Source organism: Doryrhamphus excisus, linkage group LG5, assembly GCF_037039965.1.
Source record: "Doryrhamphus excisus strain RoL-2023G ecotype Guam linkage group LG5, RoL_Dexc_Guam_v1.1, whole genome shotgun sequence".
Classification (NCBI taxonomy): Eukaryota; Metazoa; Chordata; class Actinopteri; order Syngnathiformes; family Syngnathidae; genus Doryrhamphus; species Doryrhamphus excisus.
In genome coordinates, this window is record NC_136361.1 from 1627624 (window position 1) to 1733998 (window position 106375).

Here is a 106375-nt window from a genome sequence, read left to right on the forward strand (position 1 = left end):
CCCCATCAGAAACCTCTGGGATGAACTAAAACAGAGGTAGTGATCCAGCAGGCCCACGGTGACCTTTGAACTCAGACATGTTCCTCTCCCACAGACACACCCAGAAGAGTTTGGACAGACTCTACATTGTAGAGTTCCATTGTTACCAAATATGGTTCCTTCCATGATGACATTAGCCCTTTATGGGGCAGGGAAGAACTAGAAGTCAGTCTGTGATTTCCAACCAACCAAAAACGCAGAAAGGTCATACGTTAAGTGCCCTGTCTTTTGTATGATTCAGTTTGGATATTGGTCCTTTTATAGTCGGGACACCATAGGCAGATTCCAGGCAGGGAATCATCTTTATTGTGTGTGTAAAATGCACACAAATAGTTCCTCTGTTAGGAAGACTGATGAGGCGTTCAAGAGCACTGCTCATTGTTCCAAAGGTTTGTCATTCATATGCATTTTGCTTTGCTTTCTGCGTGTAAAACTGTATTTTCAATAAACGAGGATTCATGAGGAAAAGCGAAGTACCAGTGTGTCGTTGACTTTCAGCAATGTCCAAAAGGTTTTTGCTCCCGAGGTTGTCAGTATGAAAGGAGTTGAAGTTAAGTGCAGGGCAGATGCCTGGCATGATCTGTTTTGCTCTGCTGTGTGATCCCCAGCCAGCAAGCAACCAAGCGACCAAGCAAGGAGCCAACCGCCTCCCTTTTTTCCTCTGTAAACACGAGTAATCTGCAGTCCAGCTGCAGCCGAGGGACAGCGATGGACAGCGATGGGCGTCCAGGGCACGATACGACCAAGTTAAAGCCGACGGCATCGCAAGCACGCGCCATAAGTGGCTAATATCCCCCGCTTGAAATGATTAGTTTTATTTTTCTCATAGCAGTTGCCCTACTTTTCTAAACTTTTTTTTTTATGTTGCCACAAAGCAAATCATCCCACGGCTCCCGTCGCTATCCATCAACCGTGGGAGGTAATTCCTTCACTGCAGGTTCTTCCGCTACCGTCATTAGTAGCGGGTACTTCCTCAAATGAAAGGCATTATAACGCGATGCATTTGCTTGTCTTGGGAAGAAAGCACAAGTCATAAAATCTGGGGGGGGGCAGGACCACCAACATAGTAAGGCCGGTTACATGGCTTGTTTGTTGCTGGCTGTTTGTTCCCGCCCTTTCGCTTAATGGAACGTCACTTTCCATCCGCATCAACATCACTGATATCTGCAAAGACAAGACTAAGACAATATTGATCCAAGTGTGCTCCAAAGTGAGGTGGATTTCTTCTTGCTCGCTGTATTTATTAGCTCTCGGCAATGTGGTGCACTCGTGACGGCTTGGGGACAAAAAAATAAAAAATAGCCCCACATCCTAATATGTTACATTTGGGCCATGGGTATACAAATAGGACCGATAGAGAGCCCTATATATTGTTATATATATACGCATATCAAAACATTCTGAATAGGATTAACAGCTAACTGAAGTTTTAATGACATACAAATTATTATTATTATTATTATTATTAATTATTGTTATTATTATTATTATGAATTTATTTATTTAATTTATTGACATACAAATTAAATAAAATTAAATATTATTATTATTATTATTATTATTATTATTTATTGACATACAAATTAAATACAATTAAATAATAATAATATATAATTTTTCTTAGATTATGTAATAGGTTTAATGTACCAAATAAAATTATGTTATTAATTTAGTATTAATTTAGCTGTTTTAAAAAAATATATGAAATATACAGTACTTTTATGTTTTACGTCACACAATTGGATGACATTTGAATTAAAACTGAAGTCAAACTTAAATTTAGTTTCAAACATCAGAAAGCAATAATGCAACGCAGGAAGTTGATGAGCTCAAAGGGAAGAAATTCACCAAACAAGTCAAGAAAATGACAAGACAAAGAAAAACCAGTAGCAGCGTGAAACACGGACATGCTAAATAAAGGCTTTAAGATGGTTGTCTGTTTGTGATGTTTTCAACATGTACTCTACCTATTAAGGCCGGGTTGGGGGGGGTAATCGGCCCCTCTTTGCCTCGCACATTCATTGCACGCAGTCCTGACATGCGGTCGTCAAGCGTCACCTCGTAATTTAGCATGCTAGCTGTGATTCCTGAGCCGATCTGGACAGCGTTCCTGGTGGGAGACACACCCAAGTGTGGAAGTGGAAAGCAGGCCGGTGTTGAATGAGCACATTCCAGGAGATAGCAGCGTGGGGAAACAGATAGCACGGTCTTGTGATTGCATTCCAATAAAGACTTCAAAACGACTCGCTTTTCTCACTCAGGAGCTGGACGCCGTTTTGGACGGGAAGCGATCTATCGCCGCCATGCTGGTTAAAACGCTGGACGACACGGATGCGCTTCTTCAGCATAGACTTGCCAGCAGCAGACCACTGGGCTTTTGGAGCTTTATTTATTTAGTTAATTCCCAAACGCTGAAAATAAAATAAACACGGGTTTTAACATTATTAGAGCCCTCTGGACATGAATTAACACCCCTACAATATAATAGTATAATAGTAGCCTTTCAGATTAAATGAGGGTGTCTTTCATTATGTTTCTCAAGCTGCTGCACATTCCCTGATGGCTTCTGACACTTCCCAAGGGACACTTTGACAACCCATTCATGCTGTGATAAGAACTTTTTCACAGATGAGAATTAGGATTTCCTTATAAATGCAATATTTTTATAGTTACAGCATAGAAAAACCTTTCCGACTTTCTAAATATGGGTTATTAACTATTAGAGCCCCTCTAGACATAAACTAACCCCCCTATAGTCACCTTTACACTCCTATTACTCAATATAGTAAACATCATAAGAGAAAATATGCTCTTCCAAGTCTGGTGCTTGTGTGTCTCACAGACATTACACACCTAGTGACCAATGAAGAATGCTACATATCACCGCAACATCGTCTGAATGCCTTTTTTTGGGCTGTAGGGGGTGCCCTGGAGCGCAAATAAACATAAACACGATCGCTACTTTGACAAGGCAAGCTAGCCCAAGAGCATTTTTTTTAAATATTATTCATGCGCAGATGATGAATCATTTCTGTAAACATGCGAAACAGCCTGTTCTTATTTTGGCGGGGATATCAATCATGGACGGGATTCGACAGCTGCTACGCTTGGTTAGCAGGATTGTTGTCACAAACGAGGAAAAGGAAATCTGCCCGAGTGCGAGGATGCAAAGGAAGCTTTCGTGCGCCCAGTGAGAGCCTGCCGGTCTCCCCGGGAGTCGTTGGACTGAATGAGGCTCAGTTGTGTAACAGTGGGGTCAGCCTCGGAGGTCAAATAGGAAAGGTATGGGGTCGGGGGTTAATCTAAGAGCGCTCGGGCGGACGCTTTCACGGGTCGGCACTCGAGACGATCCGCAGGCCTCGGGGTTGAAAGCATCCGGGCGGACTTGAGGGAATGAGGGTCACTGGCTTATGTGATTACCAGCCGTGTCCTTTGGTAAAACAAACAAACGGGTCGTCTGGAGATAATTCCAACATTTATGGTTAATCGTGGAAGTCAACTATTACACAAGACGCTTGTGTCTCGTGTCTGTAAGTAATGTGCAATTGGTTTGACCAATCAGTGTTTAGTTAGCTTGGAGGTGGTGGCTGCTGTGGCCGCCATTGACTAAATACACTCGCATGATTTCCTGTCTATTTATTAATAAGTGAACCCGAGTTTTTCTTCCGGGCACTCACAAACAGAAGTAACCTAGTGAGATGCTGCCATGACATTAATTTGAGAAACGTGTTACACGAAAGAATAACTGGTAGTTTGTTGGCTTCCTGCGTTGAAGTAGTATTTCCTCAGAGCGAGGATGTGTGACGACAGACGGATGATTTGCATCAGCGAATGATAAAACGCGCGTCCAGCCGCTGCGAGACTGAGTCAGCACAGTCGACTAAGCTCGACTTTGCCGGAGCAGAGGTGACAACAAGACAAAATACTTCACATTCATGTTCTTTTCAGACGTGCCAAAAAATGATGCACACAGACAGCCTCGCCCCCTCCTGGCCCCCCCCAGCTCCAGCCAAGCGTCACAAAATCCTCAAAAGTGTCTGGGAATGGAGTGCTGTCGCAGAGGCGCACTAAAGCCTCTGACCCCGGAACCGGCAACCTTTACTGAGTTGACCTTGTACCACTGTATACTGCATGAATATTACAATGCAGTAATTCCTCCTTCATCGGGGTTAATTAGTTCCAGACCCACCCTGACAAGTATGATTCCTTATTTAGAAATGGAATCCTATGGAATATTTTTGTAGTTAGAGCATAGAAAACCTGTTCACGACCTTGTAAATAATGACCGCTAGACAGGAAATAACACCCCTACAGACACCATTACACTCCTTTTACTCAATATTGTAGACAGAAGAGATAATATGACATTTAAGATACAGAAAACCTCTTTACAATCTTCTAAATACAGATATTAACATTATTAGAGCCCTCCGAACATTAAATAACAACCCTATATCCACATTTACAGTCATTTTACCCAATATCGTAGACACAATAAGAGATAATAAGACATTTAAATACAGAAAACCTCTATACAATCTTCTAAATACAGATTTTAACATTATTAGAGCCCTCTAGACATGAAATAACAACCCTATATCCATATTTACAGTCATTTTACCCAATATAGTATACATAATAAGAGATAATAAGACATTAAGGATACAGAAAACCTCTTTACGATCTTCTAAATACAGATCTTAACATTATTAGAGCCCTCTAGACATGAAATAACAACCCTATATCCATATTTACAGTCATTTTACCCAATATAGTATACATAATAAGAGATAATAAGACATTAAGGATACAGAAAACCTCTTTACGATCTTCTAAATACAGATCTTAACATTATTAGAGCCCTCTAGACATGAAATAACAACCCTATAGCCACATTTACAGTCATTTTACCCAATATGGTAGACATAATAAGAAATAATAAGACATTTAGGATACAGAAAACCTCTTTACAATCTTCTAAATACAGATTTTAACATTATTAGAGCCCTCTAGACATGAAATAACAACCCTATATCCACATTTACAGTCATTCTACGCAATATAGTAGACATAATAAGAGGTAATAAGACATTTAGGATACAGAAAACCTCTTTACAATCTTCTAAATACAGATTTTAACATTATTAGAGCCCTCCAGATATGAAATAATAACCCTATATCCACATTTACAGTCATTCTACACAATATAGTCGACATAAGAAAAGATAAGACATTTAGGATACAGAAAACCTCTTTACAATCTTCTAAATACAGATCTTAACATTATTAGAGCCCTCTAGATATGAAATAACAACCCTATATCCACATTTACAGTCATTTTACCCAATATAGTCGACATAATAAGAGATAATAAGACATTTAGGATACAGAAAACTTCTTTCCAATCTTCGAAATACAGATTTTAACATTATTAGAGCCTTCTAGACATGAAACGACATTTAATAATTGATAATTGATATATTTATGAAAATGTATGCTCCTAGCCTCATAATTAGCAATCATAATAAATAGGATAATAAAGAGATTGAAGATAAATGAATGAAGACCATCAATACTTTTGTACTTTGTGTATGAACGATAGCCGACCCCTTTTTAACTCGACATGTGAACAGAAAAAGTGTCATCCATCCAACAGAAAAAGCCTTCCTTCAGTGACCTCCAGTGTGGTTATTGATATTGACTGCTAAGAGGCAGATGGCGGTGTCACCTCCTTGAGTCCACCGAGTTCAGGGAGAGGACACACACACACACACACACACACACACACACACACACCGAGCCGCCTGGTGGCTCACAACCCCAATGCTTCCCCTCCAAAAATACTCCCTTTAGTCTTGGCTCAATTATTAGACTGTGTCTGCCTTTCCTTCTAATCCTGCTGGCTTTTCTTCCCGTCGCTTCCTTTGTCACCGTTATCTCTCCGTGCATCTCACACTCGCTCACTTTACCATGCACTGAATGTTTTTTTTGGCGGAGGGGGGGTATATTTTCCTCTTGACACACCCATGTTTTGGTTTGCAACACAGGGCGGAGAACACGATCGGGCCAGACGGAAAGGAGACGGCTTCATGTAACTGGAACTGGTGCAGAGGGGGGGGGGCTCGAAGTGGCGCTCCTTGAGCGAGTCGACTGCAGCAAAGTCATACGCTGCACAAACCATAAAAAAGAACAGACTGCCAAGCGGTTATTGAACCCAGAGGAAAGCCTTCCTAGAAGTATTAGGAGAAGCACGTCTCCAGATGCTGTGGATTGCCGGTACTGGACTTGGCCTTGGATTGGGGCACAGGCGGGGAACCAGGGATTCAACCCTCGGAGTCATTTCTTACATTTTTCCCATCGGAAATAATGTAAACGTTCGAGTCTCAAATCAACAACACTCACGCAGGGGTGACGTTTTAAGTGAAGAAGGTGTTGTCAAATAAAACTAAAATAAAGCAAAATTACTTCCCCTATGTATAGATCGGAAGAACAGAGAGCGATACTGCCAGCCAGCTGAACATAAGACGTTACACATCTTTCATTTTGACTTGAAAAATATTTGTTTAGATTTTTTCGAAAAGTTGATTGACTTTGGAGGCTGTTTGACTTTGGAGGCTGCACCGTGTGCTTAATTGCAAAAGCGGATGCTGGGTTTGGCCGTGCAGACGTCTCTGTGTCATTAGCCGAGAAAGGAGAAGGCTTTCATTAGATCCGATATTAATTAGCGCTGGAAAAGGAAGTTTGAGCTCTGATTTTAAGAGCGAGAACGGGAGGGAAATGCTGAATTTGCTTTGTAATGAAGATCCTTTGCGAACGTGACTGCGGTTATTATTCAAGGGAGAATAGGAAGCCTCATCACATGATCCCGGTATCCAACATATCAAAGCGGCGGCATAATTACTATTTCAAGTTGAAGGGACCCCACTGTTTCTCCACTCCTCTCCGCCATTTCTTGCAGAAACTTCAAAGGATTACTACATCAGTTCTTTTTATAACCCAGATCTTTCTTCAGCACTTTGACAAAAGCAGCAGACGCCAAACCAAGGACATGAGAACAAGAAAAAAAAAAAAAAAAAAACACAGGCCGTGGCGGTTTAAACACAAAGCCGCCGATTTGACATCATCTGTCAGAAGATCTGTGCTCTCTCCGAGGGAGTGTGATTGGGATGAACGAGAAGTTCTTGTACAAAAATGAAGCCCATTACAGCAGAAGGTCCAAATTTGGAACCCTAAAAATATGCCTCAAAAGTTAAAAGAAGTCACAGAACCGCCATCATCATGAAACATCAACAAACATCAAGAAGCTTCAGCTCATTCAGTATGGAAGGACATACAAGTGCGGTTGGCTTTTTATTTGGCTTTTTCTGTTTTGTTGTGATGCCACTACAGAAGGCGACCAATGATGGCTAAGAAAAACTCATTCATACATCCAGAAATGACAGATGCTCGATATTACCCATAAGGATATTGGGAGCAGCTCTTCCTTCAAACTACATCAAACTACATCAAACTACATCAAACTACATCAAACTACATCGTCCCTCCCCAGTTTGTCCTTTGAATGTTGCAGAAAACATAAATGTTGAAGCAAGACTTACATATTTATTAAGCATAGAAATAAAAATATAAGGCATTCAGAAGACATGGCGATGACATGTAGTATTCTACCCTGGCCACTAGGTGCCAGTAATGTGACATTGATGAGACACCGCAGTCAGTACTGTAAAGAAAAAGGAACTCTCCCAATGCTAACATCTTACCGATTTTCTCTTATTATGTCAACCCTATTGGCTACACTTTTATGACATTGCTTGTCAAGTTAATAAATATTTTATGATGGCAACAATTCATACAAAAGTACAATTATCGTCATCTCTTCACTCTTATTATTCTTTGTTTTTTCTTTGTTTACGCCACGCTGCGCAGACGGTGAGCTAACCACAAATTTATTTCTTCTGAACTTCAGCCAAAAATGTACCACTTCCACATGGAATGGGAGTACAACTTACCGTGTCAAGGTAATGTCATGTAAGCTAGTGTCTCAATGTTTTGTCCTTACTGCCACCTAGTGGCCAGAATGCTACATAAAGTACATCTTGTATTTCAGTCTCAACTGTGACTGTGATGTTTAGTGAAACAGCCGCCATATTGCAAAGGGGGGGGGGTACAGTAGTGCACATGATATTATTTCCTATATATTTCCACAACTTGGTCGCCCGGCCTCGGCGTTAAATCAATTAGGTCGGCGCCTCCACTCTCTTTGGAAAAGCGTGACAGTGCTTATGGACGTCTACCTCCATCACATTTAGCAAGGCTGAAAGAACAGAGGTTGCTTCCATGAAGGCAGCAACAGCATGTTTTTTCAATCCCATAACACCCCGAGCTTCTCTTTGCCCTCCGGGGATCCCACCAGCGGAAAATTCCAGGGAGGTAAGATACATTTACTTCTTCTTCAAATTGAAGGCATGTGTGGAATTTCATGCAGAGGAGACGATGGAAGCGGAATAAAGGAGAAGAAGGCTGCTTCCTGGGCTCCCGTCTCGCCGCCTCCTCCTCCTCCTCCTCCGCTTCCTCTCACACCTCGTCTTCCTCCACCTTCTGTGGTCCTCTGGAGGACGAGGTAAATAAAGGCATTGTGGGGGCTCAAATGCCCCGAATGCCGACTTAATCAAAAGAAAACAAACGCGGCCGTGTTGGCGCACGGGCGTCTGCTGAAGTTGCCTCGCCGGTGGAGAATTGAAACCTGCTGTTGGAGGGTGCAGGCGCATTCTCTTACCCCCGCTGCAGAGGAAGCCACGCCCGACCACGCAGTCCAACAGTGTGGGTGAAAACAAGAACGCAGACTTTAAGTTTGGATTTGCCGCTACTGAATGCACGTATGATTGGCACTGCAGAAGGACGAGTTAAATGAGGTCATTACGGTAATCGTAGCGACATGTCATGTTTGGTTTCACGTTCCAACCGTGTTGTGTCGTAAGCATAAAAAAGGCGAGATGAAATCAGATACATTCCCAAGGCGTGTATAAACCTGGCATGTAGTACTCTACACCGGTCACTAGATGTCAGTAATGTTGACTTCAAAAATCCCAACACCGCCTCCTGTTGTGGCCTAAAACATGCAGCCAGCAGCCTGTGTGCCCCCAGGGGGGTCGAATGCTGCGGAACTAGAATGTTTCAGGTGCTTTTTGTGGCTCGATGAGAGTTTTTCCACTCATGACGGAGCATTTGGTTGAAATAGCAAAGGGAATGTTTGTTTACAAGTGAGCTCAGGGGGAGTCATGACAGGAGTGCTTGATTTGCTCACCTGCACTTTTTTTTTAACGTATCGGTATGAGATCATATGAACTCCTAATTCCATTTCTACGTTAGCTACTCCACTTCAAGGAAGTTCACGTCCTGGACCAACGTACATACAGTACATACATTTGACTGAACCGAGGCCGCCTATCTGCCTCCCCATCAGCTGAATCCATAAAACGTCGGGAGTATTTAGGTCTGGATATTTTGCGGACAATGGCTTCTGTCCAGGAAGGAGGCAGCAACATCACGCTGCTTTCATCCTCTTCCTCTCCTTCTCCGCTCCATCATCCCAGACAGAACTATCGTGTTACCATAATGAATCCCTTTAGAGTAAAGACCCGTCTCATTCAGCCCCCCCCCAATCCCCTTAGCACTTCAGTCTCATCTCTCTACTTCCTCTCGCTGCTTTATCCATCTTCTCTTTCCATCCATTGATGCTTGCAAAATAACTAAACACTGGCATCAGAAAATAGGCCGCATTTCCAAATGAGAGCCATCAGTTTTGTTTCGGCTGCAAGAAGAAAGCCTGCAGACGCCAAACGGCATGAAAGTAGCCAAATGAGCAATAATACGCCGGTTAATAGGCGCTTGGGACATGGAAGCCCCCGGGGCAGCTTGACCGTCATAACCTTTCTTGGTGTGACCTATTGGCTTTGCTTCAGGGGCGTATATGTGAGGGGGGGGGGCTAAAAAAAAAGGACGGCTACTATCAGGGAGCGGCAGCGGTGAAACCAGTTCTCCCAATTTATGTCCGTTTAAAAGGCTTTCATGTACGTCAAGCATCCATTGAGGGCTCATCATGAAGACATTTTATGGGCTTGAGATACATAAGTCATATGTCACTTTTCCAGCTATGAATTTATATTTTAAAGCTTTTCCTTGTCATAGTATGACTTTATTTTCATAGTATTTTTTTTCATGAACTGCCAGTGTTTTTATCATAACATTACAGATTTCGCAACAGTTTTCAGTTGAAACATCCACATTTGTTTCTGTGTTTTCACCCCCCCTCCCTCTTTTTATCAGTGCCCGTTTGCCGCTGCAGGGGCGGAGCCAGCTCAGCTCACCTGTTGGCAATCCGGCCTTGATAAGCCAGGCAGCTGCGACTGATTTCCTGTCATTTTTTTTCCCCAGTTATTTTGATTTTTATTGCATTGATATAATTATGGCGGCACGGCGGTGGAGTGGTGAGCGCGCAGACCTCACAGCTAGGACACCAGGGTTCGATTCCACCCTAGGTCATCTCTGTGTGGAGTTTGCATGTTCAGGCGTGGGTTTTTTCCGGGTACTCCGGTTTCCTCCCACATTCCAAAAAACATGCTAGGTTAATTGGCGACTCCAAATTGTCCATAGGTATGAATGTGAGTGTGAATGGTTGTTTGTCTATATGTGCCCTGTGATTGGTTGGCCACCTGTCCAGGGTGTACCCCGCCTCTCGCCAGCTGGAATAGACTCCAGTACCCCCGCGACCCTCGTGAGGAAAAAGCAGTAGAAAATGAATGAATGATATAATTATAAATATAAATGGAATAATATCATATAGAATGGAAATAATATGAACAAAGAATAAATGTAAATACATCTATGAACATATGCAGCATATATTGATTATTCTCTTTTAGCAATTAAAACCAGCATAAAGCTGAAGACGTCATCAAACAGCCGGAGACACGCTACAATAGAAGCCAAGCGACGCTAGCGCCGCTGCCATCGTTGTCGCGCCGCTTTGTCAGGCAAAGGAAGCAATTTGTGTATCCTCGACGGTCCGATATTTCCCCCCAGGGCTGACGCAGCAGTGATGTCATCTGATGGCGAAATGATGGACTACAGGCCGTTAGACTTTGCACTTTTACTTTCCGACTCCCGACTGCAGCCAAGGAACGCTCTTCCACTCCAAAGCCGACCGCTCTAATGCGTTTTCCACCGACAAGAGCTGAATGTAAATGCAGTTGAGTATTTAGGTGACTCATGTTTATTCCAGCTAGAGGATAGTGGAATGCCGAATAGGGAAGTGTGCTATTTGGGCCATTTGCGCCCACCAGACAGAAACACGACTAACGTTGTGGTGGCTTATTGAGAAGCTAATAACGCAGACAATGACTTCTGTTGCTACTTATTCATTTACATCCGCTTATTAAAACGACCTTTTCCATCAGCCATCAAGCAGCAATGGGCCTCGGCACATCTGATACCGAAGCGCAAAGCGCCGTGCAGTTAGACGTAATGGGCCGTGGAACAATGTGATAATAGACACACACGACTGCTTGCTCGTTTTTTTCTCATCATCAAACACGGTTACCGTCTGACAAGGCCGTGCACGATTGACCTTTTGAGGAATTTGAGCTTAACACATTCCCGGCGTGCGATACCTAAGAGAAATATCTTGTTTTTAGCCGACGAGCATGGAAGCTGAGGGTGAGAGATATTGTTTTGATTGCAGTTCCCGGGATTACACAGAAACTACGTGGCTGACTTCCATGGAGCTTTGTGGCGTGGTGGCACAGTTTCCCAGTGAAGTTTGGGCCAAATCCGGATCAAAACACAGAAAGGGGGACTTATCTTCTCTTTTTGCCGTTTGAGTCGAGATAGACGCTTTCCACTTTGCTGCAGAATACATCAGCTTCCGTCTCGTTGGGATGTTTTATGGCAGAAAGTACGGCGTGAATACAAGAGGAAAATGCCATTTGTAGCACGTTGCGTACCGTCCATAAAACCGTCAAGGGTCCAACTCCAGAAAAAGGAAACTAACCGAGGCGGGATCAACAGTTTTTAAGTCAAACATAAACTGAAACCTTCCCCTGGGTTGAGTTCCAAAGGGTGGATCCGAGGTGCGTTCCATTTTTGTTGCCAATACCCAAAATGCATGGATGAAAAATGCATAGGTAAGACGTAAAAGGCCGGGATCAAACATATTTCCTCCTCCGCTGAAGATGAGCTAACACCAAACCACCGCTAATGCTCTGTGGGATTTCTAAAAAATGAAAAGCATATGCCATTAGACCGATTTAAAAATGCACCGGAGACCCATAAAAACGCCGCATGAAAGCGCCTTAATAATAGAAATAATCCTGGCTGTCTTCGCAGGCTTTGGACTGTCAGTCCAAGTCCATTATTATCCGCGGCCGGTCCTCACTAGCGATCCCCGGGAGGAAGCAAACTCCACAAAAAGAACAGCAAAAGAAAAGAAGTCTGGTCTGGATGCAGTACATGTGTCGCCAAATCTGCCGCGGTCGTGGGCGGCAACAGATGCTCGCTAACGAGCTGGAAGTCTCTGATCCATCGGGTCTCGCCACATTCCAGCGCCTCTAATAAGGCCGAGTCCCGCTCTGCCGGCTGATAGCGGCTTCATTAACCACACTATGAACCGACTGGGGTGTTTTTACTACTGGGGCTTGATTACGCAAGAACAACCGGGGCCGTTTTAATTGGAAGTCGGTGCTCGCGTTAAATACGTTAAATAATAACCGATCAATCTGTTTTGGATGGAATTTTCCATTTCAAGGCTTACGAAGGTTAAACTTTGCGACAGTTTTTCAAGCGGGTCTCTCCGGTCCACTGGTGTGTGAGTGACGGGAAGAAAAGCTCTCCTAGCGTAGTCCTAGAACCCTGAACTTTATTCAGTCAGAAAAGTTCCAGGCTGCATTTTGGGATGTTGGTTCTTGCCACAAGGCCCGATGATGGAAACTCGAAGTCGGAGAAGAGGAGGCAGGCAGACTTGGGCATCTGGTCAGGATGCCTCTTGGACGCCTCCCTGAGGAGATGTTCAGGGCACCACCGACCGGTAGGAGGCCTCAGGGAAAATGTTCCTCAACTGGCATGGGAGAAGATGGATGGGAACCTTAGCTTTTGTACACCCCGGTTTTCTTATGATTTGGTTTTGGTAAAAAGGTTGGCATCGGTTTTGGTAAATAACCCGCCATGACGCCCAAGGAAGTGTCGTCCATTTGATGAAGAAGGTGAAAAACACGACTGAATTCCATCCCACCAGGATATGCGGAAGTCTGCATCAACAGTGAGATCCGTCCATTCCTTATTTATCATTTTCAGAATGTGAAATCGTTATTCTCCATTAAATGTATTTTGGTTCATATTATGGGATGTCTGATTTACATCATTTCCTATGGGGGAACATTGCTTCGGGTTTAGTAGGCTTCAGTTTTCGGGACAAAAACCGAGGTCTTTTGTGACTCCCATCCTGGAACTTGGCTAGCACACCTCATAGAACCGGACGGTCGCGGTACGGTTGAGCCTTTACCCGTGCGGGCGTCTGGATTTCAGCTCTCCGGGGTCGGCCTCCATCGCTGCCTTTTCTGCTCGTCTGCATGAACTCCAGGATATCAGAGGTGGAGGCGAAGGAGGAGTTGAATAGAAATGTGCCACAAAAATAGGACAACACTCCGGAGGATGAGCTTAGGTTGCTTCCTTTTCTCCGCTTCTCACACGGCTAACCTCAATCTTCCGGTGCGGATGTGGCCGGCATTGGGCGGCTCGGAGGTTAGAAGTTGAACCAAGTCAGGCTACCAAGAAATTGGGTTGATTCTAAATATGGCACCTCCATTCTTAGACGGGCGTCTATATTTATATATCCCGCATCTTGGTATAGACTTTCTGCGTCAGAGAGCGAGAGGTGCGATGAGATCGGCGCTCCCAATTTGAGCTGCGGAGATAAACGGGAGTAGTAGGCCCGTTTCCCGCTGATGCTGTAATGCCAGTCAAACAGTACAGTGCTGTTGGCCTATTTTTCCCTTTTCTTTGAACAAAAGTCTGACTCCCCTCTGGCGATGCTCCCGCATTTGGGCGAATCCACGTGACACTGTGGGGGTGCGAGCGAACATCCCCGTCATCAAATTGACGGCATTTGCCAGCGGTCGCTCCGAGCTGCATGCTTCCTCGACACAGAGCTGCCTTTGTGGATCCCACCCTCGCATCCAAATTGTCCTCCAGCCAGCCCACCAACGTCTGTACTTTTTGTCGAAACGTCCACATTTTCTGGAAACTCGTGTAAGGGTGCGGGGGGGGGGAGTGTTTGATACGACCACATCAATCCCAATCTTAGGAATTCCGTTTCTGCTCCACAAAAACAAACACGCCTGAAGACAGCATCCCGGTCAAAAGGGGAGAACGTTCAGTTGGAGCTTTTCCTGGGTGCGGAGAGGGGGTCTCGTTCCATTTTGGCTGAGCCCGCCCATGCACGCATTTCCCTTTTCTTCCGCATGGAAAAAGGAAAGGATGCAATGGCCGCTGTGAGATTTGCCTCTCAGCTTTGTGACGTCGGTGGAAAAGCCTGTTATCACTTTCAGTATGAACTTTACTCTTTTTTCCCCCCATTTTGCTGTTAAATATTCTAAATATTTCAGAATTTTTTAATTGTTTTCTTACATTTTCATCTCAAAAGTTTGTATATGATGGCGTTATTCCCATTTTTACATTTTCCAACTATTTACTTTTTTCTTTTATTTACATTTTTTTTCTGATGTTATGACTTTTTCTGTAACTTAATTTTCCAAACATTATATCTTAATTTGATTTAGTTTGTTTCTCATAAAATCAATTATTTTATTAGTTATCTTTCCTCATAATATTACAATATAATTCTCCTAAAACTGCAACTTTTTCTTTTAATATTTTGACTAAATGACTTTTCCATTTTTCTTTTAGTTTCCTTGTTAAATGATATTTTTAGAATGTGACGAGGGGCCAAAAACCAAAACAAAAACCTTGGACACCCTGACTGAGCATAAACGTACGGAGAACAAAAAACAAGCGGCAGTATTTTTGGAATTCACTGGCCTCCTCCGAGGGACATCTGAAATGAATTGTGTGCGGAGGAGTGGAAGGGTGGGGCGTTTTCCAGAAATGGGACGGGTGCGGAGGTTGCCGTGTATATTGCGTGAGCAATCTCTCTGAAGAAAAACAATCTTTTCGAAGACTGAGAGGAGAATGAATGACTTTGGGCTTTGATTGGAAAAATAATGGGAAAAAGGAGGAGCCCCTTGGTCGTGATTATGAAAACAGAAGCGTCTGAATGGTATCGCAATGACTTCCAGGAATGAATATCGTTATGCGGGAATGGATGGGGGCCAATGGAAGAGCTGGAAAGTTGAAAAATATATTATCTTAATATTAGAGATGCACGATATCGGATATTGATAACCTTTTTAATATCGACCTTTTGTATTTCGTTGTAAGGGGAGTTGGTGCGCACCTGGAGGTAAGACGGGCCGGAAGAAATTAGGATGTGATCAAGTGTAGCTGTCATGACATGAGTACTACCACATCATATACTACTACCACATCATATACTACTACCACATCACCATGACCAAGCGAAGCAGAGAACAGAGAGCAGGATGAGCCACCTGCTGTGGCCCAACAAGGTGCACTGTATTCGGGCACACGCCCCGAGTAGCCAATGTGCTGCCACAGGGGCCTCTGGCAAACCTTGAGATAAACCAGATTTATGGATATAATGTCATAATTCCCTCACATCAGCCCCGAGCCCCCCTAATTAATATTATACAGAGGAACCTCAGTTAGCGTCATTAAGGTCCAGAAGGTCCGACCCAAGCAGAAACATACCAACCCAATCCATTTTTCCCATAAGAAATGATGCAAATCCAATGAATCCGATCCTGATATCAAGTTCTCATGATGAAGTTCTCCAACAAACAGAAACCAAAGCTCCTTTCTCAACCGGCGCCCTTTTTTTATTGAAGGACCTTAAAAGCCTGACTCTCCTTCCACAGAAAGGCGCGTGAACACCGAGGAGCTGAGCGTACGTATGCACGCCGACGTGACGCGGTGCGCATCCCATCAGCTGAGGTCTGCCCGCTGAAGCGAGCCAACGCTGGAGATGACACGCGGGCTCTCGCACACGGCTGATAACCAACAGTCCCGGCTGGCGACCGGAGATTAGGCTCTTATAGCGAAGGGACGGGAAATCTGCCTCACATGGATGAGGGAGGAAGGGGGTGGGGTGGGGGGGATGTATAGTGATCCCCCCCCCCCAGCATCTCCTCTTCCTAAGCATTATTTACCTCCTCCACCCGTACTTTATGCACGAACAATGTCTTTGAAAGCTTTGCTTCTCTACTGTATTGGGCTACCGTTTTATGGGCCTGCAAGCATCCTATTAATCCTCATATTCCTCATATCATATGATATATGATCATATTATGCTGAAAATTAGTCGGCTTCAAATTTGTGGTTTCACTCCATCATAATTTTTCTAAAATTAAAACTTCCCATTTCAGGTTGCATGTTAAAGCAAATTGTATGATTTTTTTTACCTAAATTATGAATTTTCAAGCAAACAAATGGCGACATGAACCAAAATAAAATACAAGTTGGGTGTTTTTTTTACATTTTCCATGTATTATCATTTTTTGTTTTGTGAATTTTGTCTTATTTTTGTTTTTGTCTACTATATTGGGTAATACGAGTGTCAAGGTGACTATGGGGCTGCTATTTAACGCCTAGAGGCTCTAATTGTGTAAAAAAAAACATATTTAGGAGATGCTAAAGAGGTTTTCCATGTTCAAACTACAAAATGATCCATTTACAAATAAGGAATTCAACTTGGTGGAAAATGGCTGAGCATGGTCAGGTCTGGGACCACTTCCTGGGTCCTAGATGTCTGGGACCACTTCCTGGGTCTTACATGTCTGGGACCACTTCCTGGGTCTTACATGTCTGGGACCATTTCCTGGGTCCTAAATGTCTGGGGCCACTTCCTGGGTCCTAGATGTCTGGGACCACTTCCTGGGTCCTAGATGTCTGGGACCACTTCCTGGGGCCTAGATGTCTGGGACCACTTCCTGAGTCCTAGATGTCTGGGACCACTTCCTGGGTCCTAGATGTCTGGGACCACTTCCTGGGTCTTACATGTCTGGGACCACTTCCTGGGTCTTACATGTCCGGGACCATTTCCTGGGTCCTAGATGTGTGGGACCATTTCCTGGGTCCTAAATATCTGGGGCCACTTCCTGGGTCCTAGATGTGTGGGACCATTTCCTGGGTCCTAAATGTCTGGGGCCACTTCCTGGGTCCTAGATGTCTGGGACCACTTCCTGGGGCCTAGATGTCTGGGACTACTTCCTGGGTCCTAGATGTCTGGGACCACTTCCTGGGTCCTAAATGTCTGGGACTACTTCCTGAGTCCTAGATGTCTGGGACCACTTCCTGGGTCCTAAATGTCTGGGACCACTTCCTGTGTCCTTGATGTCTGGGACCACTTCCTGTGTCCTTGATGTCCGGGACCACTTCCTGTGTCCTTGATGTCCGGGACCACTTCCTGGGTCCTAGATGTCCGGGACCACTTCCTGGGGCCTAGATGTCCGGGACCACTTCCTGGGTCCTAGATGTCTGGGACCACTTCCTGGGTCCTAGATGTCTGGGACCACTTCCTGGGTCCTAGATATCTGGGACCACTTCCTGGGGCCTAGATGTCTGGGACCACTTCCTGAGTCCTAGATGTCTGGGACTACTTCCTGGGTCCTAGATGTCTGGGACCACTTCCTGGGTCCTAGATGTCTGGGACCACTTCCTGGGTCCTAAATGTCTGGGACTACTTCCTGAGTCCTAGATGTCTGGGACCACTTCCTGGGTCCTAGATGTCTGGGACCACTTCCTGGGTCCTAGATGTCTGGGACCATTTCCTGGGTCCTAGATGTCTGGGACCACTTCCTGGGTCCTAGATGTCTGGGACCACTTCCTGGGTCCTAAATGTCTGGGACTACTTCCTGAGTCCTAGATGTCTGGGATCACTTCCTGGGTCCTAGATGTCTGGGACTACTTCCTGGGTCCTAAATATCTGGGACCATTTCCTGGGTCCTCAATGTCTGGGACCCAGCCAGGCTCACATTGCTGCTGGGACAATTAGTGGAACTGCAAGAGGAAATTCCTTCTCTGCAGGCTTTGTGGAGGTAAAGGGAGGTGTGGCAGGGTGTTGATCCAACGTCCTGATAAAACAAGTTGTAGAAGTGCCGCCGCATCAAACAAACCGACATCAATCATCTTCTCTCTCTGCCTGAGAAACAAGACTCTGACGCTGGTCAGCATTTCAAGGTTTTGTTTTTGCAGCCCCCTTTCCCCTTATAGGCATGTTGCTCCCAAATCCCGCTTGCAAGCCGCAAAGCACCTTCTTACATTCTTGCTGAGTATTTGGAGCGCATTGGGAGCCAAGGAAAAGCCAAGGAAAAGCCAAGGAAAAGCCAAGGAAAAGCCAAGGACGTTAACTCCGGCCAAAGATTAGCAGGAACCTCTGAACTTCCTGAGAGATCCAATCTCGTTTGGACTTTTCGCAAGTTGACATAATAAATTAGCGTGTTAAAGTGTGCCTTGTGGAAGAAAACTAAATATGGAAGGTCACGACCTCACAGACGCAGGCTGAGCCCAAAGCAGGGCTTACTTCTGTACTTCCCAAATGCAGGGATCATTCTACTGCAAACCAAATACATACGCATAATATCATAGTGTAGTGTAGCATCAATAACATTTCATCATTTTCCAAAAACTTAAACTTTGTTTTTATGATTTTAAAATTTATTCTCGTATAATGATAACTTTTTTCCTGTAAGATGTAATTTTTTAAAACATTTTCTCCAATTTCAACTTTATTATTTTAAAATTACTTCTGTTTTTTTCTATTTTTTAGTGTTCTTGTTGAATTGTACAGTAAAAATTGTATGAAACTGGCAATATTTGCGAAACATATATTTAGCAAATCTATATAAATATGTTGATATTTGGCAAACATTTAGCAAATATTGCCAGTTTTATAGAATTTTTACTGTGAACTTTACTATGAATTTTTACACGTGAACTTTCGATGGCCCCCAAACGATCCAAGCGAATGTCGGAGTCAACCACACATTTCTTTTTCCCATTTTGAAAGCAGCAAATATCAATCATAAGATTCCCGGTGTTGACACGGCGCCCCCTTGGAAGGAACCGTCACCACCCAGCAGTACAATTTCATCAAATTCCCCCGAGGTGTTGATTTTCCACATGTGATGCTTGGCTAACCGCAGTATTTCATAATTGCTCGCCTGCTCCGCTTCAGCCGGGCCCATCAGTCAGAAAGTCACTCATGGAAATAAACAAACTCTGCAAACATCAAAGAATATTCAGAGAGGAAGAGCGATGGCGGAGACAGATAGCGAGGCGGCCCGTCTCCAATTGAAAAAAAAAATCCAGGGACAGTGAGTCAAGTTCAAAGCTGGGGGTAGGGGGTTGGGGGGGTACTGATGGGCTCTTCCTACCACCCGAGGGTCCCTTTGTGCCATCTGTGGGGCGGCCTTGTTGTGCTGTCTGGCAAAAGGGTGCACGGGTGGTAAAGGAGGTTGTTAAAAGTCGATCCCTTCACCCCTTGACCTTGCCGAGCAATGAGTGGAAAAACAGCTGTTGGCTGCAGGCACGCTCCCCGCCTCGACAACGCCGCGCCACGGGCCTCAAACGCTCACAGGATGCACACTTTTACTACATCCAGGCGCCCTCGGGTCTTTGCTTTTTCCACTGTGTCACATTATTACACGTTACGTAACAAAAATGTACAGCGATACTCTTCGCATTGTTCATGTTTCACCAAGTATTTTTCATTGTATTTGTAGTAGTGGTATTTACCGGTATGCATGCCGTGTACACACGTCACCACCGCACTGGCAACACATATGCCGGCATCGTTATGTCACTGCATTAGGTCATTTGCTGTTACATAATTCAAATCAAAAACATCATCAGTGCAAACGCTGTCATGTGATTTGCTACTTTTAGAAGCGCAGTCGTGTCGGAGAGGTCGGCGATTCATAGGCTAACATCGTCCAAACTAAAGGCGGCCCATCATGTCTTCATGCCACGCATGGCTGTGTGTGTCCTTCATGGTGAACGGCGGAGCATCTCAATTATTTTCTCTCATGACCCCCTTAGGGGGCACAAAAGATTTCCCACCCCGCCCCGTAGTATCTATTTATTTACGTATCTGTACTGTACAGACACAACTCTAAAGGAAACCAGGAAAATGCAGCAAAATGGAAGCAGGAAGTCAAATTGCATGTAGACTATCATACACGTGTACGTCATCCATTTGGGAAATGTTCTAAATGAAATATGTCATTTCTAAATTAGTTTTATGCATTTATTTTTGAAAAAATGTCTGTGTGTGTGTATATGTATTTTATGTACCCATTAAACCAATATGTCTATATATGATATGATTTTCAAAATAAAAAAAAATACATAAAGTAAATTATTATTTTACTATTTTAATATTTCAGTTAATTGATACTCGTTTTTTTTCCTACAATGTTCTTCCGCTGCCCCCCCCCCACACACACACAGACTGATAGGATAATCAAAAGTATTCCCCTATTACCACGGACGGATGAATTACTGCGTTTTGCTACTTTACTTACTACAAAACGCTAGCAACAGCAGCGCATAAAATGCAACATTTCTACTTTCGAATGGGAAAAAGTACACTGCGATGGCCGGGAATCGAACCCGGGTCAACTGCTTGGAAGGCAGCTATGCTCACCACTATACCACCATCGCGGTGGTGGTACAAGGTTTTCCAGGATCCTTGAAGCAAAGCTTCCGGGTCTTCGTGAGTGCATAACTTGAAAATATTGAACATTTATGTCCTATTTGCCATTGTTGATTGATGTTTTGCTAGCAGCGGAGTTCCGCCTTTTAGGTCACGTTCGCAGTCAACAACTAATTCTCACTAATCACTAATTATACATTTATTACCTTGGTGATATTGGGGAGTCCGTGAACATTGATTTAGAAATGCATATGAAGTTCTTCGAGTCGGAGGTGCATACTTCCAGTAGTGTACACTTTATAGTAGTAGTATACACTTCACATTGCCTGACGACAGATTCATACAAGCCTCTGTATCACCCTCTAGTGGTCATATAAAGAAATACATGGGGAAGATGGAGCTGTGCAAAAATGGAAGATGTTCTTTTCCAAGGAGGTCTTAGGTCTTTAGCTGGTTTTTAGCCTTTAGGGATTCTAGCAAACTCTTGATCCTCTCACTAGCAGGCTCCCTTTTCCTCTTTTTCCGGCTTTTGACCCCTGCGACCTGCGAGGGCAAGAGGAGGGTTGCCAGTCCCCAAGGTGTGGGGGTGCCGCCCCCTTTGGGCGTGTGGGTGTCCCTCTGCTGGAGCAGCCAGGAGCTCTCCTGACACAGAGCCACGAAGCGTTCCAGTTGTGTGCCGTTGACGTTCTTGCTGATGTTCAGTGCGGTTTCAAACGGGTTCTGGATGTGCAGCGGGGCCGCCTCTGGCTTGTTCTGCTCTTTGCCCTGAAAACAGGGGGGGGGTCCTGGCAGGTTAAAATATGTTGCTACAGTCTGTTATGGTCCATTGCTGGTCATGCTTTTTGGCTCTTTAGGCTCGTCCACAGGCTGGAAGAGATGAAGGGGTGCAAATGTGGGCACGGCCCCGGGGGGGCAATTTGACTTCCACTATTAGCGATTCCACTCTGCGCTATTACAAATCCAGGAAGGGACCCCCATTGCAGAAACGGACACAAACGCGGCTCGAGGCTGTGGCGTGAAAGTCCCACCCACTGAATGAATCATCAATATGCGGGTTGGGGGCCAAGTCAGACATAGCGAGCCATTTGTCAAAGGAGTGGAGCCGAGCAGAAAATGGCGGCACGCTAAAGCTGATTTACGGCTGTTTCTCCAGTGGTGAAAGCCCACAGGCTCAGGTCACGGCCACCTTCCACCTGCAGGGCCTCTTCAGCCGTGTCAAACTCCATATTAGTCTCGTATATCGGACTGGGGGGGGGGGGGGGGTCAACCTTTACGCAAGTCATCAATTCATTGAAGTGTAAAATCCCAGCATACGGCGTTACGTGACATTAACGTGATGGAGGGGACGTAATGGGCGACCAGGATGGGTATTCAGTGAAAAATAATGATCATTTGTCATACTCGGAAGAGACGGCTTTACGGCTTTATGGAGTTCCACAGGGAGCAGTGCTCAGTGCTACTCTGAAATGGGCATTTTCCTACTGGCAAAAGCTTGCTTGCATTATTTGAGTGGGTACGAGTAGTAAAGTGCAGAAAAAATCAGCAGTAATTTTATTAAAATAAAGTAAAAATATTAAGAAAAAAATTAATATTTGGAAAATAATTTAATAAAATATTTCAGAATTAATTTAATAAAAAAATATTTTTTTAAACAGCAAAAATAGGGAAAAAAGGAGCAAGACCAAAGCCGATATTAATATTAATTTTTCCACCTGTATACAAAGATGAGATGTATTTTGTCTAACTTCTTTCCGTGGTACCATTTCTACATCATATTTCCATTGTTTTTGTTCTGGATGAGAATTAGCATTGGTGGCGACTCCGGCTTGTTTACCATTTGCATTTGAAGACGCTCCAAAAGACACCGCACGGTGGTCTCGGCGTCACCCCGCCTGACAAGACGGGGGCAATACATCATTGCCAGTGCAAACACAAGCTCCTCGGTGGAGGTAAATAATGCTTTGTAGCTTGATGGAGTTCCTAAATTTGATCTCAGCTCAAGGGCGTCGGACCTCACAGGGCCGGCATCCATCACGCCAGACAAGGGCAGCTGTCATCTGCGTCGGCTGCCTTTACTATCGGCAGATAAAGCCTTGATGGAGCCCAGACACGGGGGCGAGGACGGAAAGATGGCGAGCACAGATTTCTGGGCTGAGACGAGACGGTAATCCCTCGCCTCTTCGCGCTTTGAATTTCACCGCTTCACTCTCACCGTTTTTCCAAACATTGTAATATTAAAATTAATAAAAGTGACTATAGGGGTGTTATTTTAGAGGTTAAAAGAGGTTTTCTATGTCTTGTTGTCTCTTATGGTGGCTACTATATTGGGAAGTAGGAGTGTAAAGGTGACTTATAGGGGTGTTATTTCAAGTCTAGAGGGCTCTAATAATGTTCAAAACTGTACTAAGAAGGCTATAACTCCAATCATATAGAATATTTAAATAAGAAATCCTATTTTACGGAATTCCACTGATCACGGTCGGGTCTGGAACCAATTATTGGCGATGAACGAGGGATTAGAGTATAATTCATGTAAAATAATATCCATCTTGACGATAAGGGGGAGGTAAACCCTGGCCTGGTTCACCGATATAACACAACACTTTCTCTTTACTCCACTGTAAACCCCAGCTTGACAGATGCCGTGCATTCAATTCCAGGAAACACATTGTGAAGATTTAGGCTGCCATTGGACACGTTTGACAAAGTGTATCTATATGTTTTTTGTCCGTGTTGTGTGAAGTACAGCGTAGTGTGAGCACTCTTACATACCTTTCTGATATTTATGGACTTCTTACTGAATGCAAAGGTGGCGTAGAAGTCAAAGAATTCACAAAGCAGTCGCTCTGGGACAAAGACAAGACGCGTGACGTTAGCATGGGGGACGTTAGCATCGTTCCTGTCTGTGCTCATCCTCTCACCGAGAGTCTCCGTGTTGCTCTGGAGTCGGATCTTGTCGAAGTCGCTGACAAATGTGCAGTCGTTCCCCTCGATCACGCTCCTGTCCGCGGCACCTTGCGGGACAGAAAGTGGGGACACGGGGTAAACGGCGTGGTCTTTAGACGTCTGATGTGAAAGAGGAAAAAATGACAAGAGGGCATGGATCATGTCTTTTCTGGACTGCCGGGCAGTGCCCTTGTTAGCGGTCACCTTCGCCATGATGAGGCGGATGCTGTGTGTGCGTTCATGCACGTGTGTCCTAAAGAGGCTGTGGGTCGTCGACCTTCCAGGAGTGATGGCTCTTTTATTGTCCTGTAAGCACTCTGTGTGATAGAGACTGTGCTAAACGCAGAAGAAGCATGGAAGGAGGTGGTGGTGGTGGTGGTGACAGGGTGGGGGGTGGCGGTGGGGGCGGTTCTGGTATGATTGCTTTTGGAGGGCAATTATCAAGCAACCAAGGTGACGGGGAGGGAGGGGAGCGAGAAAGATGGTCCAGACCGCTCCGCTGCAGTGGTACACTAGCAAAATAGATTCCAGAAATAACAATACTACAATTGTTGCTGTGCGTACCTGCCAGGTCCCGTAGGTGGTCCAAGGTGGGGATGATGGGCGGGCTTCTCCCCTGCAGGAAGAAGAGCACCATGACGGTGACGGAGAAGTTGGTGATCCAGGCCCCGGGGATGTTGCTGGTGACGCCGTGAGCTCGGGCCCAGCAGCGTATGGTGAACACCAGTTGGCGCACCCGAGGGTCCAGTTGGCCGTAAAGGTACAGCAGCTCTGAGCTCTTCATCGCCACCCTGTGGAGGACAGGTCGGAATTACAGCCGGTACCACAAGGAGGTGATTGGGCATGAACATTGATCACAAACAACAACAATCCACTGTGTGTGGGAGGGGTGGGGTCAGTCAATCACATGTTTGATTTGCCTTTGGTTTTTTTTTCTTTATATACTATATATGCAACATTAAATGTGAAATTAAGTTATTATCCATCATTATTATATCATAATCATTATTATGCATTACATTATATTTCACGTTTGTTCCCTAAATTATATATTTCAAATAAAATAAAAAAAATCTGATATATAAAATATTAAATGTATGTGTCATTATGATGTAATGTATTACATTGTACACAGGTCAGGTCATGTGACATCCTAACTCGGCAGTAGAGGGCAGCGTTGACTCCGGGTAGCTTTTTTCTTCCTGTTGTGACACCTGCACAAGCACACACGCCACAGGCAGGAAACGGCGATGGCCAACAGATCTCGGGCCACGGTTGGAGAAAAGTCCCGCCTCGCACCCCCCCACCAAGACTCCACCCACAGGCAGTGTGCATCCATTTCCTTTTCTGTGTGTGTGTTTGCCGTTTGCGTGGGCATCACACGTGTGTCACCATCAGAGTGAGAGTTCGAGTCAACAATCTTAAATCTACTTTCAGTTACGCAAGTCGAAGTTACGCTGCCCCCGCCTTGGTTTCGCTTAGGGGTTTTTGCGACGCCAGTGCGGTCAAAACAACTCAAGCAGGGTTTTTTTGTGTCAAAGTGGAGGCGCCCTCTTGGAACAAGTACCTGTTGTTGGCGGTCAGGTCACACTGGAAGCCGGACGGCTGATGTGCAAAACGGACCAGGGGGCATCGGGCGTTCAGGATTTTCTGCACGCCAACGCAGCCGGGTCCAAACTGGTCCACACATTCACCGATGACGGATAGGATGCTCTGAGTGGCGGCCCGCTCTGAGTTGGCACGCTTCATCTGGTACTCCAAGGCCAAGGCGGATTTTGCCTGCACAATCAAAACCATGTTTACTATAACTAAAGAAACAGACACAAGCAGGAGTCTTATCTTATTTCCTCTCATCATGTCAACTATATATGAGTGTAGAGGTGACTATAGGGGTGTTATTTGTGTCGAGAAGGCACTAATAATGTTAAAAATGTATATTTAGAAGGTGGCAAACAGGCGCTCCAACTATGAAAATATTCCATACATAAATAAAGAATCTTTCTTATCATGGTCAGGTCGGGAACCAATTAACTGCAATAAACGAGGGATTGGTGTACTACAAGTCTTTATCTTTGGGAAAATTCCCCATTTGAGTCAATGGGATGTAGATCCAGGTTGTGCAAACAACACAATCAATGTAAAGACATTAAGTGTGATTTAACATGCTCAGTTATCTTTTAAAAGGATTAATTTAAATCCATATTGTTACGCAGCATGCTAATCGGCAAACAGATTGAAGCCATAAAATTAATGGGGAGCGCTGCAGTTGTTTGCCGAGTATGCAAACAAACAAGTTAGCGTCACGGGAGAGTTGATATTGTCTTTCTCTTGGTGGGAATGTGTGTCAGAGTGCGATTAACGGCCAACCTGCCCAAAGTCAGCTGATCTGCATCGGTTTCAGGTTAAAGCCCCCCATCCGTCATGCTAATCAAGCCCTTAGCAGCTAGCATTGTGTGCCATCATTACCGTCTTTAAATTCCTTCCACTGATGCCGTCTAGGTCCAGGAACATATCCAGGTCGCATCCCAGCTTCCCAAAGCCATTCACCGATGAGCCAAACGGTTTAATGGAGCATTCTGGGAAATAAGCGGCGGCAATGTCCTTGAGCAGAGAGCACACCAGGAACCGCAGCCGGCTGTTCTCCTCGGTCAGCTGGTAGGCGTCCGTCAAGCAGGTGATCTGCCGGTCTATCTGAGGGGACATGGAAGATGGGCCGTGAGGTTTTGGGATCATTCTGAAACGTACGGCAAGGACAACAACTTACACTCTCCTCTTGGGAAAGTCTGTGGATAAGCTCGTTAATAGGAATGGTGGTTTGCGGGTGATTCTGTTGACTCGACTGCTGGCCGCTCCCTTCTGCCGGACCAAGACTTCTTAGTGTCAATAGTCTCGATTTATACGGCACCATGCATTCGTGGCCGTTATTGGGGATGCTGGCGGCTTCGAGTAACGAGGCAACACTTTCTCGTGTAGCAAACTCCACCACTGCGTACACGCCCTGGAAAAATATGACACTGAATTTAATCTCGGAAATGAACAATTTCCATTTGCGTTCAGGATTTTACTTACGTAGCTTTCATATGAAAAGTACTTTTTAATATCGCCATGTCTCGATAAAACCTTGATGATCTTTTTCTCACTGGTTTTGGGAGGGCAGTTGATGAGAACAGATCTTTCCGCCTGCTCTTGTCCTTGCGCTTGGACAGCATAAAAAGACAGACGTCCATCCTTTTCCCCTGTCAAGGTAAAGAAAGAATGTTTGGTGTTAAAATGCGAAACAGGCTGAAAGCTGAAAGCAACTGATGCTGATGACAACCTTGTTATTTTAGTTGCATGCAGTCACATGTTCACACATATTTCTGACTATTACATTGAGGAATTAACATTGTATGCTAATTCATGTATCACACAGCTAACCACATATGTTTCAGTGTCAAATTCTGACCACGTCAATGGACGGACACGCTGTAAAGTACTATCATATTATCGCGGTTAGCATAATGCTAACTTGTTTTCAACTCCAATCTAACTGACCAGCTTCATCTTTCCTTGGTGCTTCTTCCCGAACTGGAACAGCACTTGTTCCGACTCTTCTGCGAAGAAAGGCATCTACATTTTTCAGACGCTTCAATAGGTTGCCCCTTCCACTCATATGTAACCTGTGCGCAGCAAAGGAGGACGCCATTGTTGCTGTCCGTTCTAAAGAAGAGCGCATGCGCATTGCCCTTACTACGGCAAAGGAGAGGCACCAAAAGTTTTTACTTTTGCGATGTCATTTCTGTGACAGTTACAGTAGCAACTCAAACTGCAGCTATTGCGCTTTAGAGTTTATAAATTGTTATATTTCTACTTTAGGTGAAGTGTCGATATTCTTTCTTTGTTTTTTAAGTGCACAAACAGCAATACAAATACTGCATCAGGTAAGTTTTTGCTACTTTTGTTTACACAAAGCGGAAGTACGCTGTAAAGTTTTTAAAATGTGATATATTTTCAACCTTAGGTGAAGTGTCGATATGTTTTCGTTTGTTACTTAAGTGCACAAACAGCAATACAGCTACTGTGTCAAGTAAGTTTTGTTACTTTTGTTTACACAAAGCGGAAGTAGTGTTTCCTGTCAGAAACCAAAGAGGGGGAAAACGAAACCAAACAAGTCCACCCAGATGACCGTAAAGCATGAACCACATGCGCAATGACACATTTCCTTTGCTTGGTTCCTCCTAGAAAGCAGCTTTGCTTTGCCTGGCCGACAACCGACGCGCTAATTTGCACTCATGGGAAGACGACGTTTCTAAAAACAAAGGTAGAAGTCACACTGTCTTTTATTATTTAAAGTTAAAATTAGTTGAAAATGTTAGGCTTAGTGATTGCGAAGTTCTGTTGTATTTTTGTGGAATCTATGCATGCTTTTTATAACCATGGTGACAATGTGAGAGTTCATTAAATGTGCAGTGATATAGTTTTCCGAGCACAAATGTATATATAATCGACATAAAACGAAAAAAAAACAGCGTTCCCGCCCAGATCTAAACACTTATGGCGTCAAAACATTTCCCCCAAGATGTTAAGAAAGTGAGATCATGTACGGAAACTGAAAGTGATTACTGAGGTCGTGGAATACCTTAGTACTTATCATCCAATCAGATCGCTCTAATGGGAGGTCCCGTTTGTCAGCATGATTAGATTCGCTTCTAAGCTGACAGTTTTCTGTTTCAGAGTGGGGGACACGTCCAGGGACACACAATGGAGTACGACAACCACATCCAACTGTTGTTGGCTCAAATGAACATCGAGGACATCATCAACGCTGCAGAGAGCCTCTATCAGCTGGAGCAAGAAGAGGAAGGGGGCTTGTCATCGGAAGAGGACGCTCTGTCCCCTGTTGAAATGGACGGGAGCGAAGAGGTCGGAGAATTTGGGTGCCTGGAGGAAGACCACGCTCACGGGGACGGAGGTGTTCGGTACGGGACCGTGACGGACCTCCTGTCTTTTGTCAACCTGCTCTCCAACATGCAAGCCACAGCCCTGCCGCACCCTCACGAGGAGTTGGGGGTCCTGCTAAATAAAGTGAGTGTAATTTATGGCTCGATATCTCAGACAAGGTATCGCATAACTTGTCATTCATCGGAACGGACTTTGTTTGCAGAAGGACATGGCTGTGAAAAACGGGCGCTACAAGATCAACAAGGATGTGCTCCTGTTTCCCTGGAAGTTGACCTACAAGAACCGCGGCTCCGACCTGGTCCCGAAGGGCTCCTTTGGCAAGGTGCACCTCGCCCAGGATGTCACCACCCGGAAGAGAATGGCTTGCAAACTGGTGAGTCCTCCCAGAAAGTCACCGGAGTCCAAAATAACCACATAACTATTAGCTGCAACAATTAATCATTGATTAATCAATTATCCAATTAATTGATATTAACTATTTTGGTCTTGGGTTATATTTTTCATTGAAAAATGTAAATAAACTTTTGATTTCAGCCTCTCAAATGTTATTTTTAAAATTCCCTTTAAAGCTGCAACAATTAATCTGTGACTAATTGATTGTGAAATTAACTGACAATGTTTTTTTTTAATTTAAAAATGTAAATATCGTCTGGTTTCAGCCTCTCTGCCTTTATTCTCACAATATTTTGACTATATCATTTTAAGTCATTTTTTTTAGATATAATTTTCCAGAAGTTGCAACTTTTGTTTTGTTTGTTTTTCATATTGCAACTTTTTTTCTTTGTTTTTATGTATATATTTTTTCATTTTTATTTACATTTTTAAAATATGTTCTTGTTGAGTAATATCTTTAGAATGTAATAAGGGACAATAAAAAAACGAGCTCAATTAATTAATTAATGGAAACAAGCTTCAGATTAATCGGCTCAGAAAATAATAGTTGCAGCCCTAATAAGAGTGAACTTTATGTCTAAAATATACCAATAAAGAAACAGGAACATGGCCCCCAGTCCGTGTTAGTTGAAGTTTTCTAGTTTTCTTTAAAGCAGAAGAGGAACTGGGCTCTTATAAAAATATGGACATTATTACAACACAAGCCACACAAAATGCAAGAATGGAAATTTGCAGTCACTGATGAGTGCTGTGCACGTTGGGGGTCAAACTTTTTCCATTGACGGCTGCATACTGAAAAATCTGGACTGGACAGGGCTGCTTTGGTATCAATTATTTTTCTAACTATGCAGTTTCATAGTACATGGCACATTTTTATAATGTGCCATGGGCCGCAAATGGCCCCCGGGCTGCAATGTGGACACCCCCAGTGTAGCAGTACACACACGGTCGCAGATAACACAAGTGGTAATTATCACAGGTATATTTTTGTGTGCTAAAGTTGTGGTCCAGTACGTCACGTGTGTAATCTTTACACCAGGGAAATATTGACAGTGAAGGATGAAGGGGTTTCCTGGTGAGATATCATCATTAAAAGCTGTTGACTCACTGGTCCGCACACACACACACACACACGTGCACACACACGGAGGAAGCTTACTGGCAGCAGGTTATGTATACTTCGTGTTTGCATTGATTTCAGCCATGACCAAACAATAACAGCCCATGTGATTGCATTGTGATTTATCTTGGCCTCTATGAACCATAATTCTGCTAAAAGTCCCTTTTTCAATGTGTCACAGATCCCCATGGAGAATTTCAGAGCAGCCGACGTGGAGTTCCAGGCTCGCTTCCGCCACGAGAACATCGCCGAGCTCTACGGGGCGTTGCTCTGGGAGCGCGACGTGCATCTGTTCATGGAGGCCGGCGAGGGCGGCTCGGCCCTGGAGAAGATCGACAGCTGCGGGCCGATGAGGGAATTTGAAGTGATCTGGGTGACCAAGCATGTCCTTCGGGGCCTGGAGTACCTCCATTCACACAACGTCATCCATCATGACATCAAACGTAAGACGCCATGAGCGGGTCACGTCATCACAGGGGCGTCTGTTAGCGTAGCGTTCTTTTAGGGCCGACGGGACTGCTTGATTCTTTCCATAATCCATAATCTTCATGTCATACATGTAGTGGCCCATAGTTCATCACACATGTGTTTTTTTCCTCTTCAGCCAGCAACATTGTCCTGATGTCCGACAAGGCCGTCCTGGTGGACTTCGGCCTCGCTGTACGGATGACGGAAGAAGTCTACATTCCCAGAGACTTGAGAGGAACCGAGGTAAAAGTCCTTGTCCCGGGTATTGACCCCGGTGTAATAACACACACAAGACACCTGTGCAGCTCGCATGGCGGAAAACCCCAAGAGAGGCGCCGCTCTTACGCTAACACTGTTAGCTAGCCAACATTACACATCAGGCTGGAATTTCCAACACGCTGGTGGTGTGTTTACTTTCCACACGCAGGCAGTTCAGTCAAAACACTCGCACTGCACGCTGGACCCGCCTTAACCCCAAAGTAGGACCCTCTCTGGGTCCGGTGCCACTGATTGAGAATCAGCGTTGTAAAAGATTCTTCTGTGGTTTAGATGTACATGAGTCCAGAGCTGGTGTTATGTCGGGGGCACGACACCAAAACCGACATCTACAGCCTCGGCACCACCATCATTCACATGCAGACCGGCAGCCCCCCCTGGGTGAGGAGGTATCCACGCACCGCCTACCCGTCCTATCTCTACATTGTAAGTACTTTCCAGCACAACGTTGAAGCTCTTCCACGTTATCAGCTCCTTGCAATGTGACTCACTTCCTGTTTGACACTGCTGACTGAATGACAAGTCATGTGACTCAGGCCAGTGACTTTATGATCTCGCCGTTCCTCCCAGATCCACAAGCAGGCGCCCCCCCTGGAGGACATAGCGGACAACTGCAGCTTGGCCATGCGGTCCTTTCTGGAGCGAGCTCTGGAGAAGAACCCGGCGCTGAGAAGCTCGGCGTCGGAGCTCCTCAAGGACGACGCCATCAACCCGCCCAAAGAGGACCAGCCCAGGTGCTGGAGTCTGGACTCGGCTCTGGAGGAGGCCAACCAGGCCCTGCTATACCAATGTAGCAAGCACGACGACGCCACAGAAGGTACTATGCTGTACTTAGTATTTCTTTATGCATGCTTTCAACTTTCAACAAAGGAGCCAGAGCTTTTCTTCCTGTCACTCACACAAACACCAGTGACTTAGAGAAGCAGCCTAGAAAACCGTGTCTTATATTTGGGGTCGAGAGATTTTCACATGCAAACCTGCAACTTTCACCAAAGGAGCCAGAGCTTTTCTCCCTGTCACTCACACACACTAGCGCCTCGGCACAAAGCAGATACGGAAGTTGGTTAAGAAAAGTCTCAAAGGTTGCTCACTGAAAAAGGCGTGTCGTCTTATTTTCAGGGTCTTCCACTAAGGAGTCAGTCAGAGCTTTTCTTCTTGCCACTCACACACACACACACACACACACACACACCATTGACAAGTAGAGCTAAATACAGACAAAAAATGGTCACTGAAAAAGTTGTCTTATATTCAGGGTCCAGAGATGCAGCTTTTCTTCCTGTCATTCACACACACCATATTGAGTCTTGAAATCCAGCTGGTCTTATATTCGGGTCAAGATGGTCCCTATGAAACGATGTCCCGTCCTAATACTCTGTTTTTCTGCAGAATCATCACTGTACGCTGAAGTCTCAGGCCCCATGAAGAGGAACGGATCCTTGTACCTGGACCTGGGGGCTTTGTCCGGGTACTGCCCGCTGGTGACGGGCCCCCCTACTTCACCATACGTCTAGCATCTACGCGGGCGACCTTTGATGGAGGCCAGATATGACGCACAAGAAATCTTCTTGAATTGTCGGGCTTCACTGTTGCGGACCAGCGCGGATTGCAGAGGACTGGATGGAGTGCTGCAGGGGACCAGCGATGACCCGTTTCCAAGACCACAATGACCAATTAGCTAATCCATCACGCGGGAATCGGCTGATGTGACTCAACAGCACTGCAGGACAGTCGTTGGATGAGGCATTTTGTTTTAACTCGACTTTTCTAATGAAACTATGCATGTTCCTCTCCTGTTTTCTTCAAATATGCGTGCACACTGCAATTCTGGTTTGGTCCTTCGTGGACTTCCTTATTTTAATTCCTGTGGAATATGAATAGCATCATGTGGTACCTGATCAGTGTGTTGTACATCCTGTGAGATGAGGCATTTGTGCCATTTTTAATGATTAAATTTCACTGTTCAAACAAATATTCATCTTGCATTTTACCACTTGAATGTGAAAAATATGACGTCAGTTTCACTTTAAAAACAAACAGTCAGTTCTCACATATTGCAATTACACTGCAAAAAAACAGGACTGACGAATGTAAAAATGGCAGAAATATTCCGTATATATAATATAACATGACTCATTCATTTCCAACTGCAAATGAGCGGGAGGTGCACCGCAATGGGTGCTTTATTTACCTCTGAGTCAGTCAGATTGGAAGTGACGTTCAACGAGTCCCGTAAACTAGCAAGGACAAACACCGCCATCTGCTGGTAAATCAGGTGTATTTCAAAATACCTGCATTGCATCACATTCACCAGCAGGTGTCAGTCAAGTCAAAGGTATGACTTACTAATCAGTGCACGCACTATGTTTTTAAAAAATCGTTGTAGATCATTTATGACGGTAAAACTACACCAATAGAAATTCAATAAAGATACAATGACGATTTTCCTTCTTTTTCAAACGCATAACACGACTTTTCTCTTTGAAACATACATGAAACAAAAGAAAAACGTCTAAAAATACCCAAGTGTTGGTAAATTCGATACTATATTGATACCATGGCTAGTGTCGGTATTGGATTGATACAGGCGTGAAAAACTTCCCTTCCAAACACTGTGTGGCGTTTCGTCGTTGTTGTTTTTGTTTTTTTTTTAATCCTTTGCTCTGTATTTTATTGTGACAAGCAACATTATGATCAAATTAGTTAAAATCAAACTCATTTAATGATCTTGACATTTTTCCAGTAAAACTTAAAAGCTATTAGTGGCCCCTTATGCTTGGTATCAGATTGATACCACAATGTGCAGTATCGGCTCTCCTGGCAAATACAGTCAAGTCCACAGAATACAAAAGCGGAAGTATACGACGTGATTGCTAAAAATTAACCTACACAATGATATGCAGTCGTTTAAACACATGTTACTGGTGGCATGTCATGGTGAGAATTCCTCGCCATAAAAATGCAGATTCATTTGTGTCGTAATAACAATGAATGTTTGATGGTTACAATATCGTCAACACAAAGTTTTACTTTGAAAAGGATAACCGGACGTTAGTGTTCTACCACCAAAGCACTTGACAATTAAAAAGCTAGCACCTGTTGTTAAAGGAGAAGCTCACATAAAAGCGAATGTCACAAAGCAAAGGGAGTGCACACGATCAGACAGTGACGGAGTTTGGAGTTTGGATACAACAAACGAATCTTTATGCGGACTATTTTGGCTTTTTTGTCAACTCACCCGGCTGGTCTTTTCACGCTTCCCTCGCAGGCTGCAATGTTTCCGGATACTGCACCGGGTTCGTATGTTTATGTGCTCACAAGTTTTTCCAACTTTGTCGAACTTAGTCTCCTGAACGCAACATTGTTTGACCTTTTTGGATCAGCTTGATATTTAGTTCTTGTGCATTTAGGTGTGGCTGAGTTGAAATAATGACACTTTTCTGAGGTCATTGCTTGTGACAACAATACCGTTTTATCCAGAAATGTGGCATTTTAACCTTTTCCCAGTATAACTTAGAATATTAAATTTACTGCGGTAGGTTGTTGTGGTTTCTGTTTTATAGAGAGGAGGTACTTAATATTATACGCACTAGCTGTTGGATTGTAACAATGCATTAATAGCCGCTCGCACCGCATTTACTTCAGTGTTATTACATCAGCATTAAAACAGCATCATTGCTTTTATGTCTCAAAGCGGTGTTGTTGACACTTGAACGGCTGAGAAGTTGCAGGAGGACATGGAGACAAAAATGATGGCCAAAAAAAGCCTAACATAATTTGCTAGAGTTCGCAAAACTTTTGCGAGGCGAGATCTCGAAATGCTTTGGCGAGATCTCGCAGATCTCTGACATGAAGAGCATCGTACTTCCGTGTTCAGAGCGGTTCTTTGCGTTGAAACTTCAAATTAAGAGCATCATTGGTTACGTTTCTGATATTGGGGTTTTACTAATCCAACAAGCGTCTGTTTTGGCAGCACCCCTCATCCTTGCTGCGTTGCCGGGTTGGGTTTGAGCCCCAAGTTGAACCTCTGGACCAAGAAAGCATGCTGGCTGCCATGCTGCGCCACAGCACCGGTGGAGGTTCCAGTACTGGTAGCGGTGGTGGTGCTGGTGCGGCAGGTGGAGGCGGCGGAGGAACCAAACCCCCTCTCGGGATGACTCGATTGTCCGGCTCCAGTTCCAGCTTGAGCTCAGCCAACACTGCCACCGTGGGCTCGTCCCTGCTAGGCAGGGTGTCCAAGGGCCCCCCCATGCACTCAACCAGCCTGGAGAGCCTGGCCTCGGACCCCAACTACATCATGCAGACCGTCGGCGACATACGCAAGTTTGCTGAAGTGCTGCTCCGCTTCAAGGAAGTCTTCACCCTCACAGGTATGAGTTCGACTTCCGTTTTCTGCCAAATCATTTCCATCTGAAGGTTTTGTACTGCAATAAAAATGTCGGTCAAGTGTCCACAATCCACAATCCTCTTTGCTTATTTTGTCCCAATGTGGCCTTGACTGCACGGCCACACAAACAGTCTTATCTGGCCCTTTTGGAGGTTATTGCACTGTAACTGGTCGAGAATGCAATGAAACAAGGTGCTGACAAGTCTGACTGACGGACAGACAGAAGGGCGTCATGTTTATCGCATTTCATGCAGAAAAACTGCAGCACATTTTGGTAGACTTCCTCCTTCCAAAACAGCACCTTCGAGACAGCAGCGATTGGCAGAGAACGTGAAGGGTCCGGGATGGCGCCTTGGTAGGTTTTGTGCATTGAAGGTGCTAAGTGGAGGTCACAGATCAGCAGGCTCCTGTACTTTCTGGTTCCTTGAGGCATTTGACACGAGGGACGACGCCGTTTCGTCAAAGGTTGCTTCAAATCGTGTGATATTCCGTTGCCCCTACACTGAAGTTGTTATATTGATAGTAGTAGTTGGCGTTTCCTGTGTTGACACAGTTGTAGTTGTTCTGTGTCGTCACCTTCCAGTTTGATTGTGAGACCGAGGCCTCCCGATTATTCATTTAAACGATTGAAATGCCGAACTGCAAGGGACCGACTGTACTAGCACTCCCAGCATGCTTTGCAGTACTGGTGTTGTAAAAAGTTAGGTCCATCTATCCCTTTTTGATGCTGCTTATCCTCCTAGGGTCGCAGGGGTATGCTGGAGCCTATCACAGGCTAAAGTTGCATGTTTCGGGTTAAGGTATTTGATTATACTCTTAGTAGTAGTAGTAGTAGTAGTAGTAGTATTTACTGTGTTAACACTGAATATGTGGCCTACTGTACTAGAACCTGGTCGTAAAAAGTTCTTTACTGTGTTAACATTCATTGGAAGTTTTGTCACATGACCCTGCTGTTTGAGTGTGAAACCCCCCCCCCCCCCCCCCCGCTCTAAACCTGATAACAGGCCTCCCACAGTCCTTCATGTAAACGGTTCATCAATTGTTGTATCGGGAATCAAAGCGGAGAAAAGAAATCATGGAATCTGTGCGGACCGACTGTACTTGAAACACGTGCGAAGCTTTTCCAGCTTGAGACACGTTCGCCGTAATCTCGCCACCGTGTGACAATGTCAACATGAGCTGTCAAACACGTCAAAGAAACCGGTTCATAATCGGTCCTCGCTGTAAAATGTAATTACTTTGAAGCGGATTCAAACTTCAAACCAAAAAAAAAAAAGCCCTGGTTCAATAAACACAGATCAGTTATGCGGATGCGGTGGCTCACAATAGATGCTAACATGTGAGCGAGTATTCCCATTAGAGCTTGTTTTGGCTAAATACAGGAAAAGGCAGATTTGGGGGGCTGAGCCTGATTAGGATGTTGGAAACAAACCATCTACTATTGAGGAAAGTAGTCAAGAGTCCATTGTGCTTTTGAAAACCCTGGAAAGAGAATGTTTGAGGATGCAGAAATAACATACAAGGGGGGGGTGTAGTGGAAGAACTTGTTGTCATGTGTGGAAGTGGTATTGTTGAGGCCGAGACAGCTAACAGATTGTTTCGAGTCAATGAGTGGCACTGAGATTGGACGTGATTTAAACCCCCCCCACTTGAATTTATGACCGTATTGTCCTCGTGCTGCATCACTAAAGTTCAAACCTTTCATTGCTCGGGTCAGCCACTGAAAGTGACCAAAAGGACGCCCCCCCCCCTTTCCTCCTCTCCTCTTTATCACACAGTGCAGAGCAATATTCAGCTACTTGCCCCAAGTCCCTTCACAGCTGCATTCACGGTCAATGATGTGAGCGTGACTCCCATTGTGCCCCCCCCACCACCACCCGGAGACGTCTCCTCCACACTCGCATGCTGTAATCAACGGGCGGCTTTGGCAGAAGTGGACACTGTTCCCAAGTCCAGAATAGCTTTGGCCTGTGAGAATGCCCCCCCGTGGGGTCTCCTCAGCCAGCTCCTCCAAATAAGACATTTGATGTTTGTTTTGACTGGCGGTGCGTCCTTACATGGTTATTATCGCATGGCTGGCCACAGCCCATGACGCGCGCATGGCTGACTTCTGCCGTGAGAAGTTGTTGACGCGCTTCCACGGGTGTCATCCTCTGCTGTATGGCGCTGTTCGGTTATGGCCCAGTCCACTGCACGCTTGTGAGGGACATGTGGGTAAATGGGGGGGATTATTATTTGGAGTTCGGTCCTCACTGGGGTCACAGAGGCCATCATGAGACCATATGAGACGCGGGGGTGGTCTCTCTGGTCCTCCAAGGCGCTCCATCATATTACATAGCAAAGGTTTTCTATCAACAGCCTCGACAATTAACCATTTTGTACATTTGGACATTAAGTACAAATAATAATTGACATAAAGGCCGCATGCGAAAAAAAAAAATTGGTAATGGTTTTATTTCATTTGAACATGCATCAGATTCCAATTGAGTGCATCCCATAATCAGTTCCCAGTTCCACATGTCCAAAAGGAGTAGAAAGAAGTAAATCTTATTAAATCCTACTTCTCCATCTGGTACTTTTACAATCAGTAACTGTTACATTTGTTCACTTCCTGCTTTCCATAATACAGTTTAAGGTGTTTTTTTTAAATAATGCACCTCGTACCGAATTTAACAAGAAAACAAAAGATTTGCCGTTTTTTTTACAAGAATAAAGTAAAAATATTGATGGAAAAAGTTGAATGTTCCAAGAATATGTGGGTAATTTCATTTTAGTAGCATAAAGGTAAAATATTAAACAAGATGTAAACAGGAAAAGTTGTATTTTTTTTGAAAAGTAGGTTGCAGAAGAAGTGCAAATATTAACACAAGAAAGTTGCGAAATTAAAACCTGACAGAAGCATGGCTTTTGGGGAGACAAAGCGCTAAAGTGCTACAGCAGCAGAACCTGCTGATGATGTTCTTCCACGTTTTCCACAAGTGTAAATTGAGCATGTAGAAGATGTATTTTGGGCAGTGAAGGTGTGTCGTCTGTGTGTGCACCTTGGGGCTCTGCCAAGCAGAATGATTTTGTGTGTCAACCACAGAAGCATGAAAACTGCACCGACAACAAGTCAAGCCGGAGCGGGGCAGGGTGTTGCCAGGCATTGTTTCTTAAATTGGTCTTCAGAACAACAACTAAATCTTAAGGTTGTCTGGAATAGATTATTTCATTCATTTTCTACCGCTTATTCTCACGAGGGTCACAGGGGTGCTGGAGCCTATCCCAGCTGTCTTTAAGTGAAAGGCGGGTTACACCCTGAACTGGTTGCCAGCCAATCACAGGGCACCATTCACACCCACATTCATACCTATGGAGTCACCAATTAAGGTATCATGTTTTTGGATTGGAGGAGGAAACTGGAGTCTCTGGAGAAAACCCACACATGCACAAGAACATCCACGAGGAGTGGGATTGAACTTGGGTCTCGTAGCTGTGAGGTCTGCGCGCTAACCACTTGACCGCCGTGCAGCCCTAGATTATTTCACTTCAGATTCAAAAATATCCACATGCTTTTGGTTCTTTGGCAACCCCTGTTTCATTAGATATCTATTTCTCCAGCGGATATCTGCAGCTGTGTGTTGTCCACAGGGCACCTAAAGTCATCTGGTGGCATAGTAAGCGAATGGCACAACCAAGCGCCCAGCTGGAAACGCCTCTCTTGTCGCACGGCAGCAGTCGAGAAGAACAGCCTGGTTGCGTTAGGTTTCACTTTCATAACTCCAGATTAGAATGCAGTGCATTCATTAATCATCAATCTCAGACCGAGTGAGGTGACACAAGGCCCACTGAGGAATCCTGTCAATGCCAACCGTGGCAGCTGCGGCCTGATATTCCATCTAAGCCGGAATAAAATGAATATTTCATCATTTACCGGCGCCTATATGCCTCTGTCAGCTGAATCACTTGCTGTTGAGTCAGAGGAGTCTTTGGGTTAATCAGTCTTTGCTAAGCGAATAGCACACGAGGTGTTGCGTAACGAACATACAGAGAGAATGACACACAGCGGTACACGTAACCACCATCAGCATTTAGTGGACTTGGATTATTATTCTATACACGAAAAGAAAATTTTGGTTAAAATTTTTGGAAAAGGAAAAAGAGCAAAAAGGAAATGAAATATCATCATCACTACGTTTGGACACCGCAGGACAAGGTTGAGACCGATCATCGTCAAAGACAGTTCAGCTTTCTGGGAAACTAATTCCGGCGCAGGTCCTCGGAGAAAGCCCAAAGTCTATTTCAGTGATTTGCATGTGAGATACTGGCCTGAAATTAGCCCTACTTGGACTTCTCACCGAGCCATTCCAGACTTTCTGTGGAGGCTTTAACTCTGCCGTGTTTAGACAGCGGATCCCACTGGGTCCGGGATTGGCTGTAAAGCATCGCAAGCCTCCCAAAAAGTTCCTTTTATGGTTCTTTCACTCAGCCTGCATTTAAAGCCAGCGTAAATCATCCCAAATGTTTTTTTCTAACTCGGGGAGGAAAATGGTGAAGATCAAGATACTCCACTTTTGTGAGGCACTCGAGGAATATCTTCTCGATTTAATCGTAGCGGGTGCTTATCTTGCTAATTAAGCTGCCTAAAAGGATTTATGACATTAGCGTAATTGAGTCGCACGGCGATTGCTATGCTAGAATTTGATCTTTTTGGGACGGGATTAAAGTTTGTGTGACATATGGCATCTTCCTCTTTAATCACTTGGTCTTTTCAAAAGGACGCATGGCACGATGCGCCAAGCGCTAAACGCCAAACGCCGCCATCCAACCACGATGCCACCTTGCGTACAGGTGGCAAAGACGCACCAACGTGTCACGTTTAATAGCTTTAACGGCACGCTGAGATTTGAAGCTGTTTTCAGTTTGGAACCTGAGGGAACGTCCTCTCAGTTTTCCTTCCTTCCCACCACCCCAGAGGAAGATTTATGGTTATGGGCACTCTTTTTTTTTTTTTTTTGTCTGCCACACATTTCGATAGAGCTCGAGGACTCCCACACTTGAGAATCAACGAATGAGGAGACATGCGTATTTTTAAACATCGTATTGGGAGTTGAACCCTTCACATCTGAATACAGTGCAGGCTTATATGCTATACTGTACTGCATAATGTATTTATGAGGCAATAGCCGTCTGTTTGAAGCTGAAAAGTATTATTTTCAGTTTACTTGAGGGCATGAAAACGTGTCAGGTCCGGCAAAAAAAAAAAAAAAATCGATATTTTCAGGAGTCTCAAACACAAACTCAGAAAATTTACTCAGTAGCGCCCCCTTTAAATTTGGGGGAAAAAAATTAGCCTCTGCCACCAGTTTTATGGACTGTTTGGAAATTTGGTGGAGACGCAAAAAAAGTCTCAAGAACCTATGTTCCAAAACAAACAGGAAGTCGGCCATTTTGGTTTTGAGCATCAAGTCAGGTGAAAAATTGGTTATATTTCAACAAGCTAATCTTAGGCACCAAAATCACAGAAGGTGGTGTTAAATTATAAAGGATTTTAAGCTCTTCCATAAGATTCAAGTGTGGCATCGTGACAACCTTTGATAGACAACTGGCCACTAAACTATAAACGTCTTTTCTTTGGCGTTCCCTGCCCATAGTTTAGCATCTCACATATACGATATCTATCTGTGCACCAGGATGGCCGCCTTAATCCCTGTGCTCGTGTGAAGAAATGACCCCTTGTGCCTGTGGAATTAAAGTTTTTAAACAAAGGCAGCAGTTTTATCCCTCTGAATAATCTTAAGAAGCCCCTGAATCTGCGGCCCCTGTCCCTGCTTTGGATTAAAGTCCCATGGAATTAGGCACAATGGCATTAATTCACCAATGTGCATTTTCAAACAGACAACAATGCAGCACTTTTGATCCAAAAGGACTCTGTAAACCTAGAACCAAAATGTCAAGACCACCTTTATGGGCCTGCTTGCATGTGGCCAGGTCACATGACGCTAAAGGCCAGTGAACCTGACGGGAGACTCTGCCGTGCTGTCGTTGCCGAGCGGGAAGACAGGAGCCGGTGTTTGACGTGCGAGTAAACAGACTTGAGCCTGAAGCCGATCCGGGCCAGGACGGAGTCTGTCATGTCTTGTGAGAATCAAACCTGATCATAGAAATGATGCAGGAAATTGTGGCTATGGAGGCGTGAGCCAACATTAGTGTGGAAGGGAAGCAGATGAACATGAAGTACCCCGAGAGCCCCAACCCTAATATCCGAACAACGAGGGTTCTGAACTGGCCACATATCGGGAAAATAATTTCAAAATCTTGCCTTAAAGCCGCCATGTTGATGTTTGGTGCTGTGGAAGAGTTTTATGGGGTACATTTTAGTCCATAAAATCCCCTAATAGTCCTGACAGTCGCTTTCATTGAAGGCAGGCTTTCAAGTTCACAAAGCCCTTTCACTCATGATTAGGATGATAGTAAAGCCAAATAGCCGCCCCTCTTGTTCTCAGACTCGGCCCCTCACCTCCTCGTTCTGCCCCTTGACAGGTGCACTAAAAAGGGGGCCATCTCCGCTTCCTGGCCCCACCGCTGTCCCTTTGCCGGGAATACACATTGTGCGGAACAAGCGTGGGCTTCTAACGCCAAAGCCTGACCAGTTTGGCTGCCAGATGGAGGTTCCACGGTGGGAGGATCTGCGGTTTCTCTTAAAGAAAGCCGAGAGCATAGTTGGAATGCCAGCCTTCAGAGCTTTGCATCAACACTCCGTGGTGGAGGTGGTGATTTGGGGGGGGTGGTATCTAAAGAGAAGGGTTGCCTGTCTTTCCTCACTGGGACGGCTCCTCGGAAGAATGGGGAGGAAAACAAATTCCTCACTTCACACTGGGTCTCTCATTTCTATGCTAAGAAGCCAAGAGCTGGAGAAGATGGGTAAACATGAATAAAATCATCTGGTCTCCTTCGACTTATGTCATACATGACCATGTCTGGCTTGACGTTTACAGCTGAGGTAAGATGATTTTATGTCTTTGTCAAAACACTACTTCAAGCTCTTAGCTTTGTTTATTCAACGGTCAAGTTAACAACCTTGAAAAATGGGAGTAGCCCACCAAGTCGGCCCCCGACGTGGGTGGAAGGTGCTGCATCTCCCGGGTCTGTTTTGCAAAACATCTCTTTGTACTTGACGGGGGATGCCGCAGTAGAGATGGATCATGTGTGGTTACAATGAAGGTTGCAATGGCCCCCCCGCTGCAAGGACCCTGCCCATGTGTGAAAGGTTAAGTGGAGCCACTTCACAAAATGTCCTTGTGCAGATCATTGAAATCTGGCGTGGGCGTTCTTAGCGGGCAGGAAGTCACACGGTTCTACATGTTGCCTTCCGAATACGAATCCAAGTCATGAACAAGCCGGGTTGTCTTAGGAAGAGCTGCTATTATAAAATCCTGTTTAGCGACTTAAGGTGCGACTGAAACTTCTAATTGTGGTCGGACTTAATTTGACCGAATCTATGTTTTACATCACTCATTAGATGTGATTACCCCCCCCACCCACGGCCCCCGCCTTCGCCGTGAGCAGCCTCCGTGTGATCGGACCTGTGTGGACCCAGTTGTGACGTGTTAAGTGATTTCACACTCGCTTTGTGACCACAAGCGCCCCGACCCCTCAGATGTTGTGAAGCATAAATAATACATTGCTCCCACCATTTGCAATGCGTGATTGAGCATGGCCGAGTGTTGCCGTGAAAAGAATGCTGCCAAGTCATCGCGTCTACTCCGCCACTATTGGAAGTTTTGTGTCATGTCATTGATACAAATTGCCGATGGTAATTAGTCTTTTACCCGTGAGGGAGAGCAGCTACATTCTATTTGCATGAGGAAATCCTTAGATCAAGGGTCTCAAACACGCGGCCCGTGGGCCAAATGTGGCCCGCAGGACACTCGTTTGAGGCCCCCGCCCTGATATGAAAGTTTGATATGGATGCTGTATGGTATCATGTACCCAGAAAAAATTACTACGTTTGATTCATGTTCATGTTAAAGGTTAAATAACTGTTAATAGTTATCCTCCCTATCCGTGTGGAAGTGGTAAGTTTTTGGCTATTTAAGTTGAAAGGAAATAACTTGAAGGCTACCGTTTAGGTCGCTAGCTCTCTAGTTTGCGAGTTAGCATGTGTCTCAAGACCCTGCAGTTGCGCAATATGTTGTAAATAAAAAGAGTATAAATGTGACTATAGTCGTGTTTTGTCATGTCTGCAGGGCTCTAATAATGCTTTGTTCATTTTAATCTGAAAAAAAAAATGTCTACCCACCAACTATATGTGGTTTCTTAAGTTTTTATTGTTTGGCGTTTTATTATTAATATATTTATTTATTACTGATTGATTTTCTTTATTCTTGATTTGTTTATTTTTCATCTTATTTTGTGCAGAAAAATAAAAATTAAGATATTTGATCAGAGCTTTTATTGTAGAAAATTGGAACCAAAGTACTGAAAAAGTTTGTATATTTTTCTGTTTTTAATAAATGCGTTTTTTGTTTTTTTTTTAAAACCTTGCCCAGACCCTAGCCCCAGTGGCCTCCAGGTAAATTGAGTTTGAGACCCCTGCCTTAGATGAACCGCACACATCCATTTTTGGTTATACTTGTTCCCATAAAGATGGCGCAAATCTCGGGATTAAGGCTTGTAGGGGAACATCACCGATTAAGGAATGCTTGTCAACCGCATAAAGAAAGTCTAGAGAACTGCAGCGACGTGTCCGAGTGTTTTATTGAGGTGTCATTTTGACGGTGAGTAATCTGACAATGTTTTCATTATGGATCCCCCTCCGCCCCTCGCGGCAACTCCCGTCCCCACGACCAAACAAGAGGCAGGAATGTCGGGTTTCCATGACGCTAATGAAGTAAAAGCCCGGCAATGTGTTTCTGGCAGCCCGCGAGGAGCTCCTGATCCGCGGCCTCCTTCTCATCAGGATCAAGGTCTGATCCCTCCGTAGCTTTCATTCAGCAGACCTTATTATGCCGTGGAATGTCGCTCACGCTCTCATAACCCCTGCTGAAGCCGGGATGTGCGGTGCCGGGGTAAAGTTGGGACAAATCCCATCGGAAGTGTACCACACCAAAATAACACACAACCCCCTTCTCCTTTCTTGTTTTTCCTGCCATGCTCCCTCCAACTCCTCCCCGATCACGCCTTACCATCCTCCCACCGCCGACTATCACAGATGGACAAAGACGTGCACACACACACACACAGACACGCTTGAATCCTCTTTCCCGGGAAAGGTGAAAAGCTGTTGCATTTTATTGTTCCATAAATGTTTCATGTGGTCAAGCCCATGAGGTGACCCGTCCCACTGTTTGCCGGTGGCCCCAGGGACAATGGGGGCGGTTTCTGCCCTCAAACAAGTCTGTACTTCAAACTCCGCTTTTCCCTGTGGACAGAAGGATCTTCCCACAACGTAACGTTCTCCTAAAGAACAGGAATACAGCTGCTGAAACGAGATGTCCCGGATAGCCTTCCTGGTGGGAACTGGTCTTCTTCTCTTTGTGTTCCTCGCAGAAAAGCAGTTCTTTACTTGATCCTGCGCCTTGCTGTGCTGGTGCATGCAGCCATAATGTCGTGCTAATTAGCCTCAATTAAAGATGGTCCAATAGGCCACACATTGGCCATTGAAGGCTTCTTTTTTTTTTAAAGGAAAGCCCCTCCATCTTGTGGGCATTCAAGGTTTAGGGTAGTCCATAATAAACCACTAGGTTGATGCCTCCTGTACGCGGGATTTGGTTTCTCAGACGATGAATGGGTTGTAAAACCTGTGCTGGAACGATTTGGGGGGACGGGGGGAGGGTGGGGGATTTAACCATTAATCATGGCATCTTAACTGACTAAGACCAATTAAGGGCCGTGTTTGAAGCCATGTGTTGTAAACATTGAAACTTTGACCACATTAGGGTTGCAACTAAATTATTTTTAGGGTTGATTAATCTGAAGCTCGTTTTGATTAATCAAATCCAAATCAAACCAAAGTTTTTTTATAACGCATAACATCACCTGACGGAAAGTTAAAAGCTGAGCCAGGTTTGCTGGAGCCAGGTCTTTGATGCCTGTACATCATGGTAGCATGTCCAGTGAAAATAAGGTAGGTCCAAGGATGGAACCTTGTGGCACACCACAGCAGAGGGGAGTGGTTTTTCAAAGAAAAGTCATTGATCACGACTGAAAAAGTCCTCTTTGTGAGATATGACATGAACCATGTTAGTACAGACCCACGTAGACCAACACAGTTTTCGAGATGGGAGATGAGGACTGAGTGGTCCATAGTACCAGAAGCATGTGGCGGGTCCTAAAGCCTGATTGAAATGTGTTAGCAAAGATAATAGATGCTTTCATGAACGACTAAGGAAATGGAGAGGCTGAAGTAAATAGTTGCTGATTAATAGGATAAATGATTAATTGGTGTGGTTCTAGACCAGGGGTGGGCAATTATTTTTATTTTTATATTTACTGTTTTATTGTATTATTGTATCTGTCAAATTGTCATGCAATCTGCTGTTATTTATTATTTTATATTTATATTTAAAAAATAATAAAATATTATAATAATTACAATAAAATTAAAATAATTATTATTATATTATTATTACATAAAATATGCAAATATAACAATAATATATATAATTAATATAATAATTAGCATTAATATAATAATTATAATAATCTAATAATAATAATTATTATTATTATTATTATGTGCTTGTGTCCCATTTTTCAGGAGCACTTTGTAAACAACAGACTATGTCAAAAAACGAAATTGATAAAACCATCAAAAGGTTGGCTCAGGCCATGATGCCAGGTTGTATGTTGAGTTTAAATGAAATACTTTGGAAAGATTGGGCGGGCCGTATTCAAACACTTGGCGGGCCGGATGTGGCCCCCGGGCCGTAGTTTGCCCACCCCTGTTCTAGACCAATATACACATATGTACAGTACATATATAACAGTTGTACTGTGTATATCTTAATGTATCTAAACTTTATTTAAAAAGTGAAAATTCCCATTCTAACCCGGGAACGCTTTTTCCCCAAATGTGTTTTCCGGTGGCTGAAACAAAAAGGAAGGAAGCTTTTGTGATGAAACGCTACCAGGTTCTCAGCAGCCGAAGGAGCTGTGTGTGACATCTGATGAAGATGAATGAAGATGGTTGCCATGGAGAAGAGCGCGGCGTCTCCAGATCCTGGGGAGAAGCTTTTGGCCGGCTGAGATCATTGGCTGCACGGGATATTTGTCATTCAACGGATATATTTATAATGTATATGCTGTTTTATTTACGTTTGTATTTTTATACAAAATTAATGAAATCTCTGCTAATTTGAGAAAAACATTTTTTTTTTTTTTTTTTTTTTTACAGGCGGTTTGCATATCTTGGGACGCGTGCCGACGTCTTTGTTTTTCTTTTTTCAGCTGATGTTTTTTTCCCTGTCAACATGTTTCCCCTCCCACTGGGAACTTGTCACATACTGTTTAGCTGGCTGGATTTCCCGGAACGCCACGGCTAGCATTGTCAATATAGCCACGCAGACCCGGCGAGTATTAGCTTCGGCGGTTGCCCTATTTGTCCAACTCCAAAGAGAGCTAATGAATAAAAGGAAAAATGGGTGACAGCTAAAGTCTTTCTGATCCCCTTCTCCATGAGGAGGTAATCCAGGGGTGATCATCAGCGCAAATGTGGCTTTGACCGTCCGTGTGGGATGCGGTTTTGTTGGAGGGCGGAGAGGGGGTGCAGAACAGGACTGTGAGCCAGCCGCCCTGGTTGTGTAACGCCACGTCTTTATAATTTGTAGCGTTCTGTGGCCGCATGTTTGAAATGGACATGGCCGCTGCAGCTTTAAAAAGCTTGTTCGCAGTAAAGCAAGCATCCTCCCGTTCCATGTTTAATTGCAGATGGCATGTGGGCAGTGGGAAATTAGAGGTCTGTAGACTAGTCCAAGACATAGTAGTCAGCTGCTTTGGGGCTGGTTAGCTCGCCGACTCCATGGCAGAACATCAATTCCCACCCTTCTCATTGGCTGTCTTTTCAGGGTTTCTTACCTCATCATTTCTCTTTAAAGGGGGCTTCTGATTAACAGACTTGCAAACTTCTAATTGTAGAAAGGTCTCAATAGGTCATGGTTGTTTATGCACTTGGCTTTCAGCTTGGAGTTCTCTATGTAGGTTCTGCAATCCCTCTGCCATCCCTGCTTTATGGTCTTGTTGCCTAGACAGACCATTGACTGCTTTAGTGTTGACCACAACTGCTGTGAATGGATGGTAGTCGTTTGACATGGCTGCCATGGCCACCCTTTAAACCAGCAGAGCCGGAATGTCATGTAGGGATGCTCTTTGCCAGTATGGGTGCGCCGTTCATTTGGACGTTTGACGATAGACAATTTTCACGTCCTTGATTTTTTTTTTTTCCTGGTAGTGATGTGGGAATGTTTGTTAAACCTGATCTTCCACCAAAAAGGTTGGACATCGGAACTAAGGGGGTAGCAGCGTGGCACAAGAAAACCTCAATCTGCATTGCTTCTACATAGTCAAGACTCTTTCACACAGCTAAATGATTATTTTTGAGCTTGTTATACAGATGATGTCATGCATGACAATGGCATCACCTGTGAATAATTGATAGTTAAACCAGTTCCCCAATTAATCAACTATGTTAGTATTTATTGGATTGTTTTTTGATGAAAAAAATATCCTGATTTCAGCCTCTCTTGTGAATAATTAAATTTAATTTCCTCAGTCATCCATGAAAGCAGACCAATGATCTTTGTTTTCGGAAAACCAAGATGTTCACACATCAGTTTGACTTTGGAAAACAGCAATGGACCAAACCACTTTGGTTCATATTCATTTGGTCCCTCTAAAACCCAAGGTATTGTCGGACAGTTGCTAACAATTGAAACCCATTCACAAAAAGAGTGCATGTTGCCTAGGTTACGGTTCGGGTACAACGTCCCACACTGGGACACGTACAGGTCAACCAGAACCCTAACGGTCCCAGACCCGCAGTCCGATAAGACATCCGTTTTTGGGGGCATTGCTGACATCTGCTACTTTTGACTTTCCAGAGCACCACGACAACTTCCATCAGGTCGTCCACGAACGTCTCGGGGAGATGCTCGCCGTCCTGAACGCCGTCATCAACAAACAGCCGAGCCTCAACTCCGCCGAACTGCTGAGCACAGCTGGAACTGTGGCCAGTTTAGTCAAGGGTGAGTTTGTAATGTCCAGCCCCCCCCCCCCTCTTGACTCATCAAATCTTCTCTGGTCGGCCAATCAACGAGCTTCAACACTAACCTGTTTTTCGTCTTGTTTTATCTTATCTACTCATTCCTCCTTGACGGTTTACTAGTGTAATGTCCTCCTCTCTGTGTTTGGGAGAGGAATTCCACAAGATGACGGAGTAGAGGTTTACAGCTTCCAAACCATATCTCTCGTAACGTTGTGTTATGAGGAGTACCACATGTGACGGGGATTATTATTATTATGATGCTGTTATAACGCATACATACATTTTTTTCAAAATTGTACAAATGTATATTGCAATTTTTCATACTTATTTGACAAGAAGTTTTTCTAATTCAGGCTTTAAAGTGATTATTTCTTATGATTGCCTCAATTTTTTACGTCTTGGAACCGTTTATTTTCACTTGTGTTTATGTCAGATCTTCCTGGCATACTTTTATCTATTCCCCCTTTGCATGAAGTGTTGTTCTTTTCCAGTGAAACAATACTAATTTTTCCTCCATGATGTAACTTCCATGTTGGGACCACTGGTTGGGGCCTGTGCGAGCACTGGCATTGTATTCCAGCAAGGCTCAGGATGTCCTGTTGGGGGGGTTAGGGGTTGGACAGCAGCAGAGGTGTAGGCGCATAAGTGAGTTGCGTGCGTTCAATGGTGATGACTCGATGGTTTGGGCCGACTGACAGAGGATCCCAGGACCACGTCCTTGCGTCGGAATCCTCGCTCGTTTTTTTCCCTGGATATATTTAAGTCTTGTTTTCTTTGATTAAAAAATTTTGCTCTATTGAGGAAAATATGACGCGAGCAGCATTGGACGATTGGCTCAAACGTCTGGTTCAAGGATTGTGATGATTCCAGATGGAACTTTCTCTTGAATAAGTTGAAGATTCCAGGATTCAGGTGGGCAACCATGGCTTGACATTTGGTAGGGTGGCGGTGCTCCCGTTGTGTGCTTTAAGACAAGTTTCAGAAACCATCCAGGAAGTGATGTCCGAGCCTTTTTCCAAATGCAGTGGTGGCTTTGTAGACGTGAACTCTAGAAATCTCCATTGTTCCAATGGAAGGAAGGACGGAGTTTCCTCAGGCAAGGCGTCAGAACGCTCGGTGACATCACTGATTTATTGGACTGGTTTGGAGGATCTGGTTTATTTTCTCTTTGCGCGGTCAGGAGAGGAAGTTTATTGTGAAGACTGATTACAGCCATATTTACCCTGCTGTTTTTCCCCCATTCTGTCCTCAGTCATCGCAGTGTTTTGATTTGCTGCAGGAAACTACTGCATTTGCAGATTACAGCCCATTTCTACACACTCAAAGCTTTAGCTTCTACGTTAGCGTCAAGGTTTTGAATGCCCGGGATGGAATTGCCAATGAGGCTTTTATTTTTCATACTTTTTAAGATCTCGATGAGTCACGCAAGAAGACAGTTGAGCGGCGTCTGAGCAGGAAGTCTCCAGTGACCTGAATGTAGGTTTGCTTCAGGGAAACTTCATCTCACCCCATCTCAAATTTGACAGGAGTGAATTTTAAGGAGGTGAACCAAGAGGACAAGCAGAGGCTTTCCGGCGAGATCCACTCGGCAATCGAAAAGTTGGCATTCACCTTTGGCAATGTGTAAGCATCGCCGCTGACACGCACGCGTCTTCTTCTGCCTCAGAATGCATGCTAAGATAATAAGATGTTTATTTTCCAGAGTGTCTGACTTCCTTATGGGAGATGCGGAGAATGGATTGGGGCTCCCCCTCAGCAAGAGGAGCAGAGTAAGTTATCGTATATCCAAGTTTCCACAAACTGAATGAATGAATCCAAAGAGGAAGGCTAAAATGATTCAGAGTCCTGCTGAAGCCAGGATGTGACGTAGCGGCCTTGACTTGTCAGACCAAAAGGTGTGATTCATTCCCCAGCGGAGCATCGGCTTCACTGGGGGTCACATGAGAACCCGACAGTGATAGGAAATTTCCACAAAGTAGGAGATCAGGAAACCGGTTTACGACTTTGCAAACATTTTTAGACCCCTCTAATATGAAATCCCTCGCCACCTTGACACTCCTTTTCCCAGCATAGTAAACATAAAACAAAATAAGACATATTTTCGAAGTGACGCTTGCATGTGTTGCTAGGAATGCGTTTCGATTATTTTAAAACCTGCAATAAAGCCTGTTGTTCCGGTGATCAAGGTCTGGTGCTTGTGTGTCTCACCCACACCACCCACCTCGTGGCTGATATTACAATATTACATATGGCAATACCTTTAAATGCATCTTTAATTGTCAATTTTTATACTTGAAAATGCTTTGGACAGAAAGTACACAAAATTAGCTGAAATATGGATATTTCTGACTAATAGAACATGATTAATATATTATTGCAAAACAATGAGTGACGCCTTCAAAGGGATGACTGTATTGTTATTCTGTGTTGTTTAAACATGTGTTTGGTCTGAAACATTGTGTGTGTGTGTGTGTTTTAATCTGGTTTCAGTCTTTTGACAACCTCCCCCTGGAATCTGGAGGATCCGGCCCTGAGAAAGATGATCCGCCAGGTAAGGCAGATCACTATAACATTATGTATTTTAGCAGCACGCTGTAAAAAGTGGCTTGAGTAAAGAGAAATCCAAAAAGTGTCTGCCCGGCGACTACTTCTCCACCACTTATTAATCCATGGGCCACTCGGTTAGCCGTAATTACCTTCAAACGGTATTAGCCTGTATGCCTCTCACTCAAGGTCAGAGTGGACGCGGCCGCTCGGCTGGCAGTAACAGATATTACCAAACATGTCCTACTCACAAGCGTCGACAGGAGCGTTGCCAGTCATGCATAAGTCCGCGGTTCCTGCCATTGTCACAGGATCGCCACTGCGGGTGGAAGACGTGGACAGGACGCTGCTACAGCAGGACAACGGGGTGGAGCTGGTGCTAGGCTACGCCAAGGCCTGGTCCAAGTACACCAAAGACGTGCTGGCGTGGGTGGAGAAACGTCTGAATATGGGTGAGTCAAGGAAGGAAGGAAGAGTCAGTGTTGGCATTGTGGCAACTCTTTTTTTGTATTTTACTTTTTGTACATTGTACCAAACATTTCACACACTATCTTTACGATGGAACTTTATCTTTGTTTTCATGTGCGTTATGTAAAATGTAGGTCTTAAAATGCAGCATTGAGTCAGAGTTCAAAGTTTTAAATATACTGTATATATTTTAGTTTACAGTTCATGCTAGTTGTGAGCTAGTAGAAACAAGGACATCCATGATAACATCCCAGTATAACACTTTCAGTATTTTGGGAACATCCCTCCCGGGTGTATTGATTTCACATGGCAACTTGGAAATTAACCTTACACCTAGCGCTAACTTTTTCAAACTCAAAGAAACTCAAAATGCGGAACGCATCTCCAAATGTAGTAATTTTGGTTCAAATCCCTGTTAGGATTTGAGCTCCGTTGGCATCGGCCATGACTGGCATGCTCAAGGTTGGGAACGCGGTATGTGAATGTATGCTATTCCACAGGTTAATGAATGCTTTCACTGTTATACTTAGTCATCCTGCCAACCACGGCGGTGACACAAGGGCCTCTTTCAACTTGTACAATACGTGCGTTATCTGGCAGACAGACAAACGTTGGTGACGTTCCGAGTTCCGGATCAAGGACATTCCCAGACACAAAAGTGTCCACAATTGAAATGTGTGATAGATAACACATTGGTTGCGTTTGCAGATACCGAGTTGGCAAAGAGTTACTGCAAAATGGCCGAATCAGCAAAAACCCTCGCAAGTCAACAGGTGATTCCATTTTGCGGCTCCGCCGCCGCCTTTGCTGTCTGTTCTCTAAACCACGTGAACATTTTCTCCCCCTAAATCCAGGAGTTCATGCCTTTCCGTGACATCTACATGGATGCGTTCAAAAACGACATCGAGTACAGCCAGCTGGTCATCTGCACCACGGCTGTACTCCAAACCAACAAATACATGCGGGTAAAGCCCATTCGCACTCTTTGGGTGAAGAATAGAAATAGAAATAAGCTAACAGAGTGTTGTCTTTTTAATCCGCCAGCCGCTGGTGACTCGGAAAAATGAGCTGGACAAACTACGGAAGGAGATGAAGGAGCAGTGGCAGAGAAAGCAGAAGAAAATGGTGATCCTTAAAAAAATACACTTTTAAACATTAGAGATCTCTAGACATGAACTAACACCCCCATAGTCACCTTTACATCATTTTTTTTCATTACCTGTTTGGTGTAGTACTTCCTGCGGTGGCTATGCAACATCAATGTAACATTACTGACACCTAGTGACCAGTGTAGAATACTACATATGGTATCGCCTTTGAATGCCTGATATTTGTATTTTATTTCACTTAGCCTTAAAGCTTGAAAATGCGTTTTTTTTTTTGTTTTTTAATTCCCCTGCCCTCCAGCGTCCATTAGAAAACACGGCAGGTATCATGTTGCTTTTGTGTTCAACCAAACCTTGGCTATTTCCAGCACGAGGCAGACAGCGCTCTGAAAAAGGCTCGGATGCTGCAGGACCAGCGTCAGACGGAGTACGAAAAGGCCAAAGTGTCCACCCTCCGTCTGGAGGGGGAGCAAATGGGCGGAGTCGCCGGTGCGGCAGCGGCCAAACTAGAGAAGCGGCACCGGCTGGAAGAGGAGGCGCTGCAGAAGGTACCGGAACATCGATTTCGAATCCGTGAATGGGAACTTTAACGAGTTGTTCTTTTGGCAGGCCGGGGAAGCGAGGGAGCACTGCAGAGCTTGCCAGATTGACGTCGAGGAAAAAAGGTTGGATCTGGCCAACACCAAGAGCGAAATCATCACTCAGCTCCGAAAGATGGTCTTTCAATGCGACCTCACCCTCAAAGCCGTACGTCGACATTTCCCAAATTCCCTGCACATGAAGGTGATGCGAGCGGCGCCTGAAAGCGGCACGCCATCGTCTGTTCCAGGTGACGGTGAACTGGTTCCAGCTCCAGCAGGCCCAGGCCGTGTCGCGCCCCGTGGACCACCAGGGGCTGTGTGAAAATGCCAAGCGCTACGAACCCGGCCAACGCTACATCCAGTTTGTGCAGAGCTTGTCCGACTCCCACTCCTTGGATCTGTCGTCGAGTGGAGGGTGAGATAGTCGGACCGCTAAACCCAAACCATCCTCGCATCCTGGTTGGAATTAATTTCCATTCAAGTACGGCCGGCCCACGTCCTGCACGATAGAAATTAGTATATAGTTGAAATTGCCACTGATAGGGAAATCGATCCTATGCGATATCAGCCGGAATCATCCACATGGGTATTTGTAGTGTTAGACTTTTGATAAGAAGTGCTGCATGGCGTCTGAAATGGACCGCTTGTATCGAACTCCATTATTGGAGCTTTTTGACGCAGGCTGATATCAAAGGATTTTGCTGACATATTTAAGTATGATGATGTCATGTTCCCTTTCCTAAAATCATGTACACGCAGGCTAATTTTCCTCTTAATGGTCCTTTGTCGTTGTCATATCGGCCCCGACAGTTAACAATTGGTCAGATAAGATATTGATCAGGTTAAAGTCCTCTGATGCCAAAACATGCAGGCCGGATTCAGGCCTATTAATCTCGGTGACGGTGACATTAAGACATTAAAAGGTGGCCTTCAATTGGATTTACATGATTTCGTATGGGTCAGACCTTCTGGATGCTCAACTAGAGAGACGGCTTTGTTTTATTTTACCCCCCCCCCTTTTCCACCAACTCTGATTTCCTTGATTAAAGGAATTTGGCTCGCTGAGTGCATGAGGAAATGGAACGTAGAAGCACAAAAGGTGAAATATAGACGGCTGACCTACATTCTGAATAATGGAAGGCACCGTGGTGTATGGGGTCTTTAGCTGGAATGGTTAGCATACCAGCAATTAGCATGAGTAGAGTCAATCATTATTAAATGGCATGAATATTCAATAGTTGCTTGATGCATATCAGAATGTAAATCCTTTCGCTGGGGGGGTGGACATGCATGGGGGGATGTAAAAGTTCGACTTTTGTCTCCCTGCCAGAATGCCTCCTGCCAAGCGCACACTCAGCGGAAGCCACTTGTCCTACAGTAACCTGTCGCAAGGTTCCGTCACGTCCGACCCCCTCGGTGTTGATGAGGTGGACGGATCCAACACCCAGCAAGCCAAGACCAGCACGGACAGTCAAGGTATTTCTAATCCTATCATTGATGTAAAACAAACAAAACAATCACACATTTTTTTTTCCATGCAGCACTTCGGCTTCGGTCCATGAATTTGACGATCCAGGGTGGGGGAATGTGCAGCGACTCGGAAAGCGCAGGAGGGAGCAGCGAGTCCCGATCCATGGACTCACCCACTGCGAGTCCAGGTGGAGACCTTTATCGATGTCATCGTCACCTGTACTCCAGCTAAACTACCACATCAAATCATTAAAGACTTTATGCTCCCAATATTTCATCTTAATTTTTCTTAATAATAATATTGCCACCACAATATTGACTTGATATTTTATCTTTATTCTGATTTAGTCTTTTCTATTATTTTGCTAATTTTCTTGTTTAATTGTATTTGGCCGTGCAGTAAATGGCCCGGGGCCACACGTTGGTCACCCCTGTAATAGGGTATAACATGATGGGAAAGTAGTGTTCCCCCACTGGGAGGATCATAGGATTGTATTGCTTATGCTTATGTAGCCTATTGGAAGTCGTTCATCATTCAATGGAGGTGTGAATCACCTGCGACCCCCCCCCCCCACCCTGCCGGGACATCAGTCAAGAAGGAAACCCCGCCTCTGGACAAGAGGGGCATTAAATTCAGAGACTTGGGTGTAGACTAGGAATTGAACGGACTGGAGATGTGGACTTACTGGTGTGTTTTGCCGTACTGTTCAGGAGACTTTAGGCGGAAAATACCCAGAACCCCCTCCATCGGCACCATGTCGTCTGCAGACGACCTGGACGAGCGAGAGCCCCCGTCGCCTTCTGACAACGGTAAGTCCTAGAAAATGTGTGTCTGCATGACCCGGTTCTAACTGGCATACTCCACAGGCTTGAGTGATCTGGTCATGGAGGCCGCCAGCTCCCCGGGTCCGTTTCGGAACACCCAGATGTCCAAAGCCGCTCAGACTCACAAGCTGAGAAAACTCCGAGCGCCCTCCAAGTGTCGAGAGTGTGATGGCCTGGTGGTGTTTCAAGGAGCCGAGTGCGAGGAGGTAAATTGATTGATGACCAAGCGTCATAGAACCCCCCCCCATCTCAATATCCCAATAAAGAGAAAAGTTGACTCTTCAGTGGAAACCAAAGACCTTTTGTCCAACTCCTGAAGAGTCCATTCCTTTGTTAGGATCAAGTTTCTTTCCATATTTATGAGGCACTGTACATAGACGGGGGGGGCAAAGAAGGGTTAATGGAATGTTTCTTCCCTAAAAGGTGTGTTATATACGTGGCTTGGGTGCTTTGACAAGTAAGTGACACAAGAATGCAGCTCTTCACTTCTTGGAAAGGCTCCATGGAGTCGGTTCAAGAGGTTTGCTTTTTTTCCTGTGAATTCAGAGTACTTAAGTGCTGGGGTGACTTTTTTGTGGTCAAAGCCTGGAAGCTGCTGGATTTGATGGGGGGTTGGTTGGGGGGGGCAGTCACCCATGTCTTGAAAGAATCTGAAAGCCATGAATTGATGAGGTTTCAAGTGAATAGTTGATGAAATTGTGTTGTGGGTCCACTTCCTATTTGAGGTATTTTTATGATCATTTTATTGTTCTGCTCAAACGATGGAATCAAACGTGTCAAACTGTGTTTCCAGTGTTCGTTAGCCTGCCACAAGAAGTGCCTGGAGAGCCTGGCCATCCAGTGCGGCCACAAGAAGCTCCAGAGGAAGCTTCACCTTTTTGGCGTCGACTTCACGCAGACCGCAAAGAACAGCCAGGACGGCATTCCGTTCATCATCCGCAAGTGCACTTCCGAGATCGAGACCAGAGCGCTCAACGTGAAGGTATGTGCAGCACGATATTAGCTACTTTTTTAAAAAGCGTTTTTACCTAACAAATACCACGTAAAAGCCGTATAAGTTTACAGTTTGTTTTTGCGGCGTGAAGGGTATCTACCGCGTCAACGGCGCCAAGTCCCGCGTGGAGAAGCTGTGTCAAGCGTTTGAGAATGGCAAGGACCTGGTGGAGATGTCGGACCTTTACCCCCACGACATTAGCAATGTGCTCAAACTCTACCTGAGACAGGTAAGACCCGTGATTCGTGGTGGTCTTCAACCAAACCCTGCACCTCCATTTCATTTGTAAATAGACCCATGAAGTACCCATGTGGATTTGGTTTCGCTGCTAGACAACAAAGAGTAATCTGTCCGTCATAAGTCTTAGAGTTCTTAGGATGTAAAGTGTGCTTATTTGTGCCGATGTTCTTGAGGTTTTTTCCACACTTTACTCCCATAACTCCCAAGTTATTTTTTCAAACCAGGAAGACAACCAACCAACCACCTACCACTTTTTTTACAAAGTGCCAATAGATGGCTGGCGTGCCATAAACGATCCTTCTCTTCTTCTGCTTTGTCAGCTTCCGGAGCCGCTCATCCTTTTCCGCTACTATGACGACCTCATCGGCCTGGCCAAAGAAAGCCAAAGTGGAATTGTGGCAGATTTGGAAGCATTTCGCCTCAGTTCCTCCCCGGTGATGCCGGCCCAGGTCAGCGTGGAGCTCAACCGCATCCTCTTCAAGATCAAGGACCTCCTGAGGCAGCTGCCGCACACTCACTACAAGACGCTGCAGTTCCTCATAGAGCATCTGCACCGGTATGTCTATAATTTCGTCCCAGGCTAGTTCTCTCTCCTCATCCCAGGTCGGGGGATTAGTTTGATAATATTTTCCTTGGCTCCAGGGTAACGGAGCGTTCAGAGGAGAACAAGATGACGGCGAGGAACCTGGGGATCATCTTTGGCCCGACACTCATCAAACCGAGGCAGGCAGACGCAGACGTCGCCCTGTCCTCGCTGGTGGATTACCCCTACCAGGCGCTCATCGTGGAGCTCATCATCAGGCACTACCAGATGATCTTCGACGTCCCACTCAGTCCCGTGACGGGCAACTCCCCCACTGAGGTGTACGCTCAGCCGTTACCCGACGTCCGCCTTCCTCAGCAGGAAAAGGAGCAGAACCTGAGCAGGTACTCCAAGTCGGTGGGCGACATCCAGGAGGTAAAGATCTGACGTGGTGTTGCTTCATTTCTGACGTGCGTCATGTCCAGTACGTTGATGACTTGTCCATCTGCCGTTCCAGCTCAGCTCCAAGGACTTTAAGAGACATTCCTCCACTCCTTCCCATCATTCCTTTGCCCACTTTCAGGACTTGGAAGGAAATGGATTTCAACCTGGTGAGTAGTTTTAAATGGATTAAAATATCTATACAAAATATTCATGGTGGGGAGTATATAATAGTTACATAATGTAAACTTAAATTATAGATTACTTTATACATTTTTTAATAGATTTTGCAGGTATTTTATGGCTAGATTTAATTGTAATATGATTAATGTTTAGATTCGATTGTATTATGGATTTTATAGCTACTACTTATTTTATAAATACTATTATGGATTTATAAAATTGTAGAAATGTCATAAATGGATACTAAAGATAATATGAAATGTAATGTAAAATGGGCGCATGTATAAAATATTTCCGTCAAACGTCTACAGTATCATCATGGCTGATTTAGAGAGCCGCCATCTTGTGTTTTCTAACTGTTGATTTCTCCCGGTAAAGCAGATGAACCGGATTCCAAGGCCTGCAACGGGGTTTTATCCACAAGTAGCACCGAGCTCTCCAAGCCCAGCGAGCGAGGCCTCTACCGCTCTCCGCACGTGACGGCCACCACCAGGGTGCATCTCCGCCAGCATCGCCACAGGTTGACCTCCCGACCGGTCAGCATGCCGGCGGAACAAAGCCACACCCGCGGCAGAGCGGACGAGCATCCCATGTGGACCAGCGCCGACGACGACGAGCGGAAAGGAGACCACGGCATCCAGGCCATCCAAGAGGTGGATGAAAGCGACACCAAGCTGCGGGCGGCCACGCATCATCGGAGCACGTTGATCGACACCCAGACGTTGCGGAGAACTTGGGACAAACAGTACAAGCACGAAGTTGCGTCTCGACCTGTTAAAATCGTTTACAGCACGGACGTTAAAGCGGAAGATGGAAGACCCCACGCGCCGTTAAGCTTGTCCCTTGAGGACTCCGGGGGGGCCGTGAGCACGGCCCAGGCCAACGGACCTTCCGACCTCTCAGCACGACCTGGCAGAACATTCAGGGAAGGCAACATTGCCATGTTCAACATCGCGTCAAAGGGGTACCGGGCTTCCAGGACCCTCCAACCCCCGCCCGGAACTTTCTACAAGCCTCCATCTGGGAGTAAAACCAAATCCCTCCACAGTCCTGAAGACAAAACGGCGGAGGGCGAGGACGACGAGGACGAAGTGGAGCTCGAGATCGAGGTGTCTGTAGATGAGCCTCACGAGGAGGGCGCTGAGGCGGAGCAGACGGCCGCCTCGCCATCCCAAAGCCCCGGTCCCGAGGAAGCAGGGCCAAACCAGGGCAGACCTGTTTTCCAAAGACTAAGGTCCAGGTGCCTTCAAGAGGTGGAACACCGAGAAGCTCATTTTGTGTGATCCAGTCTCACACTAACATTAGTGCATTAGAGGCAAGGAAATACGTCTCGTAAGACTGGTGGTCTTGTGTGGAGAAGCGAAGCCCACTTTTTCATACCAGGATGCACTTAAAATGTATATTACCCCCCCCCAGTATATCCTTGGACGATCACTCGCTTATCACACCGGCACCAGGTTGGACTATTTATAGACTTTAAAGCTGTGCAATTGCATTTTATGTGAATAGTTTGTATATGTTGTGTATGTTTATATACCAAAAAGTAAATATATTTGAATAGTACAATAGTGCATGTAGTCACGATACCCAAATACAGGAATCATCAGCTTTATAAAGCATATAAGCATAGCATATAAAGCAATAAAAAATAAACTGCGTTGGTATGGACATACTGCCATGGACCCTGCGCCGATGCAGCCCAACGTACGGCCCGAGACGCCGAGGGCTCCAACACGCCATGACGGTTGGTTTAGTACATTCTTGATAGCCAAAGCTGTTTTTGTATTTGTACAGTTGCTCTCTGAATAAGCTAAACCTGTCATGTGTTTATACCCTGGGGGGCCCATAAGGTGTTTGAATCAATATTTACACATTACCCTCCGGAACCATTTGGGACCCCCGCTTATAAACCAAAGTTAGGAAAATGCACGTCCAAAAAAAAAATGCATCAGAATCGATTATTTACAATGAAAATGGCAAAGTATTTAAAAATATATATTGTAGATGTTTCTTCCCCATTTAAAACATTATTTTTAAATACAAAATACGGCTTAATTCTAATATTGCTGCGTTAGAATTTGACAGTATGAGGGGGACCATTTTGGGACCAAAGGGTAAAAAGTGTAACTTTTGTATTTTGTATGATTCTTTTAAAAAGACAGGTACATCTGAAGAAGCATACTTTTGTAACTTATTAAATATATCTGGCAAGTTTGGCTGGCTCAGTTTAAGTGTTTTTAAGTGTTTTTTTTTTAAGTAATTATCATGGAAAATGTTATTTTTTGGCTATGGTGACCCCCGCCAGAAAAAGCCAGTTTATTGGCTGGCTTTGGCGACTCTGAGCGGGAAACATGGCAACGTTTACTTCCCGGGCCGGGCCCAGGATTAGCAGAGCTGGTGCTTGGGTCACGGCGGCCTGGGAGGTGTCGGCCGTCTCCCTCCACTGAGAAAGGAGATTAAATCAATCTGCTTAACTATTCACAAAGTCTAGAAATGAGCTGTGTTAGCAAACCCGCAGCACGCTCGGTGGACTATGTGCTGGTATGTGCGCTTCATTGGGGATCCATCACCGGGCCGAGTGTTCCTCTGAGGTAGGCCATGTGCTGCGTTCATGTTCACGGGTCAGATTGTGGTTTGCCAAATGGAGGCTGATGTGAGATTGACTGTTTTGGTACATTTGGGGGGGGGGTGCAGGCTCGTCGGCTGCAGCCAGCCCCTATTGGGGGTGAAACGGAGGAGTCATGGGAGCAGGAATACAAGTCAGACTCCTGCTGTGGAAGAACTGGACCGTCCGCAGGAGGCAGAGGGTAAAATGGAATAATAACGTTGTGGGTTTGAATCCCTTCGCTGCTTTATCCTGCAGATGTGAACGTAAACAATTCCTCAGTCCCTTCAATGCTAAGTCATGCAAAGAAAAAATGATCATTTTCATATTTAATTGTTTTAGCCAGGCAGCTAAAATGTCAATTTTTAAGTTCAGGTGTAGTATTGAGCCTTTCACATGAATTATTAGCATTTATGGGTTTCATAAGAAGACATTGCTCTGGGTTCTGAATATTTATAATCTAATAAACATGAATAGATAATATTACATTAGTTTTTTTTTCATATTCCAGTTCAAACTTTGGCAACTAAGTCCAGTTGTACTCTTACAGTAAACCAAATACATATAGTATTTTAGCACTAATGTTTATATGACATAATTTAACCCCCCCCATATACAGATTTAAATGCCTGATATGATCACATTTTGCATTATTATTATGTAAAAGCTATTCCAATAATTATTTAAATATATTGCCTGTCCAGGTGATACCGTATCAGTAAGATATTTTGTATAATTATGAAATTATTATTTAAGAGGACAGCGTACTCAGCAACTATTTGGGGTAGGGCATCCATTGAAGGGACATCTGGAGACCCGAAAGATGCAAACTGGAACAATCTTTAAAAGGACCAAAGAGAGAAAATGGTGTCTCCTTTCGACCCAGGTGCGTTTCTTCATGGAGATCATGTGGCCCATTATTTTGTTCATGGGACTGGTGTGGCTCCGAAGGGTGAACCCACTCTACCGCCAGCACGAATGTAAGTGCAGCGCTCGGTCTCCCGTTAGGATGGACGTATGGCCGTCCTCATACTTGGCGTCTTCCCCAGGCCACTTCCCCAACAAGGCCATGCCTTCTGCAGGCGTGCTGCCGTGGATCCAGGGGATCTTCTGCAACGCCAACAACCCTTGTTTCCAGTACCCCACTCGTGGTGAATCGCCTGGCTTGGTGTCCAACTACAACGACTCAATGTCAGCACGACGTGGACACGTGCTCCCGTATGCGTGCGTACGTACGCGTGCATGAGTGCTATTGTGTTTTTCGCCTTAGATTGGCCCGGTTCTACTCGGACGCCCAGGAGCTTCTTTTTAGTGATCCACAGCTTCTCCCCATGGGACGCCTCTGGAGGGAAGTGAGAGCCATGGGTAACTTCATGGACACACTGCGTACCCGCCCTGAACTGGTCTCAGGTCAGTTCTTTGATCCCTCGTTTTCCATTAAAAGCACGGGTCACCAAAGTGTGGCACATTCTAAAAATATCATTTTTTGTACAAGAATAAAAAAGTCATATTTGAAGAAGAAAGTTGCATAAACGTCATAATATGATGGGGTTAAGCTCGTCATCACACTCTCCCTCACACTTTTCCACCATAACAGGATTACATCACATGGGCTCCAGAAAGATGCGTAATGTAAGCAGCTTACTTTCTCTGGCCGGGTGGCGTTTATTTGGTGGGAAAGCAAGTCTCCCGCCCCCGTCCGCCTCCCCCCACCACGAGGCACAATGAAGCCACAGTGTGCGTCCTGTGGGACACTGTGCCAACAGTGCTGTTGTGTTTTCGTATAAACATGTACACGCTGTACATCTGCGCTTGTATTTTTAGTCCAAATCTTAATCTCGGGGGTGGGAAGGGACAAAGTGTCATTCCAGTTTGGAATGATGACATCAGGAATCATGGGGAAATGGACAACGTACGGGACATAGATGGAAACATGTACACGGTGTATGGATGCACATTCCAGTGGGGCTTGAGTTCCCATGAGCCTGGGAGAGAATATTACATCATACCAGGAAACACACTTCATCGAGATGGGAGTTTCCTTGTTGAAAGTACCGTATAGCGCCAATACTTAGGATAACTCCCACATTGTTTTAATTATAGAATTTTGCCAAATTAGACTTTCAACTCTGACTCTCGCTTAAAGCACGCTGGGATAGGCTCCAGCATACTTCCAAATGGATGGATAAATTATTTTATTTCAATTTTTTTATTGATTGACCAATTATTTTATTTTAATAGTCTGGTTTATTTTATGTTAAATATATATATTTTTTTCTACATTTAAATTGTATATTATTTTCCATATACTGTACATTGGGCCATCAGGTTTGTCTCCGGGTTCACAGTCTTACACGCAAGGACTTGATGTCCTGAAGGAGCAGGTATTGTAGGGCCAAGTGAGATTAAATGGACAACCTGCTCTTACCTTCTGAGCCGCAGCCGTCCCCATGGAGGCAGCTTCTTCCCCAAACAGGTTAATCTCGGTTTGAACTTGAATTGGGAGCGCTGCATCGCTTGTACTACGGGAAGGAGCACACGTGGGAAACGTCACATTGTCCTCCGTCCATGCAGGCCGGGGAGTCCAGGTGGAGTCCATCCTCAAGGACGATGAGACTCTGACGTCGTTCCTTCTGAGAGATGTTCCTCTCACCCAGTCTGTTGTCAATCATCTTGTCAGTGCTGAAATCAGGCCAGAAAAGGTTAACATCCATTTCTCGTATCGACCGCTCTGATAAACGATTTCTAATAAATACACCAAATCCCGAATTTGACATCCTGTCCTCCTTTCTTCCCAGTTTGCCTTTGGCGTTCCGGACACGCATCTAAAGGACATCGCCTGCAGTAGGGACCTTTTAGAACGATTCCTGTTTTTCCCCAACCGCCAAGGGCTCCACGCCGTACGCAACGCCATGTGCGCCCTCACCCCGCAGCGGCTGCAGATCATCGAGGACAAGTTTTACGCCAACGTGGACTTTTTCAAGCTCTTCCGAATGGTCAGTCCCATTTAAAAGTATGCCGACTAATAGCCCCGATTCCCATCCCTTCGCTTGGGTATCGTTCAGTTGATTCACCATTTGTTGAATTTTTTGAGTTTTGCGGATTCTTGGAACATAAATCCTGTGAATGACAAAAAATTCCTCTTCTTGCCACAAAATGTTGACTGGATTGACTTGTGAGACAGCGCCCTCTGCTGGACTCCTAGATGATAACACCACACCACCTTCTATTGATGTTATCGTTTTAAACTCTAACGTACAGTTGAAAGCATAGAAAAGAAGTACAGTAATCCCTCATTTCCGTCTGTTAATCGCCACTACTACAGACTATGATAAGCAGTAGGATTCCTTATGTTATGTATGATGTTCAGTGAGGATAGGAACCCAAGATGTAGGGTAGCACCGTGGCTAGGACTAAGTACAACCAAAAATTGAAAAGGAAAAAGACTCAAAGCCAAGGTGCTGTAAAAAGCTAAGAAGGCTTGAGTCTGACTAAGCAGGATGCTAGCACAACAAAACGCCAGAGCAAAACAGAAACAAAAGGTACTTGCCAGAGAAGATGTAGGAACGCTACTACTGATGGGAGTACATGAGCAGGTAATCCAACAAACGGGAAGCAGCATCAAAACATGAGCATGTGCTGAAAACAACACTGGGCCCTCCATCTGTAGCTGGCTTAGGTTGGCCTAATTGCTAATTGCTAATTGGTAATCTGCCACAGCTGGGAAACACAGTGAACGCCCACACAGCAACACACAGAGCATCACACCTTCTTGTTCAATGGAGTATTTTCATAGTTAAGGCATAGAAAACCTTCTAAGTAGTTTTAGAAACATTATTAGAGCCCTCTAGACATTAAATAACACCCCTATAGTCACTGTCACAATCATATTACCCAATATTTTAAGACATATTTGGGTTTAGGGTTGATGGGGCTATGAAGGGTTAGGGTGAGTGGTTCGCACCTGATGATGGGGCTGCTGGGGCGATGGAGCGTCCACAGCTGTGTGACATGATAAAACAGCCATCTTTGCAAAAGCACTTCCTCCAATTGTTAGTGTCTTGTGCGAGTCTGAAGTCTGGCCTCTGGCTTAGCATCTACTGTCCCAACTATTGTCCTCACACCTTACATAAGCATTATTAATGATTCATAAGCAGACACTCATGTTTGCCAGCGTTTATGAATAGAGAAAGGCCTCATTAAGCTCATTGCTTTTCGCATTCAAGCGATCTGTCAGTGAGGAAAATGATTTTTTTTTAAAAAAGGCATTATCCCAATAACTAATGTCATTATCACACCCGGCATGTTGCTGAGGAGTGAATCATGATTATTAATGTGATTCAAAAATCTTGCTTGTAAACACAAGAAAAGAGACGGCGTGCTGTTGCCATGCCAAAATACTCGAGATAGTTCGCCGGGCGCTACAGAACTTGTGAAACAGCATTAGCCGAGCTGTCGGGCTCGCCCTTGTCATGTCATTAGCTGAGGGACGAGACACTCCTTGTTGTCTCATAATACAACTTCAGAAAAATAAGATTGCAACTTTGGCCTAATATATATATATACTATATTCTATATTATATTCTCATAAAATTACTGCAAATTTTTCTATTTTTCCAGCTTAAAACATTTTTTTTGTTTTTTTTATATTTTAAGAATGTGCAGCGGGCCACAAATGGCCCCCTGGGCACACTTTGGACACCCCTGCCTTCAGTCACATAACTGTCACACATGTGACACTTTTATGAAAGCACACACACACACAGACACACACACACACACACACACACACACACACAGACAAGCGCTGAGATAGAGAGCGATGTCAGAAAGGAAGGATGTATCCTCTGGTCTTTGTCTTGGCCTAATCCTGCTTCCTGTTCTTCAAGCCTATTGTGTGCAAGAGGCAAGACCCTCAAGCATCCATTTCCCAAACTTAAAGGGGCCCTACCCAACATTTGCAACTCTCCATACTCATGAACCAAGTATGTACGGTTCAAATGTGGTACATGATATGGAAGTGCCAATGGTCTGGTACCATTTGCGGCAACTAAGCCTTGTCCGGCGGTACTCAGCCTCCTCCGCAAGTTGCAGGTGGATCACGTCGGGGTCAGCAGTGTTTGGGCTCAAGCAGGACTTGGTTCTTCAACAAGAAGGAACTTCTCTTCCTGGTGCCGACACTTGTGAGGCCAAAACATGTTGCCAAAATTCTAAAAATAAAATAAAGATACAAAAATACAATAAATAAATAGATCCAATATGAATACAAAATATTCTAATACCTACGACATATGCTCTGCTTGTGCACATGTAACCACGGGATGTTCCTTCATGTAGCCTGTTGAGCATGTCTGAAGCAAACAAACCACAGCAGACCAGAAGAGCTCCAAAGGGCGGAGGAAGGATCCTTGGAAATAATAATAAAACAATAATATTATCAATAATATTATTCCATGCAATAATAGACTTTTGTTTGTTGCTTTTTCAAGCTTCCCCGTGTGCTGGACAAACACTCCGAAGGCATCAACATTCACTTTTGGGTCCAGGTGGTGTCCGCCGCTTCAGACAAACTGCAAGAGGTAAAAAAAGAAAAAAAAGGGGGGGGGTGCATTCCCTGCCGTGAGCCATTCAAAAGTTCACCGCCTGCTATTTTTAGTTGAACAGGAAACACTTGCTTCCTCTTGCCTGGGATTGTACGCACATGCGGACAGTGGGGGGTGGGGGCGGGGGGTGGGCTCTATCCTTCAGTGCACACGAGGAAGGCCCCTTTGGCCTCCATAACACAAACATCATCAAAATCCAAATAGCATCCTAAGAGACGAGGTGACGCATGTATCACGGAGGTCAATGGGCGGATAAAGCAGCCTTAAAATGTTGCTTCAGTCTCAGCTGTTTTACCTGTTGGTCATGTAACCCATGTCCCATGTCATGCCACCATCCTAATGAGGAGCAGCCATATGACTTGGTCAGCTGACGGTAGTTTCCCTCCTGATTCGCTGTCTGTGCTGCAAGGAAGCACTAAAGGGCCAGAGGTGCTCCACAGGTACGCCACAGAGTCAAGCGGCTTCTGCTGTGGCTGGTTAACAAGCAGCATGCTCACAACCCTTTTCACAAAATCACACCTAAAGAAAGCAACTTTGCGGTAAGCCTTTTCCATTTCACCGGCCGTGAAATGGTGGGATGAATGCCACGAGTGAACTGTGGCCATCTACGTAATTAGAATGTTTAAATAAATTTTGTAAAGTTGACTGACATGTTTGTTTCTGGCCGGTGCAGGTCAGGTTTTTTTTAGACTGTTTTGGTCCTACACCAAGCAAAGGAAGCCTTCCGAACTGGCAGCGAATGGGTAGGGACTTTTCTTTTGACTCTGTGGCTAATGGACTCAAGGATCAAGGACCATTCCTCTAAAGTGGAGTTCCTAAAGCCACCATTACCGTGACCGAGACTCATCAAACCAGTACCACCAATACCAGCTACTTGACCAAGATTGCTGTGATCCTCCTTTTGTGAAAATTTGCTTTTGTTTGTCAATTTGTTCCCCCGTTTATAATATATGATTTCACTGCAAAGCACCTGTTTCCGTGTCTCATTTACACCAGTTCAGACTCCCAAGAACTATTCTTCTGCGTCATTTAGTCATATAGCCCTAAAATCACCCGGCGCTACAATTGGTGAGCCAGCCAGGAGCAGAAGCCGCTGATTGCCTGCACCTGATGGCCCTTTGGTGCAACCTTGCGAATCAGGAGGGGACCTACCGTTTTTATTCTTTTGTGTCATTTAGTCAGCCCTAAAATCACCCCGTGCTACAGTAACGTTATGTTTCACTCGTGAGTCATCATAAGCTTATGATGACTTATTGCAACATCCATTTTCCCACACTTTTATGAAGTTATGTGAAGGCTTAGACCAGTGGGGCCAGGAGGCCTTTTTTCAGGATGCCGCCCCCAATGGACAAAGACTGGACACCCCTGGTGCACTTTTGTTTTAGGAAATAATGGCAAAGTTTTTCTGTTATTTCAAACTTTGCTAAATAAATTATTTTTCCTCACAATATTAGGATGTTGTCAAATAAGGTTGTTTCCCTTTCTGATTTTTTTATTTCCAATCATTTCAACTGTCTTGTAATTTTTTTCTCAATTATAACTTTTTCCCCAACTGAATTTTACAAATATAATTTTATTTTAATTAATTGAATTTTATAATTATGCTGATAAAATGCCATATTTTTATGACCCTCTCCCATGTTTTGTTGCTTTTTTTTTTAGATTTATTGTTAAATTATGTCCTAGTTTCTGAGTAATCATTGCACTTTCTGCTCAGATGTTGTCTTTAGGGGGCATATTACTGTACTGTATATATGGTATTGATATATGGTATGATATTATTTGCATCTGCCTGGACTAAAAGGAATCTTTTCCTTTCCCACTGTTCGGATTCTGCCAGTTGTTGAGGAGAAGCAGCACCAGGGAGCTCCTCCAGGTCTTGACGCCTCTCTTCCAGAGCGAGCCATCCTTCAGGCAGGTGATGGCGGCTGCATCCAGCCTCGTGTGCGGCTACACAGAGGGGGCCTTCTCCCGAGTGGCCTCCTTTAACTGGTACGAGGACAACAACTACAAAGCTTTCCTGGGCATCAACAGGGGCGGAAGGCCGGGGCGGCACACCTATGACAACAACACCAGTGAGTGTTTCACTTCTTATACCCACTCACGGTATTAATCCATGGATGAGAGTACGATATTTGGCTGTCAGTCAACCTTCCAAGAATCCTTTGCACAACTGACTGATGCCTGATAGCGTCATTGCGTTGGAATGCATGGTTCATATAACCCACGCCTTTGCCCCCCCCAGCTCCTTTCTGCAATGATCTGATGAGCGAACTGGAATCCAACCCCGCTTCCAGGATCGTGTGGAACTCACTCAAGCCCATGCTGATGGGCAAGATCCTCTACGCCCCCGACTCACCTGCTGTGAGAATGATCATAAGAAATGTAAGTTGCCTTTTGCCGACACAAACATGAAACTTTCTACATTCTTGGATTTTTGGGAGTAGAGCAGCCACTCCGCAGGGAACAACAGCCCCCTCAAAAGGGGATCAGCTTTCCTCATGTCATGTCCGAGCCTTTGTATCCAGATGTAGATACGTGCTGGTCAAAGCCCCTCAGGGGGTGTGAGCGGTCATGGATGGCTTGGTTCCAAAGGAGGAGCCCAAGCTGATGGGCTGTGGGTGACGATCACACAGTCGGCTGGCGCCATGGCTTCTCTGCTCTTGGGCAAGCGTCGCGGTTTGCTCCTAAAAACATCCAGTCACACTCGCTGACCTTTCATGCCCCCCTTTGTTTTCCTCTTCCACCTCACATGGGGGTCTTAATCGTCCCAAAAAGCCGGGTTCATCCGTGACTTGAGTGCACGATAATTATTTGTCCGGTATTGGGGATTAATGACATACTATCAATAAATGCTCAATTTTAAGAGGAAGGACATGATGGGGGGGGGGGGATAACAAACCCAAAAACCTAACCCAAAAAGCCACCTGAATGGCCAGCACCAGAGCATTTGAAAAGTATAAAATGTTTGCCAGAGCCCTCCGTGGCTTCAAGCCGACTGCTCGGAGCGTGTGCCTGAATACAGTGCACCTTGCTAGGCCTCGCCTGGTGGCTCCTCCTGCTCTATCTTCTGGTTCTCCTGATAGTATTGATGGAGTAGATGTGTCATGATATTTGAGTAGGACAAATCGGGTACGGCGCTGCCAAACCACAGCGCCCTCATCTGCATTCTGTATTATGTTTGTCATACCTGCATATGTGCTGAACACAGAGTGCCTACGCCTACGCTTTAATGCTTTAATGTGTGAGCACGCCCTAAGATAAAAGCAAACACGCATTCCGTGTTCCACAGAAGGCAGCCGCTACAAGGATGTACTTTGTAGCATCAACAAGTGACCTTAAGGAACCTCTCCAGCCCGTCCCCCTGCTACCTCGGGAATGAGGAAGCACTCACTTGTGGGAATCCAAGATTCACTCGTCAGGGTGAATGCGTGGCACCAACGGCCTCCATTGTCCCCCCCCCCCCCCCCAGCTCCATTGTCCTCATTGTCATCCAAAATCAGACACACAGAAAGGGAAGGCGTTTAATTGGGTGTACTCTGGAGCACGTTCACCCCCCACCGTACGGCTGAATGCTGCAATAGCATGCGGCCTTTACTGTTCACACACACACACACACACACAGTACTGTATTTACGCACGCATTCTGGCTTTTAGCGATAAGCTGGCTGCAAATATTTGACATTTGTCGCACATTCGCTAGCTATCTGAAGTGCGCGGCCTGCAGAAATTCCTTGTGTGAGAACATGCGTGTTGTCTTTGCAAAGCCTGTTTTGGGACTTTCATGTGGGAATGCTATGTCGCCGGAGATTAGGAGGATACCGGGCGGGTTTGGCGGTTTTGTACACAAGCGCGTGGAATAAATTCTGCCATTTTCGGTGCCGTTTGTCAACTTTGACACGCATTCACACCAGCATCTCTCCTGTAGGCCAATTCCACTTTTGAAGAGCTGCAACGCTTGAAGACCATGGGGAGAGCCTGGGAAGAAGTGGCTCCGCAGGTCTGGGCGTTCTTCCAACATGGAGTCCAAGTCAAAATGATACGGGTATGAAATACTCCTGATGAAATCTGTGCTGATCAGGCTTTATGTCAGTGGTAATCAAAGTGTGTCCCGAGGGCCGTTTTCAGCACGCAGCTATTTTTTATTGGCCCGAATATAATACATTAATTAAATAGATTGTCAATGTCAGGACACTTTCAAGAACCCGTCAGTGATGGATTTCATCGACCGGAGTCTAGAGGAGGCGCCGTTTGCCACCCAACACATCCTCAACTTCCTGCACAACGGCGCACCTGAGGACCGGCAAGCCAACATGCCAGATTTTGATTGGCGGGACATCTTCACCCTCACGGACCGGGTCATTGGGATGCTGAATCAATATGCAGAGGTGAGTGAATTGGGCAGAAGTATAATGGCAAAATCGAATCAAATAAAACTAGTGAGGCAGTTTTTGGTGCCCACCCACGCACGCGGACGACGGGTCTAACTAAGCTAGCCACTTGGACTCTTGACATTTGTCTTTACCTGAGCTGTCACATTGTTGAAGTGGTCCATTCATCCCATAATCCAAGTGAACACAGGCGCTGTCACTTGTTGATTTCATTAGCCTGCTTAAAAGCCGTCTGTTGTGCTCCATCTTTGACGCGATACGAGCGTTTGGATAAGCTGTCCTTTTAGCTTGGCAACTTTGCCAATTTGTCCCCCATCCGCAAACTTGGCAAAGCCCAGCGTGGACGACAGCCAGGCGAGCAAGACTCGCTGTCGACTCTCTTCTGTTTACTGTTGATGGAGTGGAGGCCTTTTTTCATTTTTATTTCAAATGTAAAACAAAGCATGAAGAGGGACCTCCGCGGCTAAGTGGGCCAATACCAAAGCCCATAGGGGCTTATCAGGATGAGGGGGTCTATCCCACTGGGGGGTGACACGGGGGGCACGGTTGGGTGGATGGCTGGTGCTCTTTGTTTTTGTCCAAGTTAAAGCTTACAGCACTTGAGTGTGACAGGGAGAGTGGGAACGCCTGAGGTTGATTAGACACAGCTGTCACTTGGCCCACCATCTTTTATGGAGCGACTACAATGAGCGCCGGTTTGAGGGCCGCTTGCTTGGCCGGCTGCACGTTGGTGGTATGCATGCCAATCACGCCACACACTGGACCGCTAGTGTTGACGGGGTGGATCCTTTGGCAAGTTTAATGTTGGGGTTTGAAATGGAATCACTTGTGTGCGTGTGTTTAATGCATGGGAAAAACGTTCTAGAAGGTGTGAATTGACAGCGTGGCCGGGGTTGCCAGCAAATTGCATGGGTGTGTGAGATGGGTTTTGGATGCTCTCTTTGCATGCTATCTCGGAAGAATCGGTTGTTATGGAGATCGAGATGTTTGGATTCTTTGCTGGAAGCGGCCCGTAAAATGTCACTGGGATATAAAATCATGCTAACAATTTCTTTATATGTTCATTTTTCTATTATTTATTAGCATTCTATGTATTATATATATTACTTACATGTATAAATTATTTACAGCATGCAGTCACTATTGTATTTGCTTACCCTCTGGTCCAGTGCCTGATCTTGGATAAATTTGAGGCTCTGCCCAACGAGGACGCAGTCACTTATCGGGCCTTGGACCTGCTGGAGGACGGCAAGTTCTGGGCCGGCCTCGTCTTTGTGAACATGCACCCTTGGAGTGCCAAAGTCCCGCCTCATGTAAAGTTCAAGATCCGTATGGATATCGATGCTGTGGAGCGGACCAATAAAGTCAAAGACAGGTTAGTGTGTGTGTGTGTATCGCAATTATAATACTCAATATTACATACAGTATACATACACCGGTATGTGTGTATTTCTATCAGGTATTGGGACCCAGGCCCAAGGGCGGATCCGATGGATGACCTGCGCTATGTTTGGGGGGGGTTTGCCTACCTCCAGGATATCGTAGAACATGGTATCATTCGGACTCAAACGGGGAAAGAATGGCCGCTGGGTGTTTACCTGCAACAGATGCCATACCCTTGTTATGTGGATGATCTGTACGTAAAGCACACACACATACGCACACACTCCAAAATAAACTTTGTAACGTCATCCCTGCTCTCGTTTGTGCAGCTTCATGCTCACGCTGAACCGCTGTTTCCCCATCTTCATGGTTCTGGCCTGGGTGTACTCTGTCTCCATGATAGTCAAAAGTATCGTTCTGGAAAAGGAGCTCCGTCTCAAGGAGACCCTCAAGGTGATGGGGGTCTCGAATGGTGTCATCTGGTCCACCTGGTTCATTGACAGCTTTGTTGTGATGGGCACCAGCACTGCTCTCCTGACAGGAATCATCATGGTGAGATCTTCATGTTCAGGTTGCCCTTATATGGATGGCAGGTGCCAAACGATAACTTCATCCACGTTCTTCATGAATGACTAACGGTGGCTCACTGGTTGCTACATAGAAATCATTAACAAAACCGTGAATGACATCATGGGAATCACGGCAACAACTATGCAGCAATGATTAACATCTGAACTCTGTAAAAACAAACTTTTCTACGTACACTAATCCCTCGTTTATCCAGGTTAACCGGTTCCAAGCATAGCAAACAAAACCTCTTTACGTCAGCATATTTTTAACGACTAGGCTGTATTCAACTACTACACAGCATCATTTAATCAATGTATTTTTGTAGCACGTTTTATTTCTATGCACCGCGGAGGTGCAGGCAACTACGGCTGTTGTTGACAAGAACTTCCTGTATATACGGCGAGTTATCGCGTGAACATCTGCTCTCGCGAGCGTGGTTTCAGCTCATTCAGAGATGGACAATGCCGTTGAAACATGAATAGGAGTGTAAAGGGGTGTTATTTCATGTAGCTCTAATAATGTTAAAATTGTATTTAGAAAGTCCTGATCCGGTTTTCTATCCCCTAACTATAAAAATATAAAATTTATAAACATTGAATTTTATATCGAGCAATTAACTATGATGGACGACTAGACTAAACTCAATGGGCTTTGGGGACCTCTAGCGGCAGATACTTGTAAAAACATGGTGGTATTATGATGTGTGACATGGTGATTTTGTGTTTTTTTTTATTCTATTCAATTGTGTGTTTTTTTTTTAGTTACACTTTGGACACAATATTTTATCATGTTCCCCCTATTTTTATTTCATTTTTTGAATGTCATTCAAAAGTTTTTTTTGGAATTTAATTGTAATGACAAACTATACAGTGATATAAATAAGATAAATTATATCATTTGTATTGATGATTTCTGTGGCATGTATCGGTTCTTTTGCGTGTCTTGCAGGGAGGAAGGGTTCTGAACTACAGCAACCCCCTCATTCTCTTCCTCTTCCTCCTCACCTTCACCACGGCCACCATCATGCAATGCTTCCTCCTCAGCGTCTTCTTCAACCACGCCAACCTGGCAGCAGCCTGCTGCGGGATCATCTACTTCGCCCTCTACCTGCCGCACCTCTTCTGCTTCGCTTGGCAGGACCGCATCACCAAAGACATGAAGATCCTGGTGGTGGGTGAAGGGTCAAAGGTCTAACGCCTCCAAGTCATGAGTTTGATTTTTCAAGTGTCTCGTCCCTCAGAGTCTGCTGTCTCAAGTCGCGTTCGGTTTTGGGACGGAATACCTGTCACGGTATGAAGAGCAAGGTCAGGGTCTGCAGTGGGACAACATCCAGACCAGTCCTCTGGAAGGGGATGAGTTCTCCTTCCTCACGTCCATCTGCATGATGGGTGTGGACACCGTGCTCTACGCTCTCCTCGCCTGGTACCTGGACAACATTTTCCCTGGTCAGATTCTTAGACCTAAAATGTAATGCTTTATGATATTGCATGTATTAAATATCGCATGCATTGTTGATACTTCTTACAGGTCAGTATGGAATCAGACGACCATTTTACTTCCCTCTCATGCCCTGCTATTGGCTCAATACTGTGGCTCCAGATACAGGTAGGCTGATACTTCCCCAGAATTATTAATATTATTAAAAGAAACAAGATACACACTTTAAGACATTAAAAAAGATGACATACAGTAATACGATGGCTAAAGGAAGAAAAATACAAATACAGGGCATTCAGACATTGTGATATGTAGTATTCTACGCTGGCCACTAGATGTCACTAATGTTGGGTGAGACACAAAAGCGCTCCCTAAAATCACCTATGTAACCTGCACCAAGCTAAAACAAGTCTGAACCTCCGATGTCACTTCCTGTCCAACATTATGTCTGATTTTCTTGTATTATGTCGACTATATTGGGTAATAAGAGTGTAAAGGTGACTATAGGGGTGTTATTTTATGTAGAGAGGGCTCTAATACCTAAGTTCTAAACTACTAACTGCTTTGTTTTTTCCCCGATTCCATTTTTCAGACAAGAAACAGGAGCAGTCCAAAAAAGTCTTTGCTGACTCAGCAAGTGTAGAGCAAGGAGAACCGCAGAAAGAAGAGCAGCAGGAGACGGCGACTATATGTGAACACCAAGCTCGGGGAGATGCTGCAGGGCCAGGGGGCCGGGAGACAGACGGTATCAGTGATGTTCAATGGCTTCATTAAAATGTGCTGGAACATCATCCTTCCTTTTTCAAGTCACAATGCATGATGCCACTTTTGTGTGTTGTTACAATATGCAAATGAGGAACAAAGGCTTCCAATAGGTGTTAATGACCTAGTTGGGAAAAATGGCGAAAAAAACTAAAATCAATACAATAATAATAAAAATAAACAAAAAATGTACAATTTCTATGAAAAATGTTATCTGTGTTATTACTCGTTCAGGCCAGCCGTTCTTCGAGGCGGAGCCGGCCGACTTGGTGAAAGGCGTCTGCATCCAGAACCTGGTCAAAGTGTTCAACGGCAGCCCCAGACCTGCCGTGAACGGGCTCACGCTCAGCTTCTTCGAGAACCACATCACTGCCTTTCTGGGTCACAATGGCGCCGGCAAGACCACCACCATGTACGTGCCTGTCATCGCAGATACTGTGCATCCACACCGGACCTGCTGGAGGTGCTAATACTTCTGTTTGGTTCTCCCAGGTCCATCCTGACCGGTATGTTCCCCCCCACCTCGGGCACCGCGACCGTTTACGGAAAAGACATACGCACGGACATGGACGCCATCCGCTTGTCTCTTGGAATGTGCCCACAGCATAACACCCTCTTTCAGTAGTACGTCACCTGCTGCCTCCCTAACAGACCAGATCATGTTTGACATTGAAATAGAGTGGTGGGATGGCGCTATCCGCAGGGGAAAAACTCTGCTTTGCATGAAAGGGATGTAGTAGGGGTGTAACCATAATGACCTAGCATGCTTTGCAGCGAGTAGATAGGGGTTTAATCTTGCTGGTAGGTATTTATATGATGGGGTTAGGTTACTTAGACTTGATAGTCCAACCTAGACTTAAAAAGACAACCTAGTCCTGGACTAAACATGAATGTTCTGTTTCCAGTATGACAGTAGCGGAGCATATCCTCTTCCACTCGCTACTGAAAGGCCGTGCAAAAGCAGAAGCTGAGGAAGAGGTCGAGAACATGCTACAGGACTTGGGTCTACCCCACAAGAGAGATGAGCTGATCCAGAATCTGTCAGGTTGGACGGAACACTTTGTCTTTAAAAAAAAAAAAAATGCAGTATGAGATTAGCATTCATGTATCCAGGAGGCATGCAGAGGAAGCTATCGGTGGCTCTGGCCTTCGTTGGTGGAGCAAAGGTGGTCATCCTGGATGAGCCCACGTCAGGGGTGGATCCCTACTCCCGACGCTCCATTTGGGATCTGCTGCTCAAATACCGTGCAGGTAACATTTCGGGGAGGGGTCACTATACAGAATGCTTCCTATAAACACAAACATGACTGATACTACTAAGTGGAATGGTGTAAGAATAATTGTAGTTATTATACTCCATAAGTACTAGAGCATGTGTACTTCAAGTGAGAGCTACAGGTTGATTACCAAGTTTGGTAGATGTCCAATGACATGAGTCGGCTGACATAAAGCTCCCCTCCTGATTCGCTATGGCTCCCTCATGGCAAAGAGGAAGTGGTAAAGAGATGTTTGAAGCCACTCACGGAGATGCAAACAAAAAGTTATCTTGCAGAGGCTAATTATGGAGGAAATACACAAATACTGAGGAATTCTACTCCATCCCGTCTTTGTTTCAGGTTGCACGGTCATCATGTCCACCCACCACATGGACGAGGCCGACCTGCTGAGCGACCGAGTGGCTATCATCTCCCAGGGGCGCCTCTACTGCTGCGGATCCCCCATCTTTCTCAAGAACTGCTTTGGCGCCGGCTTCTACCTCACTCTTGTTCGGAGAATGAAATCCAGCGGTGGGGTACGTTTGATTAGAAATGGAGGACAAATGAAAGCGTTGGTGTTGACATGAAACGCCACTCTGTCCTGGCAGGATGCTGACGTGTGTGCGGAAAACTGCTCCTGTAAGTGCTCCAAGTGTTTGAAGTTTAAAGCCGACCGGGAGGAGACGGCGACTCCAGACAGACAAATGGACGGTAAAGTCTGTGTGAGCTGGATTAATGCATTAACTCTTTTTTTAGTTTTAGACCTGTTTAGTCTATTCATTCATTCATTCATTTTCTACCGCTTTTTCCTCACGAGGGTCGCGGGGGTGCTGGAGCCTATCCCAGCTGTCTTTGGGCGAGAGGCGGGGTACACCCTGGACTGGTCGCCAGCCAATCACAGGGCACATATAGACAAACAACCATTCACACTCACATTCATACCTATGGACAAAAAGTCGCCAATTAACCTAGCATGTTTTTTGGAATGTGGGAGGAAACCGGAGTACCCGGAGAAAACCCACGCATGCACAGGGAGAACATGCAAACTCCACACAGAGATGGCCGAGGGTGGAATTGAACCCTGGTCTCCTAGCTGTGAGGTCTGCGCGCTAACCACTAGACCACTGTGCCGCCCCTGTTTAGTCTATTTTGCTTTCAAATGGAATCTAACCTCAGCCTGAAAGGGTTTAGCGAAAACCAAGAACACGTCTAAAAAAACACACACACAATAGAATATAATATCAGTTGTGCACCTCCAGGTAACATTGAACGCATCACAGCCCTGGTACATCACCACGTGCCGCAAGCTCGTCTGATCGAGGCCATCGGCCAGGAGATGACCTACCTGCTTCCCAGCCGCGACTTCCAGCCCAGGGCCTACGCCAGCCTGTTCAGGGAGCTGGAGGAAACCCTGGAGGACATCGGCCTCAGCAGCTTCGGTGTGTCTGACACGTCGCTGGAAGAGGTGACATGCATGCACATTAATCAGTCAGTTCCAATTCCGTGATGTCTCGTCTGTGTTCCTCTCAGACGCTAAGTTCTTCTTGGTGTTCTTGTAGATTTTCTTAAAAGTCACAGCTGATGGCTACGCAAGCAGCAAGAAATGCTTTGAAGGTAAACTAAGGAAATCAAGCTTCTTGCTCTGCGTTTGTGTCCCTTTTAACGCGTGGTCCACGTCTCTCAGACAATAAATCATTACAGCAGACGTCTCGCGCTAGTCTCTGTGGATTCAACAGAGTGGCAATCGCTATGGAGCCTGAAGGTAGCGTTGGTCTTCCTGCTCTGCAGAGATGCTGCTGCTGCTTTAGGGGGGATAAAAATATGCATGTTCTTCGCTGGTGCTGCTTGCTGGCTTTGCTGCCTTTCCTGCTTCCAAACGTGCACACGCCTTCACCTGACCCGTGTGTCCGCAGAGTCAGACGGGGATCCGCACAGCAGCGGCCCGTGTGATGGTCCGGAAGATAACGCCGGGCGGGGATCCTACCAGGTCAGAGGTCTTTGTTTGGCCGTCAAGCAGTTCTTTGCGCTGTTGATCAAGAGGCTGCACCACGCCACCCGCTCCTGCAAGGACTTCCTGGCTCAGGTATCCTTGGCGGCTTGACGGTTCTATTGAGAATCAGTCTCGGGGCGGGGGGGGGGTCATAATTGTGTTGGTTTGCCGCCTCAAGTAAAGCTGGATGTCATATTTCCAGACGGTGACTTCTCTGTTTCTGTTAGATTGTTTTACCCGCCAGTTTTGTTTTCCTGGCGTTGACCTTCACGCTGATCGTTCCGCCGTTTGGGGAGTATCCAAGTGTGACTCTCAGTCCGTGGATGTATGGGAGACAGTACACCTTCTTCAGGTGAGGCCGAGACCGGCTGTGAAGAGTTAGTTAGACCAGGGGTGTCCAGACTTTTTCAAGCGGTCCGCAAACGGCCCATAGTACCATACACCAGTACCACATACCACACACTAGTACACACCAGTACCATATACCACACACTAGTACACACCAGTACCATATACCACACACTAATACACACCAGTACCATATACCACACACTAGTACACACCAGTACCATATACCACACACTAGTACACACCAGTACCATATACCACACACTAGTACACACCAGTACCATATACCACACACTAGTACACACCAGTACCATATACCACACACTGGTACACACCAGTACCATATACCACACATTGGTACACACCAGTACCATATACCACACACTAGTACACACCAGTACCATATACCACACACTGGTACACACCAGTACCATATACCACACACTGGTACACACCAGTACCATATACCACACACTGGTACACACCAATACCATATACCACACACTGGTACACACCAGTACCATATACCACACACTGGTACACACCAGTACCATATACCACACACTAGTACACACCAGTATGTACCACACACCACTAGTACACACCAGTACGTACCACACACTAGTACACACCAGTACGTACCACACACTAGTACACACCAGTACGTACCACACACTAGTACATACCAGTACGTACCACACACCAGTACCACACACCAGTACCACACACCAGTACCACACACTAGTACCACACACCAGTACCACACACTAGTACACATCAGTACGTACCACACACTAGTACACACCAGTACGTACCACACACTAGTACACACCAGTACATACCACACACTAGTACACACCAGTACGTACCACACACTAGTACACACCAGTACGTACCACACACTAGTACACACCAGTACGTACCACACACCAGTACCACACACTAGTACCACACACCAGTACCACACACTAGTACACACCAGTACCACACACTAGTACACACCAGTACCACACACTAGTACCACACACCAGTACCACACACCAGTACCACACACCAGTACCACACACCAGTACACACCATATACCACATACCAGTACACACCATATACCACATACCAGTACACACCAGTACCACACACCAGTACACACCAGTACCACACACCAGTACACACCAGTACCACACACCAGTACACACCAGTACCACATACCAGTACACACCAGTACCACACACCAGTACACACCAGTACCACACACCAGTACACACCAGTACCACACACCAGTACACACCAGTACCACACACCAGTACACACCATATACCACGTACTAGCATACACCATATACCAAGTACTAGCATACACCATATACCACGTACCAGTACACACCATATACCACGTACTACACTGCTGCACTTCATCATACTGTGGAACCCCAGTTAGCGTGTTTTTTGACACCAATGTTGCCTCACTTAGCGTGTTAGTCTGCTGCACGAGTCCAACCAACATGAGACACTTTTATGTCGTAGTAATGAGCGTCCACTGGATGCTCAAACGAGACATTTAGGGGAGGTGCTGCTGGACAAGCCGGGCTTTGGGACTCGCTGCATGGCGGAGGAACCACTGGAGTAAGTCGATGTCCACTTTTACAGCAATCACATGACATTTTGACCTTTCGGGGGTTAAAATTCCTCGGTGGCAAAACACAAGGAGAACATGTGAGGATAAATCCTATTTGAAGTGTTTACCCACACGGGTGGATCTCCTCTCCCTGCCAGAGATTTCCCGTGTAATAACATCACCACCGAGTGGGAGACGCCCCTGGTTAACCTCTCGGTGATGGAGATGCTGGCCGGTCCCGAATGGACCTCCGTCAAACCGTCCCCCGACTGTCAGTGCAGCACCGACAGGAAACTCACCATGCTGCCCACGTGTGGCGAGGGCGCCGGAGGACTTCCGCCTCCGCAGGTACACGCCACAGAGAGGTCAGGACCGGCGTTCCGGCGGAGGGTTTCATATTGCGTGTTTGTTGTTGTTGTTGCGTATCAGAGAATTCAGTCAACGGGAGACGTTGTCATGGATCTGACAGGCAGGAACATCTCAGACTACCTGGTGAAAACCTACCCGGGTCTCATCAGAACCAGGTTTGTACCAATTTGCACCAATCACATGGCTGGAAGTCCACATCTCATGAAAGAATCTGCAATGTCGTTTCAGCTTGAAGAGCAAATATTGGGTGAACGAGCAAAGGTACTGCAATCCAAGTCCAAGTGTGAAGTGCAGACTCATAGGACGTGTGGCTGTGGTTTTTCCAGGTATGGGGGAATATCAGTAGGAGGTCAACTTCCTGTTTTAGATCTTCAGCCAAAGCTTATCCAGGATGCGGCATTTCAACTGGGACAACTGCTGAATGTTACGGGGGTATAATCCTGAATACTAGTACTTTAGTACTGGTCTCTTATTATTATTCTTATTAGTCGTATTTGTGCCACGGCAGGGTGACTACTGCAAAGAAACGCTGAGGGAAGTCGGCACGTTCCTCAGGTACATGGAGACGGAGAACAACGTAAAGGCAAGTGCTGATCGTGTTCCATTGTGGTGAATGCTGATGTTAAAGCATCAGTCCTGCGGTGGTCCAGGTGTGGTACAACAACAAGGGCTGGCACGCCATGGTGTCTTTCCTGAACGTAGCAAACAACGCCATCCTCCGTGCAAACTTGCCCAAAGGCACTAATCTGGATGAGTACGGAATAACCGCCATAAACCATCCTCTCAATCTCACAAAAGAGCAGCTGTCTGAAATCACCGTGTAAGTAGAAGATCCGTCATTCCCGTGATGAAGCTACCCGTGATGGTTAGATGGATGACATGTTTTTTTTTACTGCAGCTTGAACACGTCGGTGGATGCGGTGGTGGCCATCTGCGTCATCTTCGCCATGTCTTTCGTCCCGGCTAGCTTTGTCCTCTATCTCATCCAGGAGAGGGTCACCCAGGCCAAACATTTGCAGTTTGTGAGTGGAGTCAACCCCTGCGTCTACTGGATGGCCAACTTCGTCTGGGACATGGTACCCATCAGCTTTGGGAAGTTACTCATGATGTCACCTGGACCGTAAATAGCAACAGGTTATTTTTGGCATTGCAGGTAAATTACTCCATCAGTGCGCTGATGGTGGTGCAAATCTTCATCTTTTTCGATAAGAAGTGCTACACATCGCCAAGCAACCTTCAGCCACTCGTTGCATTGCTTATGCTTTATGGGTAAAGTATGGAATGATTGACATCATAATAAATACACGACATAGCCAGTAGAACCCAAGCTACCCAACCCAAAGTCCGGTAACAGGAATTAGTCCTGCTGTCTCTGCCAGCTGGTCCGTCACGCCCATGATGTACCCCGTGTCCTACGTATTCAACGTGCCCAGCACGGCTTACGTGTCTCTGTCGTGCATCAACCTCTTCATCGGCATCAACAGCAGCGCCGTCACCTTCATCCTAGACCTTTTTGAAGGCACCACAGTGAGAATGAAGCCGCCCGGTTCTATTAAGTTCCATGTTGCATACCTTCTAGCACTTTGACTCTATTTTGGTTTAATTTAATCAAGGCTCTGTACAAAATCAACCAGCTGCTGAAGACGGTGCTGCTCATCTTCCCCCACTACTGCCTGGGCAGGGGCCTCATCGACATGGCCATCAACCAGGCTGTGACCGATGTCTTCACTCGCTTTGGTAATAGCCTTCTGGAAATATACGTGCTTTTTATTGAGATTATTTTTAGATTAGATTTATTTCTGGTTCGTGTCCCTGACTTCCAGGTGAGGATCACAGTCCAGACCCTTACGACTGGGACTTCATCGGAAAGAACCTGTTCTGCATGGCGGTCGAAGGATTCGTATATTTCATCCTCAATATTTTATGCCAGTATCGCTTCTTCCTGGATCACTGGTGAGCTCACTCATTTTTTTTTTTCACAAAGCATAAAGAGTGATGATGTTCTGCCGTCTACATTTACGTCGTCAGGATACCAGACCGCCCAAACCCGTCTATCCTGGATGAGGATTTGGACGTAGCAGAGGAAAGACAGCGGGTTTACAAAAGTATAAAAACAAACGATATTTTACACGTACGAGATCTATGTAAGGTGAGATGCTTTCACCGGTAATGCAGGATAGATTTAATTGTGTACTTTATTTTGAAATCCATAATTGTCGTGTTTGTCAGATATACACAGGAACCATCACTCCTGCCGTGGATCAGATCTGCATCGGAGTTTCGCCGGGAGAGGTTGGCAAAGTCGGACATGAAGTACAAATGATGTTATTGATGCCGTATATCGTTTGTATTTTTGCAGTGTTTTGGTCTGCTGGGGGTCAACGGCGCCGGGAAGACCACCACGTTTAAGATGTTAACTGGAGACATTGATGTCACCTCGGGGGACGCCTCCGTGACCGGGCACAGGTCTGTCGTATCCTTTGGCCTTTACTCGCAACGAATGTATGCTAACATGTGTTTTGTAATTCAGCATTTTGACCAACATCCTGGACGTCCACCAAAACATGGGCTACTGCCCCCAGTTTGACGCCATCGATGAACTTCTGACAGGAAGAGAACACCTCCACCTCTACGCTCGCCTGCGGGGGGTCCCTGAGGCTGAGATCAGCAGGGTGAGAAGGAGCGAAACGACGGTGTCTTCCAGACTATAATAGTTTGTTTCCTGCTGCTTGCTACTTAGCCTGCTGAGATTAAACCACAGTCTTTGGTTGGTGTCATTAATTACTTCCACAATTTAACAAAATTAACAAAACAGCAATCATTTATTAATTAGTTTTTTGGAAAGACTGATCAAGTGAAGCTGCAAAATTTGAGGCCCGAAGTGGTGCGGAACGACTGTGTATGCCGCTCCTGCCGTTCGGTGATGTGGAATGAGATCGGGAACTCGTCGTGTACGAGTCCACTTCGAGCTACGAATAACGTGACGCACGTGTGCCACGCTTGAAACGTGTGTGTGCACACTGCCAGGCTGACGGATGAGTGTCGGCATGTCGTCTGCTCTCCGGGATGCCGTGGGCACAGAGGAAGGAGTCGGCTGTATCAGCGGATGCAGCTGGGGGGGCCTAGCGGAGGCGGGCAAACCTGCGTTTCATTCAGGTTTTCAGTTAACGTGATCGGTATCGGCAGAATAAAACCTGATGGGAACCATCCATCCATTTTCCTCCACTTATCCGGGTCCGGGTCGCGGGGGCAGCAGTCTTCCCGGTCCCCGGCCACCTCCTCCAGCTCCACCGGGAGGACACCAAGACATTCCCAGGACAGCTGTGAGACATAATCCCTCCAGCGTGTCCTTGGTCTGCCCCGGGGCCTTTTCCCGGCTGGGCATGCCCGGAACACCTCACCCGGGAGGCATCCAGACTAGATGCCCAAGCCACCTCATCTGACTCCTCTCGATGTGAAGGAGAGCTCTACTCTGAGCCCCGCCCGGATGGGAACATCTCCCCAAAATACTCCAAGGTGCACCCAAATGTGTGACCTTGATGGACCTTGTGTTTCTCTACAGATTGCAGAGTGGGCCATCCAAAAGCTGGGTCTCTCCGAGTATGCGGGTCAAAGTGCGGGCACCTACAGCGGAGGGAACCGCAGGAAGCTCTCAACAGCGATCGCCATGATCGGCTGTCCTGCTTTGGTGCTGCTGGTGAGCCACAAAGACGCGCTGAAGGTCACGCCAAGGTCCGCAAGTAAAGACGTTTTTTTCTGTGAAACGATTAGGATGAGCCCACCACAGGCATGGACCCGCTGTCCAGGCGCTTCCTGTGGAGCTCCATCGTGAGCGTGATTCAGGGCAGAAGAGCTGTGGTTCTCACCTCGCACAGGTAAATAAGGTCCAAGGGCTCATCTCTAAATATCCGTGGTGCCCACCGAATGATTGTCGCTTCACAGCATGGAGGAATGCGAGGCGCTGTGCACGCGCTTGGCCATCATGGTGAACGGGTCCTTCAAGTGTCTTGGGACCATTCAGCAACTCAAATACAAGTTGGTGGCTTCAAAATGGGAAATAGCTATGGCCCCTGCACGGCTCCAGTGTTGCATAATTCCAATTGCACATGACTTACAGACACGGTATTGGAAGATATTCCAGTACGCATTTATTCTTCCAATATGAACCCAGGTTTGGTGATGGCTACGTGGTCACCATGAAGATCAGGGCCTCCAAGGCGGGCTGCGCCCCCGATCTGAACCCGGCCGAGGCCTTCATGGAGAGCACGTTCCCCGGCTGCATCCAGAGAGAAAAACACCACAACACCCTGCAGTACAAAATCGCCTCCTCGTCCCTGGCCAGGATCTTCCAGATGGTCCTGGCCAACAAAGACAAGCTCAACATCGAGGACTACTCGGTGTCTCAGAGCACTCTGGATCAGGTAAAGAAGGTCTGACGAGGAAAATAAATCGGCTTTTCTCACAGAGCTTGCTTGTGTGTGCCATCTTGAAGGTGTTTGTGAATTTTGCCAAACAACAATCAAGAGAAGACGACGCCATTGTTTTGCATCCGAAAGCGGCAGGGGCACGGCAAGGCGGTCACGGAACCCCCGCCGAGGGAGCAAGGAAGTAAACATTTCTTTCAGCACGCTGAGCTAGATGAGAAGATGCAGTTTGAACCCTTGAAGCGCACCTTAAACCTTGCCATGCGGCGATAGCGTGCACGTGGAGCCTGAACGACTGCGCCGGCCTGCAGTGATTGTTTTTCGACGTGCCTGCACTTAGCTGCCACTTGGGCTCACTAGGGGGGCGGGACAAGGACCACGACTGATGTCAGTGGGTGGGAGCTTTTACTTCACATGCCAAGCAGTTTTATGCCTTTTTTTAGTTCCAGAAACTTTATTTATGCAGCGTTCATTGCAGCTTTTTTTACTCTGAGGTTGGCAGCCTGCAACAGCTAATTGTTTTTGTCCTGATTCGGACTTTGGTAACATGAAGCATGATTGTGATGTTGCGGTAACACAAATAAAAGATATTTCCTACTGGACTATATGGTACATTCAGCCTTATGATTTGAAATACACGAATGGGGCTCCACCTAATGGAAAGAAAGCCATGAAATGACCTCCTAATGACCTCCTTTCACTCAGAATAAAAAAGATTCAAAGTGGCTTCCTATTGTGCAGTCGGGTATATGAAGCCTTTGGCGCCCTCCTGTGGTCAGTAATGGTAAATCAGCCCGGCAATGACACTAGCAATGTTTGCAAGGGAAGACTAAAATGCATCTAGCTAACGAATACAACTTCCAACTATCAGAAAATGAACAACAAATATAAATACGCACACCAGAAAAGCGTATATATATGAAGAATCGCAACTTGAATGATTTTTCAAAGACATAAATGACTAAACGTACCTCAAAGAAGGTGCTCCGGCTGCCATCTGCTGGAAAAAGTCGGTACTGCATCTACTGTGAGCTGGAGGAGTTTCCTGTCAATGGTGAAAATATGAATGCATTCAGGTGAAAATGAAATGTATTAAACAGTCATTTAATTCAATTGGTCATGACATAAATACATACACAATGTATTTTAAAAAACAAAATATTTAAAAAAATAAATAAATACAATTTTAATAGTAGTAATAATAATAATAAAATATTTAAATACAAATAAATCATAAATACATATATGTATAAAATATTATGGCTAATACAGGTGTATTACAGTGTCATTTAATCATGTAATTTTTATAAATTACATTTACTTGATTCACTGTAATTTAAATAATTGTATAATTGTTCACCAATTGACATAGTATATTACATTGATTCAGCTGAACAAGTAATTCTAATAAAAACAATTAAATAATTAAAAAGATCAGTTGAATATTGGTTATAGTAGAAATGAATCCACACTAATACAAATGAAAATTATTTTTACAACTCAATGAATAAATAATAATAATAATATATTTATATTTTTAAATAAACCCTAAATAAAATGAAAATTAAATTTAATCCCATTTCTACGGTGCAGGAAGATAGAAACTCCACAATTATTGTCATTATTTCTGTATTTAGCGTTTTTTCCTCAAGAGTAACGGTAGCGCCTCCTGCAGCAGACGAGCCTCGGCGGCTTCTTGTTTGTTTATTGCTTGAAATTGGATTTTTAATGACAAGTAGATTTGGCTTTTCACTGTGAGCTGTAAAAACGGCCGGCCATGCTTTCACCGCCACTTCACACGCGGCCTTAAAAAGCTCCCCAGCTGCACGCGCTAATAATTAGAAGACTTGAGTTTAATAGCTGTGTGACTGAGTGGCTGGTAAATCCAATTAAGCACCTGCGCCATGCCTTGCATAACCACAACCTCAATTATGGACCTTTTTCTCTTTTTTGGGACTGATAACAGAATCTGGAGGAACCGGCGGTGGGGCTTGAGGGTTCAAAGCTTGACCCCGGTTTGGATGAGGTGGTGGTCCTCCTGTGATGGGTTTGTTAACTGAAGGGATGCTGAGAAGAAGAGTGAAGAGGCTGCGAGTCAGGAGAAGGAAATAGAAATGACCTTCAGTTTGTAAATGGCAGAGCAAAAAGAAAAAAGCGGCTTTGGAAGGAAAAGGCTGCTGTTGAATGATGTTTGGAGCCGTGTAAAAGGTATTAAATAGTGCAGGAGGCGGCGTGAACGATAAGAAGCTCAAAGACATTCATGGACAATTCATGAGAATTGAAAGACTTTCACAAAAAAGGCGAGCAAATTCGTCTTTAGTCGAGAAAAAAAAAGTAATTGTACAAAGAGACGCTTTAAAGTGGCAAAAAAGCAGGGCTGCATTTCTTAGTAGATACTTGGTCCGTACCTTTAAAGTCTCTACAGCCTCCGTGTGAAGGCATCATCAGGAAATGACAGCTTTACCTTTGTTTCCTATCATTTTTCTTTTGGGGTGCAGCGTTTATTTATACCATATTTTTACTGTATACATTTTTTACAGAAATTATTTGAATGCTATATTTTGGTACAGCGTAAAAAACATTTTTACAATCCTCTAAACACACTTTTATAACATTATTAGAGCCCTTGAGACGTTAAATAACACCCCTATAGTCACCTTTACACTCCTATTTAACAATATAGTAGATATAATCTATTTGTGGCATAAATAAGACAATAATAAGACATCAATAAGACATAATATTGACACACACGTTGGCGTTGGGTGAATTCCTTCTTCCTGTTCTTTTTTTCTAAACTTCCTGCGGTGGCTATAGTCTCATCAATGTAACATTACTGCCCCCTGTGGCCATAAAAGAATACTGGAATCCTAAATTGACTCATCACGGTCGGACGTGGAAGCGACTAACCGTGAAAAAAGGGGGGTATTCTTCCATACTGTAAATGGCGGATGGAACCAAATGCTTTCCAAGGTTGCATCACAGCCGGAACCGAGGCGGGACGCTGCCTCCGTAAACGGCAAAAATTCCTTCCGGAAACACGGCAGCCACTTCCTGAGGATATACAGTAGCTGCAACGCGTTTCCGAGTTGCTCCATTGACGCAATCGAGAGTCACTGTTGCGGTTTTTAGAACTCGGCTTTTGTTTGATCTGGCTCCGTATTTAAACCATCTCCTCCTTTTCCGTGTTCTCGTTAGAAAAATCCATCCAGCGCCGTGTCGGATCACGATGCGAGTTGCTACCAATTTCATCATGTCGTCCCCGAAAAGTCAACAGGCAATTAGAGGCGGGGTCCTCGTTCATGCAAATATACATTAATAGCGATGACGAGGAGACGGCGTAGTTAGAATGTTAAACGTTAGCCATTTCCGAGGGACCGCCATCCATTTGGGAAAGGGCTTACTAGCGTATTAGTGTCTTGATTGCTGTTGTCAGCACAGCTAACTCCTTTGGGCCTGACAGTAAGACATCCCTGTTACATGGCCTGGGGCTGCTACGTGTGTGTGTGCCTCACATTTCCAATCCTCCATGGTTTATTTAGCAGCCGCACGGGCCCACGCTGTTGATGAAAGGACAACGGCGTCTCAGCGGGATGTCAGAGTTCATCACCGATGCTCCTTTCAGATTTGACACAGCGTCAAAAAGTTTGACGCGGGAGTGATGGCCAGGTGCTTTCTTATGAATATCAAAGCACACGGACTTATTATCTGCAGTGGCAGCACTCGGCCGAGGTGTGATGGTGAAGCAGGAAGAGGTGCTTCGACTTCAGCTGCGAAAGCCAAGGTTAGGATCCGAAACTTTTACACCGTTGATATCGTTCTTGTACTGTTGGGTTCGGCCTGGTAGCTCACTGCATCTTATTGGGATGCCTTCATGACACTCACACAACGAGGAGAAGATAGTCAACAGACACGCTATCGGCGTCACACAAGCTTAACTTTCACGTTCCAGAGGAAAGTAGAACCAATCTTGGACACTCCAAGTAACAAATGATGGGACAGTACTAGAAGGTACGTCCTCCCATCTCTGTCTTGATGATGGAACGGTTTGATCGAGGTGAGAAAAGTAAGACTCAATCAGAAACAAGAAATTTGAAATTACAGGGAAAATTTTAATTTTGTGGATGTGAAAAATTGTAACCTGAAATGTTTTCATCCTGGAATGGTTTTGAGAAATTTCATTTTGGGGACAAAAAAATTGGAAATTTTCACGCTTAAGGAATTTAGCAAACATGTCATGGCGGTTAGCCAGCGGCCCACACAGCTAGGAGACCCAAGTTCGATTCCACCCTCGGCCATTTCCGTGTGGAGTTTCCATGTTCTCCCCGTGCATGCGTGGCTTTTCTCCAGGTACTCCGGTTTCCTCCCACATTCCAAAAACATGCTATGTTAACTGGCGACCCCAAATTGCCCATAGGCGTAAATATCGGTGTGGGGTCCAGGTCCAGGGTGTACCCCGCCTTTCGCCCGAACACAGCTGGGATAGGCTCCAGCACCCCCACGACCCTCAAGAGGATAAGCAGCAGAAAATGAATGAATGAATGCCATGAAAGTAGAACTGTTGAACAACCTCGGTTCACAGAAAGACAATACAATAAGACAATAGAATTCTCCACTTTTGGGGGGGTCCCTAAACCCCCAAATTGTACATACATTGAAAAGCTGAAAAAAGCCACACATTCCTGCAGCTGTGTCTGGCCAATAAGAGAACATCACTTAGTAGTAGACGTTCTGCTTCTTCATGATGTGTTCAGGTACCAACTTTGACAAATGAACAACTTTATCCGTAGCGGTAATACAACTTTTATAAGTTGATGTATTTTTCTAGCCAACCACAAAGCCAGAGCTAGCCCGCTGTTTTCATACGCTAGTAAATGTGAGCGTGTCAGCGAGAGTGAAGCCTAGAAATATGCTATCAATTGAAAGGATACTTTTCATGCACGCCAAGCAGGAGAGAGACGCAGCATGGCCTGAAGGCAACGCTGGAGAATGATGGAAAAGGAGCTTTCTTATTATTCTCATGCTCCTATTGTGACAGGCTGGGCAGGGCAGCCTTTATGGGATTTATTAGCAAGGCTGAACGATAATTCCTGATGAAATACTCATGTATTCGGATGCACCGTTTCAACTGAATGTCACTTCACTGCTCAGTATTCCTTTACTACCAACATGCACTTATAGTATGTTCCTATTTAAAAATATATATTTGCTTTCATGTATTTGATTGTAATCATGCATGAGATCAACTAGTGTCATTCATCAGCAAAACAACATGAGCAGAAACAAAGAGCAACAACAAAGTACAGAAACTCTTAAGATATTACTTTAATTCTAAATTAAATTAAACTAAAATTAAACTTATGTATGTTTTTTTCTATCAAATTATTCATTTTTGGCCTCGTGCAATTTATAAACCAGAAAATACGATACTTTTCAAACATGTAAAATGGTCTTTTGGCAGTAGACAATATTTTCTAGTAGTATTTTTCTGATTTTAGTCCAACTTGGTTCAAAAAAAATATCCAATTCTTGTTGCCAATGAAAAAACAAAAGCACCCCAGCTGCATTATTATTCATATTAGCGTCTTTTGGACGATCTGGAACTACAAATGATGTCCATAAAAGTATTAAACATCTTATGAATACCAAGTGATTGATTAACAATCTGGTGTTTAATGAATAAGAAAATATGCAATATTAGCATTTAGTGTTGCTTCCCAACACTCCAGTGTTCATTATCAACACTCAGCAGCCCCCCCCCAACATCTGTTCTCCTATTTAGCATGATTACGCTGCTCAGTGTGGAAGCGCAAGGATGCGCTACGATGCACTCCTGGATTGTCAAGGACAGATGCCAGAATCCCGTATTGGCACGCCGACTGCTAATCCTTCTTCTGAAACCAAAGTCACAAAGTCGTGAAATACGCTCAGCCGTCTGTGAAAAATATGTTGAAAACTGTTTATGGCGGTTATGGGAAACGCAAATACTTTTACTGACTCGGGTTCTTATGAATCGCTCACTGAGGTACCATTGCAGAGTTGCAAGTTGCAGGCAAGAGACTACTTGAGTCTTCCATGAGCACCCGTGAGTCAAGTAACCAGTCTGTGAGTCAGTCAAACTCGAGTCTTCATCATCTCATCAGAGTCAGTGAAACTGGAGTTTTGTCCCACCCGCAAGTCAATGAAACCCAGGTCTTTGTCAAGCACCCATGAGTCGGTGAACTCGAGTCTTTCTTGGGCACCTCTGAATCAGAAACTGGAGTCTTTGTCGAACACCCGCGAATCAGTGAAACCCAGGTCTTTCTCAAGCACCCATGAGTCGGTGAACTCAAGTCTTTCTTGGGCACCTGGGCACCTCTGAATCAGAAACTGGAGTCTTTGTCAAACACTTGCAAATCAGGGAAACCCAGGTCTTTGTCAAGCACTCATGAGTCGGTGAACTCGAGTCATTCTTGGGCACCTCCTGCATCAGTCAAACTGGAGTCTTTGTCGATCACCCGCGAGTCAGGGAAGCTCAAGTCTTCCTGAGGCACCCAAGAATCAGTGAAACACAAGTCTTTGTCAGGTCTTTGTCAAGCACCCATGAGTCGGTGAACTCGAGTCTTTCCTGGGCACCTCTGAATCAGAAACTGGAGTCTTTGTCGAACACCCGCGAATCAGTGAAACCCAGGTCTTTCTCAAGCACCCATGAGTCGGTGAACTCAAGTCTTTCTTGGGCACCTGGGCACCTCTGAATCAGAAACTGGAGTCTTTGTCAAACACTTGCAAATCAGGGAAACCCAGGTCTTTGTCAAGCACTCATGAGTCGGTGAACTCGAGTCATTCTTGGGCACCTCCTGCATCAGTCAAACTGGAGTCTTTGTCGAACACCCGCGAGTCAGGGAAGCTCAAGTCTTCCTGAGGCACCCAAGAATCAGTCTTTGTCGAACACCCGCGAATCAGTGAAACCCAGGTCTTTCTCAAGCACCCATGAGTCGGTGAACTCAAGTCTTTCTTGGGCACCTGGGCACCTCTGAATCAGAAACTGGAGTCTTTGTCAAACACTTGCAAATCAGGGAAACCCAGGTCTTTGTCAAGCACTCATGAGTCGGTGAACTCGAGTCATTCTTGGGCACCTCCTGCATCAGTCAAACTGGAGTCTTCTTCGAGCCCCCGCGAGTCAGTGAACTCGAAAATCTATCCCCCACACTTTGTGAGTTTTTGTGATTGTGAGCGGCATCTCTACAAATAAAGTTGCATGGAATCAGCTCAGGTTCTCGAATGAAAAAATGTGAAGACTACCGTTTCATGGCAGTGATAACAGAAATAAGAGTTAACCCGGCGGGTATTTACTCGTAAAACCTGACACGGAGCTCAAGTGTGCACGGAATACCAAGTACAGGCAAATAAATATGGAGTCACATTTAATTAGCCAAGGAATTACTCATCCACCCGTTATTAGAAACACCCAAGGTCCCTCGTCACCTCGTTTTCTGTAGGAGACGTCTACGGAGATGCCCAGGCTGCTAAGCACGTGCCACACAAGAGTGGCACAGCTACTCTGACGAATGCAGCATCAACACGGACATGTTTGTGGGTATCATAATGCAAAGGGTATTATGAATGAAGTATTTAATTCCAGCACAACAAAAACAACCCTGAAAATCAGGATGTGAAGCAAAAGTAGCAAATACTGTACAATCAAGGACGCATCAAAAACAGGTAGTATACTTCTCAAGCTGGTACTTTTACACACAATAAATCAACACAGCAATCACAACACTTCTTGGTCGCACTCGGGAACGTTTGCTGGAGAAGAGGAGAAGAGGCGACCACGGCATGCCGTCTGCTATTTATGGGAGCTCCACCTGATTACCAATCAGGCACACCTGATGGCCAATCAGGATGCAGCTTGAATAAAACCACCAAACACCCACCTCCACCCCCACTATGTTCATGTTTTTCAACCTTTTTTGAGCCACGGCATGAGTTTTTACATTGTAAAAATCTTGCGGCACACCACTAACCAAAAATGTTACATAATGACACTCTGTATAGTTAATTACAATATCGTTTCTCTATTTATTTATATTCACTCAGTGGGACATTAGGGCATGTTTCGATGAACCAAAGCTGGAATAAAAGAAAGATTAAAAAACAAAAAGTGATATTGGATAATTCCGCGGAACAGTGGTTGAAAATCCCTCAATGGGACTTGGACTTTGCTTTGCATTAATATATCAGTAATTCATAGTGTACTGAAATCATAAAATATATAAAAATAAATCATTCAATATGAAATATTATATGTTCATGTCTAGTTGTATTTTTGTTGAAATATTTCCGTGAAATAAACGACCAGTTCCGCTGTGGTCTTGACGGAGGTCGACGACGTTTACAGACAAAGTGACAGCCTCCGTGTCAAATGTGGCAGAAATCAATGAAAGCCAAAGAGAAGAGTTACAGCAGAGAAAGCACATGACGCGAACTGTCAAATTTATTGATGTGCTGCGGCACGTAGCCAGGGGGAAAAACATCAGCTCTGAATGGGAAATATGTACGTAGACACTAATCAATATTTGCAGTGACAGTTTTTAAATTGGATTAAATATTGAGGGGAAAAATGACTACTTTCTATATGAGTGTTGTCTTTCGGGGAGGGTATTATGTTTGGTTTTGTCTGTTTGATGCTCATTTTCAGTTCTGCCGGCCCCAGCAGATTGGCTCCCTCCGTGTCAGCCAATCAGCTTCCAGCATGCCCTCAAGATCAGCACACCTGAGTCTCATCTGTGCAATCAGACGAAGTCTATTAAGTGGCCTGATTGGAGCTGGTCTGGGCTGCGCCATGTTGGGCTTTGTGTGTTCTTGCAAGCACCATTTCTTGTGTTGGGGGGCGGGGGGGCACTAAATGACTGTTGCTAAGTCGATGTGTGTTTCTTAATGCAATTTGACACCAGCGAGCGTGCCTCCACACTGTTTGAATGTGCAATCAATTCAAAGTTCCCAAAGCCACATGTGTTCTTGGGCTGGATCGATACCAATCAAGGTCCCAAAATGAAACATTTTTGAATTCAATGGAAGCTTTTTTTTGTTGTTGTGTTGTTCTTTCAAGTATTTGTGGTTGGCGGCCGCGAAATAAGAATCACAAATCAGCAGCACTTGCGCCTGAAGGCGTGCTTTCTGCCGCGTTTGATGGCTTTTACTGAAGGTACTTACCACAACACTTCAGACTGATTAAAGTGACTCTGCAGCCAGCAGAAAGACCCATCCAAAAGCCCGCTTCCTCTGGGAGAAGGTCTGTCAACACCGCCATCATAATTGCCACATTGCACAAGATGCAGCCTTTATTATTCCCATTCGCCATTATAGCCATTTTTTTTATTATGTGCTTGTTATGATTTATGATTCTTTTGTACTAGTAGTAGCTGTGGTGCTAGTAATAGTGTTGTTAGTCCTTATAGTAGTAGTCCATATATACACATATACATATATCAATAATTGGCATTTTTATGATATTATTTACTCTTATGATTGTCTTTTTCTATTTATTTTTTTGTAGTGGTAGTTTTAGTATTATTCCCTCTTATATTTATTATGCATATTTTTTCCTTTTTTGTTTACTACGATTATTATTATAATCAATTTTTGTGGTAGTCCCCATTATTTTTGTTATGTTTACTACGATTATTGACAATATGAAGATGTGTTCGGAAAAAGTGAAAATACAAAACTCGAAAAACTCAAGTCATAAGTCGAAAAATATGACAAAAATGTGTAAAAACCACAAAACAGCAGAATATAAACAGAGTACGTTGCGCAGTTTTATTAAAAAAAACACCCGTTGAAACAGAATGCGGTAATAATATTTAGAGTATATTGCAGCAAGTACGCTGATGTGCAATGAACGCAAGCACGGTAGTAGACACTAAAAATATCACTGCAGTCAAAGTGCACAGTAGACCCGCATGCAAAAGCGACAGTGATGCCATCGACCGGTGTAAAAATGTGCAAGATGTTCTCCAGGAAGGAATCCATCGGTGTCCATGCGCCATTCAGTCAAAACAACACGATTAGCCATTTTGGACAAAACAACGAGCATCATCACAAATGTTGACAAAAGTTTAAGAGCCGTCGTCTGTTTCGATGACATGGAACAAGGTGACGTTGAATACGACCTGGTGTCCGTTATTCCAGGCGTACAGCGCTCTCTCTCGGGCGTTGTAGTCCAGCATGGAGATGTGGAAGTACTGGTTGAGGAAAGGAATGTCGATGTATTCATACGTTGACGTCTTTGTGGAGTAGGCGTAATAAACCTTTGCTCCGGACAGGTGAGAGTTGGTGATGTAGAGAGTCCCACAGATCATGAACGACTCCCCCGCGTTCCTTTTGGAGTATTCCGTGTTCCAAGTCTTCAGGACCTGCAGGTTGTTGGGATCGATTTGGGAAATGACAACATTCCCGGCATTTTGGTTGGTGGCATACGCGACCCACAGTCCCAGCTCGTCCGCCATGACGTCGATGTCGGAGTAGCCGCCCCACGTGTACGGGTACATGTTGTGGAAGCCTGCGAATTCCAAAGCTCTCTGGGCCAGAACCGTGCCGGTCTCAAAGCTGTACTTGACGATGATGTTGCTCTGGTACTTGTTGTAGTAAAGGGAGCCGTTGTAGACGACGTGATTGGTCCCTTCCCATTTGAACGGAAGGCTGTAGGTGCGAGCCACCACTCCTGCCGTGAAGTCCTCCATGGTTTTGAACTCTCGGACGATCTTGCTGTTGGTGTAACCGTCCATGTACCAAACCTACAGGTGGGATGGGTGGAAGTATGAATGGGGACGGGTTCCATGGGTCGGTTCAGTGGATGGATGGGTGGAATTGGTAATCCCGTGAGTAAAACCAAGGCGCCAAAGCAGTGACATCAGAAGAAAAGCAAGTTTGAGGGAGATAATACAAAGTTAAGGGCTAAGGATTCAGTGACGCTGGATTTACACCACATGGTTCAAGTGACAAATGGACGCCACTTTTAGATGATAAATGGACGGATTGGTTTTCCATTCAACCGTGTACGGAAACAGGCAAAATACTTGAAATGAAAACCAAATCATAAAAAAACTGTGACCTTTTGAACACCAAAAGTGACTGTATGCACTAAATCTGAATCGGGTTGAATCCAGTTGCTTTCACTTGTGCTTCAGATATATGAACACCATACAAAGAAAGCCAACATCTAACAAAATGAATTGAAAGAGAAATCTCCACTCACTCTGTTGTGTCTTGTTGATGCGAGCGAGTCGGTCATCCATGCCCCAAACCGAGTCCCGGAGATCTTAATGGTCACGGGTCCGCTGATTTTCATTAATTTTCCGCATGCTGTTAATAAAGAAATGCAGCAGTGGAATAAACATGCTGGGACTGGGGAATGGGGGGTGCTATTAACTTAGCTTTTAGCCCATCATTTGTTGGTGTCTGTTTGTAGCAGTGCCCTGGCTAGCGACTGTAAATACCAATTATTGTTATATTATAGTCATCCTTTTGCTTTATTGAGCAGAATTACTTTTAATAGCCTCACTCAGACTATGAAACATTTACCCTTTGAAAGCGAAAAGAGGCCAACGGTTCAGTGTAATGAACCCATTTTTAAAAATGTATTTATCACGATGCCTGTTTGAATCCAGATCACCAAAATAAGAGACGATGATCGCTAATGGGGTCCCTGCAATCAGCGCTGACTTACTCAGTTTTCCCATGCAGCTTCGGAGCCTGTTATCCAGTCGCAGTACCCGCTGATAGAGTTTGTCATAGTCGTAGGCGCCCATTTCCTCCTGGATGCTCGTCAACACCGATGACAGGTTCCTGATCTCCTCCTTGAAGTGGGAGACGAGGGCGGCATCCATCTTGTACTGCTCCAGCACGGGGATCAATGGCTTCAGCTGCTCCATCTTGTCTTTAAGCTCCTAATGTGACAGCAACAGAAATGAATGTGCCACATTCTCTGAACCTGCTGACTGAAAACCTGACCAGGGTGATGGGAAACTGCATATTTAAAAGTTGATCAGCGCTCTCCTAACTCTCCTGGTTTGTGCAGCGTCGAGAGAATATGGACATATTCTCTATGCACAGTCAGTGATAACAGCAGTGATGACTGGACACCATGATTTGTGGATGGTGTCATTTTGTGGTCGAATCATCTGGACCACAGCTATAGCCTAGCTGCAGGGGTGGGCAAACTACGGCCCGGGGGCCACATCCGGCCCGCCAAGTGCTTGAATACGGCCCACCTGTTCTTTCCAAAGTATTTCATTTAAACTCAACATACAACCTGGCATCATGGCTTGAGCCAACCTTTTGATGGTTGAAGTAGCTGGTTTATCAATTTCCTTATTTGATGTGGTCTGTTGTTTACAAAATGCTCCTAAAAAAAAGGGACACAAGCACTTAATAATAATAATAAATATAAAAAATATATATTTTCCAATAATAAATAAATAATAATTATATTAATAATACAATCAATATAATATTATTAATTAGTGCCATTAATAATATTAATTAATAATAAATAATAAATATTAATGTTAATAATAATAGTACTAAATAAAAATAATTATTAAATAACAATAATAATAATTATTATAATACATTTAATTTATAACACACTTTATATCAAATAAATAATCTCAAAGTGCACATATAGCAGATTGCATGACACTTTTACATGTAAAACGTGTGTGAAATATACGTGTAAAAATTGACCGTTACATGTAAAATATTATATAGTCTGGCTCCCCCCGTCAATGTTGTTAAATCAATGCGGCCCACAAGTCAAAAAGTTTGCCCACCCCTGGCCTAGCTTCTTGTTCAGTTCCTGGTGCGTTACAAACAAAACAGAAGGCATTCAAAAAGCATCCAACACTAATTAACATGCGTGATAGCCATGGACACAAGAGATATTATTATAGTTATTGAATTTCCAAAGTTCCTGCACTTTGTGGAGCAGAAATTGTGTGGGTAAATATGAAAGGAGATCTTGACATTAACCCAACAAGTGTTAAAATAGAATAGAATCTTTGGCCAGTTATCATAGTACTATCCCCTCGTACTTTCATTGTCTCGGATGTCACAGATGGGAAATGATGCTGCAAAGTAACAATGCATACCTGGAAGTTTCTGGCCATGACAGACTTCCTGTCGTCCTCAATTTGTCTGAATTTGGTCCTCAGGCCCTTCATCTGGTTCTCCATCTTCATCACATACTGCAAATCCCTCTGAGTTCGCAGGTTGAGCACCTCGATGGACTGAGACATGTTCTGCACCTAGAAGGCAGATTGTGTTCCTGGAGAAGAGTTCTAAACCATCGTCATCGTGCTCGCTCTACCTTCTCTAGGAGATGGCGGAGCTGCTTGCTCTTCGCATCTCTGGAGCACAGGCTTTGTTCCGGCGCCACAACGGTGCAGATGCAGCGGCCGTCCGCATCCTGGGCCGAGCTGTACACCTGCCAGCCCTCTCTCGGCCCGAGGGTCTGCAAGCACAAACACGACGTTAGTCATTTTAGTCTCATCTAATCTTGGGTGTCATCCTCCAGTTGTCCTCCTCTGCAATGGAAGCGAAATCACTGAAGATGTGCTAGTGGCCTGTATTAATCAGAGAGAAAGAGGACGTTGCACCACATGGAGAAGTGAGGGACGCCTCAATAATCCAGTCCCATTACCTCCACAGCCTGTTCTTTTCAATCATAGAGCAGGATTTATGCCAAGGCGACACCCCCTTGTTCCATGTGGGGGAGTGGCAGCCGTGCAGCAAGAGAACCCATGGAATCCGTAGAAAAATACGAATTACTTTCAGTCCTGTGGAATTGTTCCCAGGATGCAAATTGAGTGTCTAATCCCAACAACATTCTCCATGAACCACAAATCATTTTTCCCGCTCACTTTCGCCATTTGACTCACAATGCCACCAAATGAAAAATGGTATCATATCATTACATTTAACATTTTAATTTTAAATTACATTTTTAGCGTAAATGAAGCATTTTCATGCATTATGCTTCATTAGGCCATGTTTTTTTCCACAATATATTGATAGATCATTCTGTTTTGTGGCTGAATGTGGCCTATTTGTCAAAAATTATGTAAATGTAGGCAAATTCTTATGTACTTTTCTGACTAAATTGAGTATTTTTCATGCATACATGGCGACATGAGGTAAAAAATACAAACTTCAAGGCGTTCAGAGGATGCATTGTAATTATATGTAGCATTCTGTATTGTCACTAGGTGTCAGTAATGTTACGATAATGTTGGGAGAGACACACAAGCACCTTAACTACCGGAGCAGCACAATCAACTCCAACACGGCAACATGTTTACAGCAACACACACAAGCGCAAGTCTTATTTTCTCATTTGTTGACTATATTGGGTAATAGGAGTGTCAACGTGACTATAGGGGTGTTATTTCATTTCTAGGGGGCTCTAATGTTAAAAAACTGTATTTGGAATGGTTTCTATGCCCCGACTGACAATATTTGATTTAAAAATAAGGAATCCTACTTTGCACTGCACTTTACACCGTGCATGAACACTTTTCCCTCATAATCCCTGCAGCTGATTCTGTTCAATGTTCAATGGTGGTGGAAGACAAAGCGCATCATGCACATAAATACAATCCAGAGCTCAGGTGAGACTCGTATTTGGTTTCGGCAATCTTGTTTGATTCTCTGGACAGTGCTTCTCTGAACAACGAGGACATTTTGGTGCACGACTTAACCTTCTGACAAATCCCCAGAACGCTCACTAACGCGGCTGAACTTGGGAAGACGATTTCACAAAACGATGACGGTAGATTTCATCAGCATCTGCTATCGCGTGGCACACAAACCTACCTAGCGGATTCACACGCTTTCGCCATTCAACAGATGAATGGGGAAACACACCCCCACGGTGTTCTTATTAGGTCAGCTCATTAATTCTTCTTACAGTGTCGTTTGTGCTGCAGGCCGTGCCGTTCTGCAGGTTTTATGCCGCATCTTCAACAGTCAAACAAGAGCCCAGCTTCCACTTCCAGCAGCTCTCCGAGGTGGTCTGTCTTTGTTTGCTAGCAGTCAACACGCTACACAAAGGACGGGGGACGGCACGATGTGCTGACTGGATGCAAAGCGCCCTCCAGCATCTTGCAGCCAAGTAACTGCTGAGCTGGGTTTAACCTTTTCTAGGATAACATGCAATGAATGCCGCCGTCAACTTGTAATTTACCACACTTTTTGTCTTGGCTGATGCTTTTGTGAACATCCCATTGTCTGCACAAGTCTCTATTGTTGGGCGGCGGCAACAAGTCTCAAATGACTTTCCTGTTGGCAAGAACTCACAGAAGATATTTTCGACAAAAGCGTCCTCTAAAAATGGAGGAGGACTTAACATCCTCCTAAGTTGGACGAATACCTTCGCCACTTCCATGAACTGGACCGGGATATTTCAAGTCCAATTTTGTGATGTTTAAAGGGGGCCTTTGTATTGAGTTGTGGACACCTACAGAGCAGCTGCACACAATAACCCGCACACAAAGCCTTCTGGATCTTCCAGACTCTGCACCTCTTCCTGCCGTGTTTCCATGCACGTCCTGCCTCCCACCCAAACAATCTGCGATCTGTGACCGATCTGCTCGTACCAAATCCACACAAGCCCTCCCTAGGAGCTCCGGAAAGTTGGTATTGGCCCATGATCACAAAACAGTCCAGTGTGAAGGGCCGGGAATCAAACTCCAACCACTACTGCCTGATGCTTAAGATGCCTAAGCTAAACAAACATAGCGTTGCCCCACACCAGAATAAAGATATTTCCTGGTAGTATTCTACATTGGTCACTAGGTGTCACTAATGCTACATTGATGAGACGATAGCCCTTGCAGGAAGTACTGTACATAGACCAATGTAATGGTGGATATAGGGGTGTTATTTCATGCCTAGAGAGCTCTAACCGTGTTTAAAATCTGTATTTAGAAAGTTGTAAACAGGTTTTCTTTACTCCAGCTATAAAAATTCCATTTATAAATAGAACCCTACTTTGTGGAAATTCACTTCTCACCAGTTGAGAACCACTGTAGACACCCATGGACAATTAGTCTCCAATTAACATGTTGGTGGGATGAAGACAACCCAGCCACAGAGGTCCACACAGATGTGAACCCAGAGACCTCCTGGCTGTGAGGCAGACATCCCAACCACCAGGTGAGAGACGAACTCACTGACACAGACAAGATGGAGACCGGAGCAGATGCTGTCCATCCACTCATCCATCCGCCTGTCCAAACAAGCCGCGGTGGTCGAATGTGCTCTACCCTTATTGATGATTGCTCAACCTAAGGGGGGAGACACTTCAGCAGCACTTCAGCTCTAATGGCAGCAGAAGATGAACTCCAACGTGCAGCCCGTTCTGTAATCAGACAGAGGCAGGCAACCAGAGACAGCCGTGATGAATGGCAACGCCCTAAAGACGGTCGGCCATAGCAACGCGGCCATCAAACAGGTTGCGGTAATACGGTGACAAAGAGAACACTTGCAGTGTGGAGAACAAAAGATGGGATCCTTTCTCGCACGTGTGACTTTGATGAAAGCTGTGTGGGAAGATTAGTTTCTTAGAGGTGCGCCACACACTTGTCTTTGACCTCCGCCAACACAAAGCGTACTTCAGCTGACTCCGCCTTCTCTGAATGGAAGAACAGTACATGGAAATCATCTGGAACACGCTGACCATCCCAAGATGATGGCTCCCCGGACTTGAAAGCAGAATTCTGATGAACACCTGATGTGAGGAGCAAAAGAAAGCCTTTAGTCATGCATGGGACTTCTCCCAGAACATGTTATGCTTTTAGATCAGATAGGAAACTGGAGTGGATTCACTTCACTGCTTGAGGCGGGCGACTGCTTCATTAACTCGTCCCTCGTGGACGCACGCCTGAATAACAGACCGGGGAGTGTTCAACCAAATGTTTTTCCTTTAGAAAGTGTAAGATCCCACAGAGTCGTATTTGTCTAGCAAAGGGTGCTATTCCAACTTTGATAGCAACACTACATTGAAACTATTTCCGGATGTTTAAAACAGGTTTTTCTTAATTTTTATCAAGCTGCCGTGACTCAAACAATGAAAACCCCTCAGTCACGATTCCCCTGATTCTAAATTACAAATTTGCCATGACGTTGCGTGAATAAAATGACAAACAGCACTACTTCATGGATGTTCAGAAGGTCTAACACTCTGTTACAGTGTGCTTGAACGCCTCATGCCAACAGCGCCTACAGTGCAGGGAGTACAGTATGAAAGGGAGAGTTCATTGGTCACTGTGATATGAACAAATAAGTTTGGACATATTCCATAAATAATTAAAATCATGAAAGAAATTAAAATTGAAAATTAAATTAGAATGGAAAAATAAAATTTAAAAAATAAAAATACATTACAATTTTAATTTAAAATTGAAAAGTGAAGTGACACTGAATGTGGAATTGAAATTAAATTAATTGAAGTAAAACTAAAAATACATTAAAATTAAATTGGAATATATTATTTTAAATGAAAATACATGCAGATTAAAAATGTAATGTAAAATGTGAAAAAAATAAAAATGAATTAAATGAAAATGGAGCAATTTAGTCATTCAAATACAATGTAAATACTTCATTTTGTTTTATTGTCATCTTACTGTGGTGTATGTAAAGTGCAGCAGTAAGGGGGGGTCCTTGGTTTCAGGTCAAATAGGGGTACGGGACCGTGAAAGGTCTGGCAAAGACCACCCTGATTAAAAAAAAACACTTCATGCTGGTATTTACTTTCTCCACGTCCCTCGAGCATCTGATAGGAAACTCCAAATGACAGACTTTCTATTCCGTTCCACATCCAGACTGCTTCTTTATCCTCCTCTGTGGATGTGTCCTCCGGTGCACTGCCTAACGTGTGATCATACACAACACAAATTCCACTCGTTCATTCTCCTCATGATGTGTCATTAGCAGTCGCAGTGTCATCGAGGCCGACGCCAGGCTGACATGAAAATGAGCAACACCAAAGCTCCACTGGTGCTCCCACAACAGCACCAAAACAAGAACATGCGTTGCTTGCTAGCTCGCTGTGGACGGCAAAACATGTGATTAAGGCTAGCATTGAATCGACATGCCAGAAGTGGCGTAAATTGCTCAATTAAATCCTTCGAGGAGCAAAGCTGTGCATTTGCAAAAGGTCTGGCAGCCTGTGAGTGACAGCTTAATACTCGGCGGCTCAGTAATTCCATAAAAAGGTTTTCAAATTATCTTCAAACAATGAAGCAGAACGCTCTACTCTCTCGGGCAACACCAGCAATTAACATGCAGTTTGTGCACCAGTCGGGTTCCTCAATGGCAGCGGAATATTGATTGATTCCAACACAAATAAATGATAGAGTATGGAGAAACCCGCACCTAGCATGACTGATGACTTTTTCACCTTAGAAAAGGGGGAGAGAGTGGGTGCGTGATTCTCCAGCCAGCCTTGAAGTTTCAGCACTAGAGAGTGGACAGCTCCCCACCCACCACCCTGAGCAACATACTGATCCGTCTTCATTAGAACGGACCTTTGGAGGCCAGTCGCCATCAGTCAACTTTTTGTAGGGCTTGGGCCAAACACAAGTAAGACAAATACACGCAATTTCATAGACGTGATGAAGCTGTTGTGTAACCACAGCATGAAGTTTCCATCTGGCAGACCAAAGCAGTGGTGCTGTTGCTGGGGTGCCTGTTGTGCTGTTACTGCACTGGCAGGAGAAAAACTGCAAAATCCAACGTAAATGACTGAAAGCCATCTTAAGCAAAACTGGGGTGCTTTTGCGTGCTACAAACGGGTGGATAATACTAATTGATGGCTGATTTTATAGAATTGCAGCTGCATGAATGACTTCTGGCGGAAAAAGAATTGATTTCACAATGAATTGTAGCTTCATGATGGTTATTGCCACTTCTGTGCCATTATCAAAAGAAATATGAGGATGATTATGATTTCCCAGATTAGCTCAGGAGAAGTGAGAAAGTGATGAGAAATACAACTCACCATAGACGGGCACAAGCCAAAGATGCTGAGAGACAGGAAGGGGTGCAGGAGGCTCAACAGGAGCCGCATGCTGACTGGCTGCGGGCTTCGCTCCGAGCCGGAGACTACAACGTTGTTGAAGGTGCACAGCCTCGCGCGGCTCGCCTGGAGAGTCTACGCAGCTCTTGGAGCGTGGGGAGAGGCGCTCTGTTGGCGGATCAACGTCCACTCGCTCACCGGCATTACTCCCACCTCTCCTCCGTAGTCGGAGAGAGCGACTCGGACTAGTAGAGAGAGTGGAGAGAGTGGGGGGGGGGGGGGGCAACTGTGATGAGGGCTGCAGGGGAGGGAGTATCTATTTCTAATCTAACACCTCATCGGTGTCATATAAACGGTTTCTCCTTGTTTAATCAATTCCAGAAAATATTTGTCATAGTTAACCTGTATAAAAACAAGATCATGTTTTTAACATTACATAACACTCCTATGGTCACCTATTAGCCAACATAAGACAAAATAAGACAAGAAATTGGTGCTTATTTTCTGTTCTGTACTTCCTATTGTCTCTGCTTTCAATGCAACTTTACTGACACCCAGTGGCCAGCATAGAATACTACATATTATGTCTTTGAATGCCTTCAAGTAGGTAGTATTTTTATACTTGGATATCCTTGCCTTAGGTTACATTAACTTCTATATGATTATGAGCATCTTATTTTTACAGGGTTGGCACAGCTACAATTTTAAAAGGTAAAATAACACCAGTTATTAAATGCTGACTTGACAAAACGTTAAACTGAAATAAAAGTTTTTAAAGGAAAACAAACTAGTACTTATTTGAAAAAAAAAAAGACCACAATACAGACTTGATTTGTAAAATGACTATTCTTCAAAACAGGCAAACAATGATGGACAAAAATGCATGTCTTGACTTGATTGCTACAAAATTTATGAAATTCATGAACCTGAGACTGGCTGACGACATGCTCTTTGCAGTAACTCTTTGGTTCGATGAAGCTGAAGAAGCAGTCCCTTTCACAGGTGGATGGCAGATGTCGGTCAACTTGAACAGGAGACCCTTTTAATTCATGGCACAGGACATCTTCATAGTATCAAGTTCCTGGGATAAATAGACAAGAGTGAGGACAGGTCATCTTAGTTTAGTGACTAACAATCAAAACATTTCAAAAGTTCATAAAAAGCTTAAATACATAATCACATGGTTTTTATGAGTTATAAACTTCCTCAGTTTGACATATTTCTTTAAAAAAATTAATGCTGTTCTATCAAAATTAATATAAAAGTTAACAGTACTTTAAAATATGTCATCTCTGTTGCAATAATTGGGATTATTCAAATAACTGCCTCAAGAAACAAAATCTGGCTTGCTGCTCTATCAAGAAGCTTGTGATTTATGTCCCGCTTTGTAAAATACTGTCAATAAATAGGTCCATAAACTACTATTTTATCATACACCTGCACATACATTTGGGAGGACAAAGTGATCAACTCGTGCACGCACGTGACCATGCACTTCAGCCAAACGTGACCACTTTAGCTTCAGCCGTTCGTTTAATCAAGTTAATTTTTTACAGGCATGTGAACAGCACATTGTCTTACAATTGTTCATTTTTCCACCTACCAATAAACTTACTTTAACTGGTCTACTATGTGTTGTCTACGTGGTGTTTCACAATTTAGTTTTAGCTAAACTAGCTAAATTAGCCAATTGCTAACCAAAAGTTCATGCTAACCAGCCGACACAATGAGGCTAGGTGGCTAAGCTAAGTGAAGCTAATTTTAGCAACACTTACCGGTTCCGTCGGAATCTATAATCTATGAAATGCTGATAGGTCGTGCTCCCAGCAGTGGCAGTTGGTGCCTATAACGCATTTAGATTCAGCATATAAAACATATTTTAGGTTTGAAATACATTTGAACGCCTACCTGTGCAGCAAGTGTGTCTTCCTGTTGGCTATTTATAGGTTAAGGTGTGTCATGTGATCAAGGTGCATGGATTCCCTGATTGGGTGCACAGAATCACATGAGTCAACCCTCATGATTGAAATCACCTGGTTGCTGGGTGTTGTATATCAAAACATTCTATTTATATATATATGCACTTATAATTATATGAAAGGGTATTATTAAATAAGAATATATAGTATACAAGTATATATAATAAATTATATTATCAATTTCACTTGGGTTACATACATGATTGAAAAATGTCTAACCACTAAACATGAATAAATATAGCAGAAACTACATGTTACACTTTTGTTGATAAAGCAGACACCCATGTTGCTTTTCTACATGTTTATTTTTCAAAATGTGGCCCTCATGTGCCCCCCCCAACCAGCCCATGAATATAATGGGCTTTACAAATAATATTTCCATTCCAAGCCAGACTGCGTCATTTCTTATCTACCGACGTCAACCACATTTTTATCAGGAAGTCCCACAGGCAGTCTGTGTAGGGAGGGGGGACTCAGATTGTGTTTGTGGATGATCATATTTATCAGTTTTTACTTATTGATGAGATAATAAATAACAATATGTGTGAAAAAG

General features: G+C 44.8%; 5 protein-coding genes, 1 long non-coding RNA gene and 1 other non-coding gene across 17 annotated transcripts; 3 read left to right on the forward strand and 4 right to left on the reverse strand.

The window, feature by feature from the left end:
• Positions 1-20728: 20728 nt before the first annotated feature.
• On the reverse strand, positions 20729-27563 carry mtpap (mitochondrial poly(A) polymerase). Of its 3 annotated transcripts, none has more exons than XM_078790557.1 (9): positions 27365-27550; positions 26897-27063; positions 26592-26825; positions 26294-26518; positions 25395-25606; positions 24392-24618; positions 23803-23895; positions 23654-23727; positions 20729-21646 (listed from the first exon to the last, which is right to left on the reverse strand). In XM_078790557.1, the coding sequence occupies exons 1-9, from the start codon at positions 27546-27548 to the stop codon at positions 21320-21322; spliced, it is 1743 nt and encodes a 580-aa protein (XP_078646683.1). In that variant the 5' UTR covers positions 27549-27550; the 3' UTR covers positions 20729-21319. The 3 variants fall into 3 exon arrangements, with proteins under 3 accessions (XP_078646683.1, XP_057916454.2, XP_057916456.2); XM_058060471.2 differs by having other exon boundaries at positions 20734-21646; positions 27362-27563; XM_058060473.2 differs by lacking the exon at positions 20729-21646 and adding an exon at positions 21651-21755 and having other exon boundaries at positions 27362-27551.
• On the reverse strand, positions 20818-20889 carry trnag-ucc (transfer RNA glycine (anticodon UCC)). Its single transcript has one exon. It is a non-coding gene; the product is annotated as a tRNA-Gly (tRNA).
• Positions 27564-27924: 361 nt separating the features above from the next.
• map3k8 (mitogen-activated protein kinase kinase kinase 8) lies at positions 27925-32988 on the forward strand. The gene is made up of 8 exons (XM_078790558.1): positions 27925-28127; positions 28543-28891; positions 28971-29141; positions 30463-30724; positions 30886-30992; positions 31299-31451; positions 31596-31842; positions 32415-32988. Exons 2-8 carry the CDS (start codon positions 28568-28570, stop codon positions 32537-32539), a joined length of 1389 nt encoding a protein of 462 aa, XP_078646684.1. The 5' UTR covers positions 27925-28127; positions 28543-28567; the 3' UTR covers positions 32540-32988.
• Positions 32989-34139: 1151 nt separating this feature from the next.
• arhgap29a (Rho GTPase activating protein 29a) lies at positions 34140-60238 on the forward strand. 3 transcript variants are annotated; one of them, XM_058060469.2, is made up of 23 exons: positions 34140-34321; positions 34999-35395; positions 48492-48635; positions 50182-50278; positions 50358-50424; positions 51146-51206; positions 51511-51651; positions 52376-52440; positions 52522-52632; positions 52712-52792; positions 53142-53321; positions 53383-53520; positions 53603-53769; positions 54685-54830; positions 54896-55012; positions 55536-55634; positions 55692-55855; positions 56443-56631; positions 56735-56872; positions 57204-57439; positions 57526-57841; positions 57924-58017; positions 58409-60238. In XM_058060469.2, the coding sequence occupies exons 2-23, from the start codon at positions 35068-35070 to the stop codon at positions 59311-59313; spliced, it is 3984 nt and encodes a 1327-aa protein (XP_057916452.2). In that variant the 5' UTR covers positions 34140-34321; positions 34999-35067; the 3' UTR covers positions 59314-60238. The 3 variants fall into 3 exon arrangements, with proteins under 3 accessions (XP_057916452.2, XP_078646687.1, XP_078646688.1); XM_078790561.1 differs by having other exon boundaries at positions 58412-60238; XM_078790562.1 differs by lacking the exons at positions 34140-34321; positions 34999-35395; positions 48492-48635 and adding an exon at positions 49451-49567.
• LOC131108985 (uncharacterized) lies at positions 50909-73017 on the reverse strand. Of its 2 annotated transcripts, XR_013627367.1 has the most exons (7): positions 72776-73017; positions 72159-72665; positions 71787-71973; positions 65922-66042; positions 65674-65845; positions 63064-63317; positions 50909-51641 (listed from the first exon to the last, which is right to left on the reverse strand). It is a non-coding gene; the product is annotated as an uncharacterized LOC131108985 (long non-coding RNA). The 2 variants fall into 2 exon arrangements; XR_013627368.1 differs by lacking the exons at positions 65674-65845; positions 65922-66042 and having other exon boundaries at positions 50913-51641; positions 72776-73013.
• abca4a (ATP-binding cassette, sub-family A (ABC1), member 4a) lies at positions 60493-85382 on the forward strand. Of its 2 annotated transcripts, XM_058060464.2 has the most exons (51): positions 60493-60621; positions 60725-60837; positions 61522-61615; positions 61685-61826; positions 61906-62045; positions 63210-63337; positions 63434-63631; positions 66125-66214; positions 68079-68313; positions 68484-68623; positions 70167-70283; positions 70429-70626; positions 71799-72004; positions 72089-72265; positions 72342-72564; positions 73531-73752; positions 73823-74027; positions 74110-74187; positions 74612-74764; positions 75016-75193; positions 75274-75405; positions 75687-75826; positions 75895-76032; positions 76398-76573; positions 76646-76748; positions 77297-77502; positions 77597-77651; positions 77722-77799; positions 77951-78120; positions 78255-78379; positions 79897-79995; positions 80146-80335; positions 80417-80511; positions 80585-80617; positions 80683-80788; positions 80865-80939; positions 81007-81176; positions 81255-81432; positions 81510-81625; positions 81736-81883; positions 81970-82093; positions 82180-82309; positions 82385-82505; positions 82586-82648; positions 82716-82822; positions 82887-83028; positions 83919-84053; positions 84128-84231; positions 84299-84391; positions 84528-84777; positions 84849-85382. In XM_058060464.2, exons 2-51 carry the CDS (start codon positions 60772-60774, stop codon positions 84966-84968), a joined length of 6912 nt encoding a protein of 2303 aa, XP_057916447.2. In that variant the 5' UTR covers positions 60493-60621; positions 60725-60771; the 3' UTR covers positions 84969-85382. The 2 variants fall into 2 exon arrangements, with proteins under 2 accessions (XP_057916447.2, XP_078646686.1); XM_078790560.1 differs by lacking the exon at positions 77722-77799.
• Positions 85383-94563: 9181 nt separating this feature from the next.
• Positions 94564-105745, reverse strand: olfm3a (olfactomedin 3a). Of its 5 annotated transcripts, XM_078790567.1 has the most exons (8): positions 105619-105745; positions 104770-104924; positions 103826-104088; positions 98132-98275; positions 97914-98069; positions 96491-96710; positions 96020-96126; positions 94564-95558 (listed from the first exon to the last, which is right to left on the reverse strand). In XM_078790567.1, the coding sequence occupies exons 3-8, from the start codon at positions 103892-103894 to the stop codon at positions 94881-94883; spliced, it is 1374 nt and encodes a 457-aa protein (XP_078646693.1). In that variant the 5' UTR covers positions 103895-104088; positions 104770-104924; positions 105619-105745; the 3' UTR covers positions 94564-94880. The 5 variants fall into 5 exon arrangements, with proteins under 5 accessions (XP_078646693.1, XP_078646692.1, XP_057916466.2 ...); XM_078790566.1 differs by lacking the exons at positions 103826-104088; positions 104770-104924; positions 105619-105745 and adding an exon at positions 101436-101813; XM_058060483.2 differs by lacking the exons at positions 103826-104088; positions 104770-104924; positions 105619-105745 and adding an exon at positions 100999-101561.
• Positions 105746-106375: the final 630 nt, after the last annotated feature.

Excerpts from the sequence above, each read along its gene's own strand:
- mtpap (XM_058060471.2), bottom strand. The coding sequence starts at position 27,548 with ATGCGCATGCGCTCTTCTTTAGAACGGACAGCAACAATGGCGTCCTCC. Across the intron at positions 26,519-26,591 it reads GACTTTCCCAAGAGGAGAGT|ATAGACCGGCAGATCACCTG; the intron begins GTAAGTTGTTGT and ends ATGTCCCCTCAG. Across the intron at positions 21,647-23,653 it reads AGTCCATAAATATCAGAAAG|GGCAAAGAGCAGAACAAGCC; the intron begins GTATGTAAGAGT and ends CCCTGTTTTCAG.
- map3k8 (XM_078790558.1), top strand. The coding sequence starts at position 28,568 with ATGGAGTACGACAACCACATCCAACTGTTGTTGGCTCAAATGAACATC. Across the intron at positions 30,993-31,298 it reads GAGACTTGAGAGGAACCGAG|ATGTACATGAGTCCAGAGCT; the intron begins GTAAAAGTCCTT and ends TCTGTGGTTTAG. Across the intron at positions 31,452-31,595 it reads ACCCGTCCTATCTCTACATT|ATCCACAAGCAGGCGCCCCC; the intron begins GTAAGTACTTTC and ends CGTTCCTCCCAG.
- arhgap29a (XM_058060469.2), top strand. The coding sequence starts at position 35,068 with ATGCTGGCTGCCATGCTGCGCCACAGCACCGGTGGAGGTTCCAGTACT. Across the intron at positions 53,322-53,382 it reads AAGAGGAGGCGCTGCAGAAG|GCCGGGGAAGCGAGGGAGCA; the intron begins GTACCGGAACAT and ends TTCTTTTGGCAG. Across the intron at positions 55,013-55,535 it reads CTCACCCACTGCGAGTCCAG|GAGACTTTAGGCGGAAAATA; the intron begins GTGGAGACCTTT and ends CGTACTGTTCAG.
- abca4a (XM_058060464.2), top strand. The coding sequence starts at position 60,772 with ATGGGAGCAGGAATACAAGTCAGACTCCTGCTGTGGAAGAACTGGACC. Across the intron at positions 63,338-63,433 it reads CTGAAATCAGGCCAGAAAAG|TTTGCCTTTGGCGTTCCGGA; the intron begins GTTAACATCCAT and ends CTTTCTTCCCAG. Across the intron at positions 84,054-84,127 it reads GTCCTGCTTTGGTGCTGCTG|GATGAGCCCACCACAGGCAT; the intron begins GTGAGCCACAAA and ends TGAAACGATTAG.
- olfm3a (XM_078790566.1), bottom strand. The coding sequence starts at position 101,585 with ATGACTAAAGGCTTTCTTTTGCTCCTCACATCAGGTGTTCATCAGAAT. Across the intron at positions 96,711-97,913 it reads TCATGGCCAGAAACTTCCAG|GAGCTTAAAGACAAGATGGA; the intron begins GTATGCATTGTT and ends CTGTCACATTAG. Across the intron at positions 96,127-96,490 it reads AAGCTGCATGGGAAAACTGA|CATGCGGAAAATTAATGAAA; the intron begins GTAAGTCAGCGC and ends CTTTATTAACAG.